Raw genomic sequence first — 143,053 nt, forward strand, 5'->3', positions numbered from 1 at the left:
AGTGCTTGATGTGAATATTTTACAGGGAATTCGTGGTTTAAGTACTATAGAGGTTATTTTCTGATAAATTTAAGGAAAGTAGCTGATTTCAGGAAATCGTAGTGCTAAAGTTAAAAGTGACTCTAGTGATGCACAGGTCAACTGTTTGTTCCAACTAACTCTTACAGTCTCATATCATAATTAGAAGTTGAACATCAAATTTCAAAGTGTGTAAGGTTAAATTTAGTCATGAACTCAAAATGTTTAAGGTTAGACTTCAGGCAATGGTGAAGCTCTAACAAGACGTATCTGCGTAGCATCCTCAAACTTTTGAACAATTTGAAGGCATTTTGACACAGTTTACTTGTTCGTTAATAGTGAGTTGGAAGTTAAAACATCTACTGTATCGCCGAAGCAGAAGATTCCCAATACATCAAAGCCTCAGACGAGGCATGGAAAAATGCCCCTCTCTGACAGCCCTTCTTCGGCCTCGGGTGATGCAAGCTCGGAAGGAGCACCAGCATGGTTCAGAATGGAGATGGACAAGGGTATAACAAAAATCCAAGAGACACTTTCTCAATACCTAAGCAAAATTGATGTACTGGTCGATAAATTCCACGAAGACCAGAAAGTCACAAATGGACGAGTGACAAAGTTAGAAAAAGACCATGTTGACCACCAGGCTGCCATCCTGGACGTCCGCGAGGAAGTGGACCAAAAATACAAGAAGTTGGAAGACGCCATCTCTAAACTCGAGGAGAAATTAGATTACGAACATTTTCAAAGACGCTCGAATTTGAGACTTAAAGGTTTCCCGGTCATTATTGTTGTAATCAAATTGTATTTTGTTACTTGACTAATAATATTTTCATGCTACAAGGAACAGTCAATGTACTTCTAATTCCATATACACATCATTTAGAATGAACCTAATTCGAGCGATGCTATGCGTAGCAGGTACATCTAGCTTAAAGACTAGCATCTAAGGGTATGGGTTCTTTAACTCCCTCAGTTGGGGAGGGGGATGGGTGGGTTTGTGGTAGAGTCAGGGTATTAGCTCGCAAGATGTTTACTACTTTGTACTTTTATCATTTCATTTTTTACAAGTTGTATACACTCAACGCAATTTTGTTTCTTTCCTTTTCCCTATTTCTTATTTTCTTCAAAGATGTCGGCACCTAATAACTGTACATTATGACACTTAACATGAGGGGTACTAAATGCCCAGTCAAGCACATTCTGAATTATCTTAAGCAGCATAAGGTTGATATAGCTCTTCTTCAGGAGACACACCTGACTGACTCTGAGCATGATAAACTGAAGAGAGAGTGGGTGGGTCAACTGTACTATTCATCTTTCACCTCTCGGGCAAAAGGGGTGGCCATACCCACTAATAAGCATTACCCCTTTCAGATACAATCTCAGATTAAAGACAAAGGGGGTAGGTTTGTGATCATTCAAGGTTTCATTAACACTGAGCCCATTACCATTGTGAATGTGTATGGGCCTAACCATGAGGATTCTAAATTTTACCAAGACATCTTTTTGAAGCTAACATGCCCATCATCAGAGATAATAATGGCAGGGGATTTTAACTAATAGTATCAACCTCACACAGGCAGCTAAAATGGCAGCTAAAATGTTAAAAGCAGAAATGAAACATTTTGGACTTGTGGACTTATGGAGATTTCACAACCAAAAGGTTAAAGAATACTAATTGTACACCCCTGTCCAAAGCAGTTACTCTAGAGTTGACTTATGATCATATCATATCAAATCATATCCTTTATCCTTTAGTTCGAGTGCTCGTAAGATGTATAAGGCTCAAGTAGATTCGTTGGATAATGAAATCAGATATCTGGAAAATGAACATAGTGTAACATTTGACAACTGAACTACAAAAATTAGACTCAAAGCGGAATACAACACCCTGACGACCCATAAAGTGGAAAATGCTCTCAGGAGAACAAACCAAAACTACTATGAACATGGAGATAAAGCAGGAAAGTTGCTTGCTTGCCAGATTAGACGAGAGGATGTTAGTAGAGTGATTAGCTCTATTAAGCTATATAAGCCCAATAACACAGGTCTTCACAGTCCTGAGGAAATTAATCGAGTCTTTAGGGAGTTTTATGAAACATTATACAAGTCTGAAGGGGATGCCCCAGCCACAATGCATGAGTTCTTGAACAAACTCAATTTACAAACTTTAACTGATGAGGATAGAGAGCACTTGGAAAAATAGATTACATCAGAGGAAATTAGAGAATCCATTTTCAAACACTGCTGGGGGAAAATCACCAGGGTTAAACGGATTCCCTATTGAATTCTATTGATCCTTTTAACCCAAACTAATTGAGCCTCTTTGCAGTATGTTTAATTATGCCATAGAGACAGAAAAGTTCCAAGACACACTTGAACAGCCACTGATCACAGTTTTGTTCAAACCTGGGAAAGATCCTCTGCTTTGTGGGTCGTACAGACCAATATCTCTATTGAACACTTCATATAACATTCTTGTGAAACTCATAGCTCTTAGACTGGATAAGGTTCTTCCGGACTTAGTTGATATGGACCAAACAGGCTTTGTAAGAAACCGCTCATCTCCTGATAATATCAGAAGATGATTTAATATTATGCATTATGTAGAGAATGACCAAGAATCTGTAGTGGCGGCTTCATCAGATGCGGAAAAAGCTTTTGACCGCATAGAATGGAACTACCTGTTTGAAGTTTTACAGAGGATGAATATTGGACCTTGTGGCACAAGACAGTGGCACAAGACAGGTTTGTCCCTCTAGTCCTCTCCTTTTTTCATTGCCTGTAGAGCCACTGACAGAAGCTTTATGATCCCATCCATCCATCCATAGTGTTCGTATTGGTGGGAGTGAACATCTGGTCTCGCTATCCGATGAACATATCGAAGAGTATAATTATGCCTTTTAACAGGGCAGCTATGCAGAACCTGATCTTAGACCAGCCGTTTTCTTGGAAACCACAGAAAATGACATATCTTGGATTGCAAATTCCTAATGAAATTAGTAAGACATATCAACCTGAACTATACTCCACTTCTCAAAAAGGTTGGCGAAGAATTGGATAGATGGCAGGATTTACCAATTTCTCTTATTGGGCGGGTCAATTGTGTAAAGATTAATATATCATCAAAATTCTTGTATCTTTTTCAAACCTTGCCCTTTTCTATTCCCAAAGTATTTTTCAAACAACTTAATAGGAAGGTTTCTTCATTTCTGTGGAAAGGGAAACCCCCCAGAGTGAAACTCACAACTTTATGCAAACCATACTCAGGAGGACTTATTCTACCTGACTTCCAGTTGTAAAACTGGGCATCTCAGTTAAAGGCTGTGTGGGTATGGCAAGATACAACAACAAGTTCACCCTCTTGGAGACAGATAGAGGAGGAGTATCTGACCCCTGCTACATTTATTTGACCTTTATTTAAATAGGCAAGTCAGTTAAGAAAAAAATCTTATTTTCAATGATGGCCTAGGAACAGTGGGTTAACTGCCTTATTCAGGGGCAGAAGGACAGAATTTGACCTTGTCAGCTCGGGGATTTGATCTTGCAACCTTTTGGTTACTAGTCCAACACTCTAACCACTAGGCTACCTGCCTATACCTTATACTGTATTAGCCCACCTAAAGCTTTTCTAGGTCTCATAAACAACCCTTTCATTAAAATGACTTTAAATCTATGGATTGAAGTCTGTAAACAAACAGAAGGGCTTAGATCTATATGAACAAACACCTTTCTCTAATAACCCAATCTTACCCAAAGCACTGAGAGATGGTTTTACATTTTCTTGGTTCAACAAAGGAATTCAAACATTTGGTACTCTCTATAGAGAAGTTGAACTACTATCCTTTCAACAACTGGCATCTCATTTTCAGTTACCTCAAACTCATTTCTTCAAGTACCTACAGGTTAGGCATTATATTGCCACTCAGCAGGGAGGTAGGATTCAGCCCATGAGTAAACCTATAACTGATCAACTGTGGCTGGAAAAGAAAGGGGTGAAAGGTTTCATTTCCTACATGTACTCTGGTCTTCAAACTCTGTTGGGGAACGATGAACCTCTGAATGCTTGCATCAAGTGGCATGATGACCTTGGTCTCATTGTTAAGGATGAGAAATGGGGAAAGCTATTTTTAGATGCTCAGCGTCTTTCATTTAACACAAGGCACAAGTTGATGCAATTCAATATTTTACGTAGGGTCTACTTTACACCAGAGAGACTGTATAAGACCAATTCTAAATATTCAACATTTTGCCCAAGGTGTAAAACGGGGGTGGGAACACTTATGCAGATGTTTTTGTCCTGCCCCGAATGAGGCAATTATTGGAAAGACATTATTCAGATCTTATCACAGGTCACTAATATGACGGTACCACTAGATCCTTCCGTTATTCTTCTCAGAGATGATTGTGTTCTACCAGTTAATATTTGTAGCAAAACCAGATTCATTAAATTGGCAGTCATTGCAGCCAATAAATGCACAGCTATTATATGGAAGAGTGACACTCCGCCAAGCAAGCAGATGTGGCTAGAAGAACTATCTTCCTATATTCCATCTGAAAAAATAACATACCATTTACGTAATAAACCCTTTGAATTTACTGATGTCTGGGGGGACTTTCAGCAGTTTCTAGAGATGTCACCTTAGCTGCCTCATTACTACTTTCCTCATCAATGTATTATCATCATTTGTTTTTGTGTTGAATAATTTATTTTCTAGCATGGAATGTGAAGGTCATTCTGTTTTTTTAGTTTTTTATGTTAGTCAGGGAAGCTAATACCAGTAGAGGGGAGGGAGGGGTGTGTTCCTGTGTTGGGGGGTTTGCAAATGTGCCCACATGTAGCATGGTGTTTTGTGTAGGTGGAAGGAATAACGGGGCATTATCTGTGTCATATTTTGCTGATGGTTAAATTGTTAAAAAAATAAAAAAATAAATGCCAATACCTATATTGTACAAAAAAGGACAGTGAGATGTGTTTCACACATTATTGCCCAGGAGGAAGGCAGGTCAGGACTTTGCTCGCTGAATGATACACCCTATGACGTCTTTGGTGTGTAGATGGGAGGTCTGAGATAAAAAAAATAAATGTAGTCCTGCTTTGTGGCATTTTGCGAAGGCTCCATGTTATACTGATCGCACTATACATTTTTGTGGGTGTAGATATGGTTGTCCTTGTTCGATAGAGCCATTGGACGTCCTTCAACGATGTTCCTATCGGCGGATTGATTGCTAAATATACATGCAGACATATTTTTTCCATTCACTGAAAGACAACCAATTGTAATGTTCGGTGTTACCTGCTCTGGCCCCCGCCCCTCCCCCAATGTGGGCTTTTTTGAAAAGAAGGTGGACACTAACAACAATCCCTTGGGCAAAACTAAACAAAACTGACCAGATGCAATGGCTTCAAGTGATTCCTCTCATCAACACAAATTAAACGATGGAGCATCTATTAGCTAAACTCAGCAAAAAAAGAAACAAACCTTTTTCAGGACCCTGTCTTTCAAAGATAATTAGTAAAATCCAAATAACTTCACAGATCTTCATTGTAAAGGGTTTAAATACTGTTTCCCATGCTTGTTAAATAAACCATAAACAATTATTGAACGTGCACACGTGGAACGGTCGTTAAGACACAAACAGTTTACAGACAGTAGGCAATTAAGGTTACAGTTATGAAATCTTAGGACACTAAAGAAGCCTTTCTACTGACTCTGAAAAACACCAAAACAAAGGTACCCAGGGTCCCTGGTCATCTGCGTGAACGTGCCTTAGGCATGCTTCAAGGAGGCATGAGGACTGCAGATGTGGCCAGGGCAATAAATTGCAATGTCTGTACTGATCGTTCTCACAGTGGCAGACCATGTGTAACAACACCTGTACAGGATCGGTACATCCGAACATCACACATGTGGGACAGGTACAAGATGGCAACGACAACTGCCCGAGTTACACCAGGAATGCACAATCCCTCCATCAGTGGTCAGACTGTCCGCAATAGGCTGAGAGAGGCTGGACTGAGGGCTTGTAGGCCTGTTGTAAGGAAGGTCCTCAGCAGACATCACCGGCAACAACGTCGCATATGGGCACAAACCCACAATCGCTGGACTGACGAGTCGTGGTTTTGTCTCACCAGGGGTGATGGTCGGATGCGCATTTATCGTCGAAGGAATGAGCGTTACACCGAGGCCTGTACTCTGGAGTGGGATTGATTTGGAGGTGGAGGGTCCGTCATGGTCTGGGGCGGTGTGTCACAGCATCATCGGACTGAGCTTGTTGTCATTGCAGGCAATCTCAACGCTGTGCGTTACATTGAAGACATCCTCCTCCCTCATGTGGTACCCTTCCTGCAGGCTCATCCTGACATGACCCTCCAACATGACAATGCTACCAGCCATACTACTCGTTCTTTGTGTGATTTCCTACAAGATAGGAATGTCAGTGTTCTGCCATGGCCAGCGTAGAGCGCAGATCTCAATCCCATTGAGCGCGTCTAGGACCTGTTGGATCGGAGGGTGAGAGCTAGGGCCATTCCCCCCCAGAAATGTCTGGGAACTTACAGGTGCCTTGGTGGAAGAGTGGGGTAACATCTCACAGCAAGAACTGGCAAATCTGGTGCAGTCCATGAGGAGGAGATGCACTGCAGTACTTAATGCAGCTTGTGGCCACACCAGATACTGACTGTTACTTTTGATTTTGACCCCCCCCCCCTTGTTCAGGGACATATTATTACATTTCTGTTAGCCACATGTCTGTGGAACTTGTTCAGTTTATGTCTCAGTTGTTGAATGTTGCTATGTTCATACAAATATTTTCACATGTTAAGTTTGCTGAAAATAAACGCAGTTGACAGTGAGAGGACATTTCTTTTTATGCTGAGTTTACTTGGACACATTCAACCATACATGTTTCAACTGGAATATAGCGAAGAGGATTCTAAACAAGAGTTGGATTTAGCCAACATTAGAAGCTCAGCTACAGTCGATGCCAGCACCAAAAGGGCAGATGACAAATATGGTGCCTAGCAAAGTAAGTTATTTTTTCCTGCAAAACACCTAGCTAGCTTTAGTTTATCTACTGAAACTCATATTGTGTATTACTGGCTAAAATGCTACTGTGTTGCAGTGGGGGAAAATCTAATGATTTTTCTGTTTGCTAACTTAGCTAGCTAGGTAGCTAGCAAGGTAGATAACTAAATTAGCTATCTAATCAACTACCGATAGCCATATCTATGCGAAAAAAATGAAACCTCTTTTGTTTTTAGTCATAGATATGGTTAGCTATTAAACAGCAAGCTACAACATTACAACCAGCCACCTAAAGTTAGGTTAACCAGCAAACGTTAGCACCTGACTGGAGTTAGCTAACTAGTTAACCTGGCGCCTGCTAACTTGTTATAGGCCACCACTTGCAATTGTAACTTGTTAGAAAACATGTACTGTGCCTACCTACCTAGGCTCATTTGTACGGTCTGGTCACTGTGCAAAAGTTGAGGATTATGCCACATTTATATATATTAGGCTAGATATTGTTGTAAATGTAATCTCTGTGCCTGTGCACATGTATGCATGTTCAACTAGTCTACTCTAATGTTGATGTTAGGCTGGCAAGGTTCAACTGTTGATCAAACTGTGCAATATAGTATACTTTTGTTTGACAATACCGTGTGTTGCCTGGGCTTCTTCCTGGAGTGGATTCTATTCCTGCATGTGTCATTGTAGCAGAACTGTATCCCGTGAACTGTATCCATCTCGAGGGATTAGACATTATGCTGGATTTCAAGCAGAAGACTCGTGAGTAGCTGAATGGCAGTTTGATCATGACAACACTCCTCCCACAGCTTTACAAGTTTTCCCTGAACTGACTGTATGTTTCTTTGGAATGGCAATTGCATCATGACCACCTCTTCAATCATCTGCGGACCACCTGTTCTATTAGCTACAGATTATTACACCAGATCATTTGAGTTCATCTAAGAATTTTGGTATCCATTACTGGGAGTTACAGGATAGGTACTGTTTGGTGTAACACCAGATCATTTTCGACCTACCTTAGCGATGCCGTCTTAGTCCTCGATTTGAGGAAACAGGAGTGTCATTAAATGTCAGTGTCCAGTTGCAGGTGGTCAATTTTAATTTAGAGAAGGATCCATTATTAAAATAAAATACAATTTTTGCTCCATAAGGTAATCCAACAATACGTGCGCCGCCATCGTGTCTATTTCAAGTCTTCTGGCTCAATGATTGAGACAGGTCTCTGTCATCATGACATGCAGTACGTTGGGGGTGGACACCCACCTGTCTTGATCAATGAGAGAAGACTTGAAATAGACAAGGTGTCAGCAAATATCTTTGTGTAAATCACATTTTCTGGTGTAACAATCTGTAGCTACAGTTCTCTGTACTTGTGTGTCTTTTTTTACATTTTATTTGACCTTTATTTAACTAGGCAAGTCAGTTAAGAACAAATTCTTATTTTCAATGACGGCCTAGGAACAGTGACTTGCCTAGTTAAATAAAGATTTCAAAAATGGAGTCGAAACTTCATGATCCTACCAGTGAATTGAAAATGTGCTTGTTCTAGATTGTGATGTTTATGATAAGAACGTTAAGGTTGACAATATAGTAATCTCTATATGCCGTGGCAGAGCCAGAGTAAAATTCCCTTTTAAGTCCGAAATCTTACGGTTAGTCATTAACTCCGACTGGTAAAGGTTAAGGGTTGAGAGAGGCTTAAAACTAAAATCTCAAAAACAAATTTCTGTTGCTGGATTGAACCTGCAACCCTTATGTACATGCTTATGTACATTTGCCACCCCGATCCATGATGTTCGTGCAAAACCGAAACCTACTTTAAAGTTACAGTGCTCACTGTTGCCCCTAGTGACCAGTTTCCATGTAATCTCCCGATGTCCTCAGACATGGATGGACTTCGAATACTGATTTGTATCATGGGTGACCTGGCTGGTTTGTTCACCCGCACCCGACTGCAATTGCTAATAACCCAGCTGCAACCACCTGACTATATGTGATAAAGTGTAAAACTGAGGACCGTACCCGACCCTAACCCGCAAAAAGAAAACGCGCTATAAGCTACAGTCAGGCCTTTTAGACAGGCCTATGTTTCTGCTGAAAATGTCCGTTATTTTGGTAGGCTATTTGTTAGTCAACTTGTCTATAATTAGTTACATGCAGCTTCACTTCTGTCATTACTTGTTGCCCTAGAAGACTAAATAAACCCATAATCACCAGAATAATGTCAGAAATTGATAGAATGAATGCTTCAATCCGGTTGAGATCTGTAAAGTTCTTTCCTTTTTCATCTCTGCTTCTCTTACACCACAAACACATTTAGGGACCGGCGAGAAAATGCAATAATATATATATATATATATATATATATATATATATATATTTAAATATTTTCAGTGCAAAATTTCCAAATGGTATCAGTATCAGCTTGACGGGTTTTAAGGAAACTAAAAGCTGTTAAAACGACCCAACATGTTTATGGTAAGATTTGAGTTTGGCTTGGATGCATATTTTATATGGTTGAAATACTATCAGCTTTTATGACACTGATAAAGATATCACCACCACCTTTACAGGCTGCCACCTAACTGCTCATTAATTCTCTCAATATGCTGAAATAAATAAATAATATTTCTCCACTCCTGTTCCTGAGTCAAAATGTACATTTGGGATATAATTTTACTGCAAGAAATGCTTAATTCTGTAGTAGTTGATATTATATCAGTGAGAGTCAGTGTCCAGTCAGTGTCCAGATTGTAGTTAGGCAACTATTTCATTTAAAGGCCCACCTCGGAGGACGTTCAAGTAATTCCTATTTCAAGTCAAATCCTTGTCCTAGAGCGGAAATTCTTGTTTAGGTTCCACCTCAAAGACTGACGCAGGCTGCAAATACATATTCAGGAATTGGGGGTGGGAATGTTGGGGTGAATTCTACACGTAGCAGAGAAATAACAACAAATAGAGCACAAACTGACAGTTATAGTGTAACTAGCTAGCATGCTAAACTTAGCCAGCTAATGAAAGTTATGTGAGTACCATTTGAGTTAATGGGTAAGCTCTGGCCATCGTCTTTCAGCTCAAAAAGGTGGATTTCTTCCGCAATAATTTAATTATTATTATTTATTTATTTTTTGCTCAGAAAACATGGGGGGCCAAATAAAATATGCGACAGTTGGCGAACCCTGCCCTAAAGTTTAGGTTTAGGCTATGCACTAATGGCAGATACTGTACACATTATGAAAGAAAAACCTCAATGCAAAGGTATGAATTGCATAACATTATACATTTATGGATTTTTAATGCCAGCCACCCACCTGCCCTTCATCCACACAGTATTTCATGACCTTAAACCCGCCCAACCCACGCATCATTAGTCCCCTCCCCTTTAAATCACCCCAACAATCCACAACTAACAAAGCAACTGACAAAGCAGAGTTAGAATGGAAGTGGGATAACAGTTGTCACAGTAGAGTCAGCCAGACTCAGCTACATCTTAACCAGTCTAAAGTGAAGTGCCCACCCACACAGGACACAGGACAGGACAGCAGGACACAAGTCTAGTCCTGCATTTGAGATAGGCAATTATATACGGTAGACTTAGCAGGAAGGCCAGGCAGGATCACGGTCTTTCATTGAGAGTGAGAGCTCTTCACCTATGAGAGGAGAGCAGGACAATGTCCTCAAACAGGAGTCATGTTACTTTCAAGGCCCAGCCATAACAGAGGTAGTTAGCTAGTAGTGACTTCCCCTCAGGTCATGTCTTTCCCACCGGAGGTGTGTGTTTACGAATGGCTGGTACAGTAGCTTTAGCTTTGTCCATAATGTGAGAGCATACCTTTGATGGGAAATCAGCAGAAACCTGGTCTACAACACTGGATTAAATACAGCCGGACTTCAACAGCTGCCACATTTAAAAGAGCAGTTGAAGGAGAGGGAACAGAACAGCAGGGAAAGGACTAGTTAAACCAGCGAGGGGTCCCTGTTTAGACAAGGAGTTTGGTGTTAGCCAATCACGGTTACAAGGTTTGTTTTTCTCCCAGATATATTTTAAAAAACATCTGTGAAATCACCGGCCTACTTTCAAAGACAAAGCAATTGAGAGCGTTTGAAACAAGGAGAAAAAAACAACAACTGTGAGGCTGAAAAAAAGCACTGTCTCTCTGTTTATCCTAGTGTCCCTCTCTATACTCCGATAACACAGGGCAGGCTCCAGCCGAGGAGCCACGGTCAACAATAGCTATCCCAAGGAGGAGGCATTCATCCTCCCCATGCCCAAGCCTTTGGTCTAGTCTTCCTCAGAAAGGACAAACAGCACCTGTTGAGAAAGGAACAAAGGGTCTGCCAAAGTTACACACATACAGGAAATGGCTGGTGTCTGGTTTTTATTTCCACAATCCATTTTTTGGGATGCTGTACCTGCCTCACTGACGAGCCTGGTCTCATAAACTACACGTAACATAGTAAACGTACATATGGGACACTCAAATTAGTATGATATGTTATGTTTGATGTGGTTACATAAGACAGAAGGTTACTTCTCCACAAAAATAAAAGTAGGGTGGTTGGTCAAGGTGGATGGGTAGGCGAATAATGAGAATGTCTAGTAATCCAAAGGTTCCTGATTAAAATCTCATCACGGATACCTTCTGCAACTAAATGCTACTTTGCAACTACTTAGCACATTTTAATTTGATTTAAAAACAAATATTTAGGGGTAGAACAGCTAAAATATTGCAGATTGTGGCTTTACAAATGTATTTGTCTGCATCATTCCTCATACATGTTTTTTGTAAATATATGACTTCTGAAAGTATTCAGACCCTTTGACTTTTCAACATTTTGTTACATTACAGCATTATTCTAAAATTGATTACATAGTTTTTTCCCCCTCATCAATCTACACACAATTCCCCATAAAGACAAATCAAAAACAGGTTAATAGATTTTTTTGCAAATGTATAAAAAAATAAACAACTGAAATGTCACATGTACATAAGTATTCGGCCCCTTTACTCAGTACTAATGTTGAAGCACGTTTGGCAGCATTTACAGCCTCGAGTCTTCTTGGGTATGATGCTACAATACCAGCTTGGCACACCTGTATTTTTGGAGTTTCTCCAATTCTTCTCTGCAGATCTTCTAAAGCTCCGACACGTTGGATGGGGAGAGTCGCTGCTCAGCTTTTTCAGGTCTCTAATGAGATGTTCGATCGGGTTCAAGTCCGGGCTCTGGCTAGGCCACTCAAGGACATTCAGAGACTCGTCGAAAAGCCACTGCTTAGTTGTCTTGGCTGTGTGCTTAGGGTCGTTGTCCTGTTGGAAGGTGAACTTTCTCTCCAGTCTTAGGTCCTGAGCGCTCTGGAGCAGGTTTTCATCAATGGTCTCTCTGTACTTCGCTCCATTAATCTTTGCCTTGATCATGACTAGTCTCCCAGTCCCTGCAGCTGAAAAACATACCCACAGCATGATGCTGCCACCACCATGCTTCACCGAAGGGATGGTGCCAGGTTTTCTCCAGGCGTGACGCTTGGCATTCAAGCCAAATAGTTCAATCTTTGTTTAAATCAGACCAGAGAATCTTGGAACTTTTACTGAGGAGTGGCTTCCGTCTGGCCACTCTACCATAAAGGCCTGATTGGTGGCGTGCTGCAGAGATGGTTGTCCTTCTGGAAGTTTCTCCCATCTCCACAGATAAATTCTAAAGCTCTGTTGGGTTAATGGGTCGGATTAATGGGTTAATGGGGTTAATGGTCGGGTTAATGGTCACCTGATCACCTGACCAAGGCCCTTCCTTGGTCACCTGACCAAGGCCCTTCTCCCCTGATTGCTCAGTTTAGCCGGGCAGCCAGCTCTAGGAAGAGTCTTGGTGGTTCCAAACTTCTTCCATTTAAGAATGATGGAGGCCAATGTGTTCTTTGGGACCTTCAATGCTGCAGATATTTTTTGGTACCCTGCCCCAGATCTGTGCCTTGACACAATCCTGTCTCTGGGCTCTACGGACAATTCCTTTGACCTCATGGCTTGGTTTTTGCTCTGATATGCTCTGTCAACTGTGGGACCTTATATAGACAGGTGTGTGCCGTTCCAAATCATGTCCAGTCAATTGAATTGACCACAGGTGGACTCCAATCAAGTTGTAGAAACACATCAAGGATGATCAATGGAAACAGGATGCACCTGAGCTAAATTTTGAGACTAATAGCAAAGGGTCTGAATACTTATGTAAGTAAGGTATTTCATTTTTTTATGTTTTCACTTTGTCATTATGGGGTATTGTGTGTAGATTGCTGAGGATATTTTTTTATTTAATCCATTTTAGAATACGGTTGTAACGTAACAAAATGTGTGAAAGTCAAGGGGTCTGAATACTTCCCGAAGGCACTCAGATATACAGTAAAAACATACCCACAGCATGATGCTGCCACCACCATGCGTCACCGTAGGGATGGTGCCAGGTTTTCTCCAGACGTGACGCTTTGCATTCAAGCCAAATAGTTCAATCTTTGTTTAATCAGACCAGAGAATCTTGGAACTTTTACTGAGGAGGCGTGGAACATTTCCAGACTCACAAAAAGTTTATTTCTCTCAAATTTTGTGCACAAATCTCTTTACATCCCTGTCAGTGAGCATTTCACCTTTGCCAAGATAATGTTTCCACCTGACAGGTGTGGCACATCAAGAAGCTGAGTAAACAGCATTATCATTACACAGGTGCACCATGTGCCACAGTCAATAAAAGGCCACTCTAAAATGTGCAGAAAATGGAATGTTAATTTCTATACCCGTATGTCCACACGGCCTCACAACTGCAGACCACGTATAACCACGCCAGCCCAGGACCTCCACGTCCAATTTCTTCACCTGCGGGATTGTCTGAGACCAGCCAACTGGACAGCTGATGAAACTGTGGGTTTGTACAACCGATTAATTTCTCCACAAACTGTCAAAAACCGTCTCAGGGAATGTCATCTGTATGCTCATCATCCTCATCCGGGTCTTGACCTGACTGCAGTTCGGCGTCGTAACCGACTTCAGTAAGCAAATGCTTACCTTCGGTGGCTGCTGGCTCGTTGAAGAAGTGTGGTCTTCACAGATGAATCTCAGGTTCAACTGTACTGGGCAGTTTGCAGACAGTGTGTATGGCGTTGTGTGGGCGAGAGGTTAGCTGATGTTGTGAACAGAGTGCTCCATGGTGTTAGGGGGGTTATGGTATGGGCAGGCACAAACTACGGACAACTAACACAATTACATTTTATCGATTGCAATTTGAATGCACAGATATGCCATAAAGAGATCCTGAGTCCCATTGTCGTGCCATTCATCCTCTGCCATCACCTCATGTTTCAGCATGATAATGCATGGCCCCATTTTGCCAGGATCTGTACACATTCATGGAAGCTGAAAATGTCCCAAATAAATGTATTTCCATTGACCGATTTCTTTATATGAACTGTAACTCAGTAAAATCTTTGAAATTGTTGCAAGTTGCGTTTATATTTTGTTCATATTTTGTTCAGTGTGTATATATATATATATATATATATATATATATCATTTTTTTCCTTTATCATTTTCCCCTAACCGTATCATCCCTCCTATAATTAGAGTAAACTAATGGACAACATCAATTAGGCTTCTACTTCCGGCTTATACATACTATATACATTTTATAGACACAGTATATTTAACTACTTATCATGTTAGCTAGCCATTCCCCTAACCTTTAACCCTTTAACCTAACTTCTAACTCTAAATGTAACTCTAACCTTAACCCCTAACCCTAAACCCTAGAATTGCTAACGTTAACCATTTAGCTAATATTAGCATTAGCCAACTGACCAAATACATGTTGGAATTTGTAACTTATCATACGTTTTGAATATTGAATATTAATATAATATATATATATATAATATTATATTAAAAAATCTAATATTTAATATTTGCAATATATTGCATGAATTGTCATTTGTAACATATTGTACGAATTGTCATTTGTAACATATCGTACGAAATGGATGATGGACATCCACAAACCATATGAAATGTAACATACCATGCTAATTGTGTCCCGGATTTACATTTACTATGTTACGAGTACCAACTGTGCTTCAGAGGAATTAACTGTACCTTGCTAGTGGCCTAATTTTGTTCTGTAGGTTACCACAAGTACGTTCACTTCTAAATAGAGAGAACAGAGGACAGAGAAAGAAAGGATGCACTGTTTGTTATTTAATGTGGTTTGGGCAATCATTCTCCCTCATTGAGACATCTTCCCCCCCCACACGTTGTCCATTGTGAGCCGCTAGCCTTTCACTGATGCTCTCCAGACTCAATGGGTTTGTTTGTTTGTTTGCTGGTGCTCAGCTTGTCTCCAGTTTGTTGTTGGTTCCTTCTGCCATGTGTTTGGGTATGGGTGGTAGAACTACTCAAAGGCTGCGCCCCAAATGGCATCCTATTCCCTATGTTGTGCAGTACAAAAGTAGAGCTCTGCACAAAAATATTTCACTATAATTATAGGGAATAGGGTGCCATTTAGGACACAGGCCAAAGGTATCTTTGACTGGGGTATGCAGCTGTGTACCTTATTTGTGGCTTCAGGCTCCAGTTATGGAAGGACTTTTGTTGCTTTAGGGGAAGTTTGCAGGACAATGCCTTCACCTTCTTTGCATAATTACTTCCAGACTATCGGCTGTTTTTCCATCTCGTTAAGCTGCATTCCTCTGTCAAGGAACATCAGTGAGTTGATCTTTAGTGAGAGACGTCCTCAACAACCTTTTATGGCCAACTTCAGAGATTCCAACAGATGAGCTTCAAAAATCTGTCCACTGTACCGTCCTCGTCTAACCCTTTGGTGAAATGCTATATTCAATATCTGTGGAAATCTAATCTCCGCTACTGCATCAAAAGGAAATGTAATTATAGGTGCACAAATGTTTGCCATTACGTTCTGCTTATTCTCTCAGGTACAGTACTTTACATATTTTATTCATGTAGGTATGACATAACATGTCTTGGTATGTTTCATATTAGGTAGCCAATGAAACAAAAGCCCAAAACAATATCTCTGAAATGTTTATTTCCCTTCAATTTGCAGTGTGCTGGCTTGGGTATCGTAGAATTGGCTAGTCATTTAACGTATTACAATTGCATGTTTGTTCTGAGTGGCAGGCCTTAAGGGTTTTGTACCGAGTTGTAGAATCTTTCACTCAGGAAGGAACTACATTGGCTTTTTATATCAGGTTGTGGTTACACATGGTTTCTGGCCTTAAGTAGTCAAATACGATTAAGAGTGAAATGCACAGAAGACCTGGGGGTCTGGATTCCCTCTCTAAGCTCCTCTTTGAAAGGCTGCCCATGCCTTCTCTTGGCTGCTGATTACTACAGCACATGTCTCAGGAAGTATATTTTTCTATTACTCCCTGAGTGTTGCTAGTCAAGCACTCGTTCCAAAAGAGAATAGCCACATACCGTAGATGTAATTTGAAGGTAAAAGTGCCTGCCCCAAACCGAAGGTCAAGATTTTTGCCATTATCCATACGCTAGCCAGAAAGAAAAGCAGTTGTTCAGCAGTGCCTGTCAATCTGTCTTTCTCATTCATTGTTTATATTGCTGTGGGGACTTCTGGGGATGCCAGAAGGGTGGTTTCCAATCCTTGTGTGGTACTAGCGTTTAGTGCACGCACCCCAGCTGGACTTGAGTGGCCCTCCAGAGTCTCTTTAGGTTGTCTTATTTAAAGCATATGTTCTTATTCTTGGGTCCTCTGCCTTAGGTGTTCTTACCACTATAAACCACTTCGGGAACATTTTCATTAGAGGCTTTTGAATTAGAGGCTTGGTTCTGAGAGCTGCTCCCTACTGGAAGCTTCTTCTCTGACCTGGGTCAGTGCACAGTGGTTATTCTGGTATAAGGACAAGCCTTTCCCCTTGTTTTCACCCGTACCTCACCACGGTAATGGGTGGCAACCTGCTTCTACATCTGGTTTAGCTACATGTCCTTTCAGGAAAGAACTGAGTCAATATTAGTGAAGCCGTAACTCAGTGATATGTTGAACAGTAAGGGATGCTTGTGTGACAGGGCCGTTACTCAAGTGACACACACACACAAATTGATTTGCAGTGAGGCGTACTCAAGTGACACACACACACACACACACACACACACACACACACACACACACACACACACACACACACACACACACACGCAAACACTCCAGAAATAAGTACTTCAGATAAAAGTACTAGCATCAGGACCAGAAAAGTCTGCTCACCATATGAACACATTCACAGAAATCTTACTTTATTTATCTGCCAATGAGTGATTTCACCAATTGATTGAAGGAATCAACCAGCTCAACGTCAACAACAAAACTATTAGCCCTATTGCCGGAGAGAGAGTGTGAACACCACTGTCACTTATTTCCCCAGGGAGCTCATTTTGGCTGTGATGACTGGCGCAGCTTGTAACCCGATCCTCCTCTTTGAGGGATCGCCCTTGAGTCATTCCATGGCTGGGCACCTGGACACACTAATTCCCCAGCCTAAATCTCCCTGTTCCCTGCCTTTTGTTTTTCTGTTTTGTTCTGTGTTCTGGAGGCCAAGGCAGAACAATCAGCTCTGGAGAAATGGTGCTGGAGTAGTAGAGGTATACATACCTTCGAGTACCTTCAGTTCAACTGATGAAAGTTGATTACAGTGGCTGAAACCTGATGCTGTCTGTGTGTCCCTCCTCAATCATCATTCCTGACTCTGTAGCAGAGTGCGTCTTTGACCTTTTGGCCTTGCTTGTGCATGACTAACCAGGCAAACTCAAGAAAAACCAGCGTCTGGAACCATTTGCACATCTGGAAAAACTTAACTTAAGTATAAATGAATGGGTGGAAGGGATGCCACTTTTCGAGCAAATTCTGTCACCATATGCACAGTACTCTGCTACCAGATGCCAAAGTAGACAAAGGCATCATCATCAGATGATGGAACATACTATATCAATCAGCTTTGACACATTCCACAGTCTCGATTCTCTACATTCACGTCCCTATGGTAATTGGTTTCTGTATGTCACTATGCGTGACATACCATGCATTCACCACGTCTCAGAGCTTTCAGTGCCTCTGCTCAGGTGTAAAAATAAATGCCCAAAGGCATGTTCAAATCCAACAGAGGTGACTGAACACCTTTTGTGTTTAGCTAGAATAAATTTGACAACTGTTTCAACGAGCTGTGATTCATAGTACGTCGGCACATTGAGAGAGCCCGAAAGGCGAGGCCTTATGTAAATAAATTATTACAAATATGTTACTTGTTAACAGCTCAATACAATCACACTGACACAGATTACAACTCATACTATATAGCCTACGTTACGCATAAAAAACAACTAAAAGTAAATAACCAATACCACGATGGAAAGCTTTAGTCCCACTACAGTTGGGAAAGAACATGGTCCTTAACTTGAGAGATGACTGACCATTTCAGGTATAAGTCTTCTCTCATACAAAGAACATTGCTGACACCTAATGGACATAAATGAATAATGGCCTGATTCTGTGTGGGGAGATACTGCTATATAGCTGTACTTTATTCTGCCCCTCAGTTATTACTGTTGGACAGGAAGAGATTGTGGTACTTTGATTAACTTTGATGAAAGGTAAGGTAAATCTTACAGTGCAATCTAGCAAAGCATCCACTGTGGTCAACTGGTTTCAATTGACAGTTTTGGTGCCAGCAGTTCTGGCTGTTGCTTTGGGGATCTTTGCCCTGCCTGGAAAATAATCTGGGGTAAACACTGAATTACATCTATCAAATCATGGAAACACAAAGGAAAGATTTTAAGACATCTACTGTCATAAAACATTGACTGTCTGATATCATCCTGAGCTAGCGGTGAGAACAATATGCCCTCTGCTGGAGTACAACGCTGCTGTCTTTTTACGCCTACTAAATGAGGTTACAGCTAAGGAGGATGCACTCAGAGGAACCAAAGTGACGCCTACTGGACACAGAACATGGCAAAGATAATGTATTTCTCTCAAAAACGGAACATGACCCCTTAAGTCTGGTGAACTATTGAAGAGAGGAATAAAATAAATAATAGTGAATATATCAGTTTGACATGTCCATAGATAAGGATAGTAAACTCAGCAAAAAAAGAAATGTTCTCTCACTGTCAACTGCGTTTATTATCAGCAAACTTAACATGTGTAAATATTTGTATGAACATAACAACATTCAACAACTGAGACATAAACTGAACAAGTTCCACAGACACGTGACTAACAAGAAATTGAATAATGTGTCCCTGATCAAAGGGGTTGGGGGGTCAAAATCAAAAGTAACAGTCAGTATCTGGTGTGGCCACCAGCTGCATTAAGTACTGCAGAGCATCTCCTCCTCATGGACTGTACCAGATTTGCCAGTTCTTGCTGTGAGATGTTACCCCACTGTTACCTACCCATTTCTGGGGGGAATGGCCCTAGCCCTCACCTTCCAATCCAACAGGTCCCAGAGGTGCTCAATGTGATTGAGATCCGGGCTCTTCGCTGGCCATGGCAGAACACTGACATTCCTGTCTTGCAGGAAATCACACACAGATCGAGCAGCATGGCTGGTGGCATTGTCATGCTAGAGGGTCATGTCAGGATGAGACTGCAGGAAGGGTACCACATGAGGGAGGAGGATGTCTTCCCTGTAATGCACAGCATTGAGATTGCCTGCAATGACAACAAGCTCAGTCCAATGATGCTGTGACACACTGCCCCAGACCATGATGGACCGTCCACCTCCAAATCGATCCAGCTCCAGAGTACAGGCCTCGGTGTAATGCTCATTCCTTCAACGATAAACGCAAATCCGACCATCAATCCACCCTGGTGAGGCAAAACCGTGACTTGTCAGTGAAGAGCACTTTTTGCCAGTTCTGTCTAGTCCAGCGACTGTGGGTTTGTGCACATATGCGAAGTTGTCGGTGATGTCTGGTGAGGACCTGCCTTACAACAGGCCTGCAAGCTCTCAGTCCAGCCTCTCTCAGCCTATTGCGGACAGTCTGAGCACTGATGGAGGGATTGTGCGTTCCTGGTGTAACTTGGGCAGTTGTCGTTGCCATCCTGTACCTGTCCCACAGGTGTGATGTTCGGATGTACCGATACTGTGCAGGTGTTGTTACACGTGGTCTGCCACTGCGAGAACAATCAGCTGTCTTCCTGTAGCGCTGTCTTAGGCGTCTCACAGTACAGACATTGCAATTTATTGCCCTGGCCACATCTGCAGTCCTCATGCCTCCTTGAAGCATGCCTAAGGCACGTTCATGCAGATGAGCAGGGACCCTGGGCATCTTTCTTTTGCTGTTTTTCAGAGTCAGTAGAATGTCCTCTTTAGTGTCATAAGTTTTCATAACTGTGACCATAATTGCCTACCGTCTGTAAGCTGTTAGTGTCTTAGCGACCGTTCCACAGGTACATGTTCATTAATTGTTTATGGTTCATTGATCAAGCATGGGAAACAGTGTTTAAACCCTTTACAATGAAGATCTGTGAAGTTATTTGGATTTTTATGAATTATCTTTGAAAGACCGGGTCCTGAAAAAGGGTTGTTTCTTTTTTGCTGAGTTTATTTGACAACAACCCTTTTTAAAGGGTTATACGTAATTCAGGGGAGACAACATATCTTTATTTCAGTTGTAAATTATGTATAGATCCCATGTAGATGTTTATAAGGAAATAACCTAAACTGCACAAGAACCCTAAACTTAGTAATACTTCATTTGAAAGTCTCCTTTCAAATAAGCTGTTTTATAAACATTTAAATTTTATTCATTGAATTATTAATTATTAATGTACATATTGGTTATGATCAGTAGATTATTACAGGTTTTTGTAATAAACATGCACTGATGTATAAGGCCTAATGTCATTGTCAATATGATACTTTTGCAAACAGTTTACTAGTTTGTGAGCAGGTTTTTGGGGCCTAGTGGTTAGAGCATTGGACCAGTAACAGAAAGGTTGCTGGATTGAATCCCTGAGCTGACAAGGTAAAAATCTGTCGTTCTGCCCCTGAACAAGGCAGTTAACCCACTGTTCCCTGATAGGCTGTCATTGTAAATAAGAATTTGTTCTGAACTGACTTGCCTAGTTAAATAAAGGTTCAATAAAAAATTAAACAATTAATCAACAGTGTTGCATTTTTTCCGTTATGGTTTTCATTCAACATTGATCAGTAGACTTGTGGTTTAAAAGAATACAGGCTACACACAATTGACCTCATAATCTGAATCCGTCCTTTGTAATTGATCACTTCATGACTGGGTCAGCAATTAATCATCATTAACCAAATGACTTATGAGATTGGCCCTTTATAGTCCTACAATGCAGTGGTGGAAAAAGTGCCCTTTTGTCATACCTTAATAGAAAATGACTCAAGTAAAAGTGAAAGTCACACAGTAAAATACCAGTTGAGTAAAAGTCAAAGTATTTGATTTAAAATATACTTAGTATCAAAAGTAAATGTAATTGCTAAAATATACTTAAATATCAAAAGTAAATGTATAAATCATTTCACATTCCTTATATTAAGCAAACCAGGCGGCACAGTTTTATTGTGATTTTAATTTATGGATAGCCAGGGGCATATTCCATCCCTCAGACATAATTAATAAACAAAGTGTTTGTGTTTAGTGACTCCGGCAGATCAGAGCCCGTAGCAATAACTATGGATATTTTCTAGATAAATCCTGTGTGACACAGTTGTGAGCATGGCGCTTGCAACGCTAGGTTTGTGGGTTCGAGTCCCACGGGGACCACTATGAAAGTGTATGCAGTTCCTCTGAAGAAGAGTGTCTGTAAATATGTGTGTGAATTGGACCATTGTGTATGTGTATGTACATTTCTGACCCACTGGAATTGTGATACAGTGAATTATAAGTGAAATAATCTCTCTGTAAACAATTGTTGGATACATTTCTTGTGTCATGCACAAAGTAGATGTCCTAACCGACTTGCCAAAAATATAGTTTGTTAACAAGAAATTTGTGGAGTGATTGAAAAACGAGTTTTAATGACTCCAACCTAAGTGGATGTAAAGTCCCGACTTCAACTGTATATAAAATTGTAAACTTGCAGAAGGGTGTATCCCTCTGTATATAGTCTCGTTATTGTTCTTTTACTGCTGCTCTTTAATTATTTGTTACTTTTATTTCTCATTCTTATCCGTATTTTTTTTTTAACTGCTTTGTTGGTTAGGGGCTCGTAAATTAGCGTTTCACTGTAAGGTATTCCGCGGCATGTGACTAATACAATTTGATTTGATTTGATTTGATTATTATATTACCGTAATTACATTCGGTCCAGAGAGCATCATGCATTTGTGAAGGTTGCATCATGTAACATAATATACCCAAATGTATTTCTTCCTCCATGACGTGTCGAACTCATTCTGTACAGAATATTCCAGTTTAACTGGCTTCGGAGAAATGTCAAGTACAGACTAGTTCCAATAGGAATTTAGTCATGTCCACAGATAGTGTCAAAATGTAGTTTGATGCACTCTGTAGGCCTTCTGTTTTATAATACATAACTTTGGTAATAAGGATCTGCCTACTAGGTGCAACATGGTAGCCCTTATTATATGGTTGCCAACAGTAGCCAAGATATATGGCTCTGATTTAGCCTACTGTTGTAATGCAAAGACAACGGTTTGAGCTGAGGGGTCCCAGAATGAAGTGCGCATTTTGTAGAAGGTTTTTGACCAGGGTCTGTACGTGGCAGAGAGAAAATCTCTGCAGATCACTAACTCGGGCGTCTACAATAGATTTGCACATACTGTTAAAGGTGTAGGATTATTTTACAATCACGAGGGAACGAAAAGGTAAGCGTACATATGCATACGGATATCTATTTTTAAATATGTGTGTTGCACAGAGGAGCGCAGCATGTAATTCCTGTAACATGATGTGTAGGCCTATTGTTGTCAATAACAACTGACCCTTTTTTTTGGACATTCTTGTTGCTAAACCTGAGATTTCAGCAAAATCATTTAATGAACTCGTGAATTGAGTAGGCCCTATACTGGCGTGCTCTTTTTTTGCGCATTCGCTTGCTTTACATGCCTTGTTGGCAACTGTAGCTGCAGCAACAACATATCAACACTGACAGAAAGTTTTGGAAGGTTTAGCCAACATTACAGAATTCCATTATAACTTCAGGGTTTTGAGGGGTAGGTAGGCAATATGTATTTAGAACGTAACATTGGCAGTCACCTTTCTCTCAACTGTTTTTATGATATTATTTTTTTCAAAACACTTTTTCACAAGAAAGACCCTGATGTGTTCAAACGGGGATTTATAGAATAGTCGCCGTCTTGGCTGACGTCTCAGGCATTGTAACGGAGTAAAGTACTGTAGCAGACGTCAGTTCAACGTCTAGATGTGTTGTCAGCTAACGTGAATTCAATGTGAAAAAAAAAATGAAATGCCCTTACATTGATTACTTTTTGCAAATCCAGTCAGTTTTCCATGTTGGTTCAATGACATCACATAGATAATTTTGGTTGAAAGACATGGACACAACCTTGATTCAACCAGTTTTTGCCCAGTGGGAAGACTGAGTGAAAAGGGTCAATACCTTTGGGATATCTTTATCAGTATTTTTCTGACATTTTATTACACGAAAGGAGTAGACGTACTCCAGATAAGCATGTCCTTAATTTCATAATACAGAGCTAGAATATTCTCTGTAATGGGACAGCTTCTACATGCATCCAATCTGGACTTGAATTATCCTTGCTACCAAATGGATCCAGGGAGATTTGGAGTGATATAGGTTCAAGACACGCGCCTGATGCATATTAGTAGAATATTCTAACTCCGGAAAGGGTATGTGTCAACATGCTGACATGTCTAAGCCTTTATACTCAGGCATGAACGAATCCACATATTTTCAGAAATGTATCATATCTGTAATCATTACCTGACCTGATTTATTTCAATAGATATCCTTACATGAATCAATGTGGATAATGTGGATAATGGATATTTTAATGTTTCATCATTGTATGTCTGATCGAAAATAGGCTAAATCTGATTTTATGAAATGTAAAATAATTTGTGTGATGGACGTTGTTCAGGCACCGGAAATCAACGCACTTCTTGACATGAAGGTGACATCGCACTTCTTGACATGAAGGTGACATCTGAGCATACGTTGCATCATTTTCAGTAGTAGGCTATACAAGGCACAAAAAGGCAACCTATTTCATCCAAGTTGCTACTTCCAAAGCGCATCTGGTTTTTCTATTTAAACAAATGCAGCATAGCAAATCCAGAGTTCCAATCCCAACACTAGAAAAAAATGCCTGGAACGTAAAATATCGTTATTAACCGGTTCCCATGCTTCTAAAATAACGGTTCTGTTTCAGAACAGTATGGATCCCTTTCGTTTCAGTTTCAGTTCCTAGAAAAATACAATTATTTTCCGGGTTTTCGGTTCTGTTCCCTGAACCGGTACCAACCCCTGCTAGTTAACCCATTAATTTAAGGTTTGGCATAAGCTTGACAGTGTGCTTTAGGTTAGGTTTAAAATCAGATTGTAAGAAGGGAAATTCTAGAAATAGCCGGGTTTAGAATTTTGTGGCTGGGGTAAATAGTGACTATTTTTATCCATAGGGAATAAAACATTATAGTGTCAGAAAGATTTATATGGATTTAATATTTGTTAAATTATTGAGCATGTCCTCAACTCAAATAAACATCACATTGTCCTTATTTAGCATATCCAAATCATGAGAAAATATGCTACGTAGGCCTACTGTTAGTACTTGTCAACATATAGACCTATGTGGACATCTTATTTTCTCTATCTAATGAGTCCTTATCCGGCCATACCATGTATGATATCCGGAGGGAATTCAAAAATGATATGTTCATGAAAGAAAAATATGGATTTCATATTTGTCATTATTGAGCATGTGATGAAAACTCAGAAAATATTCAGAAATCGTACTTATTTTCAGCATATCAAAAAGAATCGCAAGATCCAGATATGGACCTCAGCCAAGAGATGCATATCTTGACTCAATATAGCTTCTTATCTTGAATATACAGTGGATATTTGTCAACGTGAAGAGGGAAAATAGAATGTTGCACATCTCTGGATATCGAATGAGTCCATATCTGGCCATAGGAAAGTGCCATGTGTGATATTTGGACTACTCTTCAAATTATATATATTCCAAAATCAAGGGCATTATTTTGGAGTTGGCCTCCCACTTTGCTGCTATAACAGCTTCCACTCTTCTGGGAAGGCTTTCACTAGATGTTGGAACATTGCTGTGCGGACTTGCTTCCATTCAGTTTCAAGAGCATTCGTGAGGTCGGGCACTAATGTACGGTGATCCGGCCTGGCTTGCAGTCAGCTTTCCAATTCATCCCCAAATGTGTTCGATGGGGTTGAGGTCACGGCTCTGTGCAGACCAGTCACGTTCTTCCACACCGATCTTATCAAACCATTTATGTATGGACCTCACTTTGGTTGATTGAGACTGCTGTCTTATGTATGTTTTGTAACAGTTATTGTGGCCTTTGTGCTTCTCTGATTGCACGGTCACGTTGGCAACAATAGATATTGTTGTCCTTGTTCAATAGAGCCATTGGTCTCGACGATGTTCCTATCTGCCAAGACATTGCAGGATATCTAGGTTTACTAATTTCCCCTGGCTTTGTAAAGACGGGAAATTGTACAGCCTGATGGGAGACCTACTTCCTTGTTCTCACCCACGAATGCAGGCTATGTTACTGTGTACTGTCTATCCGAGATTGCTAAATAATTAGCTACAATGGCTGCTTCTGATGATTCCTCTTTCCAAGATAAGCTGGATGACGAAACATTTTTAGATTGTCTTTCACATAGGAACATACAGCCTAATTAATTTGAGCTGGAATAAACTGAAAAGGAGTTCAGACAGCGAGGAAAAATAATTGCGAAACCAGCAAGCAGAGGCACCAGCTGGACCAGGAGTTGTTTTGCTGTCTGCAGCTAGCAATATAAGGTATCTTTTAAACTAGGCAGTGTTGTAGAGTACAATTTGGTGATTGTTTCGAACACAATGGGACATGCTAGTACCACTACAAACCAAGCTATTAAAGTTAACCTAGTTAGCTAGCTGTGTTTGCTATAACTAAAATATACTGTAGTCTAACGGTATAGGTAACTAGCTAACTAACCTAGCTAGCCTCAGTGCCTCACATTAGGAGCAAAGCTCGAGTATAGGTAGCTGTGTCCTGGACTGGTCTCGGAGTAATGGCTGTGTTGAAAGGAATGGGTGTGTCAAAAAGTTTCATTCCAACCCTAATTTAGCGCACCTGATATTAATAATTTTCTGGTCGTAACTAACCTGATTCAGCTTATAACTGGGGTTGGATTGAAAACCTACAGGAGGGTAGCTTTCCGGGAACAGGGTTGAAGAGCTCTGGGTTAGACACTATTGACTGAACGGTGTTGTCTATGCCCATGAAAGTGTTTCCATTGGTCAACTTTTTACACATTTAACTACAATTACAGCCTTATTCTAGAATGGATGAGAAAAAAAAGTATGCATCAATCTACACACAGAACTCCATAATGACAAAGCGAAACCGGCCATGGGGTTGAGCCAGTTCCTGGAGAGTTTTACCACTAGTGGTGTCATCAGCACGATTGTTTGAGCTATCAACATACCTCCAGTCATTGAATTCCAAAAGTTCCGACAAACACCTTATACCTGTAGGACTCTGACTTGAGCCATGTCAGTATCGGGGTCAAATTAGTAGATGACCCTTTGGATTGGCAAGGTGACCTCGGCTTGCAAGGTGGAGGCCAACTGGGCTCCAGAAAGGGTTCCAGCATAGTCATTGACAACTGCTTCTTGGGTGTGACCCTGGCCATGACAAAGGAGACATGGGTCTGGCCAGCATCATCCTCCACTCAGAGATAGGAAACCACTCCATAATCCCGCTCTGAAGTGTCACAGAACACATGAAGTTCCTGGCTTGGACCTAGTTGGTCATCATAGGGTGGGACATAACACCTTGGCATCTGGACTTTGGAGAGCGCCGACAACTGTTTCCCAACAGATCCATCTTTCCACTAGGTCAGCTGGGTGGATTGGTTGATCCCAGTCCCTGTTGGTCTGCCACAGATCCCGGACTAAGACTTTGGCCCTGTGTAAGGCAAGATATACCCGAGGGGATTTTGGTGCTCAGGGCTGAGCGGCACTTGTATCCGGTGTGCAGCTCCATCTCAGACCTAGAGTGGGTTCTTGTGGGTTGGTGCCAGACTGTGACAGCCATACTTCAATGCTACTTGTCCTGGCTTGTGGCGGGAGGTGCTGGATAACCTCTGCTGTGTTACTTGCCCTCTGTCAGGCCTCGAATCCCCCTTTGGACAAGAGATTCCAGACTTTGTTGAGGAGTGATTTTGCTTCAACAGTGGATGAGAGGCTCTGTAAGCAGTTATCCACATAGAAGGCATTCTCCACTGAGTCCCAGACTTCTTTGTCACTGTCTGGGTGTTCCCAGGCGTGTCTCTGCAGAGTGTATATGGCACAGCAAGGACTGCTTGTGGTGCCAAATGTTAGCACTTGCCATTCTTAGATTGTGGGCTCTGCGTCTCGTTCCATATCTCACCCTATGAACTGGAGCAGTGTGGTGTCGGAAGGCAGCAGACAAATCAGATAAACATGGCTTTGATGTCTCCACTGATGTCTGTGGAGTCCTGCCAGAACCGGAGAAGGACACCGAGCAAGAAAGGACCAAAGGTTGGTCCAGGCAGCAGACAGTCATTTAGGCTTTGACCAGCATCCTGGAATCAACAGTTGAAGACAAATCGGTACTTACCATATTATCCAGCAATACCAATGGGGAGGGAGATACCAGGATTCACTGGGTGCGTTTCCCTCTTCATGAGCGGTCACTTTGGTGACATTCTGCCTTCACAAGGTTATGAATCTCCCGTTTATGAACTTCAGCAAGCTCAGGGTTCTTCAGTAGTCACCATTCTGTCCCACAGAGTAGTGGAAGTACAGCCCGTGTTGTGATTGACAGAAGAGGATGGTTGGGCACCTCTGAACTGTTTGTTCCTCTCCAGGACTGATGAGACTATCCGTGCCTCCTCCAATTTTGTTCTTGCTTGATGCTGCTGCTGTGCCAGGTCTTTGACAATTCCTGTTCCTGTATAGCTTTACGGGCCTGCACGTCCAATAGGTGACATCGTTCCTCCTCAATTTCCTCCAAAGCTAGTAGTTTCATTCTCTCTTGTAGGACAGCGGTCTGTGAATATCCACTGGTCAAACTCTCACTCCGTCTTGAGTCACTCCATCTAAAGTGCCTCAATGATTTCCCATGACTTGAGGGTTGAGCGGACCCCACCTTGGAGAGCTGGCCGAACTGTGCTGTGGGAGTTACCTCTTCCATGGGTTCTCCCAGTAGACCACCCTCTTGTTCCTAAGCGGTTTCCGGTCTTTAGCTTGGACGGGATGTTTGATGGCTGAAACAAACAGTTTTATGCATCACTGCTTTGAGCCTTCGTGATGAGATGGCAAGATGTTGCCGACAGATAGGGCAGCTCTACTTCTAGCTCCTAAGCAACTTTGCAGTATTTCATTTTTTTATGTGTTAATTCTTACATTATTAGCCCAGGAAATGTTTTGTGTTATTACATACGGCTGGAAAGATAGTTTGGATATCAGAGCGGCGGTAACTCGCCAGCATTATGAACGGGGATACAACTTTCCCGAATTGGATCCTTTGTTCGTTCCCCCCAGGACAATTGAACTGTTTCCAGAGGCTGATCCAAAACACTGCTGGCGGCGGAGAAGAGGTATTCAGAATGGACTGCCAACCATATTACCTCCCAAAAGAATTCCCGTTTATTCCCTCTCAAGCCGATACCATAACGGCCCTCAAAAACCTTCACTGGACTTTCTGCAAACTGGAAACCACATAGCCTTAGGCCGCATTTATTGTAGCTGGAACAGTTTTTTTCCCACTAATATTTATATATTCCATACTTTTAGGTTTGTGTGTATTGTGTGAATTGTTAGATATTACTGCACTGTTGGAGCTAGAAACACAAGCGTTTCACTACACCCACAATAACATCTGCTTACCATGTGAATGTAACCAATAACAGTTGATTTAGTGGGCTTGCCCTTTGGTAGGAGAAACTTCATCACATAATCCTTCAAATAACCTGATAGTTGTCTGCTCGTTTGTTGCCTGGTTCTCCTGGTGATGCTGGTAGTTGAGGATTAATCCTTCTTCGGTGCTTTAGGCTTAGCTCCTGAATCTTTTTTATTCTTTCCAGGACTTTAGCCTCAGCTGCTATTTCCTCATCTTTCCTCCCTTCCAGTGGAGACAATTCTTCCTTCTCCTCCTACATTTCCTTTTCACCTGTCTTTGGTTCAGTCATCGTCTAGCTAGGTGGACCATTGAAAGATTCTTGGAATCTGTGTGTGTAGCCAGACAGGTGGGATGACTGACAATGGTGAAGGGGAACAGATAGTCATGGGTCAGGTGACAGAGCAATTGAGGAGCCTGAGGCAGGAAATCCTTTAACCACAAAGTGGTATATTAACTGGACAGTTTTTTTTGTCTGCTCCATAACAAAAATAACAGAATAAAGTATGAAATTCCTAATCACAAAAGTCAAATCGTAATTAGTCATTCTCATTATTAAAATAATAGTGGCTAAATTGTCCAATATAATTGTCCCAATACAATTTCCATTCTAATCCTTTAGCCACAATGGAGATTGGATTTGTATGCGTGAAGACTAACATTTCCCCAATGTCCAGAGTTTGATAATCCATTTATTTGTTGTTCTTCTGGATACAAAAAATGTTAAGATTATACCAAAACAAATTCTGATCATTAAAACTAAAGAAACAAACATCACGGTTAACATGGGCTGGTGTGGTCAAAAGGCTATGCTGCCATTCCAGTCACTCCCAGTAGGCTATGGAGCACGTATGCCTTTTATTAACTGTTTTCTCCATTGGCCTGTAGAGGTGATACACACACTTGACAGGGGATTAATGGCAAACATACTTTGCATCATGAATTGGAAACAGGTCATATTGTATATTTTTATATTTGGCTCTTATACACCGACCCCAAATGTATTTGGTGTGAAATCAAAAACAATTATTTACTTAACTTGGAGCCTTCCTTTTAGACTGTACCTTCTTGCAGTACGCAGATCTTGGATATTGGTCTTTCTATAATGTTGTTTTTTGTCTTCAGGCGTACTGCACTGACTAACCCCTTGGAATCAGGCTTGGCCTCAAGAACCTTTCCAAGTACCCATGCACTAAGTGGTGCCGTGGGGTCCATGACCAGAACCACATCTCCTTCACAGAAGCTGCGTCTTCACTTTACCCCACTTTTGTCTTTCCTGTAGGAATGGCAGGTACTCCTGTGTCCATCTCTTCCAAAATGTACAGACTCAGTGAACATAGCCTTGCTATTGAGAGAGGCCGCCGTAGGCAGACCTGGCTCTCAAGAGAAGACAGGCTATGTGCACACTGCTCATGAGGTGGAAACTGAGCCTCACTTCCTAACCTCCTGCCAAATGTATGACCATATTAGAGAGAGATATTTTCCTCAGATTACACAGACCCACAAAGAATTTAAAAAACAAATCCAATTGTGATCAACTCCAATATCTATTGGGTGAAATACCACAGTGTGCCATCACAGCAGCAAGATGTTTGACCTGTTGCCACAAGAAAAGGGCAAACAGTGAAGAACAAACACCATTGTAAATACAACCTGTATTTCTTTATTTATTTTACCTTTTGTACTTTTTTTTTATTTGCACATTGTTATAACACTGTACATAGACATAATATGACATGTGTCTTTTATTCTTTTGGAACTTCTGTGAGTGTGATGTTTACTGCACATTTTTTGTTTATTTCACTTTTGTTTAACCCTTTTACATATACCATCACACGGGTGTGATCATTCTACAGTGGTCCCTGTAGCGTAAGATCACACGGGTGTGATTAGAACGCTTATTTAGAACGGCCAGTTTCGAATGAGCAACAATCGCAACAAAGCATTTGAGCTGGCCACACTGTTTTTTCAGAAACATTTTGCACAAACACAGTCCTTACAAAGTTATGTCCAGAATATGAGCAGTTTCGTTTTGGATGCAATGTTCAGACATTCACAGAAGTATCTACAGCATAGCACAATCATCCAAACCGGAAAAGTGTAGGCTACATTTGTCCTAGCGCTAACTGAGGAAAGATTGACTAAACACAAGCCGGTCATAATTTGTACAACTCTCAGCTGACATAGACTACAAAATGAATTAGCTAATAGAAATTACTATTTATAATTAATCACATCACGGGTGAGCTCAACATTGATCGAAATAATTGAGTAAAACACTCTCTAGAAATCTAAAGTAATCCGATGATGGGTAGTTTCTGCGCGCTGCCATGCTTTTTTTTCCCTCACAGAAACCAAAGATCTGTTGGTCTGTTTATGGTATGCATGTTGAAGGGGGTGTGTTGTTTACCTTCGTTCACATCCCACCATTCACTTTCTGAAGTTTTCAAAATATTAGTGAACCCTTACTCACTTACCTCATTTATAACATCTTTGGTCCGACAACCCAGAATGCATTGTATGTCAACAAACATGGCTCCACACACAGCTGGAATCAGCTTAGTTCATCATAATCAGTACAACCTTCAAAAAAGTATTTTACACACATAATATGTAACCATTACAATCTATGCAAGAATCAGAATGAGTGATTAGTCACCGGTAATTGAAAACATGTGAATAAAACCGTAAATATATACAGTGCCTTGCGAAAGTATTCGGCCCCCTTGAACTTTGCGACCTTTTGCCACATTTCAGGCTTCAAACATAAAGATATAAAACTGTATTTTTTTGTGAAGAATCAACAACAAGTGGGACACAATCATGAAGTGGAACGACATTTATTGGATATTTCAAACTTTTTTAACAAATCAAAAACTGAAAAATTGGGCGTGCAAAATTATTCAGCCCCTTTACTTTCAGTGCAGCAAACTCTCTCCAGAAGTTCAGTGAGGATCTCTGAATGATCCAATGTTGACCTAAATGACTATTGATGATAAATACAATCCACCTGTGTGTAATCAAGTCTCTGTATAAATGCACCTGCACTGTGATAGTCTCAGAGGTCCGTTAAAAGCGCAGAGAGCATCATGAAGAACAAGGAACACACCAGGCAGGTCCGAGATACTGTTGTGAAGAAGTTTAAAGCCGGATTTGGATACAAAAAGATTTCCCAAGCTTTAAACATCCCAAGTAGCACTGTGCAAGTGATAATATTGAAATGGAAGGAGTATCAGACCACTGCAAATCTACCAAGACCTGGCCGTCCCTCTAAACTTTCAGCTCATACAAGGAGAAGACTGATCAGAGATGCAGCCAAGAGGCCCATGATCACTCTGGATGAACTGCAGAGATCTACAGCTGAGGTGGGAGACTCTGTCCATAGGACAACAATCAGTCGTATATTGCACAAATCTGGCCTTTATGGAAGAGTGGCAAGAAGAAAGCCATTTCTTAAAGATATCCATAAAAAGTGTCGTTTAAAGTTTGCCACAAGCCACCTGGGAGACACACCAAACATGTGGAAGAAGGTGCTCTGGTCAGATGAAACCAAAATTGAACTTTTGGCAACAATGCAAAACGTTATGTTTGGCGTAAAAGCAACACAGCTCATCACCCTGACCACACCATCCCCACTGTCAAACATGGTGGTGGCAGCATCATGGTTTTGGCCTGCTTTTCTTCAGCAGGGACAGGGAAGATGGTTAAAATTGATGGGAAGATGGATGGAGCCAAATACAGGACCATTCTGGAAGAAAACCTGATGGAGTCTGCAAAAGACCTGAGACTGGGACGGAGATATGTCTTCCAACAAGACAATGATCCAAAACATAAAGCAAAATCTACAATGGAATGGTTCAAACATAAACATATCCAGGTGTTAGAATGGCCAAGTCAAAGTCCAGACCTGAATCCAATCGAGAATCTGTGGAAAGAACTGAAAACTGCTGTTCACAAATGCTCTCCATCCAACCTCACTGAGCTCGAGCTGTTTTGCAAAGAGGAATGGGAAAAAATTTCAGTCTCTCGATGTGCAAAACTGATAGAGACATACCCCAAGCGACTTACAGCTGTAATCGCAGCAAAAGGTGGCGCTACAAAGTATTAACTTAAGGGGGCTGAATAATTTTGCACGCCCAATTTTTCAGTTTTTGATTTGTTAAAAAAGTTTGAAATATCCAATAAATGTCGTTCCACTTCATGATTGTGTCCCACTTGTTGTTGATTCTTCACAAAAAAATACAGTTTTATATCTTTATGTTTGAAGCCTGAAATGTGGCAAAAGGTCGCAAAGTTCAAGGGGGCCGAATACTTTCGCAAGGCAGTGTAAGTACAGCGGGGCAAAACAGTATTTAGTCAGCCACCAATTGTGCAAGTTCTCCCACTTAAAAAGATGAGAGAGTCCTGTAATTTTCATCATAGGTACACTTCAACTATGACAGACAAAATGAGAAAAAGAAATCCAGAAAATCACATTGTAGGATTTTTAATGAATTTGGATTGTGACTGTTTGAGGTTGTGGACAGGTGTCTTTTATACTGATAACAAGTTCAAACAGGTGCCATTAATACAGGTAATGAGTGGAGGACAGAGGAGCCTCTTAAAGAAGAAGTTACAGGTCTGTGAGAGCCAGAAATCTTGCTTGCTTGTTATTGACCAAATACTGATTTTCCACCATAATCTGCAAATAAATTCATAAAAAATCCTACAATGTGATTTTCTGGATGTTCTTGTCTCATTTTGTCTGTCATAGTTGAAGTGTGCCTATGATGAAAATTGCAGGCCTCTCTCATATTTTTAAGTGGGAGAACTTGCACAATTGGTGGCTGACTAAATAGTTTTTTGCCCCACTGTAATTACCACACAAAACATTTTCTGATAGTGATTTATTGATACAAGTGGCGCGTGCCGGGCAGTCATTCACGTAAGCTCTCACTCCCACTCTGAGCCATTCAATTTTGTTGTTTATGTATGTAGCTAATGAGCTAAGCTGTAGCATTAGCAATCTCTTTCAAAAGGAGACAATTCACAAATGTTGACATTCTGGATATTTTTTTTAATTCTGACAATGAGTCTGAGTATGAAACTCAGGACTCAGATTCTGACAGTGAGGAGCTGCCTCCCCAACCTTGTAGTCATTGAGGACCCTGAATCTGAGGACTCCTTGTCCACTGATGAAGTCCCAGGTCCCTTTGAAGATGCTGGTGGTGATGGAGGCAGACCGACAGTGGATGAAGTACAGGAGTTCTGTGGTCGCTGGAAGCTCGCCAGCCATTTTGCCCCTCCTGGCCCAGCTGTTTGCTTTGATGAGTCCCAGTCTGGAGTGGAACGCCCCTTGCCATTTCCATCTGCGGCAGAGTGCTTCAAGTTGATTCTGACAGAGGAGCTGGTGGGAGACATAGTAGAGGAGACCAATCGCTATGCCTTGGAGCTACAGGAGAAGAGGGAGCAAGGAATGAGGGGGAAACTTGCTAAATGGATGACAACCACAATTAGTGAAATGTATACTTTCCTGGTGACAGTCCTTCTCATGGGGATAGTAAAGAAGAACTCCCTAAGAGAATACTGGAGCACAGATCCTATGTTTGCAACTCCCTGCTTTGCCTCCCTCTATTCCCAAGAACACTTCCTAGTTCTGCTGCGATGCCTGCATTTCGTCAACAATGCTACTGCCATCCTAAATGACCCATTATCCAAAATAAGAAATGTTCTGACCAGCCTGACATCAGCATTTGGTCAGGTCTTTGTGCCATACAAGAACCTATGCATTGATGAGTACCTGATGTTAGGGAAAGGTAGGCTGGCGATCCGTAAATATATTCCCTCCAAAAGGCACAGGTTTGGGGTCAAGTTCTTTGTCATGTGTGACGTGAAGACAGGATTTGTCCAGGACATTGTAGCTTACACAGTGTCCACCACATTATGAGGGGCTTGGGGTGTCTGGGTCCGTGGTGATGACCACGCTGGCTCCTCATCTCAGCAATGGACACACTTTGTATGTGGACAATTGTTACAGCAGTCCCACACTCTTCCAGCATCTGCTCTTCAACAGCACAGGGGCCTGTGGCACAGTCAGGTCGAACAGGAAGGGGATGCCGGCATTCGGAGGCAGGAAGATACAGAGAGGAGGTGGAGTTCAAGGAGAACGGTCAACAGCTGGCAGTAAAGTGGCATGACAAACTAGACGTCCATGTCCTCTCCACTGTCCATACATCAACCATGTTGGCCACAGAGAAGGTGGACCACCTGACGGGAGAGAGAAAAATCAAACCAGACTTTGTGCTTGACTATAACCTCAACACGGGGGCCGTGGATAAGGTGGACATGATACACAGCTTTGTGGGACGGACTTGGAAAACGACCAAGTGGTATAAGAAGATATTTTTCCATCTGATCGCTGCTGCCCTCAATGGCCACATAGTTCACCGCCAACTAGCAGGTGAGATGATTACTGAACATGGTAGTTTTTGTAAAGCGACATACAGTTCACATTCAAATCACATACAGAAACTATTAACGCAATAAGTCACTTACTTTGATAGAAACGCAGCTTGGATTTGAACCAGTGTGTTTGTAGGGACGCCTCTTGCACTGAGTTGCTGTGCCTTAGACCGCTGTACTACTTGGGAGCCAAGGCCAGAGTAGCTTTAAAATACAACACAAGCTAATACTTCTATGATGCTATTAGCATTGTTTTACAGAGCTAATAGAATAATGTAGCTAGCTACATAAGCACGATTTGAAAATAATACCATAAAGGTTATGAAATGAGTAACGTTACCTCGCGTGTCCATGGTTATAAGGAATATACACAAATATACTATGCTCCATACATACAGTGAGCTACAGTAGAAATGACAAAGAAACTATTGTAATATTACATTATTATAATGTAATAAAAACTAAGGCACTTACTTTGATAGAAACGCACACATTTCCAAAGTTGTTATTGGTAATGAAAACAATGACTGCGATGCGGGCAACAGACGGAACATTTGAACACGTGTTCAGATCCTATTCTGATGGGACATGTGCAAGTGTCTGCAGACTTGAACTGCGCAACTGGTTCAATTTGATTAAATGTACTGTTGCGTAACAATCACATTCTGGAAAGGAGAGAACGTTCTAACATCACGTGCATAAAAAAACTCACGCTGGGGCAACCGTTAGAGATATTTGGAACATGAAAGGTTAAGTTTTATTTCACTTGCTTTGGCAAAGTAAACATATGTTTCCCATGCCAATGAAGCCCATTGAATTGCGGGATAAAGGAAGAGGAGAGTGAAGAGGGAGATGAGAGTGGAGGGAGAGGAACATGGAGGGAGAAGAGGAGGAAGTGGAGGGAGAGGAAGAGCACACCCAAGAGGGGAGCCTACGTTTCCATAGATTGTCTCTGCCCCAAGTTCCAGCATTCACCCTTGTACCACACCGCTGGGCCTAAAGTGACAGAGGCAGGAGTTTTGGAGTTGTTTTTAAAAGTGGTAGTAATTTATATCTGTTCCTGTGCTTGTAATGAATTACAACAGGAAAATGGGTGGGGTTGACCAACTGAGGAGCTATTTACAAGGATGCACAGGTGGAAAATGGTGGAAGTATGTGTTTTGGGGGATGCTCAACATGGCCATCGTAAATGTGTACATTGTGTGGGAGACCCCTGCAAAGGCCCCCTACCAGAAACCGCAGGCGCTGGTCCCTGAAGGCATTCAAATGCAGCTTGTGCATTCACTTTGATGTGGCAGAAAGAGGGGAAGCAAAAGTGTGGTAACAGGGTGTGTGGACCGAGTTGTAGCTCATTTGAAAGCAGGTGAAGTTTTGTAAAGGGTTGCGTCAATCGAATCTGGTATCAGGATAAATATTACACTGAATCACCGATTGTATACTATGTTTTTTTTATTAGCTTATCAATAAATGGTCAATGCAATTTTTGTATATACGGGTCTGCTGTAACACCACGCAGGGTAGAACAGAGAACTGGCCAACACCCTAAAGATATCTTCTTTAAATACTCTGACAGTAGTAGTTCCTGCTTCCGAGCTGGCCTGTCAGAGTAGAGATCAAGTGTGGTTTAAACTTACTCAACCTATGTTGATTGTTGGCGCCCGAGCTGGTCCCAGCCTCCGGGCGCTCCCATTGACAGGTGTAGTTGTTGCTGGGTAGAATATCTATGCGCTCATACCCTAAATACCGTTATCTCACATCTGGTTCTTGTTACTACTAAGTTTGAGTTCTAACAAAAGACAGTCTGTTTAACTGCCTACGTTCTGTACGTTTCTCCCACAACTCATGGTAGCTGCCTACACCTCAAGGCCAGCCACAGCCTTTCCGCTAGTCACACCATATATTGCAAAATGTTGCTTTTAACATACACAGACACCCTCATGATAGGCCAAGCATATTTTCAATCCTCACAGTTTGAAGGGTGCAAGAGAGGGTGTGTGGTGTGCATTCGGAGTGGACGCAGGGCAAAGCCTGGGAGATGTGTAGAAACCTTTGTGCACTCTATGTGTTCTGTGCCACTTTACAGGATGGGGCCGTGCTTCCAGAAGTTCCATGACATGTTGTCGGCTAAATGCAAACACTAAAGTGACTGTGTGAAATATGAATTTGTCCTACAAATATTTGGTCTCTGACCAGTTGTTGTGTTTTGTATCTTCTCTCTTTATTCGGTCTCTATCTAATACTCTTTGCATTCACTGAATTGTTGTCAAAGAAGGCTATTATTATAACATTTTGTGTCAGGCCTAGTCTGTACTAAATCTTATTGAGAGAGGTTACCTACATTTTGAAATAGTATTTAGCATATTTACATTAAGAATCATTGTCAATCAAATAGCCTGCGTTGTGTGGGTTTTGAAATACTTTCTGAATAATTGGTCACATTAAACATTTATAAATAATAATATATTCTACTTTTTGAGTGAGTAATTTAGTCAAATTTACTAATTTCAATACACTAGGGTTTTTTGTTGTTGCGTTTTAATAATTTTTCAATAGTGAGTGAATACAAAATGGAAGACAGAATTACTGTTATTCCTATTGACATGAATGTGGTGTTCATGAGATTTTAGCTTAATTAAATTGATTTACATATGGTGTTTCTATTCAAAGAAAAAAGTAATATTTTCAGTAGCCAATGTATTGCCTGCCTAAAACATAATTTAATACATTTTAAGTCCTTCAAAATATAAACTACATATCTTGATGGTAGAATATAAACTAGATATTGGCTACTGTGGGTGGGGTCACAGTAATTCAAAGAATAGTGATAAAGGAAATAAAAAATGCTAGGCAGAGCATGCCCAGAGTGAAATTGGAGCGAAGAGACCATTTTTTTTAATCTGCTGAAATTATGCTCTGCTCCTCGCTCCACACTCACCCACCTACATGCTCTGCCATTCAGCCAACTCATGTCAATGAATAGAATCAGTGAATAAATGGTCTGACAAGCTGCATAACAAAAGATGCCTATATAGACAAAACAACAATTAAGTCATTCAAACAAGATAAGTCATTCAAACGACTTAGTATCTTGGTTGAACAATTCATTATCTAATTTGAACAACTTTTTATTTTTACTAAGTTGTTCAAACCAGATACTAACTAAATAATTCCTAAGTCTAATTCCTATAATTCCTAAGTCTAAGTGACTTTTTTTTTTGCCTTTGGCTTCCATAAGAAAGTTCAGTGAATCCTCCTCTTTTAACAGTGGCCATCAAAAAAAGCTTTCAAAGGTGTTTTTTCTCTCGACTGCATTCATGTTATAGGCTACAATAACTGAGCATGCATATTTCTCTCCCTATTCGGCACTCGCAATTTGAATACACCTCGAGAGGAATATTATTTTCTCGCACCGAATGTGACAGGCTGAACAATTGAATAGGTCAACTATTCTACTATGGAGTTTTCTGACTCCGCTGTTGCTTACTCGTGTTGTTGGCTGTGGAAAATTTTGTGTGGACAACATTTGAAATGTTTTTAGCTCTGCCCGGCTCTCATTTGGATCATACGTACCAGGTCCTGGACGAAGTTAACCCCTGGGGCTTACTGGATCTCAGCTCATAATAAATACTGGAAAGGTCACTCACTACCCTATCCTGCTCTGGAATGGTTCAGAGCTGTGTTCTTGTCAACTCAAGTAACACCTAGAAAATGTGAAAAAATATGACAAATTTGACCGGTGTGCTGCAGAGATGGAAGGGAGCAATCAGTCGGGCCTCCCTGTTGGGACCTCCTTAGGTGAAAGGGGTTGTGGGATGTATGTTCTAGCAGTGTGTTGTGAGGAATGAGTTAACATTAGGCTATGACAGAAATCTGGAAAGGTGAAGTCTGAGGCTTGGGTGGGTTGTCTCTGCATTATCTCAGCCTGGGGAGGGTGTGTGTTTGTGCATGATCATGCCCTTTTATCCAGCTTCACCTGATTCACTTAAGCTGATGATATATTTCTACACAACAGTTTCACTGTGAGTTCATCCAAGGCCAATGTTAAGTTGAAAGAAATATGATACAGTATAAGGCTGTTTTGTATTCATGCAAAATGTACTGTAGTATTTTCACTTGTATCAGTACACAAAGAGTACGGTAGTGTATTATTTACTCTCTAATTGGACTTGTGAATTGGAGATTTCCCCTACTGGAATCTGACTGGCCATAGACAACCATTGCTTGTACAAGCCAGATGCTCTTCCATGGAGTTTCTTTCAGCTGAGCTCCAACAGTATTAGAACATGCCCCAGATGGAGGCATCTGCTGAGTAAACTTTTACTGTGTCCTCCAAAGTAAGCTCCTACTGCACACGTTGCCCTCTGTCCTTTCAATACCAATGGTGGCAATAATGACATCATATTCTTTGTAGCGGTGGCAAGGCAACAGTTTAGCAGCAGCTGCTAAATATAGGGGGAAACCCTGCCAATGGTCAGAACTGCAGGACTAACCCATGACTAGCAAAACTCTGAGTGGGAGGTCAGAAGAACTCGAGGCGTGGTGATGCGTGGGATGATGGTGCTGAATTCACAGTGCACAGTATTCAGTTAGTCAGCAATTCCACATCGTCACACTAGTTCGGACATTTGGTCAATACCATTTAGTAATGGTAAGCTGCTCTCTAACCAAATATCTGCCTTTATCATGAATGTATCAAATTCCACAATTGCTTTACCTTTTTGCATTTAAAAAGACTGCCACAGTCAGCTACGTAGTGCTTTAGCTCGAAGTCACTTCTGTTCCTCCTCCTCCCCTTTCTCATAGCATCTGTCATTGTCCCGGAAGGATCTCTTTTTCTGGGAAGTGCCTGTTTCCCTCCATTCCTCACAAAAAATAATGTTGGACTCATCTGGAAAGGCTCAAGGGATTGGTTTTATTTAGATTTTAAAAAGTACGATTTGCCAAAACATTGCATTTTCCACACATATAAATCTATCCATACATTCTGCTCTCCACTGTCAGTGTAAACAATTTGAAGCATAATGTAGGACTAGTGACAAATATTTAAGAATGTTTAAATCTATTGTCAAAACTTTGTAAAAACCTGATACGGTCACTTAGCAATTAGGCCAGTCTTATTCTTCTCCAGATGCTTAGTATGCTTCAAATGAGGTAGTTTTGACAGTTGGGTATCTATCATACTGTGTTTCAGCAGGTCGTTGGCGATAATCCAAAATTAGAGTTGGATTAAGGAGAAGCTAGGAGTACAGTGGTTCAGACGGAGTGTGAAGTGAGCTGTGCTTAATTAGACAGACCTGCGGGTAAACAGTCCTCACTGAGGAATGTTGTGGTGAAGCAGCTGGGGAGAGTTTAGACACTCTGTGCAATGTTTCTTCACGCCCTGTATAACCTCACTGTAAACTCCCTCTCTGAACTATGTCATGTGTGTCTATGTCAACAGTATTTGGGATTTTATACAGGAAAGAGAAAGTGGAAAAGGTTGTTTTGTCTTTGGTCGAAAGACTACTTCTATCAATCAAGTACTGTAATTTCTCTGTATGTGTGAGCCAGACAGGTTTACAGACAGATGTGACTGCTTTCTAATAATACACTCTGCCCTGTCCCCTAACCCATGACCCAGACATACAGTAGTTGGTAACCAGACCTTTTCCATTGAACATTTTAAGTAATTTAGCAGACACTCTTATCCAGAGTGACTTACAGGTGCAATTAATGTTAAGTGCCTTGCTCAAGGGCACATCGACAGATTTTTTACCTAGTCGGCTCGGGGTTTGAACCACTGACTTTTCACTTACTGGCCCAATGCTCTTAACCGCTAGGCTACCCGCCGCCTTTTAGCAGGGAATTTGTGAGTCTTCTCCCAATGCTCTGCTACAGATGTAAGATCTTAATTTGAGTCAGTTTGCTACAGCAGGAAAATCATCCTGCAGCAACAGGAAATGTGAATCATACAGATTATAATGAACAAAAATTGTTATAGGGGTTGACCAATTTTTCGTAAGGAGAAAATCAAGTCTTGAGATTTCAAAGTGGACCTTTCCAACTCTTTTTAAACCTCAAATACACTGCAAGTTAAAAAATGTCCTGCGCTGCAAGAAAGTTCTCCTGCAACAGGGTGAACAAATTAAGATCCTATGATCAATGAAAAGACTGATTTATAGATTCACCCTATGAGTCATCATTTCTCATCAGTCATGTGGCGGCCCAGCCCTCGGTTTTGCTTTTGCAGCCATTTTTAGACTCTGATGACAAACCACCAGACCGCACAGGGCCTCCCAGCTGGTGGGTAATGGCTAACAGAATAGTAAAAAGCCTGTTGGAAACTATGAACACACAGCACCGCAAGCTTTTTCATAATGAAGACATTGCCTGTTTTTTAAAAATTGTTTCAACATCACATCTCTGATAGTACGGTAGCCAGTGTGGATAATTTAAAATGGATATGACCGACTGACTTGCCTGTCTTAATTGCCCATGAGAGGATACATAAAGTTGTACTGAATTAAATCTAATGACTAATTGATGTGATTGTATGATGTCATTGCAGGTCTTATCTACCAGTACAATGAGGAAACACCTGTCTCTCCCAGCCCTGGCTCTGGTTTGCTGCTGCTTCTGGGGCATTCAGGCTGAAGTCTACACCTCTATAGGTAAACCTACACTAACATTCAAAAGTTTGGGGTCACTTAAAAATGTCCTTGTTTTCCATGAAAACAGACATGAAATTAGTTGCAAAATGAATAGGAAATATATTCAAGATGTTGACAAGGTTATAAATAATGATTTAACATTTAAAAAAATAAATAATAATTGTGTCCTTCTTGCAGACCTTTGGCATTCTCGTTGTCAATTTGTTGAGGTAATCTGAAGAGATTTCACCCCGTGCTTCCTGAAGCCCTCCCACAAGTTGGATTGGCTTGATAGGCAAACTGCTCCCACAACAGCTCAATAGGGTTTAGATCCGGTGACTGCTGGCCACTCCATTATAGACAGAATACCAGCTGACTGCTTCTTCCCTAAATAGTTATTGCATAGTTTGGTACTATTCTTTGGGTCATTGTCCTGTTGGAGGAGGAAATTGGCTCCAATTAAGCGCCATCCACAGCGTATGGCATGGCGTTGCAAAATGGAGTGATGGCCTTCCTTCTTCAAGATCCCTTTTACCCTGTACAAATCTCCCACTTTAACACCACCACTAAAGCACCCCCAGACCATCATATTGCCTCCACCATGCTTGACAGATGGCGTTAAGCACTCCTCCAGGATCTTTTCATTTTTTCTGATGTTCTTTGTGATCCGAACACCTCAAACTTAGATTTGTCTGTCCATAACACTTTTTCCAATCTTCCTCTGTCCAGTGTCTGTGTTCTTTTGTCCATCTTAATCTTGTCTTTTTATTGGTCTGTCTGAGATACGACTTTTTCTTTGCAACTCTGCCTAGAAGGCCAGCATCCTGGAGTCGCCTCTTCACTGTTGACGTTGAGACTGGTGTTTTGCGGGTACCATTTAATGAAGCTGCCAGTTGAGTATTTGTGAGGCGTCTTTCTCAAACTAGACACTCTAATGTACTTGTCATTTTGCTCAGTTGTGCACCGGGGCCTCCCACTTCTCTTTCTATTCTGGTTAGAGCCAGTTTGTGCTGTTCTGTGAAGGGAGTAGTACACAACGTTGTACGAGATCTTCAGTTTCTTGGCAATTTCTTGCATGGAATAGCCTTCATTTCTCAGAACAAGAATAGACTGATGAGTTTCAGAAGAAAGTGCTTTTGTTTCTGGTCATTTTGAGCCTGTAATCGAACCCACAAATGCTGATGCTCCAGATACTCAACTAGTCTCAAGAAGGCCAGTTTTATTGCTTCTTTAATCAGTACGACAGTTGTGCTAACATAATTGCAAAAGGGCTTTCTAATGATCAATTAGCCTTTTAAAATGATAAACTAGCTAACATGACGTGCCATTGGAACACAGGAGTGATGGTTGCTGATAATGGGCCTCTGTACGCCTAATGTAGATATTCCATTAAAAGCCGTTTCCTGCTACAATAATTATTTACAACATTAACAACATTAACAATGTCTACACTGATCAATGTGATGTTACTTTAATGGACAAAAAATGTGCTTTTCTTTCAAATACAAGGACATTTCTAAGTGACCCCAAACTTTTGAATGGTAGTGTGTAATGTGTGTACCCACATTACGCCAACAGAGGCGTAAGGGTTATACCATTACGCCTCTGTTGGTACCCTTTACCATTACACATCTATAAGTAGGCCTATACCATTACCCTTGTATATCTGACATGACACCAGTCAACCTTAGTTTCTGCATGCCCTAATTCCTGTCATAAATCATCTCATTTAGAATTCTTAAGTCTATAGGATATTGAATTCAGGATTCCTGCTTTTCCATGCATGTTGATGACGCTGTATTTGCTGTGTCCAGTATGCTATTGAGAAGAGAGAGCTTTACACCTCCAGCCTACGGCGCCTCTTTGTCGTAGAGTTGACTGACGTTCATTTCTCTCGCCAAACCTCCAGTGTTCAACAGGCTTCTAAAAAGTATCTGGAAAACAATTAGCTAAGTCTCTGAACTCGCCTCACATCTGTCCAGCATAGCTATCAAATGAAGGAAACACCTGCTATAGACAAGGCTTAGGATAGTTTACAGGATAAGCAAGTAGCAGTAGTTCTTTTTTTAGTCCAATTTCTAAAATAACATGGTGAGCATAATTTCACTGAAAGTGGCACCATCAGCCTGCATAATGTCAGTTAAAGTCATCTGTGTAATTGATATACTTACGTTGGCTGCCACTACCCTAAGATATAAATATTGCGTGAAGCTGTTTCGCTTTCCTTCTGGCAACAGCATTGAGTTCACTCTTGACTGTCTAGTGTTCCTATGGAATTGTTTTCTGCAAACAGCAGCATTCCCACCCCCTTACCCCAAGAACCATGGGTATCTAGAGTGGTGTGTGGTTGGACACATACCGGTAATTCTATACAATCACAGCAGAGAATGCTACAGGTTGAATCTTTTCACTTACTGAAGTCTGTGTGAGGGAACCTTTTATTTTCCCGGACAATGAAACCAAAGCATAGTCTACGTCCTCCACTTTCCCTCCAGGAAATGATGATCATGGGAAAATACTTGATCTGGTTGCCAAACACATTTATTGCATATGTGCAGTAGTCTATAACACAGAACACAAAAGCTTCAGTGTATTTAATGAGTCATCTCCAGTTTCATATTCAGCATGGCCCTTTTTTTTCTTTCCACTTTCCATTAGGTCAAATGACAGACCTGATATACACAGAGAAGGAGTTGGTTCAGTCCTTGAAAGAATATATTCAAGCAGAGGAGTCCAAGCTTGCTGCTGTGAAAAGGTGAACACTACACTGTAACCATAGTGCTAATAAACTTTGATAGCCATGTATTCAATAATGTTAATTTGCCAAAATAAGACAAGACAGAATAAGCTCATTTTGAGGAATGATCAATAATCAGATTGTAGCACGATTAGAGATCATTGTGTACTGTACTGAACCTGACTGTTTTTTTCCCCTGTGCTGTGTTGTAGCTGGGCTAACAAGCTGGACGTGCTGACGCTTGCCTCCACCTCAGACCCAGAGGTCTACCTGGCCCACCCCGTCAACGCCTACAAGCTGATGAAGAGACTCAACACCGAGTGGTCCGAGCTGGAGAGCCTTGTGCTGCAGGACCCCTCAGATGGTAAGATAGGGTCGGAGGGAGGGAGAGGTTACAGCTTCTATATAGCTCCTCTGTGTGTGGGTGTGAGGAGGCTTGTGGAAAAGAAGGTGTGAGGCCAATTCTGATCCATCATGCTCCTCCCCGACATCTGCAGAGTAGAGTTGGTGTGAGTAGAGTGGAGCTGAGAGAGAACACAGGCTGTCGTCTTTCATGTGCAGCTGCATCTTTCCTCTGTTGACATTGGCCACGTCTACAGTGTATGAGACCGCATACCACTGGTATGACAAAACATTTATTTTTACTGTTTTAATTCCGTTGGTAACCAGTTTATAATAGCAATATGCACCTCAGAGTTTGTGGTATATCAAATCAAATGTATTTCTAATTGTACATGACCAATATAACACGGATAAGGGCTGTATCCAGGCCCTCCATGTTGCCTCGTGCATAAGAACAGCCCTTAGCCGTGGTATATTGGCCATATACCACACCCCATCGTGCCTTATTGCTTAATTCTATCAGCTAGTCTCCCTTGTGTGTCCTTGGAGAGCTCTTAGCCACTGCGTGACTAGCATCACAGTTTTCTCATTCCAAAAAGTGTTGGGAGACCGTAAAGTCCATGGAGAATAAGAGCACCAGCTGCCCACTGCACTGAGGCTTGGAAACACTGTCACCACAGATAAATCTACGATAATCGAGAATTTCAAGAAGCATTTTTCTACGTCTGGCCATGCTTTCCACATGGCTACCCCTACCCCGGCCAACAGCTCTGCACCCCCCGCACCTACTTGCCCAAGCCCACCCCCCCCTACAAATCAGCTGGGCTAGACAATCTGGACCCTCTTTTTCTAAAATTATAAGCCGATATTGTTGCTACCCCTATTACTAGCCTGTTCAACCTCTTTCGTTTTGTCTGACATCTCTAAAGATTGGAAAGCTTCTGTGGTCGTCCCCCTCTTCAAAGGGGGAGACACTCTAGACCCAAACTGTTACAGACCTATATCTGTCCTACACTGCCTTTCAAAGGTCTTCAAAAGCCAAGTTAACAAAAAGATCACCAACCATTTAGAATCCCATCGTACCTTCTCTACTATGCAATCTGGTTTCCGAGCTGGTCATGGGTGCACCTCAGCCACGCTCAAGGTCCTAAACGATATCATAACCCCCATAGATAAAAGAGAGTACTGTGCAGCCGTTTTCATCGACCTGGCCAAGACTTTCGACTCTGTCAATCATCGCATTCTTATCGGCAGACTCAATAGCCTTGGTTTCTCAAATGACTGCCTCGCCTGGTTCACCAACTACTTCACAGATGGAGATCAGTGTGTCAAATTGGATGGCCTGTTGTCCGGACCTCTTGCAGTCTCTATGGGGGTGACACAGGGTTCAATTCTCGGGCCGACTCTTTCTCTGTATATATCAATGATGTCACTCTTGCTGCTGGTGATTCTCTGATCCACCTCTACGCAGATGACACCATTCTGTATACATCTGGCCCTTCCTTGGACACTGTGTTAACAAACTTTCAAACGAGCTTCAATGCCATACAACACTCCTTCTGTGGTCTCCAACTGCTCTTTTAAAATAGTAAAACTAAATGCATGCTCTTCAACTGATTGCTGCCCGCACCTGCCCGCCCGCATAGCATCACTACTCTGGATGGTTCTGACATAGAATATGTGGACAACTACAAATACCTAGGTATCTGGTTAGACTGTAAACTCTCCTTCCAGACTCACATTAAGCATCTCCAATCCAAAAGTTACGTCTAGAATCGGCTTCATATTCTGCAACAACGCCTCCTTCACTCATGCTGCCAAACATACCCTCGTAAAACTGACTATCCTACCGATCCTTGACTTCGGCGATGTCATTTACAAAATAGCCTCCAACACTCTTCCGAGCAAATTGGATGTAGTCTATCACGGTACCATCCGTTTTGTCACCAAAGCCCCGTATACTACCTACCACTGCAACCTGTATGCTCTCGTTGGCTGACCCTCGCTACATATTTGTCGCCAACCCCACTGGCTCCAGGTCATCTATAATTCTTTGCTAGGTAAAGCCCGCCTTATCTCAGCTCACTGGTCGCCATAGCAACACCCATCCGTAGCACACGCACACGCTCCAGCAGGTATATCTCACTGGTCATCCCTAAAGCCAACACCTACTTTGGCAGCCTTTCCTTCCAGTTCTCTGCTGCCAATGACTGGAACGAATTGCAAAAATCACTGAAGCTGGAGACTCATAACTCCTTCACTAAATTTAAGCATCAGCTGTCAGAGCAGCTCACATATCACTGTACCTGTACACAGCCCATATGTAAATAGCACACCCAACTATACTATCCCCATACTGTCAATACATTTTTTGCACTTTTGCACCCCAGTATCTCTACTTGCATATCATCTGCACATCTATCACTCCAGTGTTAATGCTAACTTGTCATTATTTCCCCACTATGGCCTATTTATTGCTTTACCTCCCTAACCTTACTACATCTGCACACACTGTACACAGATAGTTCTGTTGTGTTATTGGCTGTACGTTTGTTTGTCTGTAACTCTTGTGTAACTGTTGTTTTTGTCGCACTGCTTTGTTTTATCTTGGCCAGGTCGCAGTTGTACATGAGAACTTGTTCTCAACTAGCCTACCTGGTTAAATAAAGGTGAAATAAAAAAATGAAATAAACATTCTCTAGTTGTCTTGACCTCACACACTACATTATCACACATCATACCAGTGCACACCAGGCAACTCCAATGCAGATGTTCTGTGCTGTGATGCCTTCAACTCATTGTTTGGTACCCTATTCCCTATATAGTACACTACTTTTGACCAAAGTCCCTATCAAAGCCCTGGTCAAAAGTAGTGGGTAGTGTGGTATTTGGGATGCAACCTTTTCACTGCTTCACTCTGTGTCCTTATCACTGTGTTCCCTCCTCAGGGTTCATCTCCAACATGACTGTACACAGGCAGTACTTCCCTGACGAGGAGGATGAGAAAGGTGCTGCCAAGGCACTGATGCGTCTCCAGGACACGTACAAACTGGATTCAGAGAGTTTCTCCAAGGGCAAACTGCCTGGTGAGGCTCTATCATCTCCTTGACACATCCATACTCTTTGTGTGTGAACAGTCACTGAAACTCTGCCATGGAAGATTCCAGAAGCCTCCAGATGTGTTCAGCACAGTGGTTGCATCCCAAATAGCTCCCTATTCCCTACATAGTGCACTACGTTTGATCAGAACTCTGGTCAAAAGTAGTGCACTATGTAGGGAATAGGGTGCCATTTGGGATGTAGACGGTGTGTGAGCTGAGCATTTCTCAGCCTGCCCTTCCAGCACTACCAGACTGCAGAGAACGGTTGCTCTTTCATCCAGCCAGATGTTTACCCTCTCCAGAAATGCAAACTCAAACAGAACAGTTTTGATACCGGGAGCAAATGCTGTGGCCACACATTCACTATGTATATATTTTATGACAAATGTGCATCTTATCCTAATATTGCACACCCCACCATGTCTGGGAGGTCTGTCAGAAAAAGGTTGCAAAAGCAAAGTGTTTTGATATGACCTTCTTACTGCTGCTATAGCAACGTCCACTACAGTATCATAACACCATTGTGGATTTATGGAGCACTCTTATGTAGTAACCTCGTAAGCAGTTGATAAACTGCTCATAAACAGCTGTCTTATTAATGGATGTTATTATGACATGCTACCAGGAGACCTCAAACAGAGCAGAATGGTGCTGTATTGCCAAAAGGGTGCATTATACTATGCTATACCATACCTGCAGGTGTGCACCACAACGCCATCCTGACAGTGGATGACTGTTACGACATGGGGAAGACGGCGTACAACGAGGCAGACTACTACCACGCGGTGCTGTGGATGCAGCAGTCCCTCAGGCAGATGGATGCAGGGGAGGAGCACGTGGTGTCCAAGGCCGATGTCCTGGACTATCTCAGCTACTCCGTCTACCAGATGGGAGACCTGCCCCGTGCCATCGAGCTGACACGCCGCCTAGTGGCCATCGGTAGGACTCACACGCAATGTTTCCGCTGTTTCATGTCCAGAAGCTTATTTTTAGGGGTGTTTGACAACAGGAGAGACGTCTTACTCTCTCATACCATCTCTCACACACTTTCTCAATCTCTTCTACTCTCACTCTCCCTCACACATTCTCTTTCACGCACTCACTCTCCCTCACATACTGTCATATTTTCGCACATTTTCACATAATCACCCTCTCAAAACCTCTCGTATTTGTCCAGAGTTACAGGGTGTAACTCTGAGTGCTCACGGTTTGCTAATTTGAACTGCATCAGGAATGTTGTTGTTTGTTGAAGGCTGCAATTATGGAGTTCTGGTTACTTTGCTTAAATGTGAAGTTGAATGAACCGAACCCAAGGTCAACAACTAGTAAGATCTACCAGCTTATTTACCAAGTAAAGAATCCGATTTAAAATAATAACATTAGCTGCTGTAGTTAGCTAGAGCAACATATTGTTGGGTAGTTGTCTCTATTTTGGGTATCTTTTTTTACAGCTGTCTGTGACCCCCAATCCCCAGTGTGATTGTGGCAGGAAAAGTGCTACTTTTAACTCTTCAAAGCCTTTGATGTGAACAAAAGGGAAATACCGTACTAGGGAGCTGGTATAACATTTTTTGTTTTAGAGGTTCCTGTAATTCAAACTGAAAAGACAACTGGATCTAACTAAAGTAACTGAATGCCTTTTTGCTATACTGAATTAAATGCTTTATCATGTCTCTCATCTCATAACATGTAATGGCAATTTTGAAACAACTGACTCCAAACACCACACCGCATCTTATTTCAGACATTCAATGTTAGTGTTTAGGCCTATTTCCCTTGATACTCAAAACGGATTCATTTTGTATGGTTGAAGTAGCATCACACAGAGAGAGACAGTTCCTTTTCACTCAAACCATTGACGAGAGTTAAATGTTGTTGAATTGTGCCGTGCCGTGCCATCACACAATTCCCTCATATTCCCCCATGTCCTGTTAATCTGCCGAACTGCATTATACCCATGGTGTCCTTACAGACTCTAGCCACCAGAGGGCAGGAGGGAACCTGCGCTACTTTGAGAAGCTGCTGTCCAAGCAGCTGAAGGAGCTGAACCAAGAGGTCCAGGAGCCGGCCACAGAGGAGCCCATCCAGCTGGGGACCTACAAGAGACCCAAGGACTACCTACCTGAGAGGGAGATCTACGAGGGCCTATGTAGGGGAGAGGGAGTCAAAATGGTGAGACCGACTGACTCTTATAACGCACAGACAGTGTTTTTAAAAGTAAGGAGCATGAGATGTAGCCTGTTCCCAGTATGTGATATCATGTCAACTCCTTGTCACTCGTTGTCATGGTGTGACGAGGAGTGACATGGAGTTGAGAAGAGAGCAGAAGCAGACGGGGAGCTAAATGAGATGGTGTCAAAAGGGTGATGTCTAAAAGAGACAGTTATCGTGAGGGAACTTTTAGAGCGGTGCGGTAATTTGACAGGGTTTTGGAGAGGAGCTGTGAGTTCCGGTCTAACTTCCCACACCCTCGACCCATCCCCACTCCATCCAGACCAGTGCGAGGCGCAGCCGGCTGTACTGCCGCTACCATGATGGGAACAGGAACCCTCGCCTGCTGCTCCAGCCCATGAAGGAGGAGGACGAGTGGGACAGCCCACACATCGTCCGCTACCTCAACGCCCTTTCAGACTCAGAAATTGAGAAGATTAAGGAGCTGGCCAAGCCCAGGGTGAGAGGAGCAGAGGAGCAGCAAACAGGACCAGCAGGGCCACTATTACATCACAGATGATCTATATTTTTGAGATATAACACTATACTGTATGACTCAGTGGTAGTATTGAAACATTGTATCATAAGGTGGCGAATGTCCAAGGGAAAATGAGATGTTACAAGTGCTGTATGTCAATATTTATTCCTACTTGTCTGTAAATCTTTGTATAGCTTGCGAGAGCGACTGTTCGAGACCCCAAAACAGGCGTTCTGACCACAGCGAACTACAGGGTGTCAAAAAGGTGAGTCATTATGGGTAAGCAGGGTTTTGGCGCCCTCTGTGGTTCATGTTTAGCTATGCTTCATGTCTGGATGAATTAGTGGTGGTGTTGTGTCGAGTCAGTGGATCTGTTGTCCTTCAGTGCCTGGCTGGAGGGGGAGGAGGACCCTGTTATTGAGCGTGTCAACCAGAGGATAGAGGACATCACAGGCCTGACGACGCAGACTGCCGAGTTACTCCAGGTACACACCACATACTATATAAGACTGTACATGCATTCTACCTGTTAAGACACGCATATTACCTAACACTGGATACTATTTTCTGGTGGCTCACTGCAAGAATACCCCTGTTCATTCTTTGAAACTATACTGACAATCTTAACAGACACCTGGTTTTGTGTGACCAGTCTCAAGCTTCAGATGTTGTTAAATAATTCAGCCTCTTCTCTTTTCACTGAACAGATTGCTAACTATGGGGTCGGAGGACAATATGAGCCACATTTTGATTTCTCCAGGGTAAGGGTAACCTCTAGACGGCCTACAATTGCTCTCTGTTGCATCTGAGAAGGGATGCAACAGGCATGCAATGGTTTATCCTGCTGGGTTCTATGGAGAAAGTATGTTTTCACGTGTATGTTGACCTGTGATAAAAAAAAGACTTCCGTAACACACACGTTTACCGCTGCGCTGTTGACGGTGTTAGCAGTCAACATGCAAGACATTGTCTAAGACAAATGTAGACCTATAAAGTTTTGTCGGGGGGTTCTCCATCTCATTGACCATCCACTGCTAGAATAGTGTGTAATCTAAGAGAGGCCCTGAATTCCTATATGGCAGATTTGACAAACGAGACCTAGGTATTATCTCAAATGGCACCATATTCCCTATATAGTGCACTACTTTTGACCAGGGCTCTTGGACGCGGCTCTAGATGAAGGGTTGAGTCACAGTTCAACCATGTCCATAAACCCCGAGTGCATCTTCCTATAAGGAGAAGAGTCTCTAGTAAAAATATACAATTGTAATTTAGAAAATCATCACATTTTCGGACATGATCAAGCTTGTCCATGCATGCTGGCTTTGATATGTGGTGATTGAGTTATGGAATTCTTTAAAAACACATTCAATACACAGTCAGAAGTTGGTTTATTTTACATTTCTGGCAACAAAAAAATCACAGCAGGATGAAGATTGCATTTTTAAACTCGGGCACAGTTTAAGGTTTTATAGTGAGTAATGTGTGTAGGTTTCTTCTGTCTGGAAGGTTTCAGACTGTGCAACGCAAGATTCCCGAGGCCACCACCCATTTGTAGACAGTGCCACTGGGAGGTGCACAAAGTATCAATTAACTTCATGAAAATATATCCATATTAATCAAATAGTGAATCTAATCATCTACATTGTTCTATATTATATTCAGTTGTAGCTCATATTGTGTGAAATTGGTTAGGCCTCACAAATTTTTCACTGACTATGTTAAGTCAAACAGTTGTTATTAATCCATTTAGTTATAGATGATTGATTTAGTGCCCTAAGTGGCGGGATCCAAGAGTTATTCATTTCAGTCTGGGTTAAAAGTTATAAACATTTGTTGCAGCGTCCTCAGGACATCATGGTCGATGGAAATAGACTTGCTACCTTCCTGAACTACGTAAGTACATGTCTCTGTGGTTTTTTTCAATGTGTGTTTTACTCTCAAATTCTATCTTCATAGAAAGATGAACCTGATGCTTTCAAAACATTAGGCACTGGAAATCGTGTGGCTACTTTTTTAAATTACGTAAGTATGCGAATCCAGTTGCTGCCGTCAATTTACAGTAGCAGTTACTGATTTTAGATTTTGACTCTTCTTTTTTTGGGTCTCCATTTTGCATAATTATTGTTTTTGGCAGATCCATAAACTCTATTTGAATATTGGACTTCAATTGATTGACATTTCCATGTTTCTCAACCATTTGACAATCCGTGTTACCGCATACTCATACCATCACTAACCTAGTAGATGGTTGTCGGTGAAAAAAGGTGATCAAAAACAGGACAATTCCCCTTGGAGTCTCTGTCAGTCAATTTCAGTGCATATTGCGTCGTGTTGTACCCCCCACCCCACAACATGCTACCTTGTTTCTTGGTCCATGCTAATACTGTATGCGTGATGTGAGTGTGTAAATAGAAGAAGAATGCCACGCTTTGCAAAACTACAGTGCTTTTGGATCACTTAGTTTTCTGCTGCACTTCTGTATAGTTGAATGACTGGCTGTTATGGACTTGGTGTTGCTGTATAATGGTGTGTAATAAACATTATGTTTAGTGTCATTGAACAATTTGCCATAGTTTCAAGACTTTCAAGACACTTATTTAGATCGTCAGTAGTTTTTACATTGCTACATGTTATTGTTTTATTTAGATCGTCAGTGGTCTTTACATTGCTACATATTATTGTTTTATTTAGATTGTCAGTGGTCTTTACATTGCTACATGTTATTGTTTTATTTAGATCGTCAGTGGCCTTTACATTGCTACATATTGTTTTATTTAGATTGTCAGTAGCCTTTACATTGCTACATGTTATTGTTTTATTTAGATCGTCAGTGGTCTTTACATTGCTACATATTATTGTTTTATTTAGATCGTCAGTGGTCTTTACATTGCTACATATTATTGTTTTATTTAGATCGTCAGTAGCCTTTACATTGCTACATGTTATTGTTTTATTTAGATCGTCAGTGGCCTTTACATTGCTACATATTATTGTTTTATTTAGATCGTCAGTGGTCTTTACATTGCTACATATTATTGTTTTATTTAGATCGTCAGTAGCCTTTACATTGCTACATATTATTGTTTTATTTAGATCGTCAGTGGCCTTTACATTGCTACATATTGTTTTATTTAGATTGTCAGTAGCCTTTACATTGCTACATGTTATTGTTTTATTTAGATCGTCAGTGGTCTTTACATTGCTACATATTATTGTTTTATTTAGATCGTCAGTGGTCTTTACATTGCTACATATTATTGTTTTATTTAGATCGTCAGTAGCCTTTACATTGCTACATGTTATTGTTTTATTTAGATCGTCAGTGGCCTTTACATTGCTACATATTGTTTTATTTAGATTGTCAGTAGCCTTTACATTGCTACATTTATTGTTTTATTTAGATCGTCAGTGGTCTTTACATTGCTACATATTATTGTTTTATTTAGATCGTCAGTGGTCTTTACATTGCTACATATTATTGTTTTATTTAGATTGTCAGTAGCCTTTACATTGCTACATGTTATTGTTTTATTTAGATCGTCAGTGGCCTTTACATTGCTACATATTATTGTTTTATTTAGATCGTCAGTGGTCTTTACATTGCTACATATTATTGTTTTATTTAGATCGTCAGTGGCCTTTACATTGCTACATATTATTGTTTTATTTAGATCGTCAGTAGCCTTTACATTGCTACATGTTATTGTTTTATTTAGATCGTCAGTAGCCTTTACATTGCTACATATTATTGTTTTATTTAGATCATCAGTAGTCTTTACATTGCTACATATTATTGTTTTATTTAGATCGTCAGTGGTCTTTACATTGCTACATGTTATTTTTTTAAATTAAGATCACTTTATTCGTCCATTGGTCCAATAGAAATGTCACTTTGCTTTATCCCAACCCCTCTGAAAGACACAAGTATTCATGTACAGGTTGGAGCAGGGGGCTGCCACACTGGGCGCCAGTGGAGCAGTTGTTGTGGGTGGTTAAGTGCCTTGCTCAAGGGCACAACAACAAGCAATGTCATCTAGGATTTGATACCGTCAGATGTGGGATTTTAACTGGCAACATTCTGGTTGTTGGCTCGCCTCTCTTACCACTAGGCTACCTGTAACTTGTATCATTACGCGCCTGTTAAAACAGTGTATCCTTTTAAAGGCAGTACACATTTCTTACAGTATAGTAAATTCATAAGTGCACTTACTGTATATCAGTAAAGCCAGCTGACAGGGTTGTGTTTTCCCTGACAGATGAGTGATGTTGAAGCGGGAGGAGCAACTGTGTTCCCAGACTTTGGAGCAGCTATCTATCCCAAAAAGGTGAGAGATAAACCATTCACCTACTCTTAGACAAGTACAGCCCTCATCACTATAGGGCCATGTCACCTGGTCATGAAAAACTCTAGATGAAAGGCTCTAGATTTTCCTGGTCAGGTTACATGGTCAGGGAAAACTCCTGGCCCTTTTCATCAAATATATGTAACCTTGGGTTGAGATGGCATACACTATCTTATAGTGGGCCATCATGTCGATGCAGTGGTGACTTACATGTACTGAACAGGTATGTCTCCTCTATGTGTGTCCACAGGGAACTGCAGTCTTCTGGTACAACCTCTTTAGGAGTGGAGAGGGAGACTACAGGACCAGACACGCTGCCTGTCCTGTGTTAGTAGGATGTAAATGGGGTGAGTTGGATGGAGAGTTTAGTTCAAACTCACAAGCACCGTCTAATCTCAATATCAATCAATTAATTGGTGTCAGTCATTTAATGTGTTTCTTTGACTACTTCCTAGTCGGTGCTCCTTGTATGTATCTCTCACATAGGCTGCAATCAAACCTTCATAGGAATGTTACCTCAGGGTCGTTCCACATCAAAAAACACAAGAAAGAAGATTGACACCCACCATCTCAGATTGGTTTGAAATCGTTTCTGTAGTTAGAAACAGGTAGGATTTGCATTCCTGAAACATTATGTCAAAATATAATTTAGTCTTTGAGAATTGAAGACAATTGATTGCACCCAAATTGGCCATTTTAATTTATATGATTCATATAATATTCAATAGATATCTGATTTGGACCTACATTCTTCTAAGCAAAGCCATGAAGAATCCCCCAAAAATTACAAAAGCCACCCCCACACCTCACACCAATCCCACCCCAACAACCAGTGTTCAGTATCAGTTTTTGTATCAGTATCTGTGTTTGACAAGTAGTATGGACCTGCATCTTGGAGTATTGTTTATTCATACTATGTAATGTATTCCCTGTGAATCTGGTGACGGTTATTTCCCCCTGTTCAGAGAAATTAGTCATTGAAGTCACTTGCCTTATTTCCTGTTAAACTTTGTGAAAGTACCAGGTTTTGACCACTAGATGGTTCTGTTCCTGCTATACTGTCACACCTTACCAATTTTGCTGGTCACTTGTATATATTAAATGGATCACAACATTTTCTTTGCATCTTTTGGGTAGAAAACTAATTGCTCATGGTAAAAATACTGTAAATGATGTGGTCCTACAAGTCAAGACAGTTCTACATGAAATAGATGTTGTTGATCTTCTCTTAGCAACCATTTTTGGATTCCTCATGTCTTACTTATTGGCAAGAAGAAGTTTGGTCCAAATCGGAGGTTGGGTACTATATTTATTGAATAATATATGAATCCTATCAAATAAAATGGCCAATTTATGTATAATCAGTTAGCTTAAATTCTCAAAGATCAAATTATATTTCAACAAAATAATGTTGAAGGAATGCTTATCTTATCTGTTTCTAACAATCTGAGATGGTGGGTTTCATGGCTTGTGGAAATGACATGGAATGACCCGCAGTGTTTGTTTTTTGAGAGTCTGCCTGCACATAAACTTACAGTGCCTTCAGAAATGAATCACAACCCTTGACTTTTTTGTGTTATAGCCTGAATAAATTCAGATTTTCTTTGTCACTGTCCTATACACAATGCCCCATAATGTCTGTGGAATTATGTTTTTAAATTTTTTACAAGTTAATTAAAAATGAAAAGCTGAAATGTCTTGAGTCAATAAGTATTCAACTCCTTTGTTATGGCAAGCCTAAATACATTTGCTTAACAAGTCACATAAGTTGCATGGAGTCTGCAAAATAATGTGGCAAAGCAATTAACCATTTTTCCTGAATACAAAGTGTTCACTGAACAAAAATGTAAAAGCAACATGTAAAGTTTGGTCCCATGTTTCATGATCTGAAATCAAAGATAGCAGAAATGTTCCATATACACAAAAAGCATATTTCTCTCAAATGTTGTGCACAAATTTGTTTACATCCCTGTTAGTGAGCATTTCTCCTTTGCCAATATAATTAATTCACATGACAGCTGTTCCATGTCAAGAAGCTAATTAAACAGCATGGTCATTACACAAGTGCACCTTGTGCTTGGGACAATAAAAGGCCACTCTAAAATGTGCAGCTTTGTCACACAACACAATGACTTAAGTTTTGAGGTAGTGTTCAATTGGGGTGTTGACTGCAGGAATGTCCACCAGAGCTGTTGCCAAAGAATTGAATGCTAATTTCTCTACCATAAACTGCCTCCAACGTTGTTTTAGAGAATTTGGCAGTACGTCCAAGCGGCTTCACAACCGCAGACCATATGTAACCAGGCCAGGACCTCCACATCCGGCTTCTTCACTTGACGGCTCATCTGAGACCAGCTACCCGGACAGCTGATGAAACTGTGGGTTTGCACATCTGAAGAATTTCTGCACAAACTGTCAGAAACCGTCTCAGGGAAGCTCATCTGCATGCTCGTTGTCCTCGCCAGGGTCTTGACCTGACTGCAGTTTGGCATCGTAACCATCTTCAGTGGGCAAATGCTTACCTTTGATGGCCACTGGCGCACTGGAGAAGTGTGGCCTTCACGGATTAATCCCAGTTTCAACTGTACAGATAGCAGTGTATGGCGTAATGTGGGAGACCAGTTTGCTGATGTCAACGTTGTGAACAGAGTGCCCCGTGATGGTGGGGATATGGTATGGGCAGGCATAAGCTACATACAACAAACACAATTGCATTTTATCAATGGCAATTTGAATGCACAGAGATACCATAACGAGATCCTGAGGCCCATTGTCGTACCGTTTATCCGACGCCATCACCTCATGTTTCATGTTTGTGATGCCCTGGATCGACGTGTACAATAGTATGTTTCAGTTCCCGCCAATATCCAGCAACTTCGCACAGCCATTGAAGAGGAGTGGGACAACATTCCAATGCCACAATCAACAGCCTGATCAACTCTACGCTGCATGAAGCAAATTATGGTCATGCCAGATACTGACTGGTTTTCTGATCCCTACCTTTTTTTAAGGTATCTGTGACCATCAGATGCATGTCTCTATTCCCAGTCATGTGAAATCCATAGATTAGGGCCTAATAAATGTATTTAAATTGATTTAATTTAATTATATGAACTGTAGCTTAGTAAAACCTTTGAAATTGTTGCGTGTTGCGTTTTATATTTTTGTTCAGTATACTGAAAACTATTGTCTAGGATTGATCAACAATCAATTTGATAGAACTTGAAGAATTTTGAAAAGAATAATGGGAAAATGTTGTACAATCCAGGTGTAGAAAGCTCTTACAGACTTACTCAGAAAGACTCTCAGCTGTAATTGCTGCCAAAGGTGCTTCCAAAAAATATTGACTCGGGTGTGAATACTTATGTAAATAAGATATTTCATTTTCAATAACTTTGCCATAATTTCTAAAAACAAGTTTTCAGGTTGTCATTATGGAGTATTGTGTAGATGGGTGAGATTTTACTCTTTTTTTGCCCATTTGGATTTTAGGCTATAACACAAGAGAATGTAGAATAAGTCAAGTGGTATGAATACTTTCTGAAGGCACTGTACTTCTGGAATAGGAAGCATCTACCTGTGAGTGGAGTATTCCTGGTAGTTGTAGGTTTTAACAGAGCCCTAATCTCACACATTGGAGATAATTGAAACTTCCACTGAATTGAGACTGACATTGACATACTGTACATTTTTTTTTAAATCTGTTGCCAGTGTCCAACAAATGGATCCATGAACGAGGTCAGGAGTTCAGGAGGCCATGTGGCCTGACAGAAGTGGACTGAACTTGACCTCTCACCCCTGACCCCTGGCTGGAGGAGTACACTCCACCTGCAGTGCCTGAACTTTTGATTGAACACACACACACACACACACACACACACACACCTACTGTGGTATCCATTATGGCTTTTAACAATGATCTGAAGCTTGGGAGTCTGCAGTAACTATGCAGATAAAGAGAAATGGATATGTAGCGTTAAAGTATCTGATTTCTTGTTTTGTTTACATGTTTGTTTAGCATTCAGATGTTTCATACAAAAATGACTTATGCATAACCACATACTGACTGCACAACCCTATCAGAACATACTGCTTCATCTATTCCAGTCCATTTACGTTTGTATTTATAGACTTCTTAAATTATTACACTGTATGATTGTGACATTTTTAAAAGATGGAAAATGTGGAGCAGAATAAACAGTGTATTTGATTCAAAGTGCAGTAGGCCTACATTCACTATTGTGATGGCTGATCTCTTGACGGCTCTGTCAAATGTAAGTTGTTCTGAGGTTTTGCCTAGCCCTAACCTATTTTATGATTACATTTGTCTAAATTAGCCTACAATTAGCTAAGGCTCATGATTTATATCTGACTGCCTGATAAATCCCATCAACGCTGCCTGCAGGATCTAAGTGCAAGAAAAAAGGACTAGTCATCATCCGATATGAACCACTTCAGGAGTTCGCCACTAGAGGGTCAGTCTGTTTGTGCTATCCTGCCAACTCCTTGTCAGTCATTGTCAAACAGATATGAGACCAGGCTACATTGGAAGGCCTATATTGTAACCTTGTGAACAAAGTTGTGTAACATTACTGTTTCATAATGTCATCACCTCCACCATTGAGAAAGGCTATTCATGTATGTAACCTGGCGTGATTGGGAGTCCCATGGGGAGGCACACAATTCGCTCAGCGTCGTCTGGGTTTGGCCGGTGTAGGCCGTCCATTGTAAATAAGAATTTGTTCTTAACTGACTTGCCTAGATAAATTAAATGTTTAAAAAAAAATGTAAAGCCATGCCACCATCACCACCTAGTAAGGATGACATGTTTTCCAGATTAACACATCCCAACTGTTCACAACAGAGAATTGTAGCAAAGCGGTGATTCCGACACACATGGGGCGTGTTCCTCTGCCCAGGCGTTGATGATGCATGCCAGATCTTACAAAGCCTGGATAGGTATTTTAAGTATCATATGTTATAGCAATGTGGTGTCCACCAGGAAAGTTGATGACCTGGTACGCAACCATTGGTGGATGGATGCAATGTCTGAGCAGGGGAACTTGACCAAACTCTACGGGCGTGTTCAACATTGCAGTCAAATTATTTAAAAACGAGTCAAGACTGACTAGTCAAATCACCTACAAAATAACTATTCAATATTATTTGTAGATCAGTCAGTCACAATTTACCCATGCTACATCGCAGTTTTGAGACTCTCAAACACGGCCTCTCACTTTGCGAAAGTCAGTCAGACATTCACTATTAAAATGTGAAGCCTTTTAAGCACCACACTGAAAACATTGAGTGTTTTTCCGCATATCACATTGATTATTTAAAACACTGTTCGAGAATGCTCTGACAAGAGCTCATGGACAGGGACACATTTCCGAGCAGACTGCGATTTGGTAACATCTCAGCCTTTACCCTGTAACTCATTACAGTAGTGTTTGGTGTCAACATTTTCCATTTCCACCTTCCTAATATTGACTTGCACCCCCCTTTGCCCTCAGAACAGCCTCAATTCGTCAGGGCATGGACTCTGCAAGGTGGTGAAAGCGTTCCACAGGGATGTTGGCCTATGTTGACTCCAATGCTTCCCACAGTTGTGTCAAGTTGGCTGGATATCCTTTGGGTGGTGGACCATTCTTGATACACATGGGAAACTTTTGAGCATTAAAAACCCAGCAGTGTTGCAGTTCTTGAGACACTCAAACTGGTGCGCCTGGCACCTACTGGCATACCCTATCCAAAGCCACTTAAATCTTTGTCTTGCCCATTCACCCTCTGAATGGCACACATACACAATTATTTTCTCAATTGTCTCGAGGCTTAAAAATCATTCTTTAACCTGTCTCCTCCCCTTCATCTACACTGATTTGAATTTGAATTAGAAGTGACATCAATAAGGGATCATAGCTTTCACCTGGTCAGTCTACGTCATGGAAAGAGCAGGTGTTCCTAATGTTTTGTGCACTCAGTGTATATGGGAACCTATGTACCATAGATGAGATCAGCTGTGGGCCTACAGGTAAAGGTCTCATTCCCTCCTCTGCCATGATATCGCCAAGCTGTCTCGTTCCATAACTTGCCCTTACCCTACTATGACTGTGGGGCAGCTTACCATGTGATTTTATTTTAGTATTGACTGAACACAGGAAAGTTAATGTTACCGCACAAGTCTAATTTACTGTCCCTCCACACTCATAAATACCTCTCTCTCTACCGCTCCCTTAGCCTTGTTTGGATATTATGTCAAATTGCTGTCAAAATTCCCTAGAGATCCTCTCATGACAGGTTTGTATGTTGATGAGAGTGCACTTTGTGGTTCATTTGAGACAAACCGATGACACCCTAACAGAGTAAATGCGTTGGGTAAGAGAGTTGAAGAGTTTGTGTAAGAGGGACTCAGCCTATGATTCATGTTGCTAAGCATGGCTTTATGTCTTCTGGTGTTTCACCATAAATGAAGCCATGTCCACACCCTGTCATTAAAGGATTAACAGAAGCCCTTGGTGGTATCTCCATAACCCTGGTTCAGTTCAATGGTAAATATGCATTTCTACTTAGGTGTTATGACACATAGGCCATCAGGGAGTTACAGTAGTAGGGATTTAGCGCCTACATGGTTTTGCACAACTTCCTGGCACTTTACTACCTCTGTCTTACAAATGCTGTAGACAAGAGATAGACAATGTAGCTAGCATGCTCTTACTAGTGCCATAATCTGTGGCCTTAAACTGTACAGTAGGTTACTCAATTGAGATTAGTGCGAATGAAAAGATCCTCTATTTGCCATGACTGTGCTTTATGAAAACTGTAGGTGCAGGTGACTCGAGATGTAAGGGTTTGACCAGACTCGTTGACGTGGACATGTTTGGCTTCTAGACTGACTTTGGAGTAGTCTTTCAGAACGTAGTCGTTGTGTTTTACCACATCATTTCTGCGTTGGACTCTCGTCTTGGAATCTGAGAAGAATACGATTGTATTTGCTGGTTCAACATCAACATTGGGTATTCCTTAATGTATATATAACATATACATTGGGTATATTTGGAGTTTTACTAAAATAGGGCTAGAGCTGTGCGACTGGCCAGGAAATGGAATCCAATTGTCTTCGACGTGTGATTTTATTATTGCTGATAGGCTGGACTTTCTGTGCTGAAGAGACTGAGTTCTACTCCTCTACAGGTAAAGTTATGTTACTTTTTAGGTGCACATTCACCGAATCAAAACTTTAAAGTCAGGATTGAGGTCATTCGCAGATTTTGTGATTAAAGAGGATTCACTATTAGTGTATGTGCACCTCTGTGTCTATGAGCGTCAGATGACATTCATTGGGAATGGCCTTTTCCCCTTCCTGACAGATCACATGATGGAACTGCTTGTCATTGAGCGGAGCCTCATCCAGAGCCTCAGAGATTTCATCACAGCACAGAAACAATGCATAGACGGATTTAACAGGTGACAGTGCAGAGGGTAGTGGGTTTATGGGAAATCTCCACTTTGTCACATAATATTCAGCAATTAACCTCATCTATCCATTGAGGAATCAGAAGTACCCAGTTTCCGACTTGAAAGTTATATCTTTTGGCACAATCATTAAGTCTAAGTCCTCTAAAAAGAGAGTTGGAATCAGTTTTAATTGTTTTATTCTTGTCAATAAAGAGAAAAATAACAGAATACTCCTAGACTGCTGTCGGAAATCTTCATATTATGAAAAAAAATTTAAATGTTGCATGTGTGGTTTCGGGCTCATTCTGGCCTTCACCAGGGTAGGTGCACATGTAGATATAGTATGTGGCTGTTGAAAGAAAATGGAAAACATTTTCCAACCGTAATCTAGGAGTTACTTGGTTTTTCAAAACAGACTGTATTTTCTCTTTTTATTTTGTGGCCTCTGGTGCCATAACTCCTACATAATCTGCTGCTGGTCTTAGAAATGGGCTTTCAGTTAATCATATTTTATAATAATCAAACACAGTGTTGTTGAAGCCTGTGAAAATGCCTCTGGAGACTTCCCAGAGTGTCTGGAAAAATACATCAGCAACCCTTTCACTGCATTCAAGCTGGTGCGAAGACTGAGGATGGAACGGAACATGGTGGAACAAGTTACCGAGACATGTTCTTCATATATTGCAGGTAGTGATCTAATATCTTGAATTTAAATTAACATCATTAGATGTATACAGTATCCACATAGTATCTATCTGCTTGATAGACACACTTCCGCTGTTGATGTGCGTTTGTTAATACAACCTCATGTTTTCATGGATTGATGATGCAGATACAGTTGAAGTCGGAAGTTTACATACACTTAGGTTGGAGTCATTAAAACTCGTTTTTCAACCACTTCACAAATGTATTGTTAACAAACTATAGTTTTGGCAAGTCAGTTAGGACATCTACTGTGTGCATGACACAAGTAATTTTTCCAATAATAGGGATCAGAATCCAGTGGGTCAGAAGTTTACATACACAGAAGTTGACTGTGCCTTTAAACATCTTGGAAAATTCCAGAAAATTATGTAATGGCTTTAGAAGCTTCTGGTAGGCTAATTTACATAATTTGAGTCAATTGGGGGTGTACCTGTGGATGTATTTCAAGGCCTACCTTCAAACTCAGTGCCTCTTTGATTGACCTCATGGGAAAATCAAAAGAAATCAGCCAAGACCTCAGAAAAAATATTGTAGACCTCCACAAGTCTGGTTCATCCTCGGGAGCAATTTCCAAACGCCAGAAGGTACCACGATCATCTGTACAAACAATAGTACGCAAATATAAACACCATAGGACCACGCAGACGTCATACCCCTTCAAGAAGGAGACGCGTTCTGTCTCCTAGAGATGAAAGTACTTTGGTGCGAAAAGTGCAAATCAATCCCAGAACAACAGCAAAGGACTTTGTGAAGATGCTGGAGGAAACGGGTACAAAAGTATCTATATCCACATAACCTGAAAGGCCGCTCGGCAAGGAAGAAGCCACTGCACAAAAACCACAATAGAAATGCCAGACTACGGTTTGCAACTGCACATGGGGACAAAGATCGTACATTTGGAGAAATGTCCTCTGGACTGATGAAACAAAAATAGAGCTGTTTGGCCATAATGACCATTGTTATGTTTGAAGGAAAAAGGGGGAGGCTTGCAAGCCGAAGAACACCATCCCAACCGTGAAGCACGTGGGTGGCAGCATCATGCTTTGGGGGTGCTTTGCTGCAGGAGTGACTGGTGCACTTCACAAAATAGATGGCATCATGTGGAAGGAAAATTATGTGGATATATTGAAGCAACGTCCCAAGACATTAGTAAGCAAGTTAAAGCTTGGTCGCAAATGAGTCTTCCAAATGGACAAGACCCCAAGCATACTTCCAAAGTTGTGGAAATATTACTTAAGGACAACAAAGTCAAGGTATTGGAGTGGCCATCACAAAGCCCTGATCTCAATCCTACAGAAAATCTGTGGTCAGAACTGAAAAAGCGTGTGTGAGCACGCAAACCGAACTCAGTTACACCAGCTCTGTCAGGAGGAATGGGACAAAATTCACCCAAGCTTATGGAAGGCTACCTGAAACATTTGACCCAATTTATAGGCAATGCTACCGAATACTAATTGAGTATACAGTGGGGCAAAAAAGTATTTAGTCAGCCACCAATTGTGCAAGTTCTCCCACTTAAAAAGATGAGAGAGGCCTGTAATTTTCATCATAGGTACACTTCAACTATGACAGACAAAATGAGAAAAAAAATCTAGAAAATCACATTGTAGGATTTTTTAATTAATTTATTTGCAAATTATGGTGGAAAATAAGTATTTGGTCACCTACAAACAAGATTTCTGGCTCTCACAGAACTGTAACTTCTTCTTTAAGAGGCTCCTCTGTCCTCCACTTGTTACCTGTATTAATGGCACCTGTTTGAACTTGTTATCAGTATAAAATACATCTGTCCACAACCTCAAACAGTCACACTCCAAACTCCACTATGGCCAAGACCAAAGAGCTGTCAAAGGACACCAGAAACAAAATTGTAGACCTGCAACAGGCTGGGAAGACTGAATCTGCAATTGGTAAGCAGCTTGGTTTGAAGAAATCAACTGTGGGAGCAATTATTAGGAAATGGAAGACATACAAGACCACTGATAATCTCCCTCGATCTGGGGCTCCACGCAAGATCTCACCCCGTGGGGTCAAAATGATCACCAGAACGGTGAGAAAAAGAACCACATGGGGGGACCTAGTGAATGACCTGCAGAGAGCTGGGACCAAAGTAACACAGCCTACCATCAGTAACACACTACACCGCCAGGGACTCAAATCCTGCAGTGCCAGATGTGTCCCCCTACTTAAGCCAGTACATGTCCAGGCCCGTCTGAAGTTTGCTAGAGAACATTTGGATGTCATATTGTCAGATGAAACCAAAATAGACCTTTTGGGTAAAAACTCAACTCGTCGTGTTTGGAGGACAAAGAATTCTGAGTTGCATCCAAAGAACACCATACCTACTGTGAAGCATGGGGGTGGAAACATCATGCTTTGGGGCTGTTTTTCTGCAAAGGGACCAGGACGACTTATCCGTGTAAATGAAATAATGAATGGGGCCATGTATCGTGAGATTTTGAGTGAAAACCTCCTTCCATCAGCAAGGGCATTGAAGATGAAACGTGGCTGGGTCTTTCAGCATGACAATGATCCCAAACACACCGCCCGGGCAACGAAGGAGTGGCTTCGTAAGAAGCATTTCAAGGTCCTGGAGTGGCCTAGCCAGTCTCCAGATCTCAACCCCATAGAAAATCTTTGGAGGGAGTTGAAAGTCCGTGTTGCCCAGCAACAGCCGGAAAACATCACTGCTGTAGAGGTTATCTGCATGGAGGAATGGGCCAAAATACCAGCAACAGTGTGTGAAAACCTTGTGAAGACTTACAGAAAACTTTTGACCTCTGTCATTTCCAACAAAGGGTATATAACAAAGTATTGAGGTCAACTTTTGTTATTGACCAAATACTTATTTTCCACCATAATTTGCAAATAAATTCATTAAAAATCCTACAATGTGATTTTCTGGATTTCTTTTCTAATTTTGTCTGTCATAGTTGAAGTGTACCTATGATGAAAATTACAGGCCTCTCTAATCTTTTTCAGTGGGAGAACTTGCCCAATTGGTGGCTGACTAAATACTTTTTAGCCCCACTGTATGTAAACTTCTGGCTCACTGGGAATGCGATGAAAGAAATAAAAGCTGAAATAAATCACTCTCTACTATTATTCTGACATTTCACATTCTTAAAATAAAGTGGTGATCCTAACTGACCTAAGACAGGAAATCTTTACTTGGATTAAATGTCAGGAATTGTGAAAAACAGAGTTTAAATGTATTTGGCTAAGGTGTATGTAAACTTCCGACTTCAACTGTATGTTCACCTTATTATAATTATTGGTTGTATAAGTGAGTCTTAAATAACCTTATTCAAACTAACTCAAGCTTACACAAGACCCTTACTAAACCAGTTATGCTTGGTCATGACATATTAAGTGTGACTACAAGACCAAAGTTGTGTCCCAAATGGCCCCATATTCCTAATATAGTGCACTACTGGTCAAAAGCAGTGCGCTAGGGAACAGTGTGGCATTTTGTACGCAGACTTATTGAGCCTTACACAACTCCATTACTAAATCAATTATGTATGCTTGGATATGAACGTGTTAAAAGTGACTAGACCCAGTGTCCATTTAACTCTTGTTCCATTTTTTCCTGCCGTGTTTAAACCTTTCCATAAATCTAGATTTCCTGGCTAATGTATCATTGGTCTCCCAGCGGCTCCCCAGTGAGAAGGACATGGATGGGGTTGCACTGGGTCTTATACGTCTACAGGACATATACAGACAACTGCAAATCATTACAGTGGATGTGTCAGGTGAGACTAAACTGGGAACTGTACGTCTAGGAACATTTGGTAAATAATCACTCTGGTAAATCAGACCATTGCAATTTAAGCCTCCTATGAATAGTCATTTTCCTAGGCATTTTCTCTTGATAGCAATATACCTAAAAGGATCATTCAATGGCCACAATTGCTTGATGGTTTCTGTAAGATTAATCATTATTTTGCTTTATTGGGCAAAACAAAATATGTCATATTTTAGTAGTATCTTTCCTTTAATGTAACATTGTGCTTATCACTAGGAGTGGTGGGTAGGAGTCAGGCGCAGAGAGCAGAGGGTTCGGTGAAATGTAATTATTTATTCTCCGGCACAAACGGTCACGCCAAATTACAGGGTGCATAACACTGACCAGCCCAAACACAGGACAACTAGTCCGGAGAAAACAAAACGAAAACACATCCACAACCAACAGAGTAACAAAATAATCCCGCACAAACCTAAGCAGGCCTGACAGGTTTAAGTAGACAAAAATCAAGAAACACAAAAAGGAACAGGTGCAACTAATAAGACTAAACTAACAGAAAAGGAAAAGGGGACCAGTGGCGGCTAGTAGACCGGCGACAATGACCGCCGCAGCGATCCGGGTGGAGGTGGTGGAAGTCCCTCAGAAGTGAAGGGTCCAAAATGTCCCCCACCGGTACCCAGCACCTCTCCTCTGGACCGTACCCCTCCCAGTCCACGAGGTACTGTAGGCCCCTCACCCGGCGTCTCGAGTCCAGAATAGCGCGTACTGTGTACGCCGGGGATCCCTCGAAGTCCAGAGGGGGCGGAGGGACCTCAGGCACCTCACCATCCTGCAGGGGACTAGCCACCACCGGGCTGAGGAGAGACACATGAAACGAGGGGTTAATACGATAGTAAGTAGGAAGCTGTAACCTATAACACACCTCGTTTATCCTCCTCAGGACTTTAAATGGCCAGATGTGGTACTAAACACGGTCTTCCACTCATCTCCCTCCCGGATACCCACCAGATTATACACACTCCTAAAGTCCAGTTTTGTGAAGAAACGCTCCCCGTGAAATGATTCCACTGCTGTGGCGATAAGAGGTAGCGGGTAACTAAACCCCACTGTGATGGAATTTAGACCTCTATAATCAATGCACGGACCCAGACCTCCCTTCTTCTTCACAAAAAAGAAGCTTGAGGAGACCGGTGACGTAGAGGGCCGAATGTACCCCTGTCCCAGAGATTCAGTGACGTATGTCTCCATAGCCACTGTCTCCTCCTGGGACAACGGGTACACGTGACTCCTAGGAAGTGCAGCGTTTACCAGGAGGTTTATCGCGCAATCCCCTTGTCGATAGGGGGTGGTAATTCTTCTTACAGAAGGCGATAGCCAAATCGTCATATTCAGAGGGAATGCGCACAGTGGAAACCTGGTCTGGACTCTCCACCATCGTCGCACCGATGGAAACTCCTATGCGCCTGCCTGAACACTCCTCTGACCACCCTCGAAAAGCCCCCTGTCTCCGTGAAATCTCCGGATTGTGATTAGCCAGCCAGGGAATTCCCAGCACCACTGGAAACGCAGGTGAATCAATAAGAAAGAGACTAATCCACTCCTTATGATTCTCCTGCGTTACCATGTCCAGTGGAACCGTGGCCTCCCTGACCCTAATGGTCGGCTATCTAAGGAGTGCACGGGGAAAGGTTGGTCTAACGACACCAGGGGAATCCCTAGCCTTAACACGAGCGCACGATCCATAAAGTTCCCAGCTGCGCCTGAATCGACTAGCGCCTTATGCTGTATGGCCAACAGGGAGATCTGGGTGAGTCTGGTGCTGACTCACCTGAGGTGTCCGAGCAGTGCTCGGCCTGGCGTCTCGACTCCCTGAAGGACCCCTCCAGCACCGGTCAGCAGTGTGCCCTCTACGACCACAGCTGGTACAGGAAAGGGCCCCTCCTCCGGTCGCCCTCGCTGCAGCACCTCCTAGCTCCATGGGTGTTGGAGTGGAGGGGCTGGGGAATGAAACTGTCAGGAACCGATTCTACAGGCTAGCTCCCTACAGACGTCCTCGCGCAAATCAGATCAGGGCCCCGTAGTTCCTTCCCGCGCCAGCGGACAAGGTCTGGAACTCAGGGGCGAAGTCCTGAGCTCTCCTCTTCTCTTGCCTTAGATGGTTCTCACCTCCCGACGGAGTCGGGTGAACGGTTGCCAGGTATAAATCCATCTGGAGTAAGAACCCCTGGCACCCGGCCGCCGTCCCATCGTACTCCCTCGGGAGTGCGAGTTGAATAGAACTGGACCCAGGCAATGAAGGAGAAGGTTGTGGTACTAGTTGGAGTGTGGCTGATGGAGGTGTGGGAAGGCCACCTCTCTCCCATCTTTCCATCATCGCCATCACCTGATCCATTGCGGTCCCTAACCGGTGTAACACTGCCGTGTGGTGTTGAACGCGCTCCTCCATAGATATTGGGAGCGTGTCTGCTCCTGCTGACTCCATCGAATGTGGTGCGGAATTCTGTGGTAATATTGTGTTTAAGAGGTAGGTGAAGGAGTCGGGCGCAGGAGAGCAGAGATGTCTGAGAAGCATACTTTAATTGGCAAGTCCACCAACACAGGTATGGCACAATCAAAAAAATACAACGCCCTCAACAACAGAGAACCCGTACGAACGCACGGAGGAACAAACAAAGTTCAGACAATAACACTCTTATGAATCTGTGAAAACAAAGAATGGCATAATAGAATATTGCAAGATAAACACTGGAATGGTAGATTTGCAGTGGAAGAATGTGCAAAGTAGAAATAGAAATAATGGGGAGCAAAATAAATAAATGAATACAGTAGGGGGAGAGGTAGTTTTTTGGGCTAAATTATAGATGGGCTATGTACAGGTGCAGTAATCTGTGAGCTGCTCTGACAGCTGGTGCTTAAAGCTAGTGAGGGAGATAAGTGTTTCCAGTTTCAGAGATTTTTGTAGTTCGTTCCAGTCATTGGCAGCAGAGAACTGGAAGGAGAGGCGGCCAAAGGAGGAATTGGTTTTGGGGGTGACCAGTGACATATACCTGCTGGAGAGCGTTCTACGGGTGGGTGCTGCTATGTTGACCAGCGAGCTGAGATAAGGGGGGACTTTACCTAGCAGGGTCTTGTAGATGACATGGAGCCAGTAGGTTTGGCGACGAGTATGAAGCGAGGGCCAGCCAACGAGAGCATACAGGTCACAGTGGTGGGTAGTATATGGGGCTTTGGTGACAAAACGGATGGCACTGTGATAGACTGCATCCAATTTATTGAGTAGGGTATTGGAGGCTATTTTGTAAATGACATCACCGAAGTCAAGAATCGGTAGGATGGTCAGTTTTACGAGGGTATGTTTGGCAGCATGAGTGAAGGATGCTTTGTTGCGAAATAGGAAGCCAATTCTAGATTTAACTTTGGATTGGAGATGTTTGATGTGGGTCTGGAAGGAGAGTTTACAGTCTAACCAGACACCTAGGTATTTGTAGTTGTCCACATATTCTAAGTCAGAACCGTACAGAGTAGTGATGCTGGACGGGCGGGCAGGTGCAGGCAGCGATCGGTTGAAAAGCATGCATTTAGTTTTACTTGTATTTAAGAGCAGTTGGAGGCCACGGAAGGAGAGTTGTATGGCATTTAATCTCATCTGGAGGGTTGTTAACAGTGTCCAAAGAAGGGCCAGAAGTATACAGAATGGTGTCGTCTGCGTAGAGGTGGATCAGAGACTCACCAGCAGCAAGAGCGACATCATTGATGTATTCAGAGAACATACACTTAGTATTACTTTCTTAGCTACAGTATACATATCTTCCTGGCATATTACATAATTTATGCAGCAGCATACAATGCATTTTTGGTCTTGAACAGGAATTTCGTGTGCCTGTCCTTCGTGGGGCAAATTTTGTCATCAAAGTCTGGCATTGTCTGGATTTATGGTGCTTTCAAAACAACTGGAGGACGGGTTTACAATTCCAAGTTGGATGACCATTCAAAACGTATTTTCCCAGTCGGAGCTCGTTTATTCCTGACTTCCCAGTTAACTTGACTTCAGTGAGTTAAAGATTTCGCAGTTCTGAGGTGAACAGTTGTTGTGAGCGTGGCACAAATCATGCTTCATTGACAGCAGGGCCAATGTTGAATGTTGATCATTTTTAAATTTGGAAAAGAGCCGCTTAATCCCAGATTTGGGACCACACAGTCACTGTCACTGATTCCTTCCAAACCAACTTCATTATTTCTCTTCATATGATAAGGATTCAAATTTATTTGCCAGTAGATTATTGACTTGATTCATGATGATGACCGCTAGCTAAGATTGTGTAAATATGATGTTGACATGATCAGTCCAATCAAAGCTACTGTAGATATAACGTGATTTTACATTTTATCTGTGGCCAATGACCTTGAGCCTTCTTGGATGGGCACTTCTAATGTAACTCTATGGCAGACCCCGAAGGGCTAGAATGTTCAAGGACTCTTCTTACGCTTGGCAGTGACGTAAAGTCCCCATGAGTGACAGAACTCTGAGCCAATCACGGCGCAACTCTCCGTATTTTCTGCTGACTTGCCCCATCACCACAGAAAGCACTGAGCTAGGCTGAAACATCTGCATTTTGGAGCTACATTACTCAAGAAAACAAAAAAAGAGACCATGTTTATATGAGGCTTTATTAACTCAATGATATATAGATTATTTTTTACAATGTTTGCAAACTGATATGTGACACGTATTAATGCCAAAATAACATGGAAAACATGCAAGCCCCGCCATATGTGGGGCTCAAAACAGGTGGGACCAAATTCAATATTTTATCAATCCATTTTGTATAATTTTTTTTATACCTATAGGGGTCCTAAAATTCCAAATCAAATAGCTAAATGATACATTTTTACAGCCGATATTGTGATCAAAGAGCGTAGATCTACAGGGGTTACGTTTTTAAAGTTCTGCCATTTAGTCTTATGTTGCCTCCAATAGTCTGTGTTTCTTGTACAGTATCTGACCAATATCCTTTTAAATAAAATACACATTTTTTATACATTTTTAAGGTTGTTGCTGTGTTCAGAGCGGTCTTAAATGAAAAGTGCTGTACAAATAAAACGTAGCATTATTTGCTTTGCTTCACAGGACAGGTAAATGTGACTCCCTTGGATCCAGATGACTCCTTCCACGTTGCCATGGTGGCCCTACAGAACCACAAGTTCCAGTATGCCCTGCTCTGGCTCCAGGAGACCTTCAGGCAGCTGGAGGATGGCATCCCAGCCCTGGTGACCAGGAGAGAGGTTCTGACCTACCTGGGTCCCCTAGCCTTTCAGATGGGTAACCTGCCTCTAGCATTGGAGCTAACGCAACAGTTGCAGGAAATGGGTATGTGGCCTATGTTACATAAAGGAGCAGTTGTTTCTCTTATGCACTGGTTTCAAAAACAATACAGTGATCATTAATCTCTAGAGAGTGAGCCCAAATTCCTGTGAACTATTTTACCATGTTAATTTGATATCTGGACTCAAGTTTGAGAGTTAGCTAAGATGTGCTACATAACAGTGTGTGTCTGTCAAAACACTTCCTCCCCTTAGACCCCAGTTGCATGCAGACCAAGGTGCACCTGGCCTACTACAGAACCCTGAGAGAGAGCATCCGGTGTGGGAGCCAGACACAAACACCCTCATTGCCCTCAGATGCACCAGTGGACATCTTAACACTAATCAAACCAGCAAGCGAAACCTCATACGAATCTCTTTGCAGAGGGGAGGGCATCAAAATGGCAAGTCCCTCGTACTCAATTACAAGTAGCAACATACTATGAATGTAAATTAACAGTCTGTCCCTAACATCCTGTAACAAAGCTGGCCATAGTTCAGCATTCACACAAGATTTGGTTCTGAGGTGCCAACATGAACTTTTCCATGAATTCTGTACTCATTGTCTACCTGTCTTGTGAGTGTATGAATAAAAGATGCTGTGTCTGTGATGGTCAGACCCCGAGGAGACAGAGGACATTGCGGTGCAGGTACAGCACTGGTAGAGGCAACCCTCGACTCATCTATGCCCCTATAAAAGAGGAGCAGGAATGGGACCATCCACTAATAATACGCTATCATGACCTTGTATCTGAAAGGGAGATTGAGACCATAAAACACCTATCCCGATCAAAGGTACTGTAGCTTGATTTGAAACTACTAAGAATATATTCACAAGTGTCTATTTTTTTGGACTCAATTTTGTGTTGTGCATTGTGACCAAGCTTGACAGAGCAAAGGTGTCAGACCATGTGACAGGGGAAAGATTTTCAGCTGAAACCCGTGTGGCTAAAAGGTTGGTTGTTTTCATGTTGTTATCAAATAGTGCCTTTTGATTAGTGTATTGAATGACACCATGCATTAAGCAGACAGGATGTAATGTGTAACTTCTATTTGAATAGCTACTTACTGTATACACAATAAAGTCTTCCTCTGTTTTTTTCTATACATCCTCTATTTTTGCAAGTTCCACTTGTAAAAGCTTGACAATCAGGATAGACCAAAGATTCTGTGATATCCTCTGACCTTATGTGACCCTATGACTTTATCTAAACCCATTGTGTTGTGTGGCCAGTGCATGGCTGGCTGACGAGGACAACCCTGTCATCTCCCGTGTTACCCAGAGAATGGCTGACCTGACTGGGCTGGACATGGAGGCAGCAGAGATGCTCCAGGTAGGTGACAGGTAGAGGCAGAGCTCAGGGTTAAGCCCGGGTGTTGGCTGGAGGATACGGCCAGGGTTAAGGGATTAGGGTGTGGAATTTTTAAAATGTCTCAAATGCCAGATTTTTCCAGGTTGCAAATTATGGGATTGGGGGCCAATATGAACCACACTTCGACAACAAGGTAAGCATTACAATAATTTGATAATGGTATGTGTTGTTTGTTCAACAAGCATATTAAGTAATATTCTTATGCTCAACAGCTGACCAATGACACAGACTACATGACGAGGGGTGGCAGGATCGCAACGATCTTAATCTATGTAAGACTGCTGTGTATCGATATCTCTGGTTAAAACGTGACAAAGTAATGAAACATGTGACTGTGTTGTTCATAATGTCTCCCTCTTCTGATCCATGTCAGATGAGTGATGTGGAAGTGGGTGGATCGACTGTGTTCCCTGATATAGGAGCTGCTCTACGACCGTACAAGGTACATTCAAAGCTGACTAATCATCATCATCATTCATGGTTACATGGGTAGTGACAGCAACGTTAAACACTACAGGTGTCCATGTGCATTGTCCAAAAGCCAGCCATGCAGAACTCAGGCCCGCAGTTCTGCCACTTTATGGTTTTCCCTGGCCCTGAACTGGTTGATTAATGCCACTGATTGGCAGGAGAGTGCATGTACCTAGTTTCTCAGGTAGAAATCAGTCTCATACACTATAGGTGGTCCTTAATGAGCACTAGAGCTGTGCATCTCTGCCCTAAGCCAGTAAAACATGTGAGTAGTGCTTGTAGATCTGGATTGAGGTATATCCGTGAACAAATTGTTACCTGTGTAATCTGCTATAGGGTTCAGCGGTGCTGTGGTACAACCTTTTGCAGAATGGAGAGGAGGACGCTAGGACCTTACACGCTGCATGCCCTGTATTTGTGGGCAATAAATGGGGTACGTTCCCATCAAAACCTATGCCTCATAGTATGGACAATAACATCGAAAAAAAAGTTAGAAAACAGTTTTTTGTCATGACGAAAATCTCATCACTTATTATTACAATTTTATTGAAATTAAGACATAGTAACCCATATACTATAAAAAATAATAATAAAAAAAACATATTGAGATGTAATAATCAAAACAAATGTATTCAAATAAAAAAAATATATATATATATATATTGTAATGTAAGTAACCGGTTTAATAATTTGCTAAGACATAAGTAGAGTACATTGATGGTACTTTAAAGCAGAAGGGTACAGAGAGAACTTGAGCCATAACATCTGATGTATGTTAACAGCATTACGGTCAGATGGGAAAACAACCTATCAGCTGACCAGTACATAATAAAGGGAAAATGGTATAAAGTGATAAGATAATTAGATAATATAATGGGTAAATGAGAGATTACAAAAAAAGAAATGCACAGAACTTGACTCTTATTTCTTCCCTGGTTTTAGTTGCCAATAAATGGGTGCGGGCCCACGGACAGGAGTTCAGGAGAAGATGCTCTTTGTCCCAGATGGACTGAGACTGGAGCCAGGATGGATTCTCCCCTCAGTTTACCTACACATTCCTGCACATTTCCCCATTGTTACTCTCCTTGGCCTCAGCTGGGCCATCTGGGGGAGGGACTCACTGAATCACACAAAAGCACCTTTCAAGTGTTTGTGCAGTGAAGCAGGACAAGATGTCAACAATACCAAGCTGACATTTGAACTGTGTGGCATTTTTTTTTTACAGTGATTGTCGAAAATGATATTGTTAGCGGGTAGTCCATAGAGTAGTTTGCGTGATTGATTAGATCCGCATGATCAATTTAAAATACATTGTAGAAGACAGAGTAATAAAATATTTGGACCAAGAATCACTGTTCCTCTATACATACTACAGAATATATTTTGCTTGCTGTTTTGATTTTAGCATCCACTTAATCTGCAGCAAGCACGCACACACACACACACACACACACACACACACACACACACACACACACACACACACACACACACACACACACACACACACACACACACACACACACACACAAGAAAATAGAAGAGGTAAAAACTAATGTAGAGGAATTGCTATGATAAAAAAGCCTGAAAAGTTCAATTTTCTGATCTCATATGTGCTGTGTAAACCCAGATATTGATTTGTCATATAATCTAATCCACTGAGATATATATGAGGTCAATTCTGATTTTCTGTTTTTCAAACCATCATTTCCCACACACATCTATAGTTACCTTGCTTAATTTGTTCTACAAAATGGGTTGCCTGTGTGCCGGTCTGTTTCTGCTCTCTTGCCTAATGGAATTTTTGGCCTGAAAATGACAGCAATGGAGTTAACAAGAGCACTAACAGATTTGGAACCAGGTTACAAAAGGAGCGCAATGTCCCATTGATGCATTGCAGTGCAGGTAAAGGCTGCATTCAGAGATGCTATACATGACTCTGAGTCTGTGTTCTCCACATCACTCTGTATAGACAAACGTCAAACTAAAATCCAACAAGGCATGTGTGGGTGAAGAGGGTGGCTGTTTCTGGATGGTGCCACTGCCGATGTAAAGACTAAGCACAAACAAACATTTTTTGCACGTGCTTTTGGCGCCGCCGACGCACCAGAGATTTACATCTTTCTCTGAGACTCCACAGTATATTCTCGTCCCCCACTGTGAAGGAGAGACAAAGAACTTGTCTGGCCTACACAGAGCCCTGACCTCAACTCCATCGGAGATACCTTTAAGATGAATTGGAACGCCGACTGCGTGCCAGGCCCAATCGCCAAAATTCAGTGCCTGACCTCACTAATGCTCTTGTGGCTGAATGGAAGCAAGTCTCTGCAGCAATGTTCCAACATCTAGTGGAAAGCCTTCCCAGTAGAGTGGAGGCTATTATAGCAGCAAAGGCAGGGAAAAACTCCATATTAATGCCCATGATTTTGGAATGAGATGTTTGACGAGCAAGTGTCCACATACCTTTGGTCATGTAGTTTATATCGAGACAAATTAGACTACAGACAGTAGCCAATAAGTAGCAAAATATGACATAAAAATGTATTTCAATATGATTGAAATAGGCCTATAGCCTAATGTATTTCTACTACCGTTCAAGCGTTTGGGGTCACTTAGAAATGTCCTTGTTTTTAAAAGAAAAGCACATTGTTTTGTCCATTAAAATAACATGTCATTGATCCGAAATACAGTGTAGACATTGTTAATGTTGTAAATCACTATTGTGGCTGGAAACGGAAGATTTTTGATGAAATATCTACATAGCCGTACAGAGGCCCATTTTCAGCAACCAATACTCCTGTGTTCCAATGGCACGTTGTGTTAGTGAATCCAAGTTTATCCCGCACGTCACCAAGAACAAAACATATGGAATGAAGAACACACCTGTCAGACAAGCAAAACCAGGTGATTTAACACATGCGCAAATGGCACTGTTAGTTGTTTTTATCACCATCGTCCCATTAAAATTATGCCCATGAAATCAAATGCATTGCTCTGATGCAACCCAATGACCAACTTTTTTTTACTGGTTTCCACCAGTTACCACAGCCACAAAGTCAACATTTGCTAGCCTATATCGTAAAAATTCATGAAAACATACATTTGCTTTTTGGTCTTAATTTAAGGTTAGGGTTAAACATAAAGTGAGATTAATGTATTAAGATTAGGATTGGGTTTAAAATCAGATTTTAAGAAGAGAAATTGTAGAAAAAGACCGATGTATGGCTTTGTGGTTGTGGTAACTAGTGACGACCATGTTCACTCACCTCCTCCGTTATTGTAGCACATGTAAGAGAATCTCCACACGTCTCCAGGTCCGATTATAGCTCCGATAACCTTTAAAATTGGCACGTCCTGACCAGAGAAAGCCTTTATTTTCTATGGTAGAGTAGGTCAGGGCGTGACTGGGGGGTTGTTCTAGTTTATATTTTCTATGTGGGGTTCTAGGTTTATTTTCTATGTTTATTTTCTCCTGCAGCAAAGCACCCCCACAACATGATACTGCCACCCCTGTGCTTCACGGTTGGGATGGTGTTCTTCGGCTTGCAAGCCTCCCCCTTTTCCCTCCAAACACAACGATGGTCATTATGGCCAAACAGTTACTACTAATCATGTCCGCAAAAACCCACCCGTGAATACTACAATAAAGTCTGCAGAAACACTACAGTGAATAACATATAATACTTATTTTCCACCATAATTTGCAAATAAATTCATTCACAATCCTAAAATGTGATTTTCCTGATTTTTTTTTTTTCTCATTTTGTCTGTCATAGTTGAAGTGTACCTATGATGAAAATTACAGGCCTCTCTCATCTTTTTAAGTGGGAGAACTTGCACAATTGGTGGCTGACTAAATACTTTTTTGCCCCGCTGTATATTGTATGGCTGCTGCATCAGCAGAACTTTGTTCACTTATACTCAAATTTTTACATTTGCAAAAAGTGAAAATGATTTTTAATGCCATGAGAGGTACCGGATCCGGCCAAATAGCTCCCATATCTAAACAGTCCAAAAAGGACAGGGCCGGATCCTGTTCCTTTTGAAAAACTAGATGATTAGTTCTAGGATTACTTTTAAAAATAACTTCCTGTGTGTTTCAGCCCCATTCTGGCCTTCACCATGGTAGTTGGACATGTAGATACAGTATGTGGCTGTTGAAAGAAAATGAATATCTTCCAACTGTAATCTAGGAGTTACTTGGTTGTTTTGTATTGAAATATTTTTCTCTCTTTTTTTATTTTCTTTATTTTGGCCTCCGGTGCCACAGATCTACTCTGATGCTAGTCTTAGAAATGGGCTTTCAGTTAATCATATTTTCTAATAATCCAACACAGTGTTGTTGAAGCCTGTGAAAATGCCTCTGGAGACTTCCCAGAGTGTCTGGAAAAACACATCAGCAACCCTTTCACTGCATACAAGCTTGTGTGAAGACTGAGGCTGAAGTGGAACATGGTGGAACAGGTTGCCAAAACATGTTCTTCATATATCGATATACACTCTGCTAGATATACACTCTGCTAGATATACACTCTGCTAGATATACACTCTGCTAGATATACACTCTGCTAGATATACACTCTGCTAGATATACACTCTGCTAGATATACACTCTGCTAGATATACACTCTGCTAGATATACACTCTGCTAGATATACACTCTGCTAGATATACACTCTGCTAGATATGCACTCTGCTAGATATACACTCTGCTAGATATGCACTCTGCTAGATATACACTCTGCTAGATATGCACTCTGCTAGATATACACTCTGCTAGATATGCACTCTGCTAGATATACACTCTGCTAGATATACACTCTGCTAGATATGCACTCTGCTAGATATACACTGCTAGATATACACTCTGCTAGATATACACTCTGCTAGATATACACTCTGCTAGATATACACTCTGCTAGATATACACTCTGCTAGATATACACTCTGCTAGATATACACTCTGCTAGATATACACTCTGCTAGATATACACTCTGCTAGATATACACTCTGCTAGATATACACTCTGCTAGATATACACTCTGCTAGATATACACTCTGCTAGATATACACTCTGCTAGATATACACTCTTCCACTGTTTATTTAAGCTTTGACTTTAGGGGGATGGTCTTTATTTTCAGTGTGTACGTGTGCGTGTTAGTACAACTTCATGTTTTTATGGCTCAATGACGTGGCCTCCCCTTTGGACATGAAGAACAAGAGTGCTGCCGTTACTTATTGACTTGGTCTGCATGCAGTTTGAGCATGTGCTTCTGACATATAGTTCAGACCGACAGAGAGGGGTGAATCCGGCTGATTCTGGCCCACAATATGGGTCCTTTATCCCCCAAAATATGAATGGCACCTCTTCACACTGCCTGAGACCTGGCACTGTACTGTACTTTACACTGGAAATCCCACAGGCCTCCCTCGATTTACAAATACAAATCAAAAGGTGGTTGTTTGTAAATGGTGAATTGAATTTGGGGATCGGGATTTACATTTGTGGAAAGTGATTTACATTTGTGGAAAGTGATTTACATTTTTTGAAAGAGATTTACATTCATTGGGGCGGGGGGGTTAGGATAACTCACAAATAGGCAACTCAAATGAACTTTGATCACTTTTATTCCAATTTTTACATTGCAGAAAGTGAAAATGATTTTTAATGCCATGAGAGGTACCGGATCCGGCCAAACAGGTCCCATATCTAAACAGTCCAAAAAGGACAGGGCCGGATCCTGTTCCTTTTGAAAAACTAGATGATTAGTTCTAGGATTACTTTTAAAAATAACTTCCTGTGTGTTTCTGCCCCATTCTGGCCTTCACCATGGTAGTTGGACATGTAGATACAGTATGTGGCTGTTGAAAGAAAATTAATATCTTCCAACTGTAATCTAGGAGTTACTTGGTTGTTTTGTATTGAAATATTTTTCTCTCTTTTTTAAAATTTTCTTTATTTTGGCCTCCGGTGCCACAGATCTACTCTGATGCTAGTCTTAGAAATGGGCTTTCAGTTAATCATATTTTCTAATAATCCAACACAGTGTTGTTGAAGCCTGTGAAAATGCCTCTGGAGACTTCCCAGAGTGTCTGGAAAAACACATCAGCAAACCTTTCACTGCATACAAGCTTGTGTGAAGACTGAGGCTGAAGTGGAACATGGTGGAACAGGTTGCCAAGACATGTTCTTCATATATCGAAGGTATCTTCAGGTATCTGCTAGATATACACTCTTCCACTGTTTATTTAAGCCTTGATTTTAGGAGGGATGGTCTTTATTTTCAGTGTGTACGTCTGCGTGTTAGTACAACTTCATGTTTTTATGGCTCAATGACGCGGCCTCCCCTTTGGACATGGAGAACAAGAGTGCTGCCATTACTTATTGACTTGGTCTGCATGCAGTTTGAGCATGTGCTTCTGACCTTTAGTTCAGACCGACAGAGAGGGGTGAATTCGGCTGATTCTGGCCCACAATATGGGTACTTGTTCGCCCAAAATATGAATTGCACCTCTCCCACACTGCTTGAGATCTGTACTGTACTTTACACTGGAAATCCCACAGGCCTCCGCTATGGCACTTTTAATACCCCGTGTTAGTCTTTATGTATTCCATTGTATAGGGCTGTGCTTCCCAATCTTTTTTGTTTACTCTACCACCAACTGAATTCTGCTCTCCCTGGAGTACCCCTGAAGTACCCCCTGATGTGCATTTTACCAGTAAGCCTGTGGTCTCATGAGTCTTCTCAACTACCCCCAATGGCTTGGACAAGTCCTAATACCCCTGGTTGGGAATCACCGGTATAGGGTCCCCTCACATAGGGCGTCCTCCACAAAGTGATCTTTTTTTTAATATCACAGATATGATCTACAAGGCTTGTAATAGAATCTATGTTCATCTTATTATAATTATTGGTTGTATAAGTGAGTCTTAAATAACCTTGTTCAAACTAACTCAAGCTTACACAAGACCCAAGAGTTTGCGGACGACACAACAGTGGTAGGCTTGATTACCAACAACGGTTGTTTTGGAGGAGGTGAAATGGTGTCAGGAAAATCTCAAAATTTTCTTTATTTTGGCACTCAACGTCAACAAAACTAAGAGATGATTGTGGACTTCAGTTAATCATATTTTCTAACCCCCATCCACATCGATGGAACAGTAGTGGAGAAATGCAAGTTTTCCCAGAGTTCTGGAAAACATCACAGACAAACTGAATTGGTCAACTCACACAGACAGCAAGCTTGAGGAAGACTGAGCGCCTCTTCAACCTCAGGAGGCTGAAGAAATTGCCAAGACATGTCACCAAAAGCACTCATAACTTCTAAGATGTATCTTCAGGTATCCTGGCGGGCTGTATCACCGCCTGGTAGATATACACTCTTCCACTCAACCGTTTATTTAAGAGATTTTTGAGGTCTGGTCTTTATCACCGGGGTGTGTACCTGCCCTCCAGGACACCTACACCACCCGATGCTACAGGAAGGCCATAAAGATCATCAAGGAACAACCACCCGAGCCACTGCCTGTTCACCCCGTCTGCCATCAGTTTGAGGTCAGTGGTGCATCAAAGTGGGACCGAGAGACTGAAAAACAGCTTTCTATCTCAAGGCCATCAGACTGTTAAACAGCCACCACTAACATTGAGTGGCTACTGCCCCACACTGTCAATGACATCTGTCTACTGTACTTTAATCATGGGAAATGGGAAATGATGGAAATATATCACTAGGCACTTTAAACAATGCTACCTTATATAATGTTACTTACCCTTTATTGTTCATCTGTATATGCATGTTGATACTGTACTCTATATCATCGACTGCATCCTTATGTAATAACATGTATCACTAGCCACTTTAACTATGCCACTTGGTTTACCCCTTATCTCATATTTTACTGTAAGCCTGTCATCTACTGTATCTTGCCTATGCTGCTCTGTACCATCACTTTCATATATCCTTATGTACATATTCTTTATCCCCTCACACTGTGTATGACAGTAGTTTTTTTGAATTGTTAATTAGATTACTGATCTATTACTGCATTGTCGGAACTAGAAGCACAAGTTCATCTTATTACACTCGCATTAACATCTGCTAACCATGTGTATGTGACAAATAAAATTTGATTTGATTTGATTGATTTGATTTGACCCTTACTCAACCAGTTATGCTTGGTCATGACATATTAAGTGTGACCTCAAGACCCAAGTTGTGTCCCAAATGGCCCCATATTCCTAATATAGTGCACTACTGGTCAAAAGCAGTGCGCTGGGGAACAGTGTGGCATTTTGTACGCAGACTTATTGAACCTTCCACAACTCCATTACTAAATCAGTGATGTATGCTTGGATATGAACGTGTTAAAAGTGACTAGACCCAGTGTCCATTTAACTCTTGTTCCATTTTTTTCCTGCCGTGTTTAAACCTTTCCATAAATCTAGATTTCCTGGCTAATGTATCATTGGTTTCCCAGCGGCTCCCCAGTGAGAAGGACATGGATGGGGTTGCACTGGGTCTTATACGTCTACAGGACATATACAGACAACTGCAAATCATTACAGTGGATGTGTCAGGTGAGACTAAACTGGGAACTGTACGTCTAGGAACATTTGGTAAATAATCACTCTGGTAAATCAGACCATTACTCAATTTTGTGTTGTGCATTGTGACCAAGCTTGACAGAGCAAAGGTGTCAGACCATGTGACAGGGGAAAGATTTTCAGCTGAAACCCGTGTGGCTAAAAGGTTGGTTGTGTTTATGTTGTTATAAAATAGTGCCTTTTTATTAGTGTATTGAATTCCACTATGCATTAAGCAGACAGGATGTAATGTGTAACTTCTATTTGAATAGCTACTTATACACAATAAAGCCTTTGTTTTTTTTATACATCCTCTATTCTTGCAAGTTCCACTTGTGAAGCTGGACAATCAGGATCGATCATAGACCAACGATTCTGTGATATCCTCTGACCTTATGTGACCCTATGACTTTATCTAAACCCATTGTGTTGTGTGGCCAGTGCATGGCTGGCTGACGAGGACAACCCTGTCATCTCCCGTGTTACCCAGAGAATGGCTGACCTGACTGGGCTGGACATGGAGGCAGCAGAGATGCTCCAGGTAGGTGACAGCTAGAGGCAGAGCTCAGGGTTAAGCCCGGGTGTTGGCTGGAGGATACGGCCAGGGTTAAGGGATTAGGGTGTGGAATTTTTTAAATGTCTCAAATGTCCAATTTTTTCAGGTTGCAAATTATGGGATTGGGGGCCAATATGAACCACACTTCGACAACAAGGTAAGCATTAAAATAATTTGATAATGGTATGTGTTGTTTGTTCAACAAGCATATTAAGTAATATTCTTATGCTCCACTGCTGACCAATGACACAGACTACATGATGAAGGGTATCAGGATCGCAACTAGGGTTGAATGGCGGGATCCCGGTTACCGAGATTTACCGCCGAAAACCACTCCATTTTCCCGGGTTAAATAACTGTGAGAAACTGGTCAATTATAATTAATCATTTATATGAACAGTATGTTGTGAAATGGAACTGTTAAATTATATGCAATGTCTCAATATGTCTTCTTTACGGCCTCTGCATGTTGAATCAACGCCCAAGGTGGGGACAGACCATCTCAGTATGGAGCACAGTCCACAATGCATGTCGACCTACTACTGTATCATCTCATCGTGGTCACTTGTTTTACTTATGACAGGTAGGCCTACATTTGCTGCAGTATAGCCTATGCTAGGCCAACCTATTTTGGCAACAAAACCTATTTTGCTACCTGACAACTTTACGGTTTTTACTTTTTAATTACCGTTTATATATATATATATATAATTTTTTTTTCCCCCTCAACTTTTTCACTCCGGACGCTTTATCTGGACACGATTCGTCAGGACCTCCAACAGCCGAAGCTAAGTAGTAACATTAACATGATGCCTTCTAATTGCAGACGCTGTACTCGCCTTACGGCGAGGATAGCTGTGCTACAAGCCCAGCTTCAGACGCAATCGTTAGGCAAGGGTAATTTCAGTGTAGGAAAGGATGAAACAGCGTCTGTGCCACCAGTAAGTACAGATAGTAGTATAAATCCCCTGACACAGTCCCCGCAGCCGGACAACTTTCTCACGGTTTCTGAAAGGAAATGCTGTAGGAACGCTCAACCGGTGTCGCCGACAGAAACTTTCAACCGGTTTTCCCCATTAAGCAGTGAGTCGGAGTCAGAGGCCGAGTCTTCTCTGGTCTCTACTCCTCCCGTTACGGGGTCTGAGACGCTGAAGCTTCCCACCATTAACTCTGACAAATTGAAAACTCTAGTCATTTGCGACTCCATTACCCACAGTATTAGACTTAAAACTAATCATCCAGCGATCATACACTGTTTACCAGGGGGCAGAGCTACCGACGTTAAGGCTAATCTGAAGATGGTGCTGGCTAAAGCTAAAACTGGCGAGTGTAGAGCGTATAGAGATATTGTTATCCACGTCGGCACCAACGATGTTAGGATGAAACAGTCAGAGATCACCAAGCGCAACATAGCTTCTGTGTGTAAATCAGCTAGAACGATGTGTCGGCATCGAGTAATTGTCTCTGGCCCCCTCCCAGTTAGGGGGTGTGATGAGCTCTACAGCAGAGTCTCACAACTCAATCGCTGGTTGAAAACTGTTTTCTGCCCCTCCCAAAAGTTAGAATTTGTAGATAATTGGCCCTCTTTCTGGGACTCACCCACAAACAGGACCAAGCCTGACCTGCTGAGGAGTGACGGACTCCATCCTAGCTGGAGGGGTGCTCTCATCTTATCTACCAACATAGACAGGGCTCTAACTCCTCTAGCTCCACAATGAAATAGGGTGCAGGCCAGGCAGCAGGCTGTTAGCCAGCCTGCTAGCATAGTGGAGTCTGCCACTAGCACAGTCAGTGTAGTCAGCTCAGCTATCACCATTGAGACCGTGTCTGTGCCTCGACCTAGGTTGGGCAAAACTAAACATGGCGGTGTTCGCCTTAGCAATCTCACTAGGATAAAGACCACCTCCATTCCTGTCATTATTGAAAGAGATCATGATACCTCACATCTCAAAATAGGGCTACTTAATGTTAGATCCCTTACTTCAAAGGCAATTATAGTCAATGAACTAATCACTGACCATAATCTTGATGTGATTGGCCTGACTGAAACATGGCTTAAGCCTGATGAATTTACTGTGTTAAATGAGGCCTCACCTCCTGGCTACACTAGTGAACATATCCCCGTGCATCCCGCAAAGGCGGAGGTGTTGCTAACATTTACGATAGCAAATTTCAATTTACAAAAAAAAAAAAAAAAAAAGACGTTTTCGTCTTTTGAGCTTCTAGTCATGAAATCTATGCAGCCTACTCAATCACTTTTTATAGCTACTGTTTACAGGCCTCCTGGGCCATATACAGCGTTCCTCACTGAGTTCCCTGAATTCCTATCGGACCTTGTAGTCATAGCAGATAATATTCTAATCTTTGGTGACTTTAATATTCACATGGAAAAGTCCACAGACCCACTCCAAAAGGCTTCCGGAGCCATCATCGACTCAGTGGGTTTTGTCCAACATGTCTCTGGACCCACTCACTGTCACAGTCATACGCTGGACCTAGTTTTGTCCCATGGAATAAATGTTGTGGATCTTAATGTTTTTCCTCATAATCCTGGACTATCGGACCACTATTTTATTACGTTTGCAATTGCAACAAATAATCTGCTCAGACCCCAACCAAGGAACATCAAAAGTCGTGCTATAAATTCACAGACAACACAAAGATTCCTTGATGTCCTTCCAGATTCCCTCTGTCTACCCAAGGACGCCAGAGGACAAAAATCAGTTAACCACCTAACTGAGGAACTCAATTTAACCTTGCGCAATACCCTAGATGCAGTTGCACCCCTAAAAACTAAAAACATTTGTCATAAGAAACTAGCTCCCTGGTACACAGAAAATACCAGAGCTCTGAAGCAAGCTTCAGAAAATTGGAACGGAAATGGCACCACACCAAACTGGAAGTCTTCCGACTAGCTTGGAAAGACAGTACCGTGCAGTACCGAAGAGCCCTTACTGCTGCTCGATCATCCTATTTTTCTAACTTAATTGAGGAAAATAAGAACAATCCGAAATTCCTTTTTGATACTGTCGCAAAGCTAACTAAAAAGCAGCATTCCCCAAGAGAGGATGACTTTCACTTTAGCAGTGATAAATTCATGAACTTCTTTGAGGAAAAGATTATGATTATTAGAAAGCAAATTACGGACTCCTCTTTAAATCTGCGTATTCCTTCAAAGCTCAGTTGTCCTGAGTCTGCACAACTCTCCCAGGACCTAGGATCAAGAGAGACGCTCAAGTGTTTTAGTACTATATCTCTTGACACAATGATAAAAATAATCATGGCCTCTAAACCTTCAAGCTGCATACTGGACCCTATTCCAACTAAACTACTGAAAGAGCTGCTTCCTGTGCTTGGCCCTCCTATGTTGAACATAATAAACGGCTCTCTATCCACCGGATGTGTACCAAACTCACTAAAAGTGGTAGTAATAAAGCCTCTCTTGAAAAAGCCAAACCTTGACCCAGAAAATTAAAAAAACTATAGGCCTATATCGAATCTTCCATTCCTCTCAAAAAGTTTAGAAAAGGCTGTTGCGCAGCAACTTACTGCCTTCCTGAAGACAAACAATGTACACGAAATGCTTCAGTCTGGTTTTAGACCCCATCATAGCACTGAGACGGCACTTGTGAAGGTGGTAAATGACATTTTAATGGCATCGGACCTAGGCTCTGCATCTGTCCTCGTGCTCCTAGACCTTAGTGCTGCTTTTGATACCATCGATCACCACATCACCACGTTTTCACTATATATTTTACCTCTTGGGGATGTTATTCGAAAACATAATGTTAACTTTCACTGCTATGCGGATGACACACAGCTGTACATTTCAATGAAACATGGTGAAGCCCCAAAATTGCCCTTGCTAGAAGCATGCGTTTCAGACATAAGGAAGTGGATGGCTGCAAACTTTCTACTTTTAAACTCGGACAAAACAGAGATGCTTGTTCTAGGTCCCAAGAAACAAAGAGATCTTCTGTTGAATCTGACAATTAATCTTAATGGTTGTACAGTCGTCTCAAATAAAACTGTGAAGGACCTCGGCGTTACTCTGGACCCTGATCTCTCTTTTGAAGAACATATCAAGACCATTTCAAGGACAGCTTTTTTCCATCTACGTAACATTGCAAAAATCAGAAACTTTCTGTCCAAAAATGATGCAGAAAAATTAATCCATGCTTTTGTCACTTCTAGGTTAGACTGCTGCAATGCTCTACTTTCCGGCTACCCGGATAAAGCACTAAATAAACTTCAGTTAGTACTAAATACGGCTGCTCGAATTCTGACTAGAACCCAAAAATTTGATCATATTACTCCAGTGCTAGCCTCTCTACACTGGCTTCCTGTCAAAGCAACGGCTGATTTCAAGGTTTTACTGCTAACCTACAAAGTAATACATGGGCTTGCTCCTACCTATCTCTCTGATTTAGTGCTGCCGTACATACCTACACGTACGCTACGGTCACAAGACGCAGGCCTCCTAATTGTCCCTAGAATTTCTAAGCAAACAGCTGGAGGCAGGGCTTTCTCCTATAGAGCTCCATTTTTATGGAACGGTCTGCCTACCCATGTCAGAGACGCAAACTCGGTCTCAAGCTTTAAGTCCTTACTGAAGACTTATCTCTTCAGTGGGTCATATGATTGAGTGTAGTCTGGCCCAGGAGTGGGAAGGTGAACGGAAAGGCTCTGGAGCAACGAACCGCCCTTGCTGTCTCTGCCTGGCCGGTTCCCCTCTTCCCACTGGGATTCTCTGCCTCTAACCCTATTACAGGGGCTGAGTCACTGGCTTACTGGGGCTCTCTCTTGCCGTCCCTGGAAGGGGTGCGTCACCTGAGTGGGTTGATTCACTGATGTGGTCATCCTGTCTGGGATGGCGCCCCCCTTGGGTTGTGCCATGGCGGATTTCTTTGTGGGCTATACTCAGTCTCAGGATGGTAAGTTGGTGGTTGAAGATATCCCTCTAGTGGTGTGGGGGCTGTGCTTTGGCAAAGTGGGTGGGGTTATATCCTTCCTGTTTGGCCCTGTCTGGGGTGTCCTCGGATGGGGCCACAGTGTCTCCTGACCCCTCCTGTCTCAGCCTCCAGTATTTATGCTGCAGTAGTTAATGTGTCGGGGGCTAGGGTCAGTTTGTTATATCTGGAGTACCTCTCCTGTCCTATTCGGTGTCCTGTGTGAATCTAAGTGTGCGTTCCTTAATTCTCTCTTTCTCTCTCTCTCTCTCTCTCTCTCTCTCTCTCTCTCTCTCTCGGAGGACCTGAGCCCTAGGACCATGCCCCAGGACTACCTGACATGATGACTCCTTGCTGTCCCCAGTCCACCTGGCCGTGCTGCTGCTCCAGTTTCAACTGTTCTGCCTTATTATTATTCGACCATGCTGGTCATTTATGAACATTTGAACATCTTGGCCATGTTCTGTTATAATCTCCACCCGGCACAGCCAGAAGAGGACTGGCCACCCCACATATGCTCTCTCTAATTCTCTCTTCCTTTCTCTCTCTCGGAGGACCTGAGCCCTAGGACCATGCCCCAGGACTACCTGACATGATGACTCCTTGCTGTCCCCAGTCCACCTGACCGTGCTGCTGCTCCAGTTTCAACTGTTCTGCCTTATTATTATACGACCATGCTGGTCATTTATGAACATTTGAACATCTTGGCCATGTTCTGTTATAATCTCCACCCGGCACAGCCAGAAGAGGACTGGCCATCCCACATAGCCTGGTTCCTCTCTAGGTTTCTTCCTAGGTTTTGGCCTTTCTAGGGAGTTTTTCCTAGCCACCGTGCTTCTACACCTGCATTACTTGCTGTTTGGGGTTTTAGGCTGGGTTTCTGTACAGCACTTTGAGATATCAGCTGATGTACGAAGGGCTATATAAATAAATTTGATTTGATATGCTACAGTAATATAAATACTGAATGCACGTCTAATTTACCCATCTCCATCTGGCTTTTGGGGTCACCTTGTTTTTTAATTGTAAAGATTTTTTAATTTTTTATTTGAAGCTGCAGAGTTTTGAAACAGCCTATCACTTGAATATTTGTGCATGCATGAGCACTCTCTCGCAATCTTTCTCTCTCTCCATCAACTCCATTCAAATTGCATGCTGATGTAGATTGACACAGTGCATTCGGAAAGTAATCAAATCCCTTGACCTTTTCCACATTTTGTTACGTTACAGCCTTATTCTAAAATGGATTAAATTGCATTTTTTAAAATTGCTTTATTTCAATCTACACATAATAGCCAATAATGGCATAGCAAAAACAGGTTTTAGAAATGTGTGCAAATGTATAACATTACATTTATGTAAGTACTCAGACTGTTTACTCAGGACTTTGTTGAAGCACCATTGGCAGTGATTACAGCCTTGAGTCTTGTTTGGTATGATGCTACAAGCTTGGTACACCTGTATTTGGGGAGTTTCTCCCATTCCTCTCTGCAGATCCTCTCAAACTCTGACAAGTTGGATGGGGAAGAATTTCAGAGACTTGTCCCGAAGCTACTCCTGTATTGTCTTGGCTGTGTGCTTAGGGTCGTTGTACTGTTGGAACGTGAACCTTCACCCCAGTCTGAGGACCTGAGCACTCTGGAGCAAGTTTTCATCAAGGATCTCTCTGTACTTTGCTCCATTCATCTTTCCCATGATCCTGACTAGTCTCCCAGTCCCTGCCATTGAAAAACATCTCCACAGCATGATGCTGCCACCACCACATTTCTCCGTAGGGATGGTGCCAGGTTTCCTCCAGGTGTGACGCTTGGCATTCAGGCCAAAGTGTTCAATCTTGGTTTCATCAGACCAGAGAATCTTGTTCCTCATGATCTGAGAGTCTTTAGGTGCCTTTTGGCAAACTCTAAGTGGGCTGTCATGTGCCTTTTACTGATGAGTGACTTCCGTCAGGCCACTTTACCATAAAGGCCTGATAGGTGGTGTGCTGCAGAGATGGTTGTCCTTCTGGAAGATTCTCCCATCTCCACAGAGGAACTCTGGAGCTCTGTCAGAGTGACCATCGGGCTCTTGGTCACCTCCCTGACCAAAGCCGTTCTCCCCCGATTGCTCAGTTTACCATAGCGGCCAGCTCTAGGAAGAGTCTTGGTGGTTCCAAACTTGTTCCATTTAAGAATTATTTCCCAGATCTGTGCCTGGACACAATCCTGTCTCTGAGCTCTATGGACAATTCCTTTGACCTCATGGCTTGTTTTTTTCTGACATGCAGTGTCAATTGTGGGACCTTTTATGCAGTAGACAGGTGTGTGCCTTTCCAATCAATTTAATTTACCACAGTTGGACTCCAATCAAGTTGTAGAAACATCTCAAGGATGATCAATGGAAACAATGGAAACAGGGTGTACCTGAGCTCAATTTCCAGTCTCATAGCAAAGGGTCTGAATACTTATCTAAATAAGGTATTTCAGTACATTTGCAACCAATTCTAAAAATGTGTAGTTGATTCGATTTATAACAGTCATCAGTAAAGTCACAACATTAGTGACAGCAACGTTAAACACTACAGGTGTCCATGTGCATTGTCCAAAAGCCAGCGATGCAGAACTCAGGCCCGCAGTTCTGCTGCTTTATGGTTTTCCCTGGCACTGAACTGGTTGATTAATGCCACTGATTGGCAGGACAGTACATGTACCTAGTTTCTCAGGTATAAATCAGTCTCATACGCTATAGGTGGTCCTTAATGAGCACTGGAGCTGTGCATCTCTGCCCTAAGCCAGTAAAACATGTGAGTAGTGCTTGTAGATCTGGATTGAGGTATATCCGTGAACTAATTGTTACCGGTGTAATCTGCTATAGGGTTCAGCGGTGCTGTAGTACAACCTTTTGCAGAATGGAGAGGAGGACGCTAGGACCTTACACGCTGCATGGCCTGTATTTGTGGGCAATAAATGAGGTAAGTTCCCATCAACCTATGCCTCATAGTATGGACAATTACATTAAAATAAAGGTTGAAAATCATTATCTGTAATGACAAAAGACAATATCTCATCACTTTTTATAACAATTTTATTGAAATGAAGATCTAATAATCCATATAATAACAACAGAATCAATAATTGACATATTGAGATATAATAACCAAAACAAAAGTATTCATATATAAGTAGAGTACATTGATGGTACTTTAAAGCAGAAGGGTACAGAGAGAACTTGAGCCATAACATCTGATGTATGTTAACAGCATTACAGTCAGATGGGAAAACAACCAATCAGCTGACCAGTACATAATCACGGGAAAATGGTATAAAGTGATAAGATAATTAGATAATATAATGGGTAAATGAGAGATTACAAAAAAAGAAATGCACAGAACTTGACTCTTATTTCTTCCCTGGTTTTAGTTGCCAATAAATGGGTGCGGGCCCACGGACAGGAGTTCAGGAGAAGATGCTCTCTGACTGAGACTGGAGCCAGGATGGATTCTTCCCTCAGTTTACCTACACATTCCTGCACATTTCCCCATTGTTACTCTCCTTGGCCTCAGCTGGGCCATCTGGGGGAGGGACTCACTGAATCACACAAAAGCACCTTTCAAGTGTTTGTGCAGTGAAGCAGGACAAGATGTCAACAATACTAAGCTGACATTTGAATTGAGTGGCATTTTGTTTTATACAGTAATCGTCGAGCATTATATTGTTAGCGGGTAGTCCATAGAGTAGTTTACATGATTGATTTGACAAACATTGATCCGCGTTATACATTTAAAATACAAATACATTGTAGAAGACAGAGTAATAAAATATTTTGACCACGAATCACTATTCCTCTATACAGTGGGGCAAAAAGGTATTTAGTCAGCCACCAATTGTGCAAGTTCTCCCACTTAAAAAGATGAGAGAGGCCTGTAATTTTCATCATAGGTACACTTCAACTATGACAGACAAAATGAGAAAGAAAATCCAGAAAATCACATTGTAGGATTTTTAATGAATTTATTTGCAAATTATGGTGGAAAATAAGTATTTGGTCACCTACAAACAAGCAAGATTTCTGGCTCTCACAGACCTGTAACTTCTTCTTTAAAACCTCTTGATATTCCCCATCCTGGATCCGGGAGCGTAATCATCGCCTGACAATAATTAGCATAACGCAACGGACATAAATATCCCTAGAAAATATTCCTGTTCATGAAAATCACAAATGAAATATATTGAGACACAGCTTAGCCTTTTGTGAATCACCCTGTTATCTCAGATTTTCAAAATATGCTTTACAGCCAAAGCTAGACAAGCATTTGTTCCCAGCCTGGTGCAGGTCTGACTAAATACCTTTTTTGCCCCACTGTACATACTACAGAATATTTTAATTTTAGCATCCATTTCATCTGCAGCACATACACACAAACATATACACATGCACAGGCAATCACCCACGCATTGACATACACTTGTGTGCACACAGATAAACAAAGAGAAAATAGAAGAGGTCAAAACTAAATGAAGAGGAAATGCTACTATAAAGCCTGATATTTCAGTTTTCTGATCTCATATGTGCTGAGTAAACCCAGATAATGTTTTTTCATATAATCTAATCCACTGAGATATATATGAGGTCAATTCAGATTTTCAGTTTTTCAAACCATCATTTCCCACACACATCTATAGTTACCTTGCTTAATTTGTTCAAAAAAATGGGTTGCCTGTGTGCCGGTCTGTTTCTGCTCTCTTGCCTAATGGAATTTTTGGCCTGAAAATGACAGCAATGGAGTTAACAAGAGCACTAACAGATTTGGAACCAGGTTACAAATGGAGCACAATGTCCCATTGATGCATTGCAGTGCAGGTAAAGGCTGCATTCAGAGATGCTATACATGACTCTGAGTCTGTGTTCTCCACATCACTCTGTATAGACAAACGTCAAACTAAAATCCAACAATGCATGTGTGGGTCAAGTGGGTGGCTGTTTCTGGATGGCGCCACTGCCGATGTAAAGACTAAGCACAAGCAAACGTGTATTTTTTTTGCATGTGCAATACATTATACATTGGCACCGCCAATGGACTCAAGATTTACATCTCTCTGTGAGAGTTCACAGTGCGTCCTTATCTCCCGCCGTGAAGGAGAGAGGCTTCAGCTCCATGTTGGAGCTCACGACGTCAGAGGTCGCCAGATGAAGAGGGCCATCTGTTCTGCATGTGTGGTTCACGGGGAGGTCGTCTACAGGCCGACAGAGCACAGAGAATCGCTGAGAAGTATAAAGACAGTACACTGATGTTGTCGAACATGAGACGGGTGACAAATAGCTCATACAGATGGGAGAAAAGAAAACAACTGAAATTGAGGATCTGAAATAGCAGACCCAACTGAAAACGTATTCTGTGTTTCCATAAGTTTCAAGTTGTTGATTACAATTATTTATACTCCATGATAAGAAACAATGTATGTGTTAAGAATTTATTGACAGCCCCAACATGCTTGTGTCATATTTGTGTAGCTTGACGAATCGCTATTACTGACATATCCAACTGGTTTAAGTTCTGTTCTGTTACAGATTTGGATCTTAATTTGACCCTGCTTCTCACAGCAGGAAAATAATCTTGCAGGATCATAATAGGAGCGCATGTGAAAGAATGGGACTATAAACTAGTCTAACCTAAACTAGACAAGACAAGCCTGTCTAAAGATGTTGAAATGTATTGACTTGAGCTCACCTGGCGTAGGGTTCCATTGCTGTTGGCCATTTTGTAGACCATCCATAGCGGGATGAAGGAGAGGGAGATAGTGGCAATGAACCAGCCAATGGTGTTAGCCCAGACAGGATAAACATATGTGTTGCTGAACTTCAATGGTGAGTACTTGACTATGGAGAAGATGAAGGTAGCCTATGGTTTGGGAGAGAAAAGCAACTCATTACAAAACAAAATTAACACCCTCTCAACATAGAGATCTGACATGAGGCAAGACCGTGTGCGTGTTAGAGAGAGAAGCAGAAAGAGAAACACAGAGAGTGAGGTATACGGAAAGCGAGACAAGACAGTGAGACAGTGTTTTGATTGGGATCCCCAATAGCCGACGCCAATGGAGACAGCTAGTCTTACCGGGGTCCGACACGTAACGAAAAAGACATTACAGACAAAAGACTTTACAATTGACATACATTTAAAAACATTAACATGTAGTGTGTGTGTGTGTGTGTGTGAATCTATCAGCTACACATACATGTCAGTACATACACACAAGTAGGTCACATGAGGGAGAGGCATTGTGCTGCGAGGTGTTACTCTGTTTTTTGAAAACAGGTTTTCTGTTCTCTTGCGCTATATAAGATTGAAGGGAGTTCCATGCACTCATGGCTCTCTATAATACTGTACGTTGAATTTGTTCTGGACCTGGAGACTGTGAAAAGACCCCTGGCGGCATGTCTGGTGGGGTAAGTGTGCGTGTCAGCGCTGTGTGCTGTATGAATAATTGAATAAGAGACTTTTTTTTTAACCATTTCAAATTATTATTACTCAATTCTATAGTTTGGGTAACACCAGTGATTTAAGTAAGAAGGTAATGTCATCTAAAACAATAATCTGTTTCCATTACGTTGAACAGTGTCCAAAATTGAAGTGGATCCAAGTAACTGTTTGATGAATTAACGATGAATAAAGGATATTGTAAATCATGCTAATATAACGTGTCTGTGTAAGCAGTATATAAGAGAACCAATGGGACTGCCCCGACAGAGCTCCTGACTGACCTGTACTATGGTGCACTACGTTTGTTGGAACCTCTCCAGCTTGCTGACAATACATAATTATTCATTTAATATTGACTTCAGCTGTCCCCGGTGTTGAATTTCCACGACAGTTGACAAGGCATACAATTTGGAATTACCAACACATGAATGTTTCTTAAAAAAACAAGAAGTGATACTGGCATGCATAGTATTAATATTAGCCCTTTGATTACTGAATCCTTACTGTGCACACTGTAGGAGTGATGTAGAGCCAGCAGTACTTCATCAAAGGCAGAGGTCTGTAGCCAATCATATCACTGATGTTACCATAGAAACGTTCAGCACCTATAGTTCAAGGGGGGCACGTCACACAAAGTCACAATTCATCATGTCACCATTGGTTGAATTCCCTATTGCCTTCAGACAGATGCCGTTATTCTAAAGTGAGTATGTTGCTATGACCTATAGGCAGTGTACGACTCACCATAGACCCAGGCGATGCAGACAGATTGACAAATAGCCAGCAGTAGCAGGGTGGTCCCACTGCACACATGGTGGTCTAGCAGCTGAAGCAGGTACATTCCTCCCTGGAGTAAAAACAAAACCTTGTCATGACTTTACCCACACCAAACACAACACTTCAACATACACAATGTTTTAGATTTTTTTCCCACATTTTGTTGTGCTACAGCTTTATTCTAAAATGTATTAAATAAATAAAAATCCTCATTAATCTACACACAATACCACATAATGATAGTGAAAACAGGTTTTTAGACATTTTTGCTAATTTATTCAAATAAAAACAAAAATATATTACTTGCATAAGGATTCAGACCCTTTGCTATGAGGCTCGAAATTGAGCTCAGGTGCATCCTGTTTCCATTGATCATCCTTGAGATGTTTCTACAACTTCATTGGAGTCCACGTGTTGTAAATTCAATTGATTGGACATGATTTGGAAAGGCACACACCTGTCTATATAAGGTCCCACAGTTGACAGTGCAAAAACTAAGCCATGAGGTCGAAGGTTGTCCGTAGAGCTTCGAGACAGGATTGTTTCAAAGCACAGATCTGGGAAGGGTACCAACACACTTCTGGAGTATTGAAAGTCCCAAAGAACACAGTGGCCTCCATCATTCTTAAATGGAACAAGTTTGGAACCACCAAGACACTTTCTAGAGCTGGCCGGCCGGCCTAACTGAGCAATTGGGTGAGAGCTCCAGAGCTCCAGCGTTCCTCCATGGAGATGGGAGAACCTTCCAGAAGGACAACCTTCTCTGCAGCACTCCACCAATCAGGCCTTTATGGTAGAGTGGCTAGACGGAAGCTACTCCTCAGTAAAAAGGCACATGACAGCCTGCTTGGATTTTGCCAAAAGGCACATAAAGGACTCTCAGACCATGAGAAACAAGATTCTCTGGTCTGATGAAACCAAGATTGAACTCTTTGGCCTGAATGCCAAGCGTCACGTCTGGAGGAAACCTGGCACCATCCCTACGGTCAAGCATAGTGGTGGCAGCATCATGCTGTAGGGATGGTTTTTCAGCGGCAAGGAGTGGGAGCCTAGTCAGGATCGAGGGAAAGATGAACAGAGCAAAGTACAGAGTTCCTTTGATGTAAACCTGCTCCAGAGCGCTCAGGTCCTCAGACTAGGGCAAAGGTTCACCTTCCAACAGGACAACGACCCTAAGCACAAAGCCAAGACAATGCAGGAGTGGCTTCCGTAAAGGTCTCCAAATGTCCTTGAGTGGCCAAGCCAGAGCCTGGACTTTGAATATCTCTGGAGCCCTGAAAATAGCTGTGCAGCAATGCTCCACATCCAACCTGACAGAGCTTGTGAGGATCTGCAGAGAAGAATGTGAGAAACTCCCCAAATACAGGTGTCCAAGCTTGTAGCGTCATACACAAGAAGACTCAAGGCTGTAATCGCTGCCAAAGGTGCTTCAACAAAGTACTGAGTAAAGTGTCTGAATACTTACTGTATGTAAATGTGATATTTCAGTTTTTTTATTTAGAATTATTATGTAAAAATTTCTAAACCTGTTTTTGCTTTGTCACTATGGGGTATTGTGTGTAGATTGATGAAAAAATCTATTTAATACATTTTAGAATAAGGTAACATAACGAAATGTGGAACAAGTCAAGGGACTTGAATACTTAGCGACTGCATTGTACCTATACACACTTATAGTCACTACTCCCAAACCTTATATACCAACAAACAACATGTGTGGGTGTATGAATACAGTTTGGGCATGTTCAGGAACATGACCTGTTAAGGGCCTGTATCTTGGGTCAGTTTATGATCCCTAGATCAGCACTCCTTCTCTGAGACGCTTTATGAATACGACCCCTGGTAAAACACCGGGCACTAGTCATAGACAAACAGTATGGGTGATGCATTGGTCTCTTACCTCTGTGACCAGGGCAAGCCCCAGTATGAAGCCTATTGTGCAGATAGCCAGCAACAGCAGCTCTCTCCTGAACTCAAGACGCAGATAGGTAGGGAACAGATCCACAACAGATGTCATCAAACACTCCAGCCCAACAAACTAGAGAGGGAGAGGGGAGAAATAGAGGGAGAGCGAGATTAGATGTATAGTTTGAGTTTATGTCCGTTATGGTCAATTCCATTTCAATTAAAGACACACATTTTCTCCTTAAAATGTAAACACATTGAAATAAAATGCAGTTGGAGTTGACTTCATTCCTGAATTGAAACGGAATTTAAGCCCAGACCTGTTAAGCCATGTTTGACAAACAGTTGACAATGACTAAGTTCATGTTGTTAGAAAAAGCTTCAGTGTGCATGGGAGAAAGAGGGACACTTACCTGGCTATCCAGACCCAGAAGGATGATCATGATGAAGAAACAGGCAGACCAGATCTGAGACATGGGCATCATGGCTACTGCTCGAGGGTACACAATAAATGCCAGCCCAGGACCTGTACAAAGATAGGAACACTGACTGAGTACACTCAATCACTGCACACTGTGCAATTTGTGTCACTACAGTGCACGCTGACAACACATAACTGCACACACTGACTGAACACATGGCCTAAACCTGACCTCACCCTTGACTGGCCTCGCCCAGCATGTACATGTAACGTACACACACACACACACACATGCATGTAGGCATGCTCACTATGGATGAATGGCGGGATCCCGGTTGCCAAGATTTACAGATATTAACCACCCAAAACCATTTCCTTCTCCCGGGAAAAATAACTGTGAGAAACTGGTAAATTATAATTATTTATATGAACAGCATGACGTGAACTGTTAAAATATAAATCTGGCTTCTCTACGGCCTTCTCTCTGCTTAATGCATGATGAATCATCAACGCACAGGTTGGGGACAGACAGCCTATCTCAGTGTGGAACGCAGTTCACAATGCATGTAGACCTATCATCTCATCATGTTAACTTTTATTATTTTGACAGATAGCCTATGATACAGTAATATAATGCATAATAAGCTGTCACGAACATCATCAGGGAAATGACCAGACCAAGTTGCAGCGTGGTGAGCGTACAATTCTCTTTATTATGAATGTCGCCAACAAGAAACAACAAAAACGAACGTGAAGCTTACTAGGGCTATACAGGCTGCAAACAAAGTCAACTACCCACAACTAAGGTGGAAAAAGGGCTGCCTAAGTATGATTCCCAATCAGAGACAAGGATAGACAGCTGTCCCTGATTGAGAACCATACCTGGCCAAAACATAGAAACAGAAAACATAGAAATAAAGAAACTAGAATGTCCACCCTAGTCACAGCCTCTCTATGGCCAGGGCGTGACATAAACTTCTAATGTATAGCCTCTGTCTCTGGCGCAATACGCACGCACCTGTGCTCCGCTGGCCTCTCTCCTTAAAAAACGCCCCTTAGCTCTTGGAGTCCCATGCAGGAAAAGCTAGACTAGAATAGCTTGCTGGACATTCTTTTTTTTAGCATTTCTTGTACTAACAGAATATTCGAAGAGGGACGCAAGCTCTTGTTTGCTGAATGTTAAATGCAGCAGCCAATAGAACTCTTGGGTAGTTTGAAAGAAGAGGGAACCCGCAATGGCGGTAGGCTATAATAACAGTTATTTATTCAGACCCATAACCATTCAATCTTTGTGAAGAGAAGTGAAAACCTTCTATTATATTTCAAAATTAAAATCACATTTGCTAGCCTATACTTGTAACTTTGTAAGCCACATGAGCTGCACCAGAATCACATTATTTTTAATGGTTTTAAACGAGGTGCGTAATTCCAGTCCATATAATACAGTATAATACAGTACAGTAATACAGTTCACACTAAAAATGATCAGCCAACTGGAGCTTGTGAAATGTTTTTACCCTAGAGAGCATATAGCTAGCTCCATTTATGGGCTTTTATGTTTTTTAAATGTTTTTTTTCTGGGCTTAATGTGCAGTAGCCAATATATCATATACAGTATGTATTGGATAATGTCACAATCATTTGGGCTTTTTTGGGCTTGGGCTCATGAAATGTCTTTAATGTAGGGCTCATAAAATGTATTTAATATATGGCTCATCTGGCTCAGGTAGCATCAGGATAAAATGTTTGATCAAAGCTCTAATCAAAGGGCTCCCGAATGGTACAGTGGTCTAAGGCACTGAATCGCAGTGCTAGAGGTGTCACTACAGACCCTGGCTCGATCTCGGGCTGTATCACAACCGGCCGTGATCGGGAGCCCCATAGGGCGGCGCAAGTTCGCCCAGCATCATCCGGGTTAGGGGAGGGTATGGCTGGAGGGGTTTACTTGGTTCATCATGCTCTAGAGACTCCTTGTTTCGGGCAGCGTGCCTGCAGGCTGACTTAGGTCATCAGGTGAACAGTGTCTCCTCCGACACATTGGTGTGTCTGGCTTCTGGGTTAAGCAGGCAGGTGTTAAGAAGTGTGGTTCGGTCATGTTTCGGAGGACGCACGACTCAACCTTCACCTCTCGAGCCTGTTGGAGTTTCATTTACATGTGTATTCAGACCCTTTACTCTGTACTTTGTTGAGGCATCTTTGGCAGTGATTACAGCCTTGAGTGTTCTTGGGTATGACCCTACAAGCTTGGCATACCTGTATTTGGGGAGTTTCTCCTATTCTTCTCTGCAGTTCCTCTCAAGCTCTGTCAGGTTGGATGTGGAGCCTCACTGCACAGCTATTTTCAGGTCTCTCCAGGGATGTTTGATTGGGTTCAAGTCCGGGCTCTGGCTGGGCCACTCAATGATATTCAGAGACTTGCATTGTCTTGGCTGTGTGCTTAGTGTCATTGTCAGAAGCTAATTGTTAATCTTCGTCTCAGGTCCTGAGCGCTCTGGAGCAGGTTTTCATCAAGGATCTCTCTGTACTTTGCTCCATCGTTGCCTGAATCCTGACTAGGCTCCCAGTTCGTGCCACTGAAAAACATCCCCACAGCTTGATGCTGCTACCACCATGCTTCATCGTAGGGATGGTGCCAGGTTTTCTCCAGACGTGGCGCTTGGCATTCAGGCCAAAGAGTTCAATCTTGGTTTCATCAGACCAGAGAATCTTGTTTCTCATGATCTGAGAATCTTTAGGTACCTTTTGGCAAACTAAAATGGGGCTGTCATGTGCCTTTTACTGAGGAGTGGCTTCTGTCTGGCCACTCTACCATAAAGGCCTGGTTGGTAGCTACAGAGATGGTTGTCCGTCTGGAAACACTGCATATGCTTTATAATGCTTTTGAATTACACTTCCGGTTTCGAGGGAAATACCTTGGAGAAAAGTGATTTATTCTAGGGATGGAACATTTGTAAAATAACGGGAAATATTTAACTCTAATGGGCACACACAAATAGACAATTTTTTTTGTTAACTGTATTGGGGATGTAATATCCTCAGAAATAACATACTGTATGTCCAATTTGTTACACAAATGGCTCAGTAAACAAACACAATGTCACGTCCTGACCTTAGTTCCTTTTTTATGTCTCTATTTTAGTTTGGTCAGGGTGTGAGTTGGGGTGGGCATTCTATGTGTTGTTCTATGTTTTTGTATTTCTGTGTTTGGCCGGGTATGGTTCCCAATCAGAGGCAGCTGTTTATCGTTGTCTCTGATTGAGAACCATACTTAGGGAGCCTGTTTTCCCACTATGATTTGTGGGTAGTTGTTTTCTGTCTCTGTACCTGGCAGAACTGTTTCGTTTTCATTCGTTCTCTTGTTATTTTGTTTTTGTGTTCAGTTTAAATAAATATTAACATGGACACGTACGACGCTGCATATTGGTCCGATCCTTCCTACTCCTCCTCAGAAGAGGAGGAAAACCGTTGCACACACGTGACCCGTTTCAGGAAGCTAGGCATATGTCACACGTCACAGGACAGGCATTTGAACCTAATATATATATATTTTTTATTTATCAAAATGTGTTTTTTGGCAGAACTACCTTTTGGAACATGTGAACTTTCATGTGCCTTAAAAACAAACCTGAATGCCATCTGTAAATACAAATAAAATGATTAAATTATGAGCCAAATTTTTCTAGAAAGTCACATTAATTGCAAGTTAAAGCCTACTGTTCGCTAACTAACGAATATAGCTAGCGAGCCAGCGAGCTAACGTTTACGTGTATGATCTGTGTAGTCCTTTTATTTGTATCTCAGAAATCCATTGGCATTGCTAGTTATAGCCTAATGTTAGTTAGCTAGCTAACATTGGACCTAGTTGGTTAGCTTTAGCTACTTGCAGATTCATGCCACAGTATTTCATGCATGGTGGCTATCTATGACAATCAGTGGGTTGGGTTGGGATTATGGTTTATTCTTTCGCTAGCTAGCGAGCTAGCTACATGACCCATCAAGTTAGCCAGGTGTGTCTGGGGGTGATTACGGCCATCTATTGTATTTCATGAACATGTGTATGTGTCTAGACAATAGTGTCCCATCCAGTTAGCTAGATGTGGCTGGGGGGTGCCTATAGCAATTATTTATGACACATCAAGCATCATCTAACGATGATAAAATATTTAAACAATATGTTTATCTGGACACTTTCTATTTTTGATATTGCTACAATGAATACATGCAAGTTACAATTTCACTGTACCGTTTATACCTTCTGTATCCTGTGCATGTGACAAATAAACTTTGATTTTATTTGATATAGTGTGTGTTTACTAGAAAGGGTAATGTGAAGAACAACATGACCTGCACCAAAGTCAGATTAGGATATAGGCCAAGGACTAGATAAAGTGCATTTTTACCTGGAGTTTTTCCTTATTGTAGGCTCTTTCACCACTTTTAGTCTTGAAATCTTTGGTTGTTTACTAGACTACCTTACTCACTCTGTTTAGCACATGGCCTGACATGTGAATCCTTAAAGATATGGGTGGAGCTAAGGCTTAAGAGGGTGTGAACGATGCTGAATAAGTGTAGACAAAGAAGAGCTCTCCAGTAGGTGTACCAAAAAATTCAAGAGCCATTTTCTCAAAAGTGGGGATACAGATCAATCTACTTTCAAAGCAGAATTACTTTCCCATTGTTCCTCAACTGTTGTGTATGATATGCCATTTTGTAGCTCTGAGTTTCCAACCATTTCAAATGTTGCTACATAAGACCAAATCGAGGTGGTGGGTCACATATAGAAACCAAATAAACATTTTTTATTTAAAGAAGATTACTTACTATAAGAAGTTTTCACAGTCATTGTGGATGAATTTGGTGTGAACCATCTGTGACCTTTGGCTTTTACAGCATTATGATCTTCCATGGAATAATGTCAAACATTCTAATGGTAAAATCCATCTCTCATGTCTGTTACAGTATCAACGTTTACCTGACTCAGCCACCTCTTCAATGGACACCCCCTGTTCATAGGTCATGAAGCCCAAAACAGAGAAGATTGCGAAGCCTGACACGATGCTGGTGCCACTGTTTAGAAGACACAGGTAAAAACAGTCCCTGGGGAAAAAAATACCAAATTACATGTTAGGGGAAATAGTGATCTATCTTTGGCCTGGAGATACTTTATAACTTGCGAGTGATTCCCAAAGTCTCTTAATCCTATAAATCTGCAGTATTTATTTTTAGTCAGTGTCAAGCAGTCAGACAGGGGGTGGGTTTCACTGACACTCCGGAGACCATAAAGTTGGAAAGAGGGCACACTCCTTATCTTTGTATGTATTGCTTCTGTGAGAGCATGGGCAGCTTTAAGGTTGGTGATTTACTGCCACCTGTAGTGCAGGAATGTTTGCTCAGGAGTATAAGTCATTGGCTAATCTCTCCTACTGACCTGTGATCCCACATAGGAAGTCCCACCCGGTTGACTACTTTAAAATGCTGAAATACTTCAATGGTGCTGCCCATACTAAAAAAGTGAGGTTTGTGGCATGTGTGCCCTCTATACATCCCTATGCCAATGACTCACTTGTAGCAGTCGTTGTTGTAACTGTTGTAGCTGCCCAGGGATGTGAGAAAGCCCAAGCTGATAGCATAGGAGAAGAAAATCTGTGTGCCTGCATCCATCCACACCTAAGAGGGGATGAATAGCATTTTACACATAACATTCAATTCATGGAGATATTATGATTCTTGTTTGTTTGTGTGTGTGCGTGTGCGTGTACGTGTGCGTGTGCGCTGAGCCGGCAAAGGCTTGACATCGAAAGTCTGGGTGACGCCAACAAACGGCAACACCTCCAGTCTGTTCTCAGTGCAAAACTGCCCAAAGTATATGAGGATACTGAAACACAGTGGAGCATGACCAAGTCCACCATCCTCAACACCTGCAAGAACACCCTAATGATGAAGAAGGACTCAGAAATTGAACAGCTCATTAACAAGCGGAGAACCTCCTGCGCCTGGCAGAACGACATCAACTGCTGAGCCAGAAGAGAAACTCACACCAGGGGGAAGAAGGAACTAAAGAACACCGGGTAAGGGAACTAAACCACAAATGGACAGGAAAGGCGCTGGAGATCCAGCAACTAGCAGACTCTGGAGATTCCGGAGGCTTTTTTGACTCCATGAAGGTGGTATGTGGACCCAGTTACTGTTAACTCGAAATGACACAACGACAAGGTTCCAGTTTAACAAAGTTTACTATACCGTATGAACACCACCAAAGGTCGCCATTACACTCGAGGCTAAGTCCATCAACGTCTAGACTTCCTGCGCAATATTGGGATACTTAAAACATGAACTTAACAGTTACCGCGGCCTAAACCCAATCTGCTCCAAAGGTGGGCCAAAGCCGTTAAAGGATGACGAATCCATCCAATCCCATTGGAAAGACTACTTCAAAGAGCTCCTCAACAGAAAGACAATGGTTGAGAGGGCAGTTGAGAGTGAAGCACAAAGGAGGACATGGGATAACTACCCAGCCTGCAGGAGTTGCAAGATCCCATCAGGAAGATAAGGGACAACAAGGCCACTGGTCCTGATAGGATTCCAGTGGAAATCCTAAAGGAAGGCGGGCCAGATCTCCTATATCACATACAGTACATGCCTTGCTCTTTAAGATCTAGGACAAGGAGGAAATCCCTGCAGAACTCAGGGACACCCTAATCATCACAATTTTTTGGTGGACAAGATGGAGGCATCTCCCTCATGTCCACCACCAGAAAAAAACTTTCCCGCATACTGGGCAACTGACTCCTTTCCCTGTCAGAAGAATTCCTCCCAGAATGTCAGTGTGGCTTTCGCCCAACAAAGTCACCATGGACATGATTTTTCACTGCGTGGCAAATGCAAGAAGCAACCACTGTAAAGACCTTACAAAAGCCATTGACTCTGTGAACCATCATGCTGATTATGTTAAAAAAAATAGTCTGCCCTGACAAATTCACCAGAATACTGCAGCTGACATATGACATGTCAGCAACAGTGCTCAGTAACAATGCAAAATTCCAGCATCATTGCACCCACCCTTTCCACTAACTTCATCGCTGCCATCCTCCACCTCACAGGCCAACATCTGCCTCAGTGAGTCCAAATGCTGTACAGAATAGACGGCAGACTCTTCAACCTTAAAGGCCCAATGCAGTAGTTTTTTTTTACTGTATGTTAATATCAAATCATTTATGGGTAACAATTAAGTGCCTTACTGTGATAGTTTAATTCAAATGGACAAAAATAGCTTTTTTAGCAAAGAGCTATTTCTCAAGCAAGAATTTTGATAGGACTGTCTGGGAGTGGTCTGAGTGAGGAAGGGGGAACTTAATACGATATGTTTATTTGCATAGACGTATGGAACCCTCTTTGTTATTGGTCTATTAACCATCACCATGCAAACTGAAACTGACGCCCATTCAAACAGAAGGTCCTGTGTGGTATATATTGTATTTTCAACCAGCAACTACCAGGAAATAACACTGACACAACTAATTAATACACCACCATCTAAGCTGTGCCAGTGGATCATTCTCAAGACAAGCGCACAAACATCAGTTTCCTGGAGGTGGCGGCTCCCGGATTGGCATATTCAGCCATCTGAAGACCCACAAGCAGGATCCACCAGGAGAACAATCATACTCGACCCCGAGTGATCGCCGGTGATGATGATGATTATAATGATGGTGCGTGTGTTTCTGTGTGCGTGTGTGTCAAGCCATGTACTGTTGGTCTACCTGTGGGTCTGTGAGGCGGGAGATGTCAGGGTAAATGTAAAAGATGATGCCGTCTATGGCTCCAGGCAGAGTGACACCGCGGACCAGCAGGACCAGGAGCATGGCATATGGGAATGTGGCCGTAAAGTAAGCAGCCTGACAGGAGAGAAAACAGAAATAACTTAGTAGATTGTAATCTACACAACCCTGTCAGTTTGTAGAGGGAGTTATGGTCATATTGAATTGGTGGAGACTATATGCAGTCAGAGTGAAGTCATTGAGTAAGACAACAAGTCATAATGTGCACTATTATAGATAAACTTACGGATATGTACAATGCTGTGCCAAGAAATCAGTACAAAATGAACACAACACAGACTTATATGAAAGACTTACCTGTTGATAGAAAAGCAGATATACTGTATAGCTCACAGAATACATTTTCTCGAAGAAAAAAAGGCTCAACAACAAATCTCAGGATCTTTAACATTGAGGTGATATGGTTTTCTCAGTGACTTAAAGGGTGAGTTAAAACCCAGCAAACATATTGGCCTTTTAGGCTGCCCACATGCGCCTTTGCTATTTAAAAGGAATGTGTTTATTTCTTACAATTTAGTTCAATGCATGAATGGCATAATTTTCAATCCTTTAAAGGTATTTCTTTAGGGAACGAGATACATTGAACTCAGAAAGACAAACAAGTTGTTAATATCATACATATATTTTTTACAAAAGAAACTGTTTAGTTTCTCATATGTCACATGCACAAAAAAATTGGCCATCACACAACAAAACACAAACTGGAACACACTGTTACGGTTGCACAAAAATAATTACTTGCAAACCATGCCCCCAAATCTTCCAATGAGCCCCTCTTCTAAGCTGGGCTTTGTATTAAGTATTTTATTCCCATACGGAAGTCCAGAGAGGACATACAGTGCATTCTGAAAGTATTCAGACCCCTTGACTTTTTCCATTTTTTGTTACATTACAGCCTTATTCTAAAATGGATGAAATGTATTAATCTACACACAATACCCCATAATAACAAAGCATAAACAGGATTTTAGACATATTTTGCAAATGTTAAAAAAACAACAAAAGAGAAATACCTTATTTACAAAATGCAAAATCCCTTGTCATGTCGAGATTATTTATTTCATGATCACGACATTAAAGCTGTTTTATCGAGATCACAAGATCATTTTCTCATGATCACGACATTAAAGCTGTTTTATCGAGACCACAAGATCATTTTCTCATGATCACGACATTAAAGCTGTTTTATCAAGACCACAAGATCATTTTCTCATGATCACGACATTAAAGCTGTTTTATCGAGATCACAAGATCCTTTTCTCATGATCACGGCTTAACAAAAGTTGTTTTGTCGAGATCGTGAGATTAACTCTATCAATAGGATTAAACGCATTGACGATAGATTGACAATAATAAGGCGGCAGAGACAACGGTGTATCAGGGCGTATGTTTTTATTGATTGCTACACTAAGGGTTGGTGCATTTAATGCTAACACCATGCCTTCATTTGTGTTTGGCAGTCATTGTCAGTTTATAAATTAGAATGTTAGCACGCTAAATGTCCCTTACCTCGAGCTAAGAGCACTTGTGGCATCTAAGCTTTCATGGGGCATTTATGTTTTGTGGACAATGTAAATATTATCCACAAAACAATGTGTCCCTTATAATTATATACATATCAGTTATGCAAGCTAACAACCAGCATAGATAACAAGCTAGCTTGCTAGCTAACTAGCTAACAAGCTAGCTCGCAAGACTAGACAAGTTAGCTGCATTGTTCTTTGCATGTGATTGACTATGGTCTTGGGGGCGGTAAGCAGCCTGGGAGAAGGAGATGCCTGTCATGCATCGTTCAGGGCTTAAATTCCCCGTATTGCGAGTAATGCAGCCGCAGGGCTCCTTGCTCGATTATATCGTGTTCGTTCATCTGAACAAATGAAAAGATGAATCATGGTACTTTTGTTATGTGGTGATCACAAGAAAAACATTGTGGTTTCGACAAAATAACTTTTGTTATGTCGTGATCGTGAACTATTTTTTCATCTTTTTTATACGTCCTCTCTGGACATATGAATGCAGCCGCTACTCAAACTGGGTTCCTCACAAAACATAAAACATGACATAATACAGAACAGTAATAGACAATAACAACTTAAGGACAAAACGGCATAGATTTAAAATAAGAATACTTACTTTCATACACTTACACAAAACCTCTGGAGATAATTACAGCTCAGCATAAAACTACCTGAATTTAAAATCAGAATTCACACTTTCATGCACTTAAGTCTAACATTCCATGCTTAATAACGCTACATTACACATACATCCTCTTTTGTTAATCGTAATATGTTTCAGATTCCACCCAGTGGGTCATAGTGGGTCTCTCATAGTGGGTCTCTCATGCTGGTGGAGTTGTTTATTAAAAAAAGGAACAGACATTCACACGGGATTGGAGCTGTTCACACAGTGAATGGAGTACCATACATCGTGACAGCCTTCACTTTTCATTATGTGTTACAGCCACCGCCAGACACAGTGTGTTCTCTTATGGTGATATGTAATTGAGTGGAGCTGAACAGAGTCTTAGTGGAGCTGACCACTCGCACCAGGGCAGAGCCATTCATTAAAAGAACAGGGTCCATGTTGGGCTGATGTGGGATTGGTGTGGGCTAATCAGTATCGGTTGGTGTGGGCTAGCCCATATTGGGTTGGTGTGGGCTTGGCGTGGGCTAGCCCGTGCCCAAATAATACCCACATGGGGCTAATTTGGGTCATGTTTGCTGGGAAGGTACAAGCAGAGGGCTCAGTTGCATCAGTTACTCCACATACAAAATATGTAGATAAAACATAGCTAAAAAATAACCATACCACATTCTAACCAGTAGATGTAGTAGTTACAATAGTGTGATACTGGATATCACACACAATGCCACTGTGGAAATAGAGTGGGGGTGTTCATAGAGGTCAGTTAGTATTAATTGATTCTCACCTTGCCTGTGGACTTAATTCCCTTCCAGACACAGAAGTAACAGATGACCCAGGTGAGAAGGAGACACAGCGCCAGCTCCCATCTGATGTTGCCCATCTCCTCGATCCCCCCGGAAATGTTCAGCACCCTGCGCCTGTGTGAGAGAGAGAGAGAGAGAGAGAGAGAGAGAGAGAGAGAGAGAGAGAGAGAGAGAGAGAGAGAGAGAGAGTGAGAAGGTTTGGGAATCCTGCGCAACACGTCACATGCGTAAAGTAAGGGGGGCTGCTTACTCCCAAAACTCCATGACTGGTAGTGTGGTATTCTGTCTTGATGTCAGGTTGGTGCTGCGATTCTGCTTGCTGTCGTCCATGCATGAGTCTAGGGCAGACAAGTTGATTTGGTACATGTAACACACATTGGAAATGGACAATTCAACTTTTTAATTGACCCTCCTTACATTGTACCTCCCCATATCATGGTAGAGTATTACAAGATATAGTTTGGTAAAAAAAAATGTAGTTCACAAACTTTAAGGCCTGGTACTAAATCATCCTCGTTTTGGCAATATTTAATGGTAATGAGATAACACGTTTTTTTTAAATGGTATAATAAAATAACAGGGTACAACAGCTTAAACTTTAATAAACAAATGTAATAATCACAAAGGAATGGTCCACCTAATTCACTTTAGTTAACTGCCAGTTATGGCCCCTCTCTGTTGTTAATTAATGTTGTACACTGGTAACTCAAACTCTTTGACCCCTCCCCATGCCTTGTTTTATTTTATTTATTTTTATTTCACCTTTATTTAACTAGGCAAGTCAGTTAAGAGTAAATTCTTATTTACAATGTCGGCCTACCAAAAGGCAAAATGCCTCCTGTGGGGATGGGAATGAAAAGAAAAAGAAATTAAATAAAAATATAGGACAAAACACACATCACGACAAGAGAGACAACACAACACTACATAAAGAGAGACCTATAAGACAACAACATAGCATGGCAGCAACACATGACAACAGCATGGTAGCAACACAACATGGTAGCAGCACAACATGGTAGCAGCACAAACGTTATTGGGCACAGACAACAGCACAAAGGGCAAGAAGATAGAGACAACAATACATCACGCAAAGCAGCCACAACGGTCAGCAAGAGTGTCCATGATTGAGTCTTTGAGTCTCCTACCAGTGTTCCACCAGTTTCCACAGCTTGCCCAGGGTAGCTCTGCACTGAAGGAGGAGAAGAGATAGAAAAAGGCCCATGCCAAGATCACAATGTAGGAGATGGCACTGAATGAGATGACAAGGTTACAGGCGTAGCCCATACCTGTGGAAAAGAACATGTTTTAGCACTCCGCACCATTTTAATACAGATTGTGAAAATCTTAATTGTCCCAAAATGGTTGTAGCGGTACATATATTTAATAAAAACGTACAAGTAGATTAAATGTAGGGTTTAACTTGTCCAAAACCAACACTGTAGTTCGTGTGCTATACTTTCTACTGTTCATACAATGCATATAATAAGTTGTACGTCATTGGGGTCCTGACTTGGGAAACCTGTGCATACGTTAGGCATTTTCTTGAGCACCGATGGGCCTTTGTGGGTAAATGACAGAATAGTTAGGATAACTAGAAAATAAGAATAGTTAGGATAACTAGAAAATAAGTATTTGATGTTTCCCCATGCGCCAACATAAAAAGGTTTACCCTCAAATAGAGGACACATCTTCCTCCAGCATGTTATTCCTCCCTGGCTGGTGTATTGTCCCAGAGAAGTCTCCAGGAAGAATAGCGGGATCCCGCACGTCACCAAGAACAAAACATATGGAATGAAGAACACACCTGCCAGACACGAAAAATCAGGTCAATCAAGATATGCGCAAATGTCACTGTTAACGAAAGTACGCACAGTGTATCAAATGCATTGCTCTAATGCGATCCAATGACCGACGTTTGGACAACATCAGAGTTTTACTGGTTTCAACTAGTTACCACAGCCACAAAGTCAAAATTGGCTAGGGCTTCCCATTAAAACTCATGAAACTAAAATGTGCTTTTTGGTCTTAATTTAAGTTTAGAGTTAGGTTTAACATTAGATTTTAAGAAGATAAATTGTAGAAATAGGTGGGGTTATGAATTTGTCGCTGTGGTGACTGGTGACAACCGTTTTCACTCACCCCCTCCGTTTTTGTAACACAAGTAAGGGAATCTCCACACGTTTCCAGGTCCAATTATAGCTCCCATCACCGTTAAAATATACTCGGCTTTACTCTCCCAGTTTCCCCGCGCTTCCAGCTCCTTTAGTTTTGCTTGGCCATTGGCTGTGCTGGGCATCATTTGCAGTTTGGGGTCTTTCTTCTCGTTGTAGTTCATGGTGGTACCCGATACTTTTTAGGATGCGTAAGTAAAGTTTTCCTTGGATTTGAGAAGTTGTAGCTGACGTTGGCACTGTCGGAAGGCTATATAGACAGGATATGTGTATAAACCAAACCCACCAATCCTGTCTTAAATGGGGTCAAGGGTGGAATTAGAGGAAAACTGTGCAGGACCAATCCTCATATGAATGAAACTGGCAGATCGAAAGAGCAGTGGCGAGAGAGGGGGCTGAGGGAGTGTGGTTTCTGATGTGTTTGTGTGTGTGTGAGACAGAGAGAGAGAGGGGGGGGGATAGTAAAAAAGTGAGAGAAAGATGTGTGGTTTCGTAAACATGTGTGCGAGTGAAAAGAGAGGGGAGAAGAGATAGGGCGAGTCATAAAGCCCACCTATTTCTACAATTTATCTTCGTAAAATGTGATTTTAACCACACTTTTTGTTTTCATGCATTTATACGATATGGACAATTTTGACTTTGTGGCTGTGGTAAAGAGTAAGAACCGAGATTGAATGTCAGTTTCTGTTTCTGGTAAACGATGTCACAGTCCCCAATATTGGCTATACACTCCAAATACACATGTGTATGTGTATTTTATGTGTATTCTGAGAGAATCACCGTATTTGTATTCATATGTATTAAGGATCCCCATTAGCTGAGGACAAGGCGGCAGGGTAGCCTAGTGGTTAGAGCGTTGGACTAGTAACCGAAAGGTTGCAAGTTCGAATCCCCGAGCCAACAAGGTACAAATCTGTCGTTCCGACCCTGAACAGGCAGTTAACCCACTGTTCTTAGGCTGTCATTGAAAATAAGAATTTGTTCTTAACTGACTTGCCTAGTAAAAAAATAAAAAGGCAGCAGCTACTCTTCCACCACTACATATCTATAATACCAACATTACTACAATGTGCGTATGTCTGGGCCTTTGTGTGTTTCTCTTCACAGTCCCCACCGTTCCATAAAGTGTATGCATATCTGTGTTGTTGGCTTGTGCACAGCTACAAACGCATTAGTAGACAACATTGGCAAATCTGTCCATTGTCTTATTATGCAATTTGACATAAAAAATGAGATAGTGTGATTAATTTTAAGTTTAAGTTTTTTGTTGTAAATAAATAGCTATTGTTTCATATAAATACATATATGTATTATTATTATTATTTTTATTATTATTATTATCATTATAACATGTAGGCCGTTTTGTAAAATCCTATCCAAGTAATCGTTCGGGTTTGATCATCTGTCACGGGAAGACAAGGAAAACGTGCCGATGGGGTTTCAATAAATGCTAATTAAACCTAACGAAAAGTGATGAAACCACTTTATTTGCCAAACATATCTTGCCATTTAAATTTCATATAAATTACATTGTCCTTTACAGTCTTGTCTGAAACACTCTGAAAGACTACTTTACAGTCTTGTCGGAAACACTCTGAAAGACTACATTAAGACTTCTATCTGTTAAAACTTGTAATATTAATCTGTATCCAGACGATGTGTCCCAACGGTTGACCAGGCAATGTTAGAGCTGCAATATGACCTTGTTGCCTTACAAAAAGCACGGGTTGGTTTTCAACTTCTACTTAATTCGGACAAGACGACTAAATACATGTTGTTCTCTAATTCTCGCAACAACAAAAAATTGCATGGACTACATATTTATTTATTAGATGGTTCTCCCATCGATACCATCGATATAAATAACTGGGCATTTGGATTGACAAAGATTTCATGTTTAAAAACATACGGATGAGCTAGTTTTAAAAAATCAAAGGTTTAAAGTGGGCTTATTTTTTTTATAGATCTTGCTTCTCCCTAAATAGTAGAAAGCAAATTGTATAGTCAGCCTTCCTGCCAGTTCCTGACTATGGTGACACCATTTACCAGATTGCAGCAACCACTACCTTTGGATGCCGTCTGCCATAACGCCATTCGTTTTATCACAGGTTACAGTTTTAATACTCACGAGTGCGTTCGTATATGATGAAAATGTTGGCTGGTCCTCATTAAACTCCCGTAGATCCCTTCATTACTCCTTTTTGTTTACAACAGTGTACTACACAGGTTTACAACTACACAAACACGAGATACCAAATACGTTCATAGGATTGGTTAACTCTTGAGGTTCGTCGGGTCTCCACTGAATTAGCTAAATCCGCTTTTACAGTGGCTTGCGAAAGTATTCCCCCCGTTGGCATTTTTCCTATTTTGTTGCCTTACCAGGGTTGTATCATTTGATTTACACAACATGCCTACCACTATGAAAATGCAAAATATTTTGTTTGTGTGAAACAAACAAGAAATAAGACTTAAAAAAACAGAAAACTTGAGCATGCACAACTATTCACCCCCCTAAAGACAATACTTTGTGGAGCCACCTTTTGCAGTAATTACAGTTGCAAGTCTCTTGGGGTATGTCTCTATAAGCTTGGCACATCTAACTGCTCCAGCTCCTTCAAGTTGGATGGGTTCTGCTGGTGTATAGAAATCTTTAAGTCATACCACAGATTCTCAATTGGATTGAGGTCAGGCTTTGACTAGGCCATTCCAAGACATTTAAATGTTTCCCATTAAACCACTTGAGTGTTGCTTTAGCTGTATGTTTAGGGACATTGCCCTGCTGGAAGGTGAACCTCTATCCCAGTCTCAAATCTCTGGAAGACTGAAACAGGTTTCCCTCGAGAATTTCCCAATATTTAGCGCCATCTATCATTCCTTCAATTCTGACCAGTTCCCAGTCCCTGCTGATGAAAAACACCCCCACAGCATGATGCTGTCACCACTATGCTTCACTGTGGGGATGGTATTCTCAGGTTGATGAGAGGTGTTGGATTTGCGCCAGACATGTTTGCTTATTTTTTTCTGGCCACTCTTTCGTAAAGCCCAGCTCAGTGGAGTGTACAGCTTAAAGTGGTCCTATGGGCAGATACCCCAATCTCCGCTGTGGAGCTTTGCAGCTCCTTCAGGGTTATCTTTGGTCTCTTTGTTGCCTCTCTGATTAATACCCTCTTTGCCTGGTCTGTGAGTTTTGGTGGGAGGCCCTCTCTTGGCAGGTTTGTTGTGATGCCATATTCTTTCAATTTTTTAATAATGGATTTAATGGTGCTCTGTGGAATGTTCAAAGTTTCTGATCTTTTTTTGTAACCCAACCCTGATCTGTACTTCTCCACAACTTTGTCCCTGTCCTGTTTGGAGAGCTCCTTGGGCTTCATAGTGCCGCTTGCTTGGTGGTGCACCTTGCTTAGTTTTGTTCCATACTCTGGGGCCTTTCAGAACAGGTGTATATATACTGAGATCATGTGACAAATCATGTGACACAGATTGCACACAGGTGGACTTTATTTAACTAATTATGTGACTTCTGAAGGTAATTGGTTGCACCAGATCTTATTTAGGGCCTTCATAGCAAAGGGGGTGAATACATATGCACGCACCACTTTTACGTTTTTTTGTTTTTAGAATTTTTTGAAATCAGTCATTTTTATCATTTCACTTCACCAACATGGACTATTTTGTGTATGTCCATTACATGAAATAAAATAAAAACCCATTTAAATTACAGGTTGTGATGCAACAAAAAACACCAAGGGGGTGAAATCTTTTGCAAGGCACTGCAGTTTTAATGCACCTCATAGCTGTAATGACCTAGAAAAATTGTGCCCGCCTATGGGACTCCCAATCACAGCCGGATGTGATACAGCCTGGATTCGAACCAGGGACTGGGATGCAGTGCCTTAGACCGCTGCACCTCTCGATATGCAGGGCTCCCTTATGAAAGAGACCCTGGTCTTAATTGTAACTCCCTGTTTTAAATAAAGGTCAAATGAAATGCATGGACTGCAGGAGGTCAACTTAGGTCTTGAAAAGCTTTAAATAAACAGAACAAAGTGTTCCCCTTCCCAACTTCAGTCAGACTCATAACTACCTTTGAAAATTTTGTTACCTCAGATATAAATACAAAATAATTGTTGGGCCATGTTGGGACACTCCCAACTGTGCACAGGCTATACAATTTCTAATGTTCTTGAGCTCAAAAAAGCTATGAATAAAACTGAGAATGTCCTGTGTAGAATGACATAGACTACATTACAATTAGCAAAATAATTGTCACTGACTAGTTTGATTCATGTTTCCAAAGTGATTGATGGTTTACAAACATATTTACCTTATGAAGCCCATGCAGGAATTTAATCGACGCTGTCATGCAGCACTATGCCTTCAACCAACTGAGCAATCTAACAAAGCCAGCTTCCAAATGACCCAAAGCACAAAGTATAAATGTCAAACTAGAGGCAATTACATGAAAAACAATGATAAAATGGTCCAAATCAACCAACAGTCAATTACACTACATGTAAGTATGTGATTTAAAGGGTACCACATTCTTACATTCCAGTTCTGGGACTTTGCCATGATGCCCTTCATCCACAGTTGAAAGTGATGTTCCAGGGTCCATCCTTGTAGCCAGAAATCATTGCTCCTTACTCTGTATCTTTCCTGTACTCTGTCACACCCTGCCTGTACCCTGCCAGTATTTCCTGCACCCTCCAATGGACAGGTGAAAGCAGAAACTCTAGTGTCAAAGTGTTGGATTACTTGCATGCTTGGTTGTTTTATTGCTCAATCTAATTTATGCTGATTAAATGTTTTAAACATATGCCTCATGGACACATGCTTAAACTCACACACTTTTTGATAGACTTAAACAGCTGCAAATGATCAAGATATCAAAGCGTCGCCAACAAAAACGTAAACAGTAGGCCTATAGCAAATGCAGCATATAAGGCATTCATTTTTCACATGCAAATAGCACTTTTCAGTAGAGCTCAAAGCAGATCATTTCATGAGAGAAGCAACTCAAAGCAATGAGCCAAATCAGTGCTCCATGACTACAAAATCATAAACAGAGTAGGCTAATAAGTCCTTTGTAGTTATGATCAGGTAAAACAATTAGGCTAATCTATATGTCCAAGTCCTATTCTTGAAGATCAAGAGACATTTGAATTCATTAGAACGACTGGATATCTGACAGACTTGGGTTTTTAATGTAAAGATATAGCCTAATCCTATTGAAGTAGAAAGCAATGGGTTAGAAGAAGTGTACATAACCCATCAAGTAAAATGAAACATCCATTTATGTCCAGCTATGTAAACTCTAACTTTGATTCAGCCTGCAATAGATGTCATTCAATTGGTAATATTCATTTTGTCTACTTCTAATGCCTCTTAAGAGGAATATCATCTAAAATGGATGGACCGTATCCTTGCAATGCTAGAGCGTGTGCTAGAGAAGAGGCCACAACAGTCTAGCCATCAGTAACAAAAAGGGAGTAGGAACAAAGTGAGGTCTTCTGGGCCATGTGAAGTGTGTGGGGATACTGGACACAATACTCACTTTCACTGCAGGACTAATCACCTCTTCTTTCTCTGTCATGCATCTGACCACGTACTCTCTCAGTGCAGGGGGAGGGGGGTCTGTATATAACAGGGGGAGGGGAGGGGGAGGGGGTCTGTATATAACAGTGTTTGTGATGAAATTAAGATGGAGAAGAGCAGCATAATGCAGAACACACAGAGACTTCCCTATTATAATTTATTCTATACTAATGTGTTAATAGGAGGCAAAGTGGAAGTATGAGCTATGCTTGACAGTGGGTTGATGGCCTGTACCCTGAGCTCTAGTATCTTACCTGAGCTGTTGCATGGAGGAGTGTTGAAAAGCCCTTCATTGTGTCCCACAGAGGTGGTTTTGGTTAGTTGTGGTGGGTCGAAGACGAGCCCTTCAGGAGGATGTGAGCTGGAGTCGGAGGCATACGGCTGTAGTATCGTCGTGCCTACACTGGTGGTTGAGGGCCAAAGAGATGAACTCGTCTTAGGCAGTAATCTCCTAAAGCACTTACTTCATTAGCTGAAGACAAGTGGATACCAGTGCAAGATGGTTTTCACTCCTGAGTGTATCAGTGGTGAGGAGAGCTAGCTAATCAGCATGATGGCTAATGTGGAGAGATGGACAGGGCATGGGTGGCTTCCTGTTAACATGATCAACCATTCTCAGAAGGCAGTGATATTGAGACAAAATGCCACGCTATCCAATGTCCTATCCTGCATGGCTTTAGAGGACTATGATTGTTTGCGCGTGACTGATGATTCACCAACAGCTTTGCAGCGGCATGTGCAGAGAACGACTGACATACTCACTGACCGCCAAGATGACTTGACTCTGACTGATGACGGTTCCAGCCGACTTGACGATACTGACAGACCTGAGAGTTCAATCAGTTTGGGTGTTTTACGTGACTTACCTTTGACTGATTTTGACGTTAACTCCTGTCAAGTGTCTCCTGCTGGTAAGGAGAAGCTTATCCAGCTCATAGCTGAGTACCAGTCCATCTTTTCCAGGCATATGTTGGATTGTGGAAAAGCTGCTGGCTGTTTTCATTGCATCCGACTCAGTGATGAGAAACCCTTTTGGATGCCATACCGACTCTTTTCACCTAATCAGCATGAGATGCTCAAGCAAGCATTCAATGAGATGGAGGAATGTGAAATCATAAGGGAGTTAAGTAGTGAGTTTGCCTCACCCCTTGACCTTTCTGGAAGAAGTCTGGGCACCTGAGACTCTGTGTTGACTTTCCTGGGCTCAATGCTCGCACCTTCAAAGATGCTCATCCACTCCCTCAGCAGGTTGACACGCCGGCTGATTTAGGTAAAAATGCATTTTTTTTAACGGTGAACCTTACCTCTGTCTACTACAATGTGGAAATGCATAAGGATGATTGGAGATTCACAGCCTTTGCATCACCATTTGGATTGTATGAATACAACCGTATGCCACAGGGGTTATGTAACACTTCTGCAACATTCATGAGGATGATGCTAAACATCTTCCGGGATCAGTACTTTCCTGGCCTGCTGTGTTACCTTGATGATGTCTTGGTATATGTGGCCACTGAAGACCTGGTCTTTGAACGTCTTAAGGCTCACAACCTAAAGCTGGCCCCCAAAAAAGTGTAACTAGTTGCAAAGGTCTGTGATGTTCTTGGGGCATGTCATCAAGAAGGGTAAAAGGAAAAGGTAAAGGCCATTATAGGTATGATGGAAGCTGACCTGATGGAAGACGGAATTGACATCCCCTCTCTGAAGAAACTGAGGTCATGATGGTGGTGTATTATCAACAGTTCATTAAAGGCTGCGCAACCATTGCAAAGCCTCTATTTGGGTTGACAACTGGGCAAAAGGGGGATATACAGTGAGAACAATAGCCTTCACGAGCAATTCAGGCTGTGGCTGTGACGGAAGATGGAGTGTGTGTTTGTGTGATTGAAAAAGTGTGATGAGTTAAGTGAGTGAAAAAGGAAAATGCTTGCAAAAGCCAGAGCCCACGTGTGTCTGCGAGCAGGAGTTGTGACAGAGAGAGAGTTTTCAATTTGTGCAGATGTGGGATGTACATTTTAAATAAATGTATTGTCCTATCATGAAGGAATGGTCCCCAACCCTATATCCTAGATACCCACCTGAGAGATCCACAAACTAAGGAGAAGTCCTTATCTGTTTTAAAGGCCTACTGCAAGTAGCCTATACACAGCCAAGACAGAAAGATAAACACGATCAGAGACCCACTAAAGCAGCACTGCCCCCTCAAGAGTCTGAGCCTGCCTGGCAGGGTTGATAAAACAAAGCCGAAGCCCACGGATGGATGAGCATAATATAGAAGGAATTTCTCAAAGCTGCTAATGAGAACCTTGACGACCTCGTACCTAGCCTGTGGGGATTCCGGTGGACCCATGGGGAGGGGGGTCACACTCGGACAATGAGACGGGACAAATTATTGTGACCCTAGTGGCACAAAATAATCGCGTGGTCTGGCTGCACAGAGGTGCTTGGGAAAATGGTCACAATGGGGGACCAGTGTGTGTGTGTGTTTCGGGGGATAGGGGTGTATCCGAGCTCCATCCGTTAAAACTAGACATTGGTTCATCAAATCTTCTTGTCCAATTTGGAATGCGTTCTCAAACAGCTACAACTGTACACACATTCAGACATCAAGTATTCTCTTGAGTTGGGCTCTGGGATGGAACAACTGTTGAACATCTGAGCTTGTGTTTGTTTGTGGGGAAAGGATGGGGAGAGTGCGTGTATGTATACAACACATGTTGCTATGGGGAAATGATGTTAGGGGCAGTATAGGTTGAATCACAATAATTGCTTGCCAAAAATGTAATTTTAGTTGTTCCAGTCCTGGTTATAGGTAACAATCCTTTGTAGGAAGTGCCTACACCATTAGACATATTATTAGTTAATTGTGGAAATAAATTAAGAAATGCAAGATTTTTCGGAAGTCGGAAGTTTACATACACATAGGTTGGAGTCATTAAAACTTGTTTTAAAACTTGTTTTTCAACCACTCCACAAATTTCTTGTTAAATAACAAACTATATTTTTGGAAAGTCGGTTAGGACATCTACTTTGTGCATGATTTTTTCAACAATTGTTTACAGACAGATTATTTCACTTATAATTCACTGTATCACAGTTCCAGTGTGTCATGCATTTACATACACTGAGTTGACTGTGCCTTTAAACATCTTGGACAATTCCAGAAAACGATGTCATGGCTTTAGAAGCTTCTGATATTTATATAATTTGACTCAATTGGAGGTGTAGCTGTGGATTGTACTTCAAGGCCTACCTTCACACTCAGTGCCTCTTTGCTTGACATCATGGGAAAATCAAAAGAAATCACCCACGACCTCAGAATTGATTTTTGCAGACCTCCACAAGTCTGGTTCAGCAATTTCCAAATGCCTGAAGGTACCACATTCATCTGTACAAACAATAGTACGCTAGTATAAACACCATGGGACCACGCAGCCGTCATACAGCTCAGGAAGGAGTGTTCTGTCTCCTAGAGATGAACATACTTTTTTAAAAGTGCAAATCAATCCCAGAACAACAGCAAAGGACCTTGTGAAGATGCTGGAGGAAACAGGTACGAAACGAGTCCCATATCGACATATGCTCAGCAAGGAAGAAGCAACTGCTCCAAAACCGCCATAAAAAAGCCAGACTACGTTTTGCAACTGCGCATGAGGACAAATATTGTACTTTTTGGAGAAATGTCCTCTGGTCTGATGAAACAAAAATAGAACGGTTTGGCAATAATGACCATCGTTATGTTTGGAGGAAAAAGGAGGAGGCTTGCAAGCTGAAGATCACCATCCCAACTGTGAAGCATGGGGGTGGCAGCATCATTATGAGGGGGTGCCTTGCTGCAGGAGGGACTGGTGCACTTCACAAAATAGATGGCATCGTACGCGTGGTACGTGTCCATGTTCAATTTATTTCAAATGAACACAAAATAACAAACTTCAAACAACGTAAATTGAAACAGTTCTGTATGGTAAAAACACAGACACAGAAAACAACTACCCACAACCCATAGTGGAAAACAGGCTGCCTAAGTATGGTTCTCAATCAGAGACAACGATTGCCAGCTGCCTCTGATTGGGAATCATACCAGGCCAAACACATAGAAATAGAAAACATAGAACACACAACATAGAATGCCCACCCCAACTCACACCCTGACCAAACTAAAACAGAGACATAAAAAAGGAACTAAGGTCAGGACGTGACACTCCCCGAAATCTTTTACCCAAGATAAACAATTTAGAGGCAATGCTACCAAATATTAATTGAGTGTATGTAAACTTCTGACCCACTGGGAATGTGATGAAAGAAATAAAAGCTGAAATAAATCATTCTCTTTACTATTATTCTGACATTTCACATGCTTAAAATAAAGTGGTTATCACAACTGACCTAAGACACGGAATCTTTACTAGGATTAAATGTCAGGTATTGTGAAAACTGAGTTTAAATGTATTTTGCTAAGGTGTATGTAAACTTCCGACTTTAACTGTAGTATAAAGTGAATCGATTGAGTGCTCTATGATAATAAAGGCTGGTCGAAGAATCACCCTCAGATGATTCGTTGAGAGCCCCGAGACAAAAGTACAATGGTTGTTTATAGTCAAGATACACCCCTTTCAACCTACATGACAAACAACAGATGTATAGAATGCGTCACAAGGTTAGGATTTGTATGAAAGATATTTGTAATTCACAGCAGACAGTATCTGCTGTAAAAACAGTTATCTTTGTGTAGATTTTAGAATAAGGCAGTAACATAACAAAATGGGGAAAAAGTCAAGAGTCTGAATACTTTCCGAATGCACAATATATAGAAGTCACTACATATCTGCACTATTAATGCTGATCTACCCATTAAACCAATATCAAATAAATAAAGTGAAGTCACCCAGTTATGCACAGTCAAGGTATCCCGCACACAGGCCTGAGTTCTTTGCCATGAAATGGGCTATCTGCGACAACTTCCATCATTGGATACAGGGCCAGCAGTTCACCATATGGATGGATAATAATTCAATGACATACATCCTGACAAAAGCAAAGCTTGATGCTTGTGAGCAGAGATAGGTGGCCAAGCTGGCACGGTACAAGTTTGATATCAAGTATATCCCTGGTCCCAAAAATGTCATTGCCGATGCACTGAGCAGAGAGCCCTTCGTACAACCCAGTGCACACCACCCCCTGACGAGGGTTCAGTACGAGACATGAATAACCGAAGCTAACGCTGTGCCCACAGACTGAGTGCAAGATTTGTTTCGCTGGTCCACTCATTCCTTTGACAAAGCCTCTAACACCAATGAGGCGGTCATCGGGGTGGCAGGGTAGCCTAGTGGTTAGAGCAATGGACTAGTAACTGGAAGGTTGCAAGTTCAAACCCCTGAGCTGACAAGGTACAAATCTGTTGTTCTGCCCCTGAACAGGCAGTTCACCCACTGTTCCTAAGCCATCATTGAAAATTAGAATTTGTTCTTAACTGACTTGCCTAGTTAAATAAAGGTTAATTAAAAAAAAAAAAAAAAACTGCCAGTCTGCTGTTGACACCCCACCAGACCCACTGGTTCCAGGTCATCTATAAGTCTTTGCTAGGTAAAGCTCCTCCCTATCTCAGCTCACTGGTCACCATAACAACACCCACCCATAGCATGCGCTCCAGCAGGTATATCTCACTGGTCATCCCCAAAGCAAACACCTTCATTGGACGGCTTTCCTTCCAGTTCTCTGCTGCCAATTCTGGAACGATTTGCAAAAATCGCTGAAGTTGGAGACATATCTCCCTCACTAACTTTAAGCATCAGCTATCTGAGCAGCTCACCGATCGCTGCAGCTTTACACAGCCCATCTGTAAATAGCCCATCCAACTACCTACCTCATCCCCATATTGTTTTTATTGACTTTTTTTGCTTTTTGCACACCAGTATTTCTACTTGCACATCATCATCGGCACATCTATCACTCCAGTGTTAATTTGCTAAATTGTAATTACTTCGCTACTATGGCCTATTATTGCCTTACCTCCTTACTCCATTTGCACACTCTGTATATAGATTTTTCTATTGTTATTGACTTTTGTTTATCCCATGTGTAACTCTGTGTTGTTGTTTTTTGTCACACTGCTTTGCTTTATCTTGACCAGGTCGCAGTTGTAAATGAGAACTTGTTCTCCACTGGCCTACCTGGTTAAATAAAGGTGAAAAAATACAAATCTTGTGCTTTATCAAGACAGGAAGTTGCTGTTGTTCTTCACTCACACAGGCGCTGGGTGCGGGATGTGAGTACCCATGCACTGCTGTTGCCACAGCTTCTACAGGCTGGGATGCCATCAGAGCAGTCCAATGTCAATGACCTGCCACATGAACAAATGATGAGTAAGCAGCGTGATGATGATGTGATGAGCAGAGTGATCTTCTTTGTGGAGAGGGGGCGAAGACTGTCATGAGGAGAGCATCCTCACAAGTCTGTCTCGGTTCTCGTCTTCTGAGAAGTGTTTCTAAGAACGTGTTTACAAAGAGGAAAAACATCCCTGTATGTGGTCCGAGTCTGTATGAGAGCCATGGTGTTGAAGGGTGTTGAAGAGTGTCCGTGATGAAGCTGGACAACAGAGGACGATGTACCTGACAAGACAGAGGTTCTTCTGGCATGGTCTGTAGAGGGATGTCAAGGGGTATGTGTGGTACTGCAGGATATGCGTCAAGAGCAAGACTCCTGATTCAGAGGCCAGAGCTCCATTGAAGAGCATAATCACAACTGAGCCTCTCAAACTAGTATGCATTTAATTTTGGTCTGCATAAGATTTCACAAACAAGTCCCTGGATGTGCTCATTATTACTGACCACTTTACCATGTTGGCTCATGCCTTTTTGAGTCCGAACCAGTCTGCTAAATCTGTGGCTGTGTCTACGGGTTGCCTCGCCGTATACACTCAGATATACACTCAGATCAGGGAGCCAACTTTAAGAGCACTCTATTCGCCGAGCTCTTGAGCGTTGCAGGCATCTAGAAGTCCCACACAATGGGTCCTGTTAAACGAGGAATAGAATCCGGGCCCTGCCGGTGAGAGCAAAGCACAGATGGCTTCAGGCGCTTAAGTCTCTCACATTTGCATACAACTGTACAATCCATGAGACCGATGTTCGGGGAAAATGCAAAGACTGCCTGTCGATATAGTCTTTAGCTCCTTCCTAGAGAACCCCGGAGTTTGTCAACTATGACCATTATTTCGGTCCTTGAGGAGAGATCTGAAGGAGGCCATGGATAAGGCACTGGCATCTGCAGTGAAGCAGTTAAACAGGCATGCTGACCTATACGACAGAAGAGTCAGAGGAGCACCAGTGGAGATTGGTGATCAAGTGTTGCTGGCCAACAAGGGGGAGCGTGGAAAGCAGAAGATCACTGACCGCTGGGAGAATACCATATTCCTTGTCACTGGAATGAATGCTGACAGTCACACCTTTAAGATTCAGAACAGCTGCGCTGGCCAGGAGAAAACGGCACATCGCAAACTGATAATGCCAGTCAACTTCCTCCCTCTTCCCCATGCTGCCTCCAATAATGGAACCAATGTCTGGATTAAAAGGACATATATGATGGCCTTTTGACCTCAGCTGCCATTGATGCTGCAGTGGATGATGATGATGATATTGATGCTGAGTACAGAACAAAAGTGTGGGTGTCAGAGCTTCCCTCTGAAGGAACAGATGACATGAGCCTGGAGGATGATGTGCGATGCTTGGATGCTCAGGACATTCCACCCCTTGATTCTGTTCAAGCTGTATCACAGCCTGAGGGACTGCCTCAATCAGAGAGTCCTCATGACTGCCCAATAACTTAAGTGTAGTGACTGAGCACACTGACCAGTCTCCATACTGACCTACCAAACTCTGACCATTCCTTACCTGACCAGCTACACACGCACCTTCTACACCAAAGCACATGTCACTGTCACCCCATGTGTAGTTGAAGGTTTTCTGGGTCGTATTAGGTCAAGGGCAGGGAGACTACTTAAACCGGTGTCGAGACATAATGAGATTATGAATCAGTAGAGAGTTAGAGATTGAAAGGTTTAAATCCATCTATGTGGGGGTATCTCTTTAATGAGTATTTTGTTGTCTTAAAGGCTTATATTTGAATACAGAGGTTCAAAATGTATTTACATATTTTCTTCTTTTTAAAAAAAACATTATTATGGACATGGTTAGATTTCACAGGACGAGAATGAGATGAGGATATGATGAAGTTTCTAATTGTGGTTGTTTTTATTTGAGGTCTTTTCATGTCACTTAGTGTGCCTAACTTCTGACAGCCATGTTTACCTATAAGGGCGAAGGGGACTGTTCAACATCTTTTCACTCCAATGCTTGTGGACAATAGTCTGACGACGGGAATATTTAGTGACTGTTTGAAAGCAGGGTCTTCATCCTCAATACACATCTCTGCCTTTTTCCTCTTCTAAGTGGTCCCAAACATGTTTTAATATTCTGCATAATGTTGTACATACAGTATGTTGAGTGTTCCTGTACCTGGTGTGTTTGCATAGCACAGTCGTGTATTTTCATTTTAGTCTGCAAGTAGAATTCAGCAGGGGGAGTAACAGAGTTATTATTGGTTATTCCCCTTGCCACACTATTGTTCGTTTTGTCTTGCCTTCACCTACTCAACATGGAATCTTACTGGCTGGTTTGTTTTGCTTGCTTGCTTACAAGGGGTGGTGTTCGGGTTAGAAGCGCCAAACCAGGGGTAAGTTAATGGTTGCAAAGCACGATACATTAAAAGAATGTATATAAAATGTTATAAGAATGTGTTTGTAAACATTGCTGGAATATTGTACATAAGTCATGGCATTTTCTTTGTGAATATTTGTGGTGTATTTTGTCTTATATATATTCAGCTAGTGCTATTTGGTTATTCACTGTGGTGGCTGCATTGCAAGACGTGCTATTCATGCTGTTTCCTATCAGGTATATTGTCCATTGTAATTTTCATGTATTTCTGCTGTGGTAAACTTTTATTATACATGCTGTTTCCCTATCAGATAATAATTAATTGACTGGTGCTACATGCTGGAGTCCTTGGCGATGATTGTTCACAACACTGAACCATCAAACAGGAAAAGCGTCAATACAGGGCTAAGATTGAATCATACTACACCGGCTACGATGCTCGTCGGATGTGGCAGGGCTTGCACACTATTACAGACTACAAAGGGAAGCACAACCGCGAGCTACCCAGTGACGCAAGCCTACCAGATGAGCTAAATCACATCTTTGCTCACTTCGAGGCAAGCAACACTGAGGAATGCATGAGAGCATCAGCTGTTCCGGATGACTGTATGATCACGCTCTCTGTAGCCGACGTGAGTAAGACGTTTAAACAGGTCAACATCCACAATGCTGCGGGGCCAGACGGAGTACCAGGACGTGTGCTCCAGGCATGTGCTGACCAATGGCAGATGTCTTCACTGACATTTTCAACATGTCCCTGATTGAGTCTGTAATACCAACATAATTCAAGCAGACCACCATAGTCCCTGTGTCCAAGAACACAAAGGCAACCTGCCTAAATGACTACAGACCCGTAGCACTCATCTTCGTAGCCATGAAGTGCTTTGAAAGGCTGGTAATGGCTCACATCAACACCATTATCCCAGAAACTCTAGACCCACTCCAATTTGCATACCGCCGAAACAGATCCACAGATGATGCAATCTCTATTGCACTCCACACTGCCCAATCCCACCTAGACAAAAGGAACACCTATGTGAGAATGCTATTCATTGACTGCAGCTCAGCGTTCAACACCATAGTACCCTCAAAGCTCATCACTAAGGAACCTGGGACTAAACACCTCCCTCTTCAACTGGATCCTGGACTTAGTTAGCAACACATCTGCCACATTGATCCTCAACACTGGAGCTCCCCAGGGGTGCGTGCTCAGTCCCCTCCTGTACTCCTTGTTCACCCACGACTGCATGGCCAGGCACGACTCCAACACCATCATTAAGTTTGCAGACGACACAACAATGATAGGCCTGATCACCGACAACAATGAGACAGCCTATAGGAAGGAGGTTAGAGACCTGGCCGGGTGCTGCCAGAATAACAACCTATCCCTCAATGTAACCAAGACTAAGGAGATGATTGTGGACAACAGGAAAAGGAGCACCGAGCACGCCCCCATTCTCATCGACGGGGCTGTAGTGGAGCAGGTTGAGAGCTTCAAGTTCCTTGCTGTCCACATCAACAACAAACCAGAATGGTCCAAACACACCAAGACAGTCGTGAAGAGGGCACGACAAAGCCTATTCCCCCTCAGGAAACTAAAAAGATTTGGCATGGGTCCTGAGATCCTCAAAAGGTTCTACAGCTGCAACATCGAGAGCATCCTGAACGGTTGCATAACTGCCTGGTACGGCAATTGCTCGGCCTCTGACCGCAATGCACTTCAGAGGGTAGTGCGTACGGCCCAGTACATCACTGGGGCAAAGCTGCCTGCCATCCAGGACCTCTACACCAGGCGGTGTCAGAGGAAGGCCCTAAAAATTGTCAAAGATCCCAGCCACCCCAGTCATAGACTGTTCTCTCTACTACCGCATGGCAAGCGGTACCGGAGTGCCAAATCTAGGACAAAAGGCTTCTCAACAGTTTTTTATCCCCAAGCCATAAGACTCCTGAACAGGTAACCAAATGGTTACCCAGACTATTTGCATCTCCCAGTCCCTGCCGCTTCAAAAAAATCCCGACAGCATGATGGTGCCACCACCATGCTTCACCGTAGGGATGGTGCCAGGTTTCCTCCAGACATGATACTTGGCATTCAGGCCAAAGAGTTCAATCTTGGTTTCATCAGACCAGAGTATCTTGTTTCTCATGGTCTGAGAGTCATTTAGGTGCCTTTTGGCAAATTCCACGTGGGCTGTCGTGTATTTTACCGAATAGGGCTATCTTTTGTATACCCCCAACCTTGTCACAACACAACTGATTAGCTCAAATGCATTAAGAAGGAAAGAAATTCCACAAATTAACTTTTAACAAGGCACACCTGTTAACTGAAATTCATTCCAGGTGAATACCTCATGAACCTTGTTAAGAGAATGCCAAGAGTGTGCAAAGCTGTCATCAAGGCAGAATCTCAAATATAACATATATTTTATTTGTTATTTTTATTTATGCGCCATGATGAAACTGGCTCTCATGAGGACCGCAACAGGAAAGGAAGACCCAGAGTTACCTCCGCTGCAGAAGACAGGTTCATTAGAGTTAACTGCACCTCAGATTGCAGCCCAAATAAATGCTTTACAGTTCAAGTAACAGACACATTTCAACATCAACTGTTCAGAGGAGACTGCGTGAATCAGGCATTCAAGGTCGAATTGCTGCAAAGAAACCACTAATAAAGGACACCCATAATAAGAAGAGACTTGCTTGGGCCAAGAAACATGAGCAATGGACATTAGACCGGTGGAAATCTGTCCTTTTGTCTGAGTCCAAATTTTAGATTTTTGGTTCCAACCTTCGTGTCTTTGTGAGACACAGAGTTGGTGAATGGATGATCTCCACCTTTGGTTCCCACTATGAAGCAAGGAGGATGAGGTATAATGGTGTGGAGGTGCTTTGCTGGTGACACTGTCTGTGATTTATTTAGAATTCAAGGCACATTTAATCAGCTTGGCTACCACAGCATTCTGCAGCGATACACCATCCCATCTGGTTTGCACTTAATGGGACTGATCCAAAACACTTACAGGCTGTTTAACGGCTATTTGACCAAGGAGAATGATGGAGAAGACCTGGCCTCCACAATCACCCGACCTCAACCCAATTGAAATGGTTTGGGATAAGTTGGACCGCAGAGTGAAGGAAAAGCAGCCAACAAGTCCTCAGCATATATGGCAACTCTTTCAAGACTGTTGGAAAAGCATTCCTCGTGATGCTGGCTGAGAGAATGCCAAGAGTGTGCAATAACTAATTTAACTGTATTATGACAGGAAATGCCTGGAAAGGGAAATACCCAACAACAGCCCAAGAAACAGCACCGTTACACCCCCGAATAGCTACAGGCTGCTTATGAGAATGTGATGGCTGGGAGTAGCCTGAGGGAGGTGGCTCATACCTCCTGTCAGTACCTGTTTACAGGGATGCCAATAAACCAAAAACATTCCATATGATTCACAACTATTGCAGTTTGGTGACATGCCGTATTTTAGGGAGTTTCGTTCATTTTCTTCACCTGTGCACAATCAAGAGCAGAAAGAGAGGCACGCAGGAATGTCACATCTGAATTTGGGTTAGAGCATGTAATTTGCAAACGGCATTAATAGATAGCACAGGTGAGAATCTAGGAAATGCGTTATTGACATGGGTTATTGTACACATGAGATTTCACAATTATTGAACTCACAGCTCTAGTGAATAGGTATTTCAAAATGTTAACACTGCAAATGTGAGAGCAAAAAAATTAAAGCTCTTTGTCAGCAGGTGACGGGTTTGATCAGAGTTTGGCACAGTGGTATTCTTTTAAGATTCTACACATCGAAGTCTCATGCAATTCATTATTGATTGATTTAGTGTTTGTGTTATTGATGCTTCTACACCTGCATTGCTTGCTTTTTGGGGTTTTAGGCTGGGTTTCTGTACAGCACTTTGAGATATCAGCTGATGTACGAAGGGCTATATAAATAAATTTGATTTGATTTGATGACCACATGTGTTTAATATTGGCCATAATAATATTAAAACGAATGCTCATTGAAACGAAAATCATGAATAATGAAGGTTTCTTACAAGTGTATAAGGTTAAGCATGCTTTAAATCTGCGAGATAAACGCTACCCCTGGTGGGAAGATGCTATACGGCACAATGAGTTTGCAAAATGCCTGATATGAATAGCATCAGAGGGGTCAGTTTTCTTATTTTCTCGAATACTATTGGTATTTTACCATGTCAATCAACGCTGGAATAGAAATGTAGTTTACACCCTGGATTTTGATGTCAACACTGTCGCTACAGTCCCATTCGTTTTCATTACAGCCTTGTTTGAATGCCTCGATTATGCAAAATGTGTATGAACACCATTTGGTAGCAGTAGCCTATATTGTTTAATTTCATTTTTTTGAGACAAGTCTTTCAACCAAAATATCACAGATGAGACAAAAATGTTCAACTGCCACTTTAACGGCGGGTGGTTACCGTGGTAATGCAACTCAAATCATGTGTTTTTCCCTGCAAGATTGAGGCTGCAGTTCAAGCTCATAAAAGCCACACCCTTGTTCATTTACACTCACCTTATGCCCTTCGGGGAATCCCCGTCACCATCTTAGAGGGCGGTCCAAATGATTAGCCAAGCAAGGTTAGTTTGCAACGAAAGCCCCCCAGCCCTCGTTTTTAGTCGCGTTTGTGAGTGTACAATTATGTTCACTTCGGGGCATGAAACTCCCCATAATTCAATTTGCAATGATTGTACATCAGCAAAGAAACGTCCACCAAAAATGAAAACCTCAACGTCAATCTATGGAGTCAACATACAAGTGTAAGTAAAAACGAAATTATACTACTAATGCACATGACGACACAAACACCTCTTGTAAAGTAAAGACGTTTTGTTTGGTTAGCTTTTGGAAATTGTAGGAAATAAAACAATTCTCTTCTTCAGAAGTTCCAGCTAGGCATGCTAACAAAATGTTGCTAATTCATTTGCTAGCTATCTTACAGTAGGCGTATATTAATAATTATATATTTAATGTAAGTAGACATGCAATCATGAAACAAAATGGCAGGAATACTTTGAAAACAGCTACTGCAGCATTTATTTGACTATAAATGGGATCATACTTGACGATTGCTTTTCACAAATGTGAGTGAAATGTTCGAGCTGTGGAGCCCTGACCACCAGCCAATGTTGCTGGTGAAATAGACATTTTACCTGCCAATGCCAAAATCTACCTGCATTTGGAAGGTGGCGGGTGTTAACTTTACCCCCTGGAGAGAGGGAGGGAGAGCGAGATCAAATCAAATCAATTGCATTAGTCACATGAGCCGAATACAACAGGTGTAGACCTTACAGTGAAATGCTTACTTACGAGCCCCTAGCCAACAACTCAGTTTAAGAAAAATACAGACAAGAATAAGAGATAAAAGTAACAAATAATTAAAGAACAGCCGTGAAATAACAATAGCGAGACTATATACAGGGGGGTACCGATGCAAAATTAATGTGCGGGGGCACTGGTTATTTGAGGTAGTATGTACATGTAGGTAGAGTTATTAAAATTACTATGCATAGATGACAACAGAGAGTCGCAGTGGTGTAAAGAGGGGGTGAGAGGGGTTGGGGGGGGGCACTGCAAATAGTCTGGGTAGCCTGGGACTAGATGTTCAGGAGTCTTGGGGGTAGAAGTTGTTTAGAAGCCTCTTGGACCTAGACTTGGTGCTCAGGTACCGCTTGCCATGCGGTAGCAGAGAGAACAGTCTATGACTAGGGTGGCTGGAGTCTTTGACAATTTTTACACCGGCTGATATAGAGGTCCTGGATGGCAGGAAGCTTGGCCCCAGTGATGTACTGGGCCGTTCGCACTACCCTCTGAAGTGCCTTGCGGTCGTAGGCCAAGTTGTTGCCATACCAGGCAGTGATGCAATCAGTCAGGATGCTCTCGATGGTGCAGCTGTAGAGCATTTTGAGGATCTGAGGACCCATGCCAAATCTTTTCAGTCTCCTGAGGGGGAATGGGTTTTGTCGTGCCCTCTTCATGACTGTCTTGGTGTGCTTGGACCATGTTAGTTTGTTGGTGATATGGACACCAATGAAAATGGGGGCGTGCTTGGTCCTCTTTTTCATATAGTCCACAATCATCTTCTTCATCTTGATCATGTTGAGGGAGAGGTTGTTGTCCTGGCACCACACGGCCAGGTCTCTGACCTCCTTTATTATAGGCTCGCCGTTGTCGGTGATCAGGACTACTATTGTTGTATCATTGGCAAATTTAAAGATGGTGTTGGAGTTGTGCCTGGCCATGCAGTCATGAGTGAACAGGGAGTACAGGAGGGGTCTGAGCACGCACCCCTGAGGGGCCCCTAATTTAAGGATCAGAGTGGCCGATGTGCTGTTACCTACCCTTCCCACCTGGGGGCAGCCCGTCATGAAGTCCAGGATCCAGTTGCAGAGGAAGGTGTTTAGTCCCAGTGACAGCTTATTGATGAGCTTTTAGGGCACTATGGTGTTGAACGCTGAGCTGTAGTCAATGAATAACATTCTCGCATAGGTGTTCCTTTTGTCCAGGTGGGAAAGGGCAGGTTGGAGCGCAATGGAAATTGCATCTTCTGTGGATCTGTTGGGGCGGTATTCAAATTGGAGTGGGTCTAGGGTTTCTGGGATGGTGGTGTTGATGTGAGCAAGGACCAGCCTTTCAAAGCACTTCATGGGTACAGATGTGAGTGCTACGGGTCGGTAGTCATTTAGGCAGGTTACCTTAGTTTACTTGGGCACAGGGACTATGGTGGTCCGCTTAAAACATGTTGGTATTACTAACTAAAGGTTGAAAATGTCAGTGAAGACACTTGCTTGTTGGTCATCACATGCTCGCAGTACACATCCTGGTAATCCATCTGGCCCTGCGGCCTTGTGTATGTTGACATGTTTAAAGGTCTTACTCACATTGGCTGCGGAGAGCGTGATCACATAGTCTTCTGCAACAGCTGGTGCTCTCATGCATGTGTCAGTGTTATTCGCCTCGAAGCGAGCATAGAAGTAGTTTAGCTCATCTGGTAGGCTCGTGTCACTGGGCAGCTCTCGGCTGTGCTTCCCTTTGTAGTCTGTAATGGTTTGCAAACCCTGCCACTTCCGATGAGCATCAGAGCCAGTGAAGTATCCTGTATTGACGCTTTGCCTGTTTGATGGTCCGCTTTCGGGCAAAGCGGGCTTTCTTATAAGCTTCCGGGTTAGAGTCCCGCTCCTTGAAAGCGGCAGCTCTAGCCTTTAGCTCAGTGTGGATGCTGTCTGTAATCCATGGCTTATGGTTGGGGTATGTACGTACAGTCACTTTGGGGACGACGTCATCAATGCAGTTATTGATGAAGCCAGTGACTGATGTGGTGTACTCCTCAATGACATCAGAGGAATCCCGCAACATATTCCAGTCTGTGCTAGCAAAACAGTCCTGTAGCTTAGCATCTGCTTCCTCTGACCACTTTTGTATCTAGTCACTGGTGCTTCCTACTTTACTTTTTGCTTCTAAGCAGGAATCAGGAGGATAGAATTATGGTCAGATTTGCCAAATGGATGGCGAGTGAGAGCTTTGTATGCGTCTCTATGTGTGGAGTATAGCTGGTCCAGAGGTCTTTTTCCTCTGGTTGAACATTTAAAATGCTGATAGAAATTTGTTAAAACGGATTTAAGTTCCCCTGAATTAAAGTCCCTGGCTACTAGGAGCGCCACCTCTGGGTGAGCGCTTTCTTGTTTGCTTATGGCGGAATACAGCTCATTCAATGCTGTTTTAGTGCAAGCCTTTGACAGTGGTGGTATGTAAACAGCTATAAAGAATATAGATGAAAACTCTCTTGGTAGGTAGTGTGGTCTACAGCTTATCATGAGATACTCTGTCTCAGGCAAACAATAGCTTGAGACTTCCTTAGATATCGAACACCAGAGGTTGTTTACAAAATTACATAGATCGCCGCCCCTTGTCTTACTAGACGCCACTGTTCCTTCCTGCCGGTACATCGTATAACCAGCCAGCTGTATGTTGATGCTGTCCTCATTCAGCCACGACTCTGTGAAGCATAAGATGTTACCTTGTACACTCACAGACATACAAATACATTCACAGACAGACAGACAGACAGAGTCCCTCTAGTATTGCAAGATGATTGTGTTTAATGGATGTCAAAAATATTTGGGATCCGATTGACTTCAAATTTCAGATGCCGGGTCATGATTGTCCCCGGTCACAGGTAGGCCTATGTAAAATGTGTGACGATTCCCAACATTAACATTCTGTTACCACAGCAATGTAAACCAATCTAGGTAAGTTAAAGCTTAATATGTTTTCAGTTTTAAAAAATGTGTCAGAAAAATGTAAACATAGTAAAAGCACTGCCAAAATCACAAATAATTATCTGTGATGAGGATATGGATTATTTAGCCAGAGACTCCAACAGTACAGGGAGAATACAGACCACTCATGACACCCCATGGCAGCTTTCTGAACAGCTGACAGTCCACTCCTTCAGTTAGGCAGCAGGAAATCAGAAATGCCTCCCACATCTGCAATGTAAGACGGTGTCAAAGAGGATGGCAGACGTTTTACGTGCCCCCAGCCGATTGTGTTTTTTTTGTTAGTTTATTTGCGCTGTTTGCAACTTATTTTTGGACTTATTTTGTCGCTACCGTCTCTTATGACCGAAAATAACTTCTAGACATCAGGACTGCGATTACCCACCACAGACTAGCAGAATCGCTTATTTTGTGAAGGATACACTGCTTCCTCGGGAACAGGCCCTGATCCACCGTGATCTGCGTGAAGAGGAGAAGGAGGGGGCTAAGGGGGCTGCCTTCTGTTGGTAGTTTAATCTTCCGTGTAACTCATCAATGTTATTGTCCAAAGATTGCAAGTTTGCTAGCAGAATAGAGGGGGGGGGTTATTCGATCGCCTATGAATTCTCAGAAGGCAGCCCCCTTAGCATAACCCGTCATTGATTAGCTAAATATAAGGCTAATACTGCATTGAATGTATTACCTGAAAGAGGTTAGCTAGGACTATATATATATATATATATATATATATATATATATATAGGGCTATACAGTGCATTCAGAAAGTATTCCAATCACTTGACTTTTTTCACACACACACACATAGAGAGGGAAAGAGCAGTGGGAAAGGCAGCAGGGCAAGGAGACACAGGATGAACTGTAGGGAGCGTTGCAGGAGCAGATGTGACAGCACCCCCTTCTACGTGCGCCACCTGGCACCCGACCAGGCTTATCTGGGTGTGAGGTATAGAAATGCCGAAAGAGGGAGGGGTCCAGAATGTGATGGCGGGGCACCCAGCAGTGCTCCTCAAGCCCGTATCCCTCCCAGTCCACCAGGTACTTCCAGCCACGACCACGACGGCGCACGTCCAGAAGCCGCCAGACAGGATATAGGCAGGATGATCATCGATGAGCCGAGGGGGTGGAGGAGCTGCTGCAGAAGGAGACAGGGGACTGGAGCATACAGGTTTAATCAGGGATACATGGAAGATAGGATGGATCCTGAGAGAGGCTGGGAGTTTCAGGCGCACAGCAGAGGGGTTAATGACATGGTCAATTTCAAAAGGACCAAAGAATCGGTGGAAAGTTTCTTTGATGCCACCTTCAATGGCAGGTGCTTCAATGAGAGCCATACCTTTTGACCTGGGGTGTAGACAGGAGCTGAGGCCCGGTGACGGTTGGCTTGGAACTGGGTCCTGTCGGAGGCATGAAGAAGTGCAGCCTGGGCCTTCCTCCGGGTACGGTGACAATGGTGCAGATGGTCCTGGACAGAAGGAAACGCAACCTCAACCTCTTGGGCGGGGAACAAGGGGGGTTGGTAACCCAGAGCATACTCGAAGGGTGACATACCTGATGAGGCGTTGGTGAGGGTGTTGTGGGCATATTCAACCCAGGGTAACTGAGTGCTCCAGGAGGAAGGGTTAGCAGAAGTCAGGCAGTATAGGACAGTCTCCATCACTTGGTTGGCCCATTCGGTCTGGCCGTTGGTCTGGGGGTGATATCCAGAAGAAAGACTGACATTGATACTGACATAGCCCATCTATAATTTAGCCCAAACCACTACCTCTCCCCCTACTGTCTTTATTTATTTATTTTGCTCCTTTGCACCCGATTATTTCTATCTCTACTTTACACATTCTTCCACTGCAAATCTACCATTCCAGTGTTTTACTTGCTATATTGTACTTACTTCGCCAACATGGCCTTTTTTGCCTTTACCTACCTTATCTCACCTCATTTGCTCACATTGTATATATGTTTGTTTTACTCCATGTGTAACTCTGTGTTGTTGTATGTGTCGAACTGCTTTGCTTTATCTTGGCCAGGTCGCAATTGTTCTCAACTTGCCTACCTGGTTAAATAGAGGTGAAAAAAAAAATTGATTCCAAGAACTGAGCAGAAGGATCTCCATACCTGGGAGGTAAACTGGGGAAACAATGTCAGTGGGAATGCCATGCAGACGAAATACATGGGATACTAACAGGTCTGCAGTCTCCCTGGAGAATGGGAGCTTGGAAAGGGGAATGAAGTGAGCCATTTTGGAAAACCTGTCAATAATGGTGAGGATGACGGAGTTACCGTTAGATGGGGGAAGGCCAGTGACAAAGTCCAGAGCTATGTGTGACCAGGGGCGACTGGGTATGGGAAGTGGGCGGAGCAGACAGGAAATGGGTTTAGTGGAGGTTTTGTTCCGGGCAAAACCGAACAGCCTGAGACAAACTCCCGGACATCACACTCCATGGTGGGCCACCTGCTGACGCAGGAAGGCGAGGGTCCGGTTCATACCAGGGTGACAGGTTAGGTGGGTAGAATGGCCCCACTGAAGAACATCAGAGTGAACACAATCTGGAACAAACAGAGCATTACTAGGACCGTTACCCAGGTCAGGCTGGTTCTGCTGAGCCTGGCGGACACAGGACTCAATCTCCCAGTTGACGGCGGCAACGATGCAGGTGGATGGCACATGGCTTCTTGCTCGGTACCCATTGTCGATGGTGAACTGGCGAGAGAGGGCATCAGGCTTGGTATTCTTCGATCCGGGACGATAAGTGAGTGTGAAATTTAATCTACCGGAGAACAAGGCCCATCTGGCTTGCCGGGAGTTCAGACGTTTGGCGGTCTGGATGTAGGACAGGTTTTTATGGTCAGTCCACACGATGAAGGAGGTGAAAGAGCCCTCCAGCCAGTGACGCCATTCCTCCAGAGCCAGCTTAACTGCCAGGAGTTCCTGGTGACTTACGACAAAATTCCTCTCGTAGGGTGAAAGCTTAAGGGAAAAGAATGCACATGGGTGGACCTTCTGATCAGAGGGGGGACATTGAGACAGAACAGCACCTACCCCGGTGTCAGAGGTGTCCACTTCCACGATGAACTGGAGTTCTAGGTCAGGCTGAGTAAGGACCAGAGTGGAGGTGAAGCGATGGTTGAGTTAAAGGAATTCTGCCTCTGCCTCAGGAGTCCAGTGGAACGGAGTGGAGGTGGAGGTGAGAGTGGTGAGAGGTGCTGCCAGACGGCTGTAGTTGCGGGTGAAACGTCTGTAAAATTTGCAAACCCCAGAAAACGCTGTAGCTGCTTCAGGTTGGAGGGCGCAGGGCACTCTGTGACTGCCATGACCTTGTCGGGGTCCATATGTAACTGCCCCTGTGCAATAATATAACCCAGGAAAGACACTGTGGCAGCATGGAAGTAACATTTTTCAGCTTTAACAAAAGAGTTATTCTCTAACAGCAGTTGAAGAACTTGGCGAACGTGTTGCTGGTGAGCCTCAAGGACCTTGGTCATCGAAATAGACAAAAACTAAGCGTCCAATCACGTCCCTCAGCACGTTATTGACTAGGTTCTTGAAAACAGCAGGGGCGTTATAAGTCCAAAAGGCATGACCCAATACTCAAAGTGACCAAATGGTGTGTTGAACGCAGTCTTCCACTCGTCCCCGTCTCCTATGCAGACAAGGTGGAAGGCATTCCGGAGTTTGGTAAACACTGTGGCACCATGGAGGGGGGTAAAAGCAGAGCTGATGAGTAGCAAGGGGTACTTGTTCTGTACAGTGATATTATTCAGCCCACGGAAGTCGATGCACGGCCTCAGTGACCCATCCTTCTTCTTCACAAAGAAAAATGAGAGAGGCGAGAGAGGTTAAACAACCGGCTACTGGGGAGAGGAGCTCCAGGCTGGAGGTAAATGGCGCAGTTGTACGGCCAATGAGGCGGCAGCGACAGGGCATGGTGATTGCTGAACACAGGAGCTAGATCGTGATACTCGGGAGGAACTGATGACAGGTCTGGAGGTTCTGGAATTAACTGGGGCACAGACAGGGCAGGGAGAAGGACAGAATGTAAAGATTTAGAGTGACAAAATGAACTCCGAGTGGGTTTACCTTTCCGGCGGTCCAGTCAATCTGTGGGTTGTGTAGCTTTAACCATGGATGGCCAAGAACCAGGGGAGAGTAAGGACAGTCGATTATGTGGAAACTGATCTTTTCATGGTGTTTCCAGAAAGACGCAGGATGACAGGGACCAATCTCTAACAGACACGGGCGAGGAGCTGTCCATTGAGAGTTTTGGCATCGAGGGGTGAATCGAGTGGGACAGTGTCCAGGCCCAACTGAGTAACGACACCTCGGTCCAGGAAGCTCTCATTGGCACCCGAATCGATGAGAGCAGACAGAGGAAAAGCCTAGCTCTGCCACACAAGGTTGCCTTCAAGCAGGGGTCTGGGGGAAAGTGGGCAGGCCATTTGGCTCAACACTTCTGCCGAGACCCCTCTTTTGCTGGACGCAGGGAACAAGTGGAGACAAAATGACCAACCTGGCCACAGTATAGGCAGCTCCTATCACTGATTCGTCGTTGCCTCTCCTTTGGAGAGAGACAGGCCCGGCCGAGCTGCATGGGTTCAGGATTTGGATGAGCCTGGAGATGGGATGCAGTCAAAGAAGGAGGACAAGGCACTGAAGCATATGTTATGGGACATGCAACCCTACCTACTCTCTTCCTCTAATGCAGTTGTCAATGAGGATAGCGATGGAGATCAGTTCATCAAGTCCATCAGGCTCATCCCTGGACACCAACTCATCCTTGAGGGTCTCAGTGAGCACGTTCCGGAATGCTTCCTGAAGGGCCTCCTCATTCCGGCCGCTTTCAGTGGCGAGGTTGCAAAACTCACATGCCATCTCAGCAACACTATGGGGCCTTGACGGAGGGACCGGAGTCGTTTAGCGGCATCCTTACCGCAGACCGGGTGATCGAAGACTTTCTTCATCTCCTCCGTAAATCTGGAGTTGGAGAAGCAGAAGGGGACTGTCTCTCCCACACCGCCATGGCCCAGGAAAGCGCTGCTCCACGGTGGTATCCAATCAGAAAGGAAATCTTGGCCCATTCGCTAGCATAAGAGTAGGGCTGTTGCTCAAATACTAGTGAACATTGTACCAAAAAGGCTCTGCAAGCTCCGAAGTTGTCATAGTAACGCTCGGGAGTCAGAACAAATGGCTCCCAGAGCGGAGCAGAGGTATTTGGATCTGGTTGTGAGCTCTGGGCGAAGAGTCAGACAGGCTCTGTGAAAACTCCTTGATGTGCTCCAGAAGGGTCTTCAGGGCTGGGTCATGTTGCTCGAGCAGGGCGCCTTGGCCGACAAGGGTTTGGTGGAGAGTAGCAGAGTCTGCTGGGTTCATCTCTCTGGCCAGATTGTACTGTTACACGGAGTGGAACAGGGGACCCCAAGAGCAGACTCAGACGAGGAGACTGGGATGAAGTAAGAAAGGTATTTATTGACACACAGGGGGAGATGGAGTGCAGGTCAGGGGAAGTTTGGGCGGGTTGCTGGAAACCAGGTGTGAGGCTGAGGCTGGAGTGAGAGGGGTTGAGACAGGGTAAGCAGGTCCGGAGGGGAATCCAAGAGAGTAGTAGAGTGGTGAATCCAGGACAGAGTAGCAGGATGACGAGACGTGGGACTGGAGACAGGAACCAAAGTCAGAGTGGGCAGAAATGACGATCTGTCAACGTGGAAGTGGCAGGGCTGAGTATTAGTAGAGGTCTTGATTATGGAACAGGTTGCAGCTGGTGGGGATCTGCTCTGACTCCGGCACACATGTCTCCGTCCACACAATCACACACACACATACAGAGAGAGGGAAAGAGCACTGGGGGAGGCGGCGGGTCAAGGAGACACAGGATGAGCAGTAGGGGGTGTTGTAGGAGCAGATGTGACAAATTGATTGGAAGGCACACACCTGTCTACTGCATATAAGGTCCCACAGTTGACAGTGCATGTCAGAGGAAAAAACAAGCCATGAAGTCGAAAGAAATTGTCCGTGAAGCTCCGGGACAGGATTGTGAAGAGGCACAGATCTGGGGAAGGGTACCAAAACATTTCTGCAGCAAAGACTCTTCCTAGAGCAGGCCACGCAGCCAAACTGAGCAATCGGGGGAGAAGGGCCTTGGTCAGGGAGGTGACCAAGAACCCAATGGTCACTCTGACAGCGCACAGAGTCCCTCTGTGGAGATGGGAGACCCTCCAGAAGGACAACCATCTCTGCAGCCCTCCACCAATCAGGCCTTTATGGTAGAGTGGCCAGACGCTAGGTGCCTTTCCAAATTATGTCCCATCAATTGAATTTCCCACCGGTGGACTCCAATCAAGTTGTAGAAACAACTCAAGGATGACCAATGGAAACAGGATGCACCTGAGCTCAATTTCGAGTCTCATAGCAAAGGGTTCTGAATACTTATGTAAATAAGGTATTTCTGTTTTTTTATATTAATTAAATGTGAAAACATTTCAACAAACCTGTTTTCACTTTGTCATTATGGGGTACTATGTGTAGATTGAGGAGGGGAAACAATTATTGAATCCATTTTAGAATAAGGTTGTAACGTAACAAAATGTGGTCTGAATACTTTCCAAATGCACTGTATACTCCAACATTTTGAATTTGAGATCAAATGTTTGATATGAGGCTACAGTACATAATGTCACCTTTTATTTGAGGTTATTTTCATAGATATCTGTTTTACCGTTTAGAAATTAAAGCATTTTATGTATCTAGTCCCCACATTTGAAGTTGTCATAAGGATTTGGCCAAATTCACTTATATATGTATTAAAGTAATCAAATGTTTAGCATTTGGTCCCATATTCCTAGCACGCAATGACTTGTCAATGACTTATGACTTCGTCATATCTCCAAAAATACTAACCTCCCCTGTTATTGGTAATGGTGAGAGGTTAGCATGTTTTGTGGTTATGATATTTGTGCCTCTGTAACTTTCTCACTCATCAGTATTCACTTTTCATGATTATCCGACAACTAATACACTCAAATTGTTTTAATTATAGGTCATATTTAATAGAAATCTGGAAACCCTAGACAGTTACTTTAAAACAATTGCACGTACAGTACCTATGTTTGTCCTCTGTAGCGATGTGCTTTTATTTGCTGAAATCCATACTTTTTAATAAAACTTTTGTTCTGACTGTTGCCCCGTATTGACTGACAACAACTGATGTTGTCGGAGGTACACTCCGCCAAACACTCGTTACAACCTGACTCCTTAAAAACACGCCACTTCAAAGTGACTATTTGTAACAGTTTGGGTTAGGAGAGCATTTTCGTTAACCCTAAACCTTTTCATAACCTTAACCGAATTATCCTAACCTGCTACGTTCATTATGCTAACCTGCTGCATAAGTTCTCATAAACTGATACGAAAAAGACGTAGTTGTATCGAAGTGGCGTATTTTTAGGGAATCTCCCCAGCTAAGGCATATCCTAGCCTAGATATGTATATCGTTCATTTTCCTTGTGCCTGAAAACGACAGTGACGGCTGCCTACACTTCAACGAACGACACTCTGTGGGCTTATCATTCCTTTGTCTGAGCGGTTGACACCGTTTCCTTGAACGGGGGACAGAGAGCTGAAAATAAGAAAGAAATAGAGGGCAATAGCTTTCTCTTCGTGTATAGCCGTAGCGCACAGGACGGCGGCGCATACAAGGTGGAGCAGCAGAGACCGCAGTTCCCGGTACTGAAGACCGACACGAGAGCTCATTTTCTCTGCAAGGGACGGAGGGCGGGGTCTCGTAGCATCAGCGCTCTCATTGTATGTCGGCTGCTGATGCTGAGCAGTAGCGGAAAGAAAAACCAGGGCCATGGATACGGTTTTAAAAACCTTAGGCCTTAATACATTGTGGAGATTAATTACACGGTAAGAATGCTCTGTTTCTATTTGTTTCATATGTTATTTAAACTGTTTGACAAGGTATGACTAATAGAGCGATAGGAGAGAGGTATCTGCTTTTGCAGCAGGTTGATAGGAATTCTCATGAAGCGCAAGCGCCATATGTGTGTTATTACTGTCGTTATTATCAATCTTATGTCAGGACATTGCAGTGCATCTATAAATGGGTGAGTTTATATGTAATTTTATGCTTTTCGTAGTTCATGCGTAGGGTAATTGTTATGTAGGCATTTTTAAATGAGCGTGTAGCTGTAGCTAACTGTCGGAAGTTACAGTATTGGCCTGCGCATAAGAAAGCATGCAGCCTTTCAAAGATGGAGAGGAAATTGCTGGTGGGTGCTAATGCATATTATGGCCAGGGCCATTTTAAACTATGAATTCACACGATGAATTGGCAACATCTGTCTTTCTGTTAGTTACTGTAACTGACATCTGCTAATGACACGTTGGATAAATCATCATCAGTCGTTGAAGTGCCGTGGGTAAACCGACTTGCATTGCTCTTTTTTCGCTAATGCTACGGTGCTGTTGTCTCTATAATTTAGGCTACCTGTCCCATCTGGTATGCTTATTGTTGTGTGTGATATTTATATGACAACACATAGGCCCATTATATTCATAGCCATAAGAACAATAGTTACCATAAAAACAAGATCTAACAAGATCTGGAATTGTGTTCTCAAAAATGAAACCAATCTGATTGAAGACATTTGTAATAAGCGTGTCAACTATGTACATACAACACAACCATATGACATGTTAGGCGTACTACAGTGTTTGTATGCATGCACGGAGGCCTAGATATATCACAATCCATCCACTAGGTTATCCAATACTGGGCACAACATCCTTTTTCAAATCATTGTGTAATAGGCCTAAGGCCTCAATATCTGGAGGGCAGTTTGTTGTGGGATCACAACCATTGGGATGTTGTGGTCATTGTTGTGGATGGCTGATAGTTTGGGGATTAGATGTTAATACAAGCCCAGTCTAGACCAGCCTACCCTCAGAGCAAAGGTCTGCTTTCTCATCAATCCTGGTCAGAGAGATCTTAATAGTTCATGTGGATCTAATAGTTCACATGGAAATAGTCAAATCAAATCAAATCAAATGTATTTATATAGCCCTTTGTACATCAGCTGATATCTCAAAGTGCTGTACAGAAACCCAGCCTAAAACCCCAAACAGCAAGCAATGCAGGTGTAGAAGCAAGGTGGCTAGGAAAAACTCCCTAGAAAGGCCAAAACCTAGGAAGAAACCTAGAGAGGAACCAGG

The 143,053-nt window shown here is 42.3% G+C and overlaps 5 protein-coding genes across 13 annotated transcripts in view; 4 read left to right on the top strand and 1 right to left on the bottom strand.

Annotated features, from left to right (window-relative positions):
• Positions 1 to 22,777: 22,777 nt before the first annotated feature.
• Positions 22,778 to 59,703, top strand: LOC112258104 (prolyl 4-hydroxylase subunit alpha-2). 3 transcript variants are annotated; one of them, XM_042327044.1, is made up of 16 exons: positions 22,778 to 22,914; positions 42,186 to 42,288; positions 44,926 to 45,022; positions 45,217 to 45,368; positions 48,295 to 48,432; positions 49,147 to 49,386; positions 50,420 to 50,619; positions 50,942 to 51,118; positions 51,331 to 51,401; positions 51,522 to 51,621; positions 51,844 to 51,897; positions 52,979 to 53,032; positions 53,096 to 53,161; positions 55,396 to 55,464; positions 55,733 to 55,829; positions 59,194 to 59,703. In XM_042327044.1, the coding sequence occupies exons 2-16, from the start codon at positions 42,204 to 42,206 to the stop codon at positions 59,262 to 59,264; spliced, it is 1,671 nt and encodes a 556-aa protein (XP_042182978.1). In that variant the 5' UTR covers positions 22,778 to 22,914; positions 42,186 to 42,203; the 3' UTR covers positions 59,265 to 59,703. The 3 variants fall into 3 exon arrangements, with proteins under 3 accessions (XP_042182978.1, XP_042182977.1, XP_042182976.1); XM_042327043.1 differs by lacking the exon at positions 53,096 to 53,161; XM_042327042.1 differs by lacking the exon at positions 52,979 to 53,032.
• LOC121847172 (dynein heavy chain-like) lies at positions 53,168 to 55,457 on the top strand. The gene is made up of 2 exons (XM_042327045.1): positions 53,168 to 54,603; positions 54,964 to 55,457. Exons 1-2 carry the CDS (start codon positions 53,682 to 53,684, stop codon positions 54,984 to 54,986), a joined length of 945 nt encoding a protein of 314 aa, XP_042182979.1. The 5' UTR covers positions 53,168 to 53,681; the 3' UTR covers positions 54,987 to 55,457.
• A 2,462-nt stretch (positions 59,704 to 62,165) lies between the features above and the next one.
• On the top strand, positions 62,166 to 92,460 carry LOC112258105 (prolyl 4-hydroxylase subunit alpha-2-like). Of its 4 annotated transcripts, XM_042327047.1 has the most exons (15): positions 62,166 to 62,673; positions 62,850 to 62,946; positions 63,467 to 63,624; positions 67,266 to 67,397; positions 72,519 to 72,758; positions 72,968 to 73,155; positions 73,370 to 73,546; positions 73,636 to 73,706; positions 73,986 to 74,085; positions 74,207 to 74,257; positions 74,337 to 74,396; positions 74,498 to 74,566; positions 74,932 to 75,028; positions 75,538 to 75,638; positions 92,177 to 92,227. In XM_042327047.1, exons 1-14 carry the CDS (start codon positions 62,583 to 62,585, stop codon positions 75,606 to 75,608), a joined length of 1,602 nt encoding a protein of 533 aa, XP_042182981.1. In that variant the 5' UTR covers positions 62,166 to 62,582; the 3' UTR covers positions 75,609 to 75,638; positions 92,177 to 92,227. The 4 variants fall into 4 exon arrangements, with proteins under 4 accessions (XP_042182981.1, XP_042182980.1, XP_024287993.1 ...); XM_042327046.1 differs by lacking the exon at positions 74,932 to 75,028 and having other exon boundaries at positions 92,177 to 92,460; XM_024432225.2 differs by lacking the exon at positions 92,177 to 92,227 and having other exon boundaries at positions 75,538 to 75,728.
• A 508-nt stretch (positions 92,461 to 92,968) lies between these two features.
• On the bottom strand, positions 92,969 to 111,573 carry LOC112259375 (sodium- and chloride-dependent GABA transporter 2-like). The gene is made up of 14 exons (XM_024434083.1): positions 111,182 to 111,573; positions 110,712 to 110,846; positions 110,188 to 110,328; positions 109,290 to 109,377; positions 109,021 to 109,153; positions 106,011 to 106,145; positions 103,814 to 103,917; positions 103,223 to 103,347; positions 98,243 to 98,355; positions 97,825 to 97,962; positions 95,892 to 95,994; positions 95,652 to 95,752; positions 94,395 to 94,565; positions 92,969 to 93,928 (listed from the first exon to the last, which is right to left on the bottom strand). Exons 1-14 carry the CDS (start codon positions 111,375 to 111,377, stop codon positions 93,773 to 93,775), a joined length of 1,839 nt encoding a protein of 612 aa, XP_024289851.1. The 5' UTR covers positions 111,378 to 111,573; the 3' UTR covers positions 92,969 to 93,772.
• A 29,751-nt stretch (positions 111,574 to 141,324) lies between these two features.
• Positions 141,325 to 143,053, top strand: part of LOC112258106 (janus kinase and microtubule-interacting protein 2-like) — a 37,342-nt gene continuing 35,613 nt past the window's right edge. For 2 of the 4 annotated variants that reach the window (XM_042327048.1, XM_042327050.1), the window contains exon 1: positions 141,325 to 141,745. The gene's annotated coding sequence lies outside the window, so the exon portion shown is untranslated. The remainder of the gene's footprint in view (positions 141,746 to 143,053) is intronic. The other 2 variants (XM_042327049.1, XM_042327051.1) reach the window with 1 other exon arrangement.

This window comes from Oncorhynchus tshawytscha, linkage group LG09 (assembly GCF_018296145.1).
Source record: "Oncorhynchus tshawytscha isolate Ot180627B linkage group LG09, Otsh_v2.0, whole genome shotgun sequence".
In the NCBI taxonomy this organism is placed as follows: Eukaryota; Metazoa; Chordata; class Actinopteri; order Salmoniformes; family Salmonidae; genus Oncorhynchus; species Oncorhynchus tshawytscha.

What these genes read in the sequence shown, in the direction of transcription:
- LOC121847172 (XM_042327045.1), top strand. Translation starts at nt 53,682, where the DNA reads ATGTTTAGTGTCATTGAACAATTTGCCATAGTTTCAAGACTTTCAAGA. An exon ending in AGATCGTCAGTGGTCTTTAC is followed by an intron (nt 54,604 to 54,963) that starts ATTGCTACATAT and finishes AGTGGTCTTTAC; the next exon opens with ATTGCTACATGTTATTTTTT.
- LOC112258104 (XM_042327044.1), top strand. Translation starts at nt 42,204, where the DNA reads ATGAGGAAACACCTGTCTCTCCCAGCCCTGGCTCTGGTTTGCTGCTGC. An exon ending in TGAAGTCTACACCTCTATAG is followed by an intron (nt 42,289 to 44,925) that starts GTAAACCTACAC and finishes ACTTTCCATTAG; the next exon opens with GTCAAATGACAGACCTGATA. An exon ending in CTCCAAGGGCAAACTGCCTG is followed by an intron (nt 48,433 to 49,146) that starts GTGAGGCTCTAT and finishes CCATACCTGCAG; the next exon opens with GTGTGCACCACAACGCCATC.
- LOC112259375 (XM_024434083.1), bottom strand. Translation starts at nt 111,377, where the DNA reads ATGAACTACAACGAGAAGAAAGACCCCAAACTGCAAATGATGCCCAGC. An exon ending in GATGTGTCCTCTATTTGAGG is followed by an intron (nt 110,329 to 110,711) that starts GTAAACCTTTTT and finishes TCTTTTCCACAG; the next exon opens with GTATGGGCTACGCCTGTAAC. An exon ending in TTCTGGGTCTGGATAGCCAG is followed by an intron (nt 97,963 to 98,242) that starts GTAAGTGTCCCT and finishes CTCCCTCTCTAG; the next exon opens with TTTGTTGGGCTGGAGTGTTT.
- LOC112258105 (XM_042327046.1), top strand. Translation starts at nt 62,583, where the DNA reads ATGGAATCCAATTGTCTTCGACGTGTGATTTTATTATTGCTGATAGGC. An exon ending in AACACCTATCCCGATCAAAG is followed by an intron (nt 73,547 to 73,635) that starts GTACTGTAGCTT and finishes ATTGTGACCAAG; the next exon opens with CTTGACAGAGCAAAGGTGTC. An exon ending in GAAACCCGTGTGGCTAAAAG is followed by an intron (nt 73,707 to 73,985) that starts GTTGGTTGTTTT and finishes TTGTGTGGCCAG; the next exon opens with TGCATGGCTGGCTGACGAGG.